The 138,512-nt window shown below is 55.2% G+C and overlaps 6 protein-coding genes across 10 annotated transcripts; 3 read left to right on the top strand and 3 right to left on the bottom strand.

Moving 5' to 3' along the window:
• Positions 1-585: 585 nt before the first annotated feature.
• On the bottom strand, positions 586-9,235 carry ADPRHL1 (ADP-ribosylhydrolase like 1; the record flags this gene model as incomplete). 2 transcript variants are annotated; one of them, XM_082859220.1, is made up of 7 exons in its annotated part: positions 586-793; positions 1,254-1,386; positions 2,605-2,732; positions 3,736-3,876; positions 5,477-5,602; positions 6,771-6,935; positions 9,022-9,235. In XM_082859220.1, 7 exons carry the CDS (start codon positions 9,233-9,235, stop codon positions 636-638), a joined length of 1,065 nt encoding a protein of 354 aa, XP_082715346.1. In that variant the 3' UTR covers positions 586-635. The 2 variants fall into 2 exon arrangements, with proteins under 2 accessions (XP_082715346.1, XP_082715347.1); XM_082859221.1 differs by lacking the exon at positions 6,771-6,935.
• Positions 9,236-13,373: 4,138 nt separating this feature from the next.
• DCUN1D2 (defective in cullin neddylation 1 domain containing 2) lies at positions 13,374-31,226 on the bottom strand (the record flags this gene model as incomplete). The annotated part of the gene is given in 11 exon segments (XM_082859272.1): positions 13,374-13,474; positions 14,301-14,397; positions 15,592-15,764; positions 24,928-24,989; positions 25,403-25,436; positions 25,439-25,502; positions 25,505-25,572; positions 27,825-28,046; positions 28,049-28,108; positions 28,111-28,153; positions 31,203-31,226. Coding segments are annotated over 11 exon segments (912 nt in total). The 3' UTR covers positions 13,374-13,409.
• Positions 31,227-34,437: 3,211 nt separating this feature from the next.
• TMCO3 (transmembrane and coiled-coil domains 3) lies at positions 34,438-65,559 on the top strand. Of its 3 annotated transcripts, XM_082859447.1 has the most exons (14): positions 34,438-34,501; positions 36,123-36,202; positions 42,448-42,970; positions 44,965-45,144; positions 46,677-46,868; positions 47,893-48,021; positions 51,835-51,927; positions 55,159-55,345; positions 55,427-55,544; positions 60,498-60,693; positions 63,293-63,443; positions 64,045-64,124; positions 64,814-64,963; positions 65,147-65,368. In XM_082859447.1, exons 3-14 carry the CDS (start codon positions 42,527-42,529, stop codon positions 65,258-65,260), a joined length of 2,034 nt encoding a protein of 677 aa, XP_082715573.1. In that variant the 5' UTR covers positions 34,438-34,501; positions 36,123-36,202; positions 42,448-42,526; the 3' UTR covers positions 65,261-65,368. The 3 variants fall into 3 exon arrangements, with proteins under 3 accessions (XP_082715573.1, XP_082715575.1, XP_082715574.1); XM_082859449.1 differs by lacking the exons at positions 34,438-34,501; positions 36,123-36,202; positions 64,045-64,124 and having other exon boundaries at positions 42,510-42,970; positions 65,147-65,559; XM_082859448.1 differs by lacking the exons at positions 34,438-34,501; positions 36,123-36,202; positions 64,814-64,963; positions 65,147-65,368 and adding an exon at positions 64,361-64,511 and having other exon boundaries at positions 42,510-42,970.
• A 13,349-nt stretch (positions 65,560-78,908) lies between these two features.
• TFDP1 (transcription factor Dp-1) lies at positions 78,909-108,158 on the top strand. Of its 2 annotated transcripts, XM_082859525.1 has the most exons (12): positions 78,909-79,008; positions 79,626-79,700; positions 93,475-93,541; positions 97,970-98,076; positions 100,621-100,742; positions 101,739-101,904; positions 102,240-102,383; positions 102,897-102,965; positions 103,200-103,351; positions 103,779-103,945; positions 104,902-104,980; positions 107,845-108,158. In XM_082859525.1, exons 2-12 carry the CDS (start codon positions 79,689-79,691, stop codon positions 107,990-107,992), a joined length of 1,233 nt encoding a protein of 410 aa, XP_082715651.1. In that variant the 5' UTR covers positions 78,909-79,008; positions 79,626-79,688; the 3' UTR covers positions 107,993-108,158. The 2 variants fall into 2 exon arrangements, with proteins under 2 accessions (XP_082715651.1, XP_082715652.1); XM_082859526.1 differs by lacking the exons at positions 78,909-79,008; positions 79,626-79,700; positions 100,621-100,742.
• A 3,526-nt stretch (positions 108,159-111,684) lies between these two features.
• On the bottom strand, positions 111,685-116,517 carry ATP4B (ATPase H+/K+ transporting subunit beta; the record flags this gene model as incomplete). The annotated part of the gene is made up of 7 exons (XM_082859240.1): positions 111,685-111,846; positions 112,347-112,445; positions 113,657-113,713; positions 114,491-114,690; positions 114,811-114,924; positions 115,815-115,943; positions 116,406-116,517. The coding sequence occupies 7 exons, from the start codon at positions 116,515-116,517 to the stop codon at positions 111,685-111,687; spliced, it is 873 nt and encodes a 290-aa protein (XP_082715366.1).
• A 6,307-nt stretch (positions 116,518-122,824) lies between these two features.
• Positions 122,825-135,278, top strand: GRK1 (G protein-coupled receptor kinase 1; the record flags this gene model as incomplete). The annotated part of the gene is made up of 7 exons (XM_082859251.1): positions 122,825-123,523; positions 125,123-125,250; positions 127,124-127,281; positions 127,973-128,056; positions 130,649-130,773; positions 133,689-133,890; positions 134,980-135,278. The coding sequence occupies 7 exons, from the start codon at positions 122,825-122,827 to the stop codon at positions 135,276-135,278; spliced, it is 1,695 nt and encodes a 564-aa protein (XP_082715377.1).
• Positions 135,279-138,512: the final 3,234 nt, after the last annotated feature.

Here is a 138,512-nt window from a genome sequence, read left to right on the forward strand (position 1 = left end):
TGGGAGGATGCGGGCCGCACGAGGCCCCCGTTTCCTGGCTGCATCAGTTAGTCGTTCTGAGAGAGGCTGGCGTTAAATCTAGTGAGATGACACACGTGGGCTGGAGCTTAAACACAGCGCGCGGCCCCGCAGGCGCAGGCGCCGGCCACTCTTCCAGCTGCTCTGGGCACGCGGCGGCGAGGACGCAGACGCAGCGCCAGGTGCGGCCCCGTGAGGCTGGGTGCCCGAGGTGTGCAGGTGTCGGACTGCACGCCTAAGAGCTAGAAAGAGACCGTGCTGGGCGCCCTGCAGACCGAGGAGGCCGTCCGAGCAGAGCCATCGTGCTAATGGGTGCTATTGGAATCAGTGAGCAGATGCGTTAGTTTTGCGACAGGATAAAATACACCGAGTGTCCCAGAGGCCCTCCGTGGCCTCGCGTTTGGAGGTGGGGCTGCTGCGTCCAGAGGGACGTCAGTGAGGCACTAGGCTTGGCCAGGACGGGAAGACTATTCTCATAGGACAAACGATGTGTTTTATACAGCAGTTAGGCCTCTGAAACCGGGAGGAAAGTTAAGATGTCACATGAGCTGCGGGGGGCCCCCCGGGGCCCCAGAGGCACCAGCGGGCCAGCAGGGGCTGGGGGCGGGGAAGGGGCTTTACTTCTCCTCCGTGGACAGGCGGTAGAGCTCCTCGCCCAGGTGCCACAGCTGCTCCTTGAGCTCCAGCTCGCGGTACAGGCCCGCGGGGACGGCGTCCAGGCCGTGCAGCAGCCCAAACAGGCAGCCGGCGATGGCCCCCGTGGCCCCGCTCTCACCTAGAACGAAGCACGGCCCTCAGGGCTGCACGGCGGTCCCTGGCCCCCTGGCCCCCTTGCCCCCTCGCCAGGAGGCCGGGCCACCTCAGCCTCTGCCCTTGGCCTCAGCCGAAGCCCAGGTTTGCTCTGGGAGGTGCTGGGGACGGGGGCGGGGGGTCCCCTCCCCCTCCTGGGACAGCCGCACACCCTGGTGCGCTCGGGTGAGCACCTCCCGCGGGTCCTGCGCACGCGCCGCGCACCACCCCCGCCGCCCCCGCTTCAGGCTCTCAGCCTCCTGCCCACCCCGTCCGCCGGCGGCCCTGGCCCGCTGCCCCTTCTCTGCTCCCCCGCCCCGGGAGGTGTCGCGTCTCCACACCTGGGCACCCGGAGGTCCCAGCAGTGTAGGTGGGGAGCCCGGGGCCCGGCAGGAGGGCCTGGCTGGTGGCCTCTCACTTCACACTCACGAGAAGGCGCATCTCACCTCCGTGGAACATGGCCCGGTGGCAGAGCTCCGTCCAGCTGCCCTTGGCTCCTAAAAGGGCATCGTAGGCAATCATGGGGGCGTCGTGGCCCCGCCGGCCCCCTCGACCTTCCGAGCTCCATTTCCTGTAGGTCTGGAGAAAGCGCCACAGGTCAGAGGCCGCCAGGAACCACGTCCCGTGCGCTAGGGCACGAGCTTCTGGGTTCATCTGTGCGCCGACGTGGCGCCCCTGTGTGCCGTGCACTGCCCCAGGGCTGCGGGTGGGCACTGGCTTCCCATGTGCCTCACGCCAGCCGTGCCGCAGATAAGCAAACATGCCAGCTGCCGGGCAGAGACAGCCATCAGGGGTCTGGAGCGCTGTGATGGGGCTGCTGTGACAGCACAGCTGGGCGCCACTGCGTGATGTGAGGTCTGTGTGGGGCACGGGGACACGCGAGGCCGGGCAGGGGTGCCGCGTGTGGTCAGGGCCGCAGGCCGGCCGGAGGACATGGTTGGGGAGGCCACGGTGGCTTGAGCAGATGGTGGCTCAGAGCAGGTCCCTGTGGGTCTGTGGCGAAGGCTGACGAGGGGCAGGGGCCAGATTGGGCCGGGGAGGTGGATGCAGGCAGGTCACACCCCTGTGCCTTAGCAGCAGAGTCAGTGTCGGTCTGGGGCAACAGCATCTCCACAGGAAGAAGAACGGTGTTTCTGAGTCTTTCTGCGTCGGGGGGCCCATGAGAGATAAATGAAAGGGCGGTAGGAAGCACCTAAAAAGGGAAGGGTGGACCCTTCCTCTCCCCCTGCTCCTTCCTGACACCTGGAATGCAGATGTGCTGGCTGGAGTGGGAGCAGCCAGTTTGGACTATGAGGCGTGCTCGCAGAACAGCAGAGCAGCCAGACAGAGGATCCTCAGCTCCTCACTGCAAGGGGCTTCTGACTCAGCTCTGATTCCCTTGACGTGAGGATAATGAACTTCTGTCTTGGTTAAACCGCAGTTACAGCGGTTTCTCTTATGCTACCAAACACGATCCTGACAATTTCAGCCACTTGGGGGGGTTTCTCAGCATGGGGAATGCCGGTGGTTTGCACAGACTTATTCATCCCTCTATCCCCAGTCCCTAGAAGAGATGAAGTGAGATGGACTATTTTCACATTTTCAACTTTTCTAGCACAAATCGTGCTTATAATCAGAGAAAATGAAAAGATAAAAGCACCATCCATTTGCAATGGGCTTCCTTCGAAAAGCCTTCCACGGCCCCGCCTGCCAGCTGCTCCCTCAGCCCACCTCCACCGCGGGGTCCCGTACAGCCGGGGGCGGCAGGCAGCGGCCCCGACAGCTCCTGTTCGCCACCCACGTCGCCGGCAGACCTACCTTGTCCCTCTCCTCCGCGCTGTAGCGGTCGGGAAAGCTGGCCTCGTTCTCCGTGTCCTCACTGATTTTTCTCTCCTCCAAGTAAAACTGCCATTTAGCTTCGAAGTAAAACCAGTGCTCCTGGTATTCTAAACACAGAGGCCAGGTGAGCGGGCTGTGGCGGCCGTCCAGCTGGGCGCCGTGGGCAGCGGGCGGGAGGGAGGAGGCAGAGCCCACGCCCTCCGCCTCGGCTAAGGCTCGGGAAATTCGAAAATGCTCACATTGTAGCTACTTTGAAATACCAGCAAGGAAGATGGAGATCGAAACCAGCCCAAAGAATTGCTTGACAATGCGCTGAACTAAGGCAGCGATTGCAGTATTTTTATTTTTAAGTGGCTTCTCTTGAAAATTCTGAACCTGTGTATTTTTCAAAATTAATTTTATTTATTTTTGGCTGCGTTGGGTCTTTGTTGCTGAGTGGGGGCTACTCTTTGTTGTGGTGAGCGTGCTTCTCACTGCGGTGGCTTCTCTTGTTGCGGAGCACGGGCTCTAGGCGTGCGGCCTCAGTAGTTGTGGCGCACAGGCTCAGTAGTTGTGGCTCACGGGCTCTAGAGCGCAGGCTCAGTAGTTGTGGCGCACGGGCTTAGTTGCTCCGCGGCATGTGAAATCTTCCCGGACCGGGGCTCGAACCTGTGTACCCTGCCTTGGCAGGCGGATTCTTAACCACTGTGCCACCAGGGGAGCCCTGAACCTGTGTATTTTTATTAACTCAACACTGTGCCTGCGAAGTCAGGAGAGAGGACGTTCGTTATCCCTAACTAGCAGCTTGACCTCCAAGCCCCAGAGGCGCTGAAGCGACTTTTCTGAAGTCATGGTAGGAGGATGGGGCTGCAAAGTCTGGAGCAGCAGCTGCAACGGCTCGTGGATGACGGGTGTGTGTGTCGGGGGGGTGCCCGCGTCTCGAGAACCCAGAGGGGATCCCCGTGCTCGCCTGACCCTCCGCCCTCTGGCCAGGCAATACTGCAGACCTTCTTTGCGGGGTCAGCCTGTCACACGGCCCCCCGAGTCTGTCCAAGTCTGCTCTGGGTGTGGCTGGAGCCCACCTCCTTCTAAGGTGCTGGGGGAGGGTGTCAGGAGGGAGGCTGGGCTCACCTGCCAGGTGCCGGATGGTCCTTTTACAATACTCCTCGGCCAGCGGGACTGTCCTCAGCATGTCTCGTCCCCACTGCTCCAGCCGTTTGCCCTGAATGGCATACGACGCGAACAGGGCCGTGCACAGGGACCCGAGGAAGCCTGGGGTGGCAGGAGAGAGGGTCAAAGTTGGCACCAGCCACGCCCCCTCCCAGGTGCTGGACACGCTGTGTCCCTGGGCTTTGCCAATTTGACCTTCAGTTACCGTCTGCAAGGGGGCAGAGGCGGGGTGGGGAGAGCACGATCCCCACCTCTAAGCGCTGCTGTGGGCACAGGATCCAAGCCCGGGTGAGCCCCTGCAGAGCTGCCCCACGAGTGGCCATGGGAAGCAGGACCCCAGGGAGGCGTCAGCCGCAACCACTTCTGGGGCAGGGACGAGCGTCTGGTTCTCGCGCCCGGGGTCCAGCTGCCGTCCTGACCACCTGCCACAGCCCACCTCCCGTCATGGGGTGCTTCAACTCCAGATCCGGGACGCACGCTCCCAGGCAATAAAGGTAAGAAAAACTGACACTTGCCTCCAAAGGCAGTTCAAAAATTGCAAAGGAGAGCGGAGTTAAAACGTGCTTCCCAGTATTAAGTGTGTGCTGTCCGACCCTAGTCACCAGCCTAGTAATATATAAATTACCCAGCTCTTAAACACGTGAAACAACATTTCTTTAATAAGAGTGGGCAGGGCTTCCCTGGTGGCGCAGTGGTTGGGAGTCCGCCTGCCGATGCAGGGGACGCGGGTTCGTGCCCCGGTCCGGGAGGATCCCACATGCCGCGGAGCGGCTGGGCCCGTGAGCCATGGCCGCTGAGCCTGCGCGTCCGGAGCCTGTGCTCCGCAGCGGGAGAGGCCACAACAAGAGTGGGCAATAAATTAACCAATGTTATAGATGTTTAAACTCTCAGCCCAGGCTCTCGTACTCATGGCATTGTTTCCAAACGTTCAACGTTTTCCTGTTGGAAGGCTGTTTACGTTTCATTCGCTTCTGCTGAGTCGGGGGTTAGCAAACTCCTCTCCACCACCCGGACGTCGCCGCCCGGCTGAGTTACATGGCTTTGTGCTCAGAGATCTGACGGGCTCATCCGTGGGGTCCGTGGCTCAGCGGCCGCGCCTGCTGTGGCCTCAGGTGCCACGGCGCCCGCGTCGGCTGCTTCCTGGAGGGCACAGGGTGGCCCTCGCGGCTCGGGGGCGACACCAGTCAGCCCGGACCCTGCAGGTGACCTTGAAAGGAGCACAGTCACCGAGAGCAGCGACACCCTCGACCCCGGGGGCCGGGAGCCGGGCTCAGCCAGACCTCAGGGGGGTTCTCCTTTCCTGAAGCTGAGCTGGCTGCTCCCCGGTCACGTCTCGCGGGCGGCGCTGGGTCGGCCGGCCCGCCCTCCCCCTGGAGCCCGACCCTGGGGGGCAGCCTGGAGTGTGGGCCCCCTGCGCACCCCGAGCGCTTTGTCCTGACACACGGGGGGAGCGGCTTCTGCCGCCACAGCCACCGGCCCCGGCCAGGGCGCGGCGCACAGCGCCCACGGGGCCCGACGGCGGCGCCGGCTCCCCGCTGGACAGCCCGGCCGAAGTGCCAGCTCCCGGGGCTCCAGCCAGACCCCAGACTCGTTCGGAACCGGTGCCGTCCTGCTTTTCTTGTGACGTGACCGACTTTGAAGCGGGGAGAAGGCCTTCCCGTCCGGCCTCCCCACGCCTCCCCGCCGCCCGCGGCTGCCTCACCTGTGGGATGGTTGTGCGTCATCCGGCCGCACTCCACGCTGACCTCGAGGAGCGTCTCCAGCCGCCCCGGCTGCCAGTACCGCATGCCCACGCACATCGCCTTGGTGGCAGCGCCAAACCCGGAGCCTGCGTGGAACGTGGGATACCTGGTCTTAGACCTCTGTGCCAGGGACGCCGGCTCTGGAAGTCTAGCTCTCACGAACCATATGAAGATGTACAAAAACTATGTGCTACCATGATTATCACAGGGTCATTTAAATGAGTCAAAAGTAGGGAAATTGCCCACATTCCTGACAAAGAAAAGAGAGGAAAGAAGTTGCAAAGCAGCCATTAAAAACAGGATTTTTGACGGGATGAGGAAATGCTCCTTCTGGGAAAACGTAGGAGAGAGAATTGCACGCACAGTATGCTTTCAATGATATGTTTCCTCTTTTTTTTTTTTTTTTTTTTTTTTGCGGTACGCGGGCCTCTCACTGCTGTGGCCTCTCCCATTGCGGACGCGCAGGCTCCGGACGCGCGGGCTCAGCGGCCATGGCTCACGGGCCCAGCCGCTCTGCGGCATGTGGGATCTTCCCGGACCGGGGCACGAACCCGTGTCCCCTGCATCGGCAGGCGGACTCTCAGCCACTGCGCCGCCAGGGAAGCCCCTCAGTCAGTGAATTTTTAAACTCAGACATCGCACTGTTTTTCTCTAGAACTGTGATGTAGATCGTTTTTATACCTACATGTCTCTATCTAACCTTGCAGAAATATCGAATCCACACTATTTTCTATCCTTACCTGGTAACTTTAGTGACCGTGTCAGGGTTCGTCAGTTCTGATTTACTGCTGTTTCTCTCTGTTATGGACCATGTCTCCTGCTTCTTTATGTGCCAGTAACATTTGATTTGATGGCATCCTTCAAGGTGAACCCAGAAGGACAGGTATGCCCTCAGAGTCAACCCGGAGGGCGTGTCCAGGACCCCAGGAGCAGAGGCCCTGGGGGCAGAGACTGCAGCTGCCTGACAACATCACCCGAGGACACATGAGATCATCACAGAGACAGACATTTATGCAGGTGGTGTATGCTTTCCTTGATGCACTGGCTAAAAATAACACACTTAAAGGGAAAGCAGTGGGAAAATGTTCCTAAACCAGGGATGGTGACAGAGGAGCTGGGCATGCTAGTGACTCTGAAGCCGGTGCCCAGGCTGGCTGGCTCCCTGGGCGGCCGGTCAGTGGGGTGACAGGCAGGGTAGTGTCGCGGGGCCCTGTAGCCCCGTGGCCTTGGAGGGAGAGGAACTCATGCTCTGACCTTTCTCATTGAAGGGCGTGTGCCAGGCCAGGAGATAGTTGTCGGGCTTCAGCTGCGAGCAGCCCTCGACGGTGGCCGGGTCTACCCGCTGCCCCGGGAGCTTCTCGAGCACGTCCACGTAGCGTCGCACCATCTCACGGTACAGGTCGTCCAGGCACCAGAAGTCTGGGGCGGAAGGGGTGTGTGTGGGGGGCAGGGTCAGACAAGGGGCGGGTGGAAGGCAGCGACAAGGGAAGCGACGACCGGCGTCCGGCCCCATCCCCCCAGGAGGAGGGAGAGTCTGGGGTCGGCTCACAGGACCCTGGCTCCCCGGAGAAACCTGACCGCAGACGAACGATGCGCTGTGGATCTCATTGAATTTCAGATGCTGTGGTTTGCTGCTGTGCCTCTTCTAGCTACACACCAGAATCTAGGAAAACCCAGGATCCTCGCACACGGCTCGCGGTTCTATCCGAGACGCCCAACTGGCCCGAAACCTGCCTGTTCCTCGGGCCCTCGGGGACCCACGTCCAGGGTGCAGGGAGCTGACCCTCTCCCATCTCCCTGTCAGCGAAGCGGCCAAGGGCCCGCTGCCCACCGTCCCCACTGCCTCCTCGTGGGAAGGCGTTCTGGGGACAAGCGTGGTCTCGAGTCCCTCGGAGACCATGGGCCACAGGACAGGGGCGCCCAGGCTGTCACCTGGGTGGCACCGGGTTTGGCTGACCTGTACTGGGTGACCTCACGTGACGCGCCCCCCCCCCCCCCCCGCAACGCGCCCATCACTGCAGGGTCGGGCTCCTGTCTGTCTACTGTTTCCTCCCAGACAAGGCTCAGCGAGGGGCGGTCACTTGCCGAGGCCAGAGCTGGCCAATGGATTTCAATCGCAAAACCTGAGCACTTCTGCCATTAAATGAATCCACAGCGTGGTGTACAGAGGCCACACACCCTCCAAAGTTATTAAAGAAAAAAGCTGGGCTGTTTGAAAACTAAACGTAAATGAAATTCCAACTTGTATGTTTAGGGAGCTGAAAACACATTCGCTTGCCGAGTTTCTGGGGGCGCAGGCCTGCCCGAGCGCGCCCTGGTGACCCGCTGGCCAGAGGGCGTGCGTCTGTCCAGCTGCGCCTGCAGCCATCGGAACTGGGCCCACTGCCACCGTCCTCACCCGGGGCGGATTCCGCCCTATTCCTGCCAAGGGGACAGGACTCGATCCAACCCGGGGGAGCACGTTCTTGTCGGGGGCCGAGCCGGGAGCTGTCCTGGGGGCCGCCGCACGGGACGGAGATACGCCGTGGGCTCTGCCAGGTGAGGACCAACACAAGGGCACACGGACTGACACGGAGGGACACGGGAACCTGCCTGAAAGCCTCACAATCAGCCCCCGCTGCCCCCAGTTGCGGAGTTTGCAGACTCAGAAGGACACTTGCTGTGCCAGCTTGCCATGACGCTGTCTTATCTGAGGTGCCTTAGCTCTCCCCCCGGCTACTTGGGACCCGGCAGAGCAGACGGCATTCCTGTGCGGTGACAGCAGAGCTAAACCCTGCTGCTGGCACCGGCCCGCGGGGTGAGCACAGGGTGACACGTACGTTCCAGCCACTTCAGAGCTGCCGTAAGTTCTAATTTTGCAGTGACGAGCTCACCACTCGATACCTGTGGGGAAGGTGCGCCTCACAGACACCCGCTGCTTCTCTGAAACTCAGTGAAGACCTGCTCCTAAAATCAACCTGCTCCTTAAGGAAGCATGTCTCCCCTCAAGTCATAGCATCTTCTTAGGACAACTGGGAAACTGCAGCAACTCTCCGAGCTAAATCCTATTTTGGTAGGTGGCGTTTTAACCACAGTTCATTGGAATTTAGAAGTAATTCCCCCAAATCTCATCGTAATGAGTCCAAACTTCAAACTGGCTTATTATTTTATGTATTGTTGAAATAAACTCAGAAGCAGGCTTACTACCCGCAGTGAAAAGCTGAGCCCTCATTCCAAACCCCGAAGTGAGCCGTTCGGCTGGTTTTAACCCTAGAGACAGAGGCTCGGCCGAGTGAATGTTTACAAAACAGTGAAAGTCCCGGTTTAAGAACCTGAGGCTGCAGATGAGCAGAGTGATACTGTCACCCGAGAGGCTGCGTGGGAACACAACCCACGGCACGTCCGGTTTGCTGGGGACCCGGGTGTGACAAGCTGGTTTCAGCAGCGGCAGCGGGTGACCCGCAGGCCCCCCCTCACCGCGGGATCCCGCGCTCCCGCCCGCCAGCACGCCGGGGCTGAGCCTCACCTGTGACCAGGGCCCCTGCTGTCGCCATGTGCATGATGGTGTTGTCGCTCACCGGCCACCTCTCTGGAGAGAGCACCAGGTGGTCCAGTCCCCCCACCTTTCCCGGCTCCTTCTGGACCTTGGGGCCCGAGGCGCTGTCCTCCCCGAAGGCGTGTCCGTGCCCGAGTGCATCGCCCACGGCCCCCAGCAGCATCGCAGCCTGAAACTTCTCCATCTCTGCCGGCAGCTGCCAGGTGCCCAGCCTTCAGCCCACCCCGCCGGCCCCTGTTCTGGTTGCCGCGTCGCCGTCGGGAGCCTCCCCAATCGGCCAGGCGCCCTGTTCTGTCCCGGGCGGGCGGTCGGCACCAATGAGGAAGCCGTCTGGGCCCGCAGCCCGCAGCCACGTGGTGCGCCCAGGGCTGGCTCTTCAGTGGGGGCACCTGCGGCTCAGAGCACCGCTTCAGAGGGAGGTCTGCACGGCGCGCTGGGGACATGCACACGTTTCTAGAGCTTCCAGGTGTAATTCGCGCACCGTCGGGCTCACTGCATTCGGTCCAGTCACTCGGCGTGTGTCAACCTTCCCCGCGGCCCAGGTGGACAGCCCGCCCGAGCCGCGGCCCCTCTGCTCCCTGGGCCTCCACCCACCCACTTGGTCTCTGTAGCTCTGCCTTTCCGGGACTTTCAATTACATGGGATCGCGCTCGGCGGCCTCCACGCTGCGACTCGGCTGTCACACGCACGGCTCTGTTTTCCGGAGGACTCGTTGATTATAAAGCGTGTTTATGGTAGAAAACTGCCACGTGCGAAGGGGGAAAGCACGTGGAGCCGCCGCGTGCGTGATCACGGGCGTCCCCGCGGCCCAGCGTCAGCGAAGGCTCCCCGACAGCCAGCCTCCCGGCCGCTCCGTGTGTGCGCAGAGCCCGGAGCCCCGAGAGGCCGGCGAGGGCGCCCTGTGAAGGCTCACGCACCTTAAGCGTCCTCCCACCGATCCTGTTCCACGGGGAGGATGTTCACGGCCGTGCTGAGGCTGAGAGTGGGGGGAACCCCTGCAAACCAGGGACCTTGACTTGAAAAGAGGGGTCAGGAGAGCTACCACCTCTTCCCCAGGCCCCTTGTCCCCCAGGTTCTGGTCCCACGTCAGACCAGGACAAGCAGGAGGGCGTCACGCCGGGATGTAAGAAACACGTCTGATAAAACTTAAGTTTCTTTCAATAACAAGATACTAAGATGCCTTTAAATGAACGGGTCGCAGTTCCCTGGCAGTCCAGTGGTTACAACTCCACACGGGTTGGATCCCTAGTAGGGGAACTGAGATCCTGCACGCCACGTGGCGTGGCAAGAAAAGGTAAATGAATGGGTAGTATCATCACAGCACTTATTACAAGTAAGGTTCTGGAACCCGACTCTGGCTGGCACAGTCTGAGAGGTCCTAAAGCAAAAGTCCTTTACGACCAGTGCAGTTGGCCCGGGTTGCTAGGGTGCAGGCTCCCTCCCCGAGGGCAGCCCCTCAGACAGCCACCCATGTAGGGAGAAAGGCACCATGTGGCAGAAGCCGTCTATCGCTAGGCAGAGGTACCGTCTTCGGCTGGTCTCTTTTGCTGAATCTGAGGCAGCAGACACTGTCGTCGAGACGCTAAGAGCAATCCCACACTATCTGGACGACGTCAGCGAGAGGAAGAGGTGAGGCGAGCCCACTGCATCGTTCCTGCAGTGTTTGCCAAGCCCTGGCCGTGTGCCACGAGTCGTGGGTATGGCTGTCCCCACAGAGCCTGGAGCTGGAGACATATGTAATAGCCCACTTAAGCGTTTACTAAGGTAAAAGAACACACTGACACGTGCGATGTCACCAACATGGAAGGAGGTGATGCTGTCCAGCCCAGGAACTCCCGGCAGGCACAGGGAGGCCACGTGTGTTAAACCTCCCACATTTGGTTAACCCGCATGTCTTCACTGTATGTATAGTTTGCGTTTCAGTGGATCAGTTAGGTACGTAACTCCCGCCAGTTCAAGGAAATTCGTTATTATGAGATCTGTGACCGCCCACGTGGAACAGGTGTATTTAGCAGATACTACGTGATACCTAGAAAGGAAAGTATGTGACCCAGGCCGTCCGTGTGGGACGTGATCCTGTAACAAGGTGGCAGGGACACAGGTTGGGAGCATCCCAAGTGTGGTGGCCACTCCCCTGACATGGGACCAGGACCCTGACATCCAGGACCCTGACATCCAGGGCCCTGGCATCCAGGACCCTGACATCCAGGGCCCTGACATCCAGGACCCTGACATCCAGGGCCCTGACATCCAGGGCCCTGACATCCAGGGCCCTGGCATCCAGGGCCCTGACATCCAGGGCCCTGACATCCAGGACCCTGATGTGGGACCAGGACCCTGACATCCAGGGCCCTGACATCCAGGACCCTGACATCCAGGGCCCTGACATCCAGGACCCTGACATCCAGGGCCCTGACATCCAGGACCCTGACATCCAGGGTCCTGACATCCAGGACCCTGGCATCCAGGACCCTGGCATCCAGGGCCCTGACATCCAGGGCCGAGCGTCCGAGGACAGACCTGAGAGGCACCATGACACCAGGAAGAGAATTTTAGTGTTTCCAGAGTCCTCAGCACTTTCACAGCACACACGACTTAAACGTGTATTATAGAAGGGAAACCTACAAGTGTTGGAAGAGGCTTTGTCACTGTTTTGGTATCTGTTGATAAACAACTCCACAGAACACCTTTTCTCTACATAACTTTAAACCTCAAGAATGAAACAGTGCCACAGACCTCATGATTCTCACAGGCCCGTCCGAGTTCCATAACCTCTCTGAACAGAACTCTTACATGTCAGAACCCACGAGGCCTTGAACGATGTGTTACAATTGGTGAAGTTTCTATTAAAGCCTCTTAGAACTCCAGTCTTACAGGTAGAGGACAGGGCAGCAGGGCCTGGGAGAGATCAGGTGACTTCCCTGGCCCTGCACCTTGTGACGGGCCGACCCGCCCAGACTGGGTCTCCAGGCCCCAGGCCTGAGTGGGTCACATTTTTGAACGCCAAACCAACTACACATTTTAGGCACACTTTCTGGAAATCTGAGTGAATTCCCCTCTCCTGTGAAATTACCCCGATTTATCTGTCTCACGAACGGGGTTGTGGGCTGGGCAGCAAGCACGCCTGTGGCGTGAAGATCGTTCCCAGTACGAGGTGGGGTCCACACAGCGGTTCTGGACAGCGTCCCCCCGACAGGGGGCACAGGAGGCCGGGCAACGAGACGCGGACACACACGTCCACCTGCACGTGATGTGGCTTCCGGTGTGGGGTTTTTGGACAACAATGTGTATTTCACCTCCCAAATGTGACAACCGTAGGAGGGCGGGTGGGTGAACCGTACTCATATTACAGACGGCTGAAAGGAGAGAACGCTGATGTTTAAATCTATAATTTATCATGAAAGAAATAATTTTTCATGGAAAAATGTCCTTTTAAATTTTTTTTTTTTTTTTTTTTGCGGTACGCAGGCCTCTCACCGCTGTGGCCTCTCTCGCTGCAGAGCACAGGCTCCGGACGCGCAGGCTCAGCGGCCACGGCTCACGGGCCCAGTCGCTCCACGGCACGTGGGATCTTCCCGGACCGGGGCACGAACCCGCGTCCCCTGCATCGGCAGGCGGACTCTCAACCACTGCGCCACCAGGGAAGCCCTTAACTACATTTTTTAAAAGCGTACTTTATGACGCTCTTAGGAAGCTCAGCTGCCGTTATCAGAAGTAAAGCAGACCCACTGACTTGCAGGCAATTTAAAAGAACACTTTTCTGGAATCACGATGACACCATCGCTGTGCAAACTGCAACGGTGCGTTAACCTGTAAAATGATTCCCAGATGAGCATCCAGAGAAAAGTGCAATGAAAATAGAGCTGATAAATCTAGACACTTGATGATTCAAAAAATATAAATCTTAACCCTGGCACCAAGTTCAAAACCGCCAGCATCCACGACACTCGTCCTCTTTGGGGCACGTTTCCAGCAGCCTGACTTGGAGTTCCTCGGGGTGGTTGCGGACAATTCAGCAAGTGTGGTGAGCACAGCCTCGCTTTGGGTCATGATCAACAGTGACCCTGCAGCCTGCAGACAGGCCCCAGCTGCTCCGTAAACGCGGAAATCATGCGGAGGTCTCTTACAGCAACAGCAGGGCCCCGTCTCTGGGCGCCCCAGCAGCGAGCTCAGAGGGTCTCCATGCGGCGTCCACAGTCAGCGGTGTCTTCTCTAGGCAGCAGGAGAGGGTCTCCAGTCTCACGACTGGTCAGGATGACTTCCAAAATGGGCAACGGGCATGGCTGGCCAGTGTCTCCCGCAGGACAGCTCCCTTTTCACCTTAATCCATCTCGATTTTCTGCCTAGAGAGGGCTGCCTTAACCACCCGTGACCACTGGCCGTGCACATTCTACGAAATCATCTATAAGAACAGGCCACACTCCTGAAGGAGAGCAAATAGATTTTTTAAAAAAATCAACGACTTAGAGCAGTATTTTCACATTCAAAGTATTTTTTCACAATCCAACTTTTATATTTCAAGAACTCAAATGATTTTAACTTTCTATAGCCTGTGCTCCACTTAAAGAATCGGCTGAAGTGACCCTCTTCTGCTCTAGCCAGACCAGGGTTGGCAAGTGCTGGTGTGCTTGTGTGGAGCCGGCCCTGTGAGGACCGCCCACCCTTGACCCCGCCGGGAATATGCAGTCACCTCCTGGCCGGGCAGAGGGAGCCGACGGTGGGCGGGGCCAGGGGGTGGGCATCCTTCCCTAACGGGTCAGCGCCCACAGCTCAGCAGGCAGGCAAACGCTCCCCGAGTCCTGAAATGTTTGGGGTGGGGGCCGCAGCAGGCGTGCGTGCTCAGGTGAGCAAATGGAGGCTGCGGTCTTCCGTGAGCTTCGGCCGTGCGACGGAACAGCCGCTGCAGCCACACGCGGGGCAGCGGGGCCCCAGTGACTGTCCTGCTTGAGGTCTGCCTCAGGGCCTCTGCACGTCCACTCTGAAATGGCTTAGCTCGGACAACTGTCTTCCTGACTTTAACTAAATATGAAGCTGTATTTTCTTTTGTGTGATTTACAAGACATAATAAAGTGACTACTAGTCACTATGATCACCACCCCCGTCCCCGGACGGGGTCGGGCCAGGAGTCAGCAGGTGCCGTCCGCCCCGGGGCCTGCGCTGCCATCAGTGACCCGTGGTCCGGGGGCAGAGACGTGCGCGCCCGCGTCAGTGCCTCTGGCCATCGCCTGAGTTCCGACTACTTCTCGTACCTTCTTCATCATAGCTGGACACGTCATCTGCAATCATATTTCCAAAATCTAGCAGAAGGTTCCAAGTGTTTCTTGGGATTGATCTTTTGCGATGCTCCTAATACACAAGAGAAAAAACCCCCGGACTTACGTACAGACTTAGCTCTCAGGAGTTCTACTGGCCTGGCTATCTCAGAACAGAATTTGATAAGGAATAAGTACCGGAACAATATTGTCAAAAGTTAAGATAATAATAGCGCTTTGGGTAAACGCTGAGAGCTACATAATGCCAATGTGCAGATGTAGAAAGCAGACTTATTTAAACACAAATTAAAATAAAACTTTAAAAATACAAAAATTATAAACTTATTTCAAATCAAGAGGCAGCACTTTTCATCTCTTCACCTAAGCCCCAAACCAATTCAGAAACAGGGCGGGCAAGTCGTATTTTGATACATTTATTTTCCTAAATACCGGGGAGTTCTTTGAAGTGGTATGGGACACTTCTCCGGAAATGTCTCGGTAGCTCCTCGGTACCTCAGGTGCAGCGAACACGTGCAGGATACCCGCCCGCAGCTCAAGGGGCAGCCCCGGCCCCGGCCCGGCCTCCCCTTCATCTCCCAGAGGCTCCCAGCTCATAAGGCAGCAGGTGCCGCTGTGGGCCTGTCTGCACACGTCACAGGCACACGGTTCACAGACGGCTCGACAGCTCGTCTCACACCTCAGAACACGCGCGTGACCAGCACAGTGTGCTCTTCTGCACCTGCCGTCCCACGTGAGCCCTGTGTCCCTCTGCCGCGTGGCGTTCTGGGGTCCTTCCCCAGGCTGCTCCAGGAGGGCTTTCCACACAGCCCCCACCCCACCACCTGGTGGAAGGGCTGCTCCTCGCACGCAGGGGGGCCTGAGCAGGACAGCACAGCCACCGCCCGAGGTCAGGGCGGCCCGCACCCTGCATGCTCCCCGCAGCCGCAGCCGAGACCCCGGCCCGAAGGACCCGCCCCCCCGGGGCCAGCTGAGCCCCCCACTCCTCCCGAGTGATGCACAGGACATCCGGGGTGGCCCCAGCCCATGAACACAGCTGGGGGGGGCCGCTGGTGGGCAGTCCAGAGGACGCGGCCTCGGAGCAGCCGGGGCAGAGCCCCTGGGCGCCGCTTTCAGCTGGTGGCAGAGCGTGGCCGCGGGTCTGCTGCTTGGTGACTTCTGCGCGAGGCCCTGGCCCCACAGTGCCCACGGTCAGGCCCTCAGTTAGTACGGAGGCCACCGCACCCACTGAGCCCTCCCGCGGGGCCCCGGCAAGCAGGAAGCCACTTACCAACAAAAGGATGTTCCAAAGATCTAAAAACTTAAGCCTTCCGGAGAATATCAAATTCCAATACGCCACGGCCATTTCTAAGTCCGGCAAGAAAAGGGAAAGAGCAGTTAGTGAATCCCGGTTTCTTTTTCCGCTGCACAGTGACCACTTCTCAGCGCGCTGGTGCTCACTTACTCAATAACCATCAGCAACCTTACCCAGGAGTGACACGAGGGCTAATGCGTTCAGAAGTGTTCCTGAAGTTGTGTGTAATCTAATTTTGTAACTCCGGGGAAATGTCTTTTAAAAAGGATTTGTTGCGAATTCCCTGGCGGTCCAGTGGTTAGGACTTGACACTTTCACTGCGGTGGCCCAGGTTCAATCCCTGGTCAGGGAACTAAGATCCTGCAAGCCACGCAGCACAGCCAAAAAAAAAAAAAAAAAAAAAAGGATTTGTGTACTATGTTACTTGGACATGTGCGTAAGTATCCCCTAATTAAACCATTTCAAAGACTCTCATTTTCTTATGTATTGGGCTTTCTTGAAAGCTGAACCGACCTGGATACTATTAACACATATCATTTATTTTTTAAAAATAGCCCAATGCACTTTCTAAGTGATGAACTACAAGTTAAAAACTCATTTGGAAAGGAAGGGACACAGTGCTTTCCAAATAGACCTGCCTTGCCACTTAAGAACTAAAACAGAATCTGATTCAAAAGTCGATCATGTAAGTACTATAAAGACCTGGAACTTCTTGGGACTTCCCTGGTGGCGCAGTGGTTAAGAATCTGCCTGCCAATGCAGGGGACACGGGTACGAGCCCTGGTCCGGGAAGATCCCACGTGCCTTGGAGCAACTAAGCCCGTGCACCACAACTACTGAGCCTGTGCTCTAGAGTCCACGAGCCACAACTACCAAGCCCACATGTCACAACTACTGAAGCCTGCATTCCTGGAGCCCGTGCTCCACAACAAGAGAAGCCACCTGATGAGAAGCCCACGCACCACAATGAAGAGTAGCCCCCACTCGCCGCAACTAGAGAAAGCCCGTGTGCAGCCATGAAGACCCAACGCAGCCAAAAGTAAATAAATAAATTTATTAAAAAAACCCAACAAGCTTAAAAAAAAAAGACTTGGAATTTAAAGTCAGGACAATTAAGCATGTTTATTTGGTCACTAGTCAAAGTCAACATCCTCAGTTTTCATTTCTCCTTGGCTGGAAGGTAGCGATGATTTCACAACTTCTATACAGACCGACGCTGTGGGGCTCGATCATAAGATGGTGTCTTAATGCAACGTGAACGCGACGCTGTGGGGCTCGATCGTAAGATGGTGTCTTAATGCCACATGAACGCGACGCTGTGGGGCTCGATCATAAGATGGTGTCTTAATGCCACACGAACGCCATTTCAGGGCTGCAGTAGAGGATGCTCCCCGACCCACCGTGCTTGGAATACAGACTCATTCTCTGCTCACTGCAAGGTTAGTATTGATTTCTTTCTATATGATTGATACACAAGTACATCAAGGGGCTGAGAAGGTTACTTCCTAAAGCTGACAACATTTAACCATGTCGGCGAGCGCTCATCACTGTCAGGTGACCAAACAGTCATACTGCAATAATGCTTACGGGTGCACACCAGTTAGATTAATGTGAAAAGCTGATGAGTAAACATTTAAGGTGACAAATTCCTTTAAATGCAAAATACTCAGCTAATCACTTTTCAGATTTTTACCTAAATCTGGTTTGGTTCCACCTGGACAAAAAACTATTAAAGCTCTGACCTGAGCTTTCCAGGGTCAATCATTAACACTGGATGAGCAGAAGAATCTATGAGTAGCAGCCAACTTTAAATAAAATGCCTCTGTTCCCTGTGTGTTTAAAGTGCATGAGATGTTCTCAGCCTGAAATAACCTGGAGTCTTAATCAGAAAGAAAGCAATGGTCAGGAAATTGCAGGAGCTGGCAGAAGGGAAGGCTGGCTGGACCCTACCTACGGGGCCCCCGGCACTTACGCCTAGACGATTAGTCCCGTCCTGCTAAGTCTGCATCCTTATCACTTAGGAAATCTATACTCGACGCATCTTAACGATGAAAAGTGCCACATTGAGAAATGGAGGTAAACCTGGGGAAGAAAGAAAAATAAGTTTTTTGGCAGATATTAAATCTAGTTACTTTTAGGTTCGTTTGGTCCTAGAAACCCTTCTTATAAAGTTCCCGATTTGTATGTTTGCAAACCACACAACTAAAGTAGAAGTGTGCATTTTCAGAGACCTAGCATCACTTACATAAACACGCCGAGTGCTGTCCTGGTGGACTTGGCCATTTGCAGAATAACAACAACAAAACTCAAAACTACAGAACTTGAGAGCTGAAATCCAGAATAAAAGCTACTCCAGTGACCATAAAAGGAATCTTCACAGCACCTATATTCTTTCCAATAACCTCTGAAAAATCCTACCGCCTGAGTAAGAAAATGTTTAGAAGGTACTCCTACTTAAAATTTTTATCTGTGATACTTCCTTTAGAATTAGATCACAAAGATGTTCCTTCTGTCAAAAAAGGGTCTTTGGGCCAATGTAAAAATTAGCTAATAATCATGAAACTTTACTTCCTCAAAAATTATGATTTTTCAAAGCCAACTGATTCCAGACTCTAGCCAGTATAAAACCATGCTAAGCTTCTTACCTCAAAACACGGAGTCAAGGAGCCTTAATTATCTCCTCTTTTAGCCTATCAGTTAAGCACAGGCTAAGGGATCATCACACACAAAACCATACAGCACATGCACATCTTCACACACATATAAGCAGACACAGAAACCTGAAGGAAAGGAAGGGTTCATCTGTGGGTTTTTTTTTTGATTACCCCTTTCCACTGCTGTCCATGCTTTTTCTAGGAATTATAGGAACACTTGTATCAATCTCTTTAATTTATATTTAACCCTTCAGAGGACAGACCATGTAATATACTTTGGAAATTGTAAAATCAATTGTTCCATTTGGGGTTCGCAGCCATAAAATTCCTCATCTTGCTTTATTTTTGTTAAAAAAGCCCTCAGAAAACCTTATAAAATAAAATGTATGTGAAACGTTCAGGTATCCAACCATTTTATATTCCTTCAGTTAGTCTCACGAAGCAAAGAAACAAAATCAGTAACTGCTCTAATTCTCTAGTGAATGATTTTTTAAAATAAATTTATTTTTGGCTGCGTTGGGTCTTCATTGCTGCATGCGGGCTTTTCTCTAGTTGCAGTGAGTGGGGACTAATCTTTGCTGTGGTGCATGGGCTTCTCATTGCGGTGGCTTTTCTTGCTGCGGAGCGTGGGCTCTAGGCACGCGGGCTTCAGTAGTTGTGGCTCGCGGGCTCTAGAGCGCAGGCTCGGTAGATGTGGCGCACGGGCTTAGTTGCTCCATGGCATGTGGGATCTTCCTGGACCAGGGCTCGAACCCGTGTCCTCTAGCATTGGCAGGAGGATTCTTAACCAGTGCGCCACCAGGGAAGTCCCTAGTGAATGATTTTTTATAAACATGTTATTTAAGTGTCTATAGGCATAAAAATAAATAAGACAATGATTTTTTTCTCAGTAAAGGAATTACGGGATAAACTATAAATTTCACCTTTTGTGCTGCCTCATGCTACGGCAGATCTATTTAAAATAGAGGCTAAACGTACTAGGCTCCGTATTGCCAAAGTGTTTCAAAATGCTCCGTACCCTCATACTGAATTTCTTTGAAATTATTCATGCAGAAAGAAAGTAAATTTTAAAACTTTCAATTAGGTAATGAATTGAGACTGTCACGCAGCACTCCACCGTATTCATATTTTATAACTTCTATGCGCTGCTGACGGTAAATGTTTGGGCTGTTTCTTGTTTTCTGGTCACAAAGAATGTTGTTAAATGGTTTCTGGACATGTATCCTGGCACACAAGTGAATGTGTTGAGGCAGACACCCACCCATGATTTCATGAGTCTTGTTAAACAGTTCTCCACGCTGACTGCCCACCAGCGCCGCTCTGGAGCCGTCCTGGAAGAGTGAGCTGTGTATTCTAACGTGCACACTGCCATGAATGAGGCTGAGCGCCTGCCTGTATTTTCACTGGCCATATGGAATGCATCTTTCGTGAAGGCCTTGGTCAGGTCTCTTGCCCATTCTCAGTTAGGTTATCTTTTTCTTGTTGTTCTGTGGGAATTCTCTGCGTATCAGGGACACAGGCCTTTGTCAGTTGAGTATCTCATGGCTCCCACCCCTCACGTGGAAGCCTCTTCACTTCTCGATGCTGTTTCTTGGCCAGAGGTTCTTATTTTAGCATAGTGCACTCTACAGTCTTCTCTACAGTGATTTTTCATGCGTTTTACAACCTGTCCTACTGCGTGGCCATAAGGATATTCTCCTCCATTATTTTCTAAAGGTTTCTGCCTTCGGCCTTTCACGCCGAGATCTACAACCCACCTGAACTGACTTTCATGTACGGTGTGAGGCAGAGATCAAGATGCATTTGTTTCCATACGACCAGACCATTCTCCCAGGACCATCTGCTGAAACGCTGTCCCTTCTCCGCTTCTCCAAAGGGCCACCTTTCCCATAAATCAGTGTTCCTGTAAACACGGATTTGCTTCTGGGCTCTCCATTCTGCTCCACCGGCCTATTCATCTAACCTGGCCCCCAATGTCATGTACTCTTAATTACTGTAGCTTGAAAAGTCCCATGTTATGCTCTGAGATAATATCCACCCCCTCACTTTTCTGTTACTGTGATCAATTACATCGATCAACTTTGGAATGTTGAAAAAATCTCGCATTCCTGGACTGACACAAACGTTGTCATGACAGATTAGCCTGGTTTTTTGGTTGATTTGTTTTGGGGGCTTAATTTATTTTGCTGAAAATTTGTTTAGGATTTTTGGGTCTTATGTTCATCATAAGCATCTTTTGACTGGGAGTGGCCTCTAATTTTCCATTCTCAAAATGTCCTCTCTAGGCCTTATTATCTAGGTTGTGCTGGTCTCAAAACATATTGCGGAGTGTTTCTTCCTGTACTATTCTCTGGAAGAGGTGGTGTGAAATTGGTGCTATTCTCTTTATTAAAAGCTTGGTAGAATGTGCCAGTGAACCAATTCTGGCCAAGAGTTTTCTCTTTGAAAAGATTTTAAATTATGGGTTTAGACTCTGTAAGAGTTATGGAACTATTTCTTCATGTGCCCATTTCAGTAAGTTGTCATTTTTAAAAGAACATCTCTATTTCATTCAGGTTTTCAAATTTACTAACATAAAGTTGTTCATAATACTCTCATCCTTTAATCTGTAGGGTCTATAGTAATGTCCCCCTTTCATTCTATATTGGTTATTTGTTATTCATTACTTTATAAGTGTTCACATAACAAGCTTTTGGCTTTACAAATCCTTTCTACTTACAACTTTTAAAAAATTTCATGAAATGACTGCCTGTTTAAAAAAATTAATTCCTTCTGTCAACACTCTAACTTCCTGCTCTTTTCTCTACTTGTTAAGATGGATGCTTTCCTTACTGATTTTCAACTTTTCTTTCTAAAATATGCATTTAAGAAGCTGAATCCTGCAAGTTTTCATATGCAGTGTTTTATCATTCAAAATACTTTCTAATTTCCACTGTAACTTTTCTCAACCCAAGGGTTATTCAGAGGTGTAATATCCACACTTATTTCAATCTATCTTTTTGTTATATTCCTCGTTTAATTCTATTGTGGTCAGAAAACATGCTCTGTATCATTTCAAGTCTTTGAAATTTGTTCAACTTACTTTACGGCCTAGTTTATGGTCAATGTTTATAAATGTTCTATGTCTTTTTGAAAAGAATATGTATTCTTCAACATCAAGGGCAAAGTTCTATCTCCTTTTCCAAATCTTCTATTTCCTTACTGATTTTTCATCTACTTATTCTACCAGTTGGTAAGATGTGAGAATTCCCCACTTTGCTTGTAGTTTGTCTCTTTCTCTTTAGAGTGTTAACTTCTGCTTTAAATAAACTATTACCCTCTTGGTGAAATAAAACTTTTATCATTAAGAAATGTCCTTCAGATTCCCCCTCCCTCCCTCCCTTCCTCTCCTGCTTCTCCTTCTTTCCTCCATCCCTCCCTCCTTCCTTCTTTCCCTCCCTCCTTGCTTCCTTCCCTCCTTCCTTCCTTCTCCCCTTCCTTCCTTCCTGTCCTTCCTTCCTTTCCCCTTTCCTCTGCTCTTTAATTCATTAACACATAACTTTCCCCTCCTTGTTGTCTCCTCCATGTATATACTGGTTGGTTCCTCTTTGTCAAAATGTCTCTAGTTGAGACATGATGTGAGGTCTTCTGGAAATGTGATACCCGTTGCTAAATACCATCCTGCTCTGCCTGCCTTGGGCTGGAGTTGGGGGAACTGAGAACTCAGGGGATGTGCATCCACAGCTGAAAATGACCAGGAACACAGAATTCCAGGGCCTGAAGAAGGTGGAAGCAGACGCACCCTGGAATAGCAGATTAATGTGCATAAAACCATGGAGATGATGCTGACCAGACCATTGCAGGACCAGTCTAAGATGATTATTGGAGCTGACTGTGCTGTTCTGCATGTAGCCCCCCCTCCCAGCCTGTATACACCTGAGACTCCCTTTTAAAATCTTTGTTCCCTAACCAGCAACTTGGAGATGGTCTGAGGACACTAGTCCACCATCTTCCCAGGTTGCTGGCTTCCTGAATAAAGCACCTTTTATTTTTTCAAAAAAAAAAAAAAAAAAGAAAAGGATATGCCCTTCATTATCTCTAGAATTACTATTTGCTTAAAAGTTTGTTTTAATATTAACAGCCACGTCAGCCTTTTTTTGGTTAACATTTGCATAATGTATCAGCTTCTGTCCTTCAAATTGTTCTGTGCCCTTATGTCTTAGTTGTATCTACTGTAGACAGTACACATGGTAGTTGACTTTTTAAAAAAAAAAATTTAATTTTATTTATTTATTTTTGGCTGCGTTGGGTTTTCGTTGCTGCGTGCGGGCTTTCTCTAGTTGCAGCAAGCAGGGGCTACTATTCGTTTCGGTGCGCGGGCTTCTCATTGCGGTGGCTTCTATTGTTGCGGAGCACGGGCTCTAGGCATGTGGGCTTCAGTAGTTGTGGCACGTGGGCTTCAGTAGTTGTGGCTCGCGGGCTCTAGAGCGCAGGCTCAGTAGTTGTGGCGCACGGGCTTAGTTGCTCCGAGGCATGTGGGATCTTCCCGGACCAGGGATCAAACCCATGTCCCCTGCATTGGCAGGCGGATTCTTATCCACTGCACCACCAGGGAAGCCCCATGGTAGTTGATTTTAAACAATCCATCTAACATTTAAGTCACTTACACTTAATATAATTATGTAAATGCTGACGTTTTTAGGCTTAAATCCTCCATTTTATCATGTGCTGTTTGTCCTGCCATAAACTAATTTTCCTTGTGTGCTTTTTTTTTCTTGGATTCTTTTGGATTGAATTTTAAAATAACTTTACTCCTTGCTCTCTTATTTAGGAATTATTTATAAATTATAATTCTCCTACTGTTTTTATAGTCATTATAACATATACAAAGAGCGAACAAATATTTTCCCACTGTTTTACCCTTTTCATTTTCCTAAAAGCATCTTTTGATAAGCAGAAGTTTTTAACTTTGATGGAGTCCGGTTTATCAATTTTTTCCTTATGACTAGTGCATTTTATGTCTTCCCTGAAAAAGTGTTGCTTAGCCCAAGGTTACAAAGATAGTCTCTTAATGTTTCGTCTAAAACTTTATGGTTGTCAGTATCTTGTACAGGTCTACAATCTAGCCCCAATTAATTTTTATATATGATATGGAAGAGGGACCGAGGTTAAATTTTTCCACCTTTACCCAGTTGTTTTGGCATCATTTGTTGACAAGGCTCTTTTTTCCCCCATTGAAATAATAAAAGCTGACTAACAATCTTGCAGTAGATGAACAGAGTAGTAAGACTTCACTAATTCATTTCAAGACTTACTCTAAGGCTACAGCAATTAAGAATATGTGGTGTTGGGTTAAAGACAGATAAAAAGACCCACGGAATACAAGAGAGAAGAGCCACACAGACAGCGTTCTGTCTTTAAAAAGATGTCAAGGTATTTCATAAAGTTCATTCAGTTTACCTAAGAATCCTGCAGCCCCCAAGAAAGGATGTAGAATTAACTGTTAAAGGCAGGTGTTCTAACCAGTCAGGAGTTAGCAGGCAGGAAAACATGTGAAGAAATCACAGCAGAGCAGACACGAAAGCCAAAGTGTTTCTAGAGGTTAGTGCTACTTAGACTAGAAGCAAAGTCCTTCACATCTCTAAAAACAGGGTTATCTCCACAATATAGTTCACTAATACATTCATAATACTTTTGGTTAATATTTTGAAAAATAGTTTCACCTTTAACTGCTCCTTGAGGTGTAGAGAGAGAGCAGTCCACCAACCATCATTAACTTGTAAGCTAAAGTTATGTTCTGTATACTCCAGATAAGAGGGCGTGAGATTATCTAAATCATTTTGGGAAGATTCACTCTCAAAATCTTTAAAATATACTTTTTAAGTTATGATACTTTATAGGATAATAGGAATTTAAAAATTTTACTTGTGGGCTTCCCTGGTGGCGCAGTGGTTGAGAGCCCGCCTGCCGATGCAGGGGATGCGGGTTTGTGCCCTGGTCCAGGAGGATCCCACATGCCGCGGAGCGGCTGGGCCCGTGAGCCATGGCCGCTGAGCCTGCGCGTCCGGAGCCTGTGCTCCGCGACGGGAGAGGTCACAGCAGTGAGAGGCCCGCTTACTGCCAAAAAAAAAAAAATTTTTACTTGTACAGCATATTTCTAGACAACGTCTAAGAAATGCCATCAACTGTCTCTATAAGAAGCACTTGTTTCCAAAATGTCCCATTTTGGGGAGACTTTAACAGGCGGGACAACCTGTAGTCCAATGCCAACGGAACGCTTCTTTAAGAGGTCTTTCCTATTATAAAACTACTGGTAACTCATCTAGGCTTTCCTAGGTGAAAAGAACGCGGAACACATATGCTGTTACAAATTGTTACAATGATACCTTTTGTTTGGTTGGTTTTATTCAATACCAGGAACGTGGTAAGATATTAGAAATAAAGTCTCATAGAGTTTAACATCACAACAGACACATGGGTTTAGTGAAAACAAGCACGCTGTCAGCACAGCCTCAGAACATGTTTACCTAAGGCTTTTGAGCTCCTTCCGGAGCTAAAAATAAGTGAGTTTAGGTTGTCAACACTGAGCTATCACAGTAGCAGCAAGTCAGCTTTTACACACCTCCTGAAACAGTAATAAGCTCAGTGATTAGAAGAAGTTTATGTACTTCCATTTTACCTCTCCGACTCATCCAGCAAGTCAGAAACACATTACGGTATGGATGAAGCTTTATCCCAACCCTGTAGGTAGAACAGGGAGGTGTTACAAGCAAAGAGACAGAATGACATTTTATTAACGCTTGATACAGCAAGACAACAGATTATACATGGAGCGCACAGTATTATGAGATAAGTTAAATGGCTGAAAACAAACCAGCAAAAACACCTGGATGTTTACTGTCAATTCAAAACTGGAAGGAAAAAAATTAAAAGGAGAAAGTGTTACAAAAGAAATTAATCTGAATAAAACACTGAACAAAACTTTAACTGGAAGTTAAAAGGAAAGCAAAGGTTTAATAGTACAAATGCATAAGAAATTTGTGAACTATTCAAGGGACATAACTTGATATGAAGTTTACAGGTTGCTGAAACATAATTAATGTTGAAAGAGCTTTCCTTTCTGAAAAAGTTTAAACTGAGACCAATTTACTTACCCAAGCTCTGTCATGCCATCTACAAATTCTTTCTGCTAAATTCACATAGAGTCGCGGCCCTGAATTTCCACGCTATACCCAAAATGGTGATACTAGGCTTAAATCTAGGCTTAAATCCTCACAAAACTTCTGAATTCCATCAATTCCAATTTTATTTTCATCTTGTGGATCTGTAGTTAAAGTTAAGGGGAAAAGAAGTTAAAAATTTGGATATTTTGAAAAGCATTACTAAAATGGGTGGTAAGAATCATACCTCTACTACATAGTTTTGGCAAGTGTGTTTCAAATACATCAATCAATGCACTGCAATTTTCTACCATATGTGAAAGAAATAGCAATAAATAATGATTTATCCAGAAAATACTCTTTATTTTTAAAACCTAGGTTCCTGGGTTTTTGGCGGGGGGGGGGGGGGAATCATTGAAACTTCTTTGAAGACTTCATCATTAAGAAAAAATTAATTAATCTCCCTAAAATAAAATAAAATTTCAAGTTTACAGAATTTTACCTTGCCCAAAGGCAAACTGCGATGAAAAACACTGTAAAGCATTCAAAATATTTTAAGTTTTTATCACCACCTTGTCAAAGCAAAAGAAAGATTTTTTCTTTTAAAAGTGATTTCATTTGCTACAATGCTAATACTACTGCACAATACTCATTCTTCAGTTATTTAGTTTATGCATCCACGTTTAACAGCTTAGAAATTCAGGCTCCCCCCGCCCCCCCAGCAATTTCTAGTTTAGACATAAAATTAAGGAACTTAGCATTTCTCCATGGGAAATCAAACCGTGAAATCCATTAAAAGAATCAGCAAGGCCTCACCAAGCGAGGCCCTGTGACCTCAGCCTGTGTCTCCTGACCGGCATCACAATGACAGCCCACCTGCTGCCGTAGAAGGTGGGAGAAGCAGGCCCGCGGCACCTTCCCGCAAAGGAAGGTTAAGTGCAACAAACTCTTCTTCCATCACACGAGATCGAACTCTTAAGTGCTCAACGCCACGTTTATATATACATATGTTGTTACCAAAGAAGAACTGCTGACCTACCTTAAATGAGCAAAATCACACAGACCCTTCCAACTCTATGCTCCTGTGTCCGTGAGAACCTGCCGCCGTGGGCTCATAGGACAGAGGGTCCCATACACCTCCTGACTCAAGCCTGCGCTCCTAACACAACAGACCTTCAGGATAACAGAAAAATGGGTCTACGATGCCCTCACCTAATAACCGTCCTGATAAACTTCATATATAATAATTTAGAATGCTTTAAAGTAGTCTGGAAGCACTCATTCATTTGTATACATTGTGTAACAACAGTTGTTCTATTTGTCAATTGGCTTTGAACTATACATCTATGTTTAGGGGCCAAAATGACTGTACCATATGTCTACTTTAAATGACTAGAATTGCATGAATAAAATTAAATGATAAGGGATGAAGCTTAAAGACTAAAGATAATTTTCACATAAAAATATTTTTCCAAAGGCAGCTGCACATATCTGAATAACTTTTAGAATCTGCATAGCATATGACTTACAAAATTAGCTCAGTAATTAACTTAGCCAAAAAAATTTAAAGCACACTGAAAACAATGTTCATTTTTGGAGAACTACAACAAGTACAAATCTGTTTTTTAAACCACAGAACATGTTTCTGAACCAAGATTTTTTTTTTTAATGGAATGCAATTTTCAATTGATTTTTTGGATCTAGATAGACAGATTATACACAGTATTTTCAAAAGTGAAAAATGAAAATAATAAATAAACAAGAACTTAAAGCCAAGGGAGTTACTCTGTTTGTGTTAATACTTGTTTAAATGAGGGATTTTATTTTTTAGTTTTGGAAAGATAAGATTAACCTTAGAAACTGCGAGAAAAAAAAAAATCAGCCCTTGAATCGTTGCCGCCTCTCCCATTACAGCACAGACCTGACATTTGATGTGGAATCTAGAGCCTGCTGAGCAGCCTGGATCTGCACAGACTCATCACGCAGACTTATTTTTGCCGCATGACTGCATTTTGATAGGGAAAGCTCCATTCTAAGTGCCAATTTCAATGAAAATAACAACTGTCCCCAGCTGACAACACACAGGTTTTTTTGCCAAGAGTTTTTCCAGAAGCTTCTGCAGCTGGAGCTGTTCCAGGGCTCCAACACCAGCACACAGTGTTAAGGGCAGGATACCTGTACCCTCGCGTCAGAATTACTCTTACGAGTCGGTATCGTTCTGGAATGGCCTTCTCACCACGTATTCCTGCCTACGTGCAAGCGCTGGGGAGAAGTACTGTCTTAACGAGTGTAGCCACCTGGCCTGGACACCAAGCCTCCGAGCAGTGACCGTGCGCAGCCTACCGTGGGCACACGAGCCTCCGCCCAGGCCACGTGCAGGAGGGCTCGCTGCTCATCAGTCCTCAGACTTTTGTGCAGCTGAACATCCGCACGGGAAGGGAATGCACGTCGGGGGCCCTGGGACGCAGCACGGAGACTCCAGCACAGCCACCCTGCTCCCTGGAGACGCACGCACTCGCCACTGCGCCCCTACCTTTGTACCAGTTATACAGCGGCTCCAGCGTCTTCCTGTCCATGGAGGTTCGCATGGAGTCCTTGTGGAACGAGGCCGGGTTCTGGAAGAAGCTGTCTGTGGCGCGTCCAGTTTCCACTCACTTTGGGCTGAGCGCCGGATGGCAGTTCTCTCACCAGCCTGAGTGCCGTGAGCTGGAGGACCTCGTCCTTCTGAGATGATTTAAGCTTATGCTGTGGGAAGCAAAAGAATCAGGAAAGCCAATGAGGCCAGTCCAGAGAGCTGTTTCAGCTCTATCACTAACTCCTATATTGTAACTGGACTTAACTTTTCCTTGGGTGACCGGACTTCACTTCAGAATTACAGGAAGACAAAGCCTTGTTTTTCATCAGTTAAAAAGACTGCACAGCCTTCTGAAAATGCAAACGACAGCATCTACACAGTAACAAATATACAAAGTCTCATCTCCCCCGAATTAGAAGAATCAATGTTTTATACAAAATACATTTTGATCTCGATCTGGTTCACTTTGCAAGAAGTAGGATGTTAATTTTTTTCTAAGTCTCAGTGAAATCCCTCTTTATAACACATATGTACCCTCTGATGAAATGTGGCTAACCCGAGGCCTGACCACATCACCACAGCCCACCTGTGGGTCCTCCTTGGCTTCAATTAATTTCAGGCCCTAATGGCCAGGAGGAGGACCTCATGGTTGGAAACATCATTATTTTAAGTTTTTCTCCGTTTAAAATTAGCAGAACACTGATGAAAACAAACACACATAACAAAGAATTGTGTGAAAAATAACTTATACAAGTTCCAGAAGCAGGCGCAAAAAGCCTGTTATGGTTAAATGAAGATGATACGAATAATGAGAACGCCTGTGTACATGAGACAGAAATAAGATGGAAAGACAGGGCAGAGGCTGTCGGTAGGTAGTAAATAACAAAACTGCCATGTAACAGTACTATATGTAGCATATAATGAAACCGAATAGCATTTTCATGTTTCCAGGTATCGGATGGTTAAGGTTTTATTTATCTAAGGTAGCCTGATGAAAACAACAGCAGAAATGACAGTCATTCATTAATTTCTGTAAATCAAAACAGACTCTGTAGTCTACTGGGTGCTAATACTTTAAAAGACACTTTACACAATAATATGATAAGGGGAAAAGTTTTACTTAAAATGATTTATACCCAGTCTTGTTCAAAAAAAAGATGAGTTTATAGAAGCACACAGAATAAATTATAATTTACAGAAATATGTAACTGGAAAACAAACTGTAGATAAGGAAATCAAGAAGAGGAAATAAGGAAAATAAGAAAGCCAGAGATAAGACCCAGACACGCACACCATATATATGAGTTGAAAGTGAGCTGAAAATTAGGCTCTGAGCTTCTCAGTTGCCAACGTAAAGAAGAAAAGAGGATTAGTTAGGAAAATCTGTTTTCATAAGATTTAAAGACCCACCAGTGGCCCAAAAGTGGCCCAGCCCCTCCTGGCGCTGAGACTGGAAGGAATTGGAGACATGAAATGTCCCCTTTGTACCAGACCAGCTCCTCACCAAATGCCACCAGTGAACAGCAGAGCAAGCTTGCAACGCTTTTTGCTAAGGCCTCCCTCAGTGCCTGCTGGTGCCAGAAGAGCAGGGACAACTGAGCAGAAGTTACGCCACTGCAGTCCACACACACTGCTCTCCAAGTGTGGCTGGGGACACCGGGGGCCTAAGACCTGTCAGGGGTTCCGCGGTCACAGAAGTATCTCCAAGTGCCTCCAGCCGTTACCCACTTTCTCACTCTCACTGGGGTACAGCAGAGGCTTCCAGAGGCTGCCTGACTGGCGACATCACAACAGACTGAACACAGAAGACTGGAGAACCTAACTTTGATTAAAGATGTTTGCACAAATGTAATGTGAATATATAACGGGTTTACTATTGTTATTTTTAAACACAGATATTTTAAAACTTTCCATTTTAATTTCTAATATGGTAAATACCAATGGCTACAATCCCAATAATTTTTTAAAGTGTATAGGGGGCCTGGGACTTAGAAGTTTAAGAAACACTGATCTAGAGTAACCCAGGGAATTAATATTTTGGCTACTTAGAACAATGACTGTTGATCATTTGGGGTCCTGGGTCCCTTCTGGAATCTGATGACAGCATGGATCCTTTCTCCTGGAAAACGTATGCGGTACACACGTGGGCATATGGTTTGGCACAGAAATTCAGGGTTTTCATGGACCTTTTAGGACCATCCTGGCTTCTCAGAGGCTGGGGGAAGGTGGAACTCGGGCTAAGAACCCCGGAGCTAGGTCAGGAGGTGCTGGTCTCTGCCGCAGTGAGAGCACCGCGCAGACAGGTGGGTGAACTGTGCTCCACGCGGCTGCATTTACAAACCCGCGGCTACCCAGTGACTGCAGCCTACAGTCTGGGTTCCAGGGGCACACGTAGAGTGCATATTCTCTAACTTATTTCCTGAAACTGAGCCTTTGAGAAAAACCAAAGAGTTCAAGGTTCTGTTCTCTGGGAAGATTAAATTTTGCTCAGTGCGGTCAGATGCCAAAGGCTTTGACAGTAAACTGACAAAAGACAATGCTGGCATCTTTGATGACACCGATGGCTTCCCCAAGGGAGGTGGGCAAAGCCAAGGCTTACCTCAGACACCTTAAGACAGTGACAGGTGTTCGACCCCAAAATGGTGCACCGTTCAGAAGACCCATGACATGTTCACTATGGAAACTGCGATCAATGCTAGATTTTAACATTCGTCAGGCTTGTAAAGGCAGAATGCGGTACATACATACAATGAAATTCAGCCACAAAAAATCATGGAGTACTGATATATGCTACGATGTGGGTGGGCCTCAAAAACATTATGCTGAGCAAAGGAAGTCGGACACAAACGGTCACACGCTGTGAGGTTCCATTCACGTGAAACGTGCAGCACAGGCAAGTCCTGAGATGGAGGGCGGGCGGTGTGGCCAGGGGCTGGGGGAGGGAGGCGTGGGAGGGACTGCTGACAGGTGTGGGCCTTCCTTCGGGGGATGAAAGTGTTCTGGAACTAGACACAGGCAGCGGTAGCACAACGCGGTGAAGGTCCTACGCACCACTGGACTGTACACTTCGAAACAGTTAACTTTATGTTACGTGATTCCACCTCAGAAGAATCCACCTTAGCACCCTGAGACTCTCCAAGATGAGCCAACAGAGCAACGGTTGCTCAGGTGACAACCACTCAGTCGGCAGATCCCCGCCAAGGAGACGCTGCCCAGCACCTGGAGGACAGGACGAGGTCCCATCTCGAGGTCCCTCTCCTGACAGCAGCCGCCCGCAGCCCCTCCTAAACCGCGACCAAGCGGCTACACGACAGTATAACGGGGCGCGCTTTCCGGGAAGCCTAGGAGGAGGGAGGCAGGAGGAGCACGTGGCCCCAGGCCACCCAGAGCGCTCTGGACTGTCACCGCGTGAGTTACAAAGTGGGGGAAGTGCAGATGATCAATCTATTCCAGGTGGTAGGACCTGTCTATCCCAAGACAGATCCTACCCCCTGGAACCGCGAAGTGGCACAAAGGGGACGGTTCTGCATGAGCAACCGCAGCCGTGGGTCCAAGCCGAGCCCAGAGCAGGTCTCCGGCCAGGATGAACGGGGACGGGATGGTCAGTAAGGTTCCAATGAGTCAATGTTACCCCTACGGTGATTAGAACAACAACCAAGAGCTAAATCTAGAGACTATATGTGCTTCATGCCCAAAAGGGACAAAGAGCTTCAAGTTGCAATTTGTAAGAAAAGGGACCCATGGGCTTCCCTGGTGGCGCAGTGGTTGCGAGTCCGCCTGCCGATGCAGGGGACGCGGGTTCGCGCCCTGGTCCGGGAAGATCCCACATGCCGCGGAGTGGCTGGGCCCGTGAGTCATGGCCGCTGAGCCTGCGCGTCCGGAGCCTGTGCTCCACAACAGGAGAGGCCACAGCAGTGAGAGGCCCGCGTACCGCAAAAAAAAAAAAAAAAAAAAAAAAAAAAATCTGTACAATCCAGGAAAAACATCAGATAAATTCTCTACCTCTGGAAAAAGTCTCAAACATTTTAATTGTGACCTTGTAAAACATCACCCATGTGATCTGGGCACCAAAACTGACCACATACAAAATGAAAATGTTATCCTTAAAATGCCCTTCCAGAGACACTGAATACAACAAAATCTCCTCTTAGGGTCAACTTACAAGGGGCTGCCAGGGCAACCACACTGACCCAGTTCGTGCCATCAGTTCAGTCGCCTTGACCGTTTCAGGTACAGCAGGCGGGGGTGGTGCATGAAGTCACACCAAAGTGCCCCCTTTCACTCTCCTTCCTCTCCAACCTCTTCAGCAAGTCAGGCTCCTGCCCACCCAGCTCCTTCCCCTTAAGAGCTGGGGCGTGTGGTCTCACCGGCCAAGGCCGGCGCACTCGGCCGGGCAGTGCAGCTGCTGCCCCGGGGCTGGCACGAGCCTCCCAGTTGCACTGCGGACAGCCCGCTCCTGGTTTCTGGGACGACCTTCTCGAGCCCTCACGTTCCTCTGACCGGCGCTTCTCCATCTGCTTTCTTGCCTGCTCTTCCCACCCAGAAGGTTGGTTCTCACGCCTCCCCTCTTCCTGGCACATTCCTCCTGGACCATCTCTCTCCGGCCTGAAAGCCTCTCCCCGGCCTCCCACTACCACGAGGACAAAGGCTGCCATTCCTCCCTGTGACCAGATGAGTGCCCATCACAGCCTCCTGCCGCGGCTGCTCCCTGGCTCTCTGGGCTCCGCGGGGCCCTCTTCCCATTCCTGTCCCTCCCACCCCACACGTGCGCCGCGCACATCTGGCTGCCCCACTCCCACTCATTCTCGAGAGTTCAGCTCAGCTCACACCGTGCTGCCGCGGTCAAGCCTTCACTGGCTGGGCATCTGACACCCCACACCCCACCCTGCGGGTGCCTGGAACCGGTGCCTCTCCCTGGCACTTATCCCAGCTATAATAATGTAGCTGCGTGTTCAGTGCCCGTCTCTCCTGCTGGGACATCGTCTCCATCAGTACCAAACCCACGTCTGCTTGCTCAGCGTCGAAGCCCCGGCACCTTGCACACCACCTCGCTTGCACGCAGAAGCCACTGAATGTACTGAATGAACGCTGAAACCCTTCAACTACCATGGTTTCCACGACGTTTCAAAGTAACTGTACGTTTCCAGAAAGCCCGCCCTCTCCTGGTCTCCAGATCTACGTCTCTAACCAACTAGATCCCGCTATCTCCCCCTCCTCACAGCATCATCTTTCCGTACAAACCTGCGCTTCCTTCTACAATCCCTAGTTTGGTCAATACCATGACCGTCTGCTCAGACTCCCCAGCCAGGCCTGCACAGCCCTTCCTCTCCTTTTCCTCCTTTTCTGAACAGCTCTGTGAAATTCCCCACCCTTCCCTCCTCTCATGCCCTTTGTTCCTACCGACAGTCTTCGTTCAAGTCTTCTCTTCTTGCCGAGCTATTACCGCCGCTTCCTAGCTGGCCTCCCCGACCCGCAGTCCTGACCCCCTCCCATCCAAGTCCTGTCCTCCGGACAAAAGGCGATCGCTTCGCACACACCCCTCTTTCTCAAAGACCTTCCAGGCTCCCGCTCTCTCCTGGGAGACTCTGCCCTCCTCGGCGGGGAACACGAGACCCTGCTCGGGAGCCCTGCCATTCTCGACCCTGAAGTCCACGTTCCGGCCGCTCTGAACCACCGGCAAGGCTCAGGCGCGATCCGGTCCACCGCATCTCCCGGCAGGACGCCCGCCAGCCCGGAACGTCCTCCCTCCGGGGTCACCCGGCTGCTCGCGCTCCCGAGGAGGCAGTGCTCGGAGTCCCCGGCCCGCTCTGTGCCTCCGTCTCGTCAAGCCGCACCGCCGCACTTGGGTCACCAGTCCGGTCCCACCTGCGTGCTCCCCGCCGCGCCTAAGGACTCCGCGCCCGGCCCTGGGCCCCGACCGCCAGTCCCCGACCCACGACCTCCGACCCCAACCCTCGGCCCCAGCAGCGCCTCGCCGCCCCCCAGCCCCGGATGCCCGGGAGCAGCCGAGAGGAAGGCGAGCCGCGGGCCACCTACCATACTCCCCGCGCTCCCCAGCTTGTCGCCGGCCCCGGCCGTCTGCGCAGGCGCCCCGGTCCGGCCGCGCCAACCCCGTCCCTGTCCTCAGCCCCCGGGACACCCGCCCAGCGAGGCAGCAACAGGTCAGGCCGGGCCGGCGGGACTCCAATTCCCGGCGTGCACTGCGCCGCCCGGGGCCGCCGGGATGCAGGCCCCGCGGCGCCTCCGACTCCCGGCGTGCACCGCGCCGCCCTGGGGTGGACGGAACCCACACCCCCGCCTCCTTAAAGGGGCCGCGACTGCCTTTGAGCCGCGTCGGCTCAGAGGGCGTTCGAGAGAGCACTGCGGGCCTCCTGGCCCTTCCCGTGCCCGACCTCGTCCCCGTCCTCGGCCCCGCCTCGGGGGCGGCCCCGCCGCCCGGAAAGGGATGCGGATAAGCCGGATAAGGTCTTCCCCTCTGAAAAGCCGGGCCCAGGACGCGGCGCGGCCGGAACGTCTAGGTGAGCGTTCGGCGCGGGGCCCCGGGTCCGGCCTGAAGTGCGGCCCTCGGGGCTTCCCTCTCCTCCCCTCCCTTCCCCTGGGGTCTCCCCTTCCCGTGGGTGTCAGTTCTTCTCCTCCCCGGGGTCTGGTCTCCCCTCGGGGTCTCTCCTCCCAAGGTCTCCTCTTCCTGGGGGTCCCTTCTCCCCCTCCCCGGGAGTCTGGTCTCCCATCCCCCTCCCGGGTCTCCCCTCCCCGGGGGTCTCCCCTTCCCGAGGATGTCTTCTCCCCCTCCCTGGGGGGGCGGTGTCTGGTCTCTCCTTCTCCTCCCTAGCGGTCTCCCCTCCTCCTTCCCAGGGGTCTCTCCGTCTTCTCCCGAGGTTCCGTCCTCTCGGCCTCACTCAGCCCCCGCCCGCTCTCTCCTCCTCCGGGCTTTGCGCCGAGAGCGGTGCTGCCTGAGCACCCTTTACCGGACCCCGCACCTGGCGGCGGCCCCGGGGTTGCGGGGAGGGCCGATGGGGGTGCGGGCGGGAGCTGGCGAGGCTTCAGACACCGCGGGCCACTCGGTTGGACCGTCTACGCTCTCCCGGCGCCTGATCCTCGGGTCAGATCTGCGGAGGAGCCGCCGCTCCACGAGCCCCTGGGGGCCCTGGCTCTGCGAGCCGCTCCCTGGTTCCCGTCGGACCACACCCGTGGTCCCCGTTCACGCTGTCGTCCAGGTGTCAGGCGGCCCCGCCAGGTTCCAGGTCCCCTGGGAAAAGGACGCACGCCGTGAGCCCCGAGTTTCCGCGTGATTCGGGGACAGCCCGTCATCCAGCTCCGGGGAGCCGCTACGAGGAGGGGGGCCTCGTGGAGGGTCGCTGCCTGTCACGGGGACAAGTATCCCCGTGAATGACTCTAGCGCTTTCCTAAGGGTGGGAAGATGCAAGGATCCGGTCTGTAAATGTTGTTCCTAAAGTGTAACCGTCGAAGGGCCTGTTTTCCCAAAGCGCCAGGCCTCATTCCGTCCTGGGTCTGCGCTCCCCTCGGGCTGCGCTGTGTGCGCCCGGCACCCCATGGCTGGCCGGGGGAACCGAACCGGATGGCGAATAACGTAACTGAGTTCACAGCCTTTTTATACGTTTTTCTGATCATTTTTTCGGCCAGAGCGGCATACTGTCTCACTGGTCCCAAATTTCTTTTATAATACAAATTTTTGAAAAGACAGTGTCTCAGTGACTGGATTATTAACGGAATACTGGGTTTTTGTACAGTTTAATTAACATTAAATACTTTAAAACTTTTTATTGTCCGTAAGAATTTTCTTCTTTCCTTCCTCTCCCCCTTTTTTAATTCATTCTCCCATTTTACTGATTAGAAGTAAACCATAAACTGTATTATAAGTGCTTATAAGTGGTTATAAGTGCTTTATCTTTTAAGAAATAGACTTTACGTCATCTAACTTGTTAAAGTGTAAAATAGGCTTTTCAGGTAAACTCCTCCACAGATTACATTGAGGTAGATCGCTTCCACTGGGGGTTTCTTTGCTTCCTTGGATCTTTCCACAAGTTCCCCCCTTTGTTTCCCGTTTTGTGCCTGGCCTGGAAGTTCTGGTGGCATCAGGAAGAGATACTGCAAACAACCCTCCTGCTTTCCTTTCTCCAGAGGTCCTGCACCCGCTAACCCTGATCCTGCCCCATCCAAGCGGCTCGCTCTGGAATTCCTGCCTGGAGCTCCCATACCAGGTCAGCCACCCTCCCCCCTTTAGGGTCTGGGTTCAGCTGGGTAGACGGCCGGCCCCTAGGGTGGGCTGTCCCGGGAGCTGTGTCCCACCTGGTCCTGATGGCCTCTGCCCACAGACAGAGGCTGCTGTCAATAAACCACACTGACTTTCAGCAGTTGGACCTGCTAAATCTGAGGTGGTGGGTCTGGAAGGTCCTGAGGAAGAGAGACGGAGGGGCCTCTGGCTACACGTGTGCAGGAGGCTGGGGGGCAGGGCTGCCAGGTTCTCGCATTTTATTTTAGCCTAGTGTGTAAAGTAGAAAAACAGGGGCGCTGCCTCCCCGCCCCCCATTCTCCGGAGGGCCTCCAGCAATGGTCTAGGGCTCTGTGGTCCAGCAGAGGGTGTCCCAGGAGAGTGCTGCACATCCTGCAGTCTTGATAGAACTCAGAGTGGAGGCGAGAGAGAAATCTTAACCTGGTGACTTTGCTCTGAAAAAACCTGGTCTTGGACTTTATTTTTACATTTTTTTTTTGGCTGTGTTGAGTCTTTGCTGCTGTGCTGCTGCGCACGAGCTTTCTCTAGTTGCAGCGAGCGGGGGCTACTCTTCGTTGTGGTGCGCGGGCTTTTCATTGCGGTGGCTTCTCTTGCTGTGGAGCATGGGCTCTAGGCGTGCAGGCTTTGGTAGTTGTGGCTCATGGGCTTAGTTGCTCCACAGCATGTGGGATCTTCCTGGGCCAGGGCTCAAACCTATGTCCCCTGCATTGGCAGGCAGATTCTTAACCACTGCGCCACCAGGGAAGCCCCAGATCTTGGACTTTTTATGTAAAATTATTGGAAGTTTCTTTGTTTTTGAGTGGGCTTAATAATGAACCCATATGCCTTTTTATTCTGAATCATTTATTACAAATTTTTTTTCTTAATCAAATGATCTCATCGATTTTAAAGTTAGTTTTGGGATTCCTGTTCTGCCTTTATAAAAACAAGCAAAACCTCCTAGAAATTTGGCAAAGTTGGGGAGATATATTTTAATTAATATTGGAATATGTATAAATAGAAAGTTGTAGGAGGGAAGGTTTGTGCTCAAAGTATTGATTTTTGCTATCACACTAAATGAAAAGTAACCTTGGGTTTCACTTTAGTTGAGTCATACTGAAAACCTTTGCTTTTAGGGCGTTTCCTACTTTAAAATATTAAAATGTCATAGGCATGTTTGCCATGCTCTGCAGTGTAAACGGTGCACATTACACACAATAAGGGTGTAGTGGGAAACAGGAAGCACTTATATAGAGTTTTAAAAACTTTATTTTGAGATGATTATAGAGTCACGTAAAGTTTTAAAAAATAATACAGAGAAATCCTATAGAATATACATAGAAAATCCTGAAGATGCCACCAGAAAACTACTAGAACTTATCAGTGAATTTGGTAAGGTTGCAGGATACAAAATTAATGCACACAAATCTCTGGCATTCCTATACACTAACAACGAAAGATCAGAAAGAGAAATTAAGGAAACAGTCCCATTCACCAATGCAACAAAAAGAATAAAATACCTAGGAATAAACCTACGTAAGGAGATAAAAGACCTGTACTCAGAAAACTGACACTGATGAAAGAAATCAAAGATGACATAAACAGATGGAGAAATATACAATCATTATTGTGAAAATGACTATGCTACCCAAAGCAATATACAGATTCAATGCAATCCCTGTCAAATTACCAATGGCATTCTTTATAGAATTACAACAAAAAATTTTACAATTCGTATGGAAACACAAAAGACCCCAAATAGCCAAATCAATCTTGAGAAAAAAATAGAGCTGGAAGAATCAGGCTTGCTGACTTCAGGCTATACTACAAAGCTACAGTAATCAAGACAGTGTGGTATTGGCACAAAAACAGAAATATAGATCAATGGTACAGGATAGAAAGCCCAGAGATAAACCCACCCACATATGGTCATCTAATCTATGACAAAGGAGGCAAGAACATACAATGGAGAAAGACAGCCTCTCCAATAAGTGGTGCTGGGAAAACTGGACAGCTACCTGTGAAAGAATGAAATTAGAACACTACCTAACACCATACAGAAAAATAAACTCAAAATGGATTAAAGACCTAAATGTTAAGACCGGACACTATAAAACTCTTAGAGGAAGACATAAGAAAAACACTCTGACATAAACCACAGCAAGATCTTTTTTGACCCACCTTCTAGAGTAATGAAAATAAAAACGAGAATAAACAAATGGGACCTAATGAAACTTAAAAGCTTTTGCAGAGCAAACCATAAACAAGATGGAAAGACAACCCTCAGAATGGGAGAAAATATTTGCAAATGAAGCAACGAACAAAGGATTAATCTCCAAAATATACAAAGAGCTCATGGAGCTCAATATCAAAAAAACAAACAACCCAATTAAAAAATGGGCAGAAGACCTAAATAGACATTTCACCAAAGAAGACATACACATGGCCAAGAGACACATAAAAAGATGCTCAACATCACTAATCATTAGAGAAATGCAAATCAAAACTACAATGAGGTATCACCTCACACTGGTCAGAATGGCCATCATCAAAAAATCTACAAACAATAAATGCTGGAGAGGGTGTGGAGAAAAGGGAACCCTCTTGCACTGTTTCTGGGAATGTAAATTGATACAGCCACTATGGAGAACAGTGTGGAGGTTCCTTAAAAAACTAAAAATAGACCTACCATATGACCTAGCAATCCTACTACTGGGCATATACCCTGAGAAAACCATAATTCAAAAGGGTCATGTAGGGCTTCCCTGGTGGCGCAGTGGTTGAGAGTCCGCCTGCCGATGCAGGGGACCCGGGTTCGTGCCCCGGTCCGGGAAGATCCCACATGCCGCGGAGCGGCTGGGCCCGTGAGCCATGACCGCTGAGCCTGTGCGTCCAGAGCCTGTGCTCCACAGCGGGAGAGGCCACAACAGTGAGAGGCCCGCGTACCGCAAAAAAAAAAAAAAAAAAAAAAAGTCGTGTACCCCAGTATTCAGTGGAGCACTGTTTGCAATAGCCAGGACACGGGAACAGCCTAAATGTCAAATGATAGATGACTGGGTAAGGAAGATGCGGCACATGTATACAATGGAATACTACTCAGCCATAAGAAGGAACGAAACTGGGTCATTTTGAGAGATGTGGATGGACCTAGAGTCTGTCATACAGAGTGAAGTAAGCCAGAAAGAGAAAAACAAGTATCGTATATTAATGCATATATGTGGAATCTAGTAAAATGGTACAGATGAACCTATTTGCAGGGCAGGAATAGAGATGTAGAGAATGGACATGTGGACACAGCGGGAGAAGGGGAGGGTGGGACGAATTGGGAGATTAGGTTTGACATAACACTACCATGTATGAAATAGACGGCTAGTGGGAACCTGCTATAAAGCACAGGGAGCTCAGTGCGATGCTCTGAGATGACCTAGAAGGGTGGGATGGTGGGGGTGGGAGGGACGTCCAAGGTAGGGGGGACATAGGTATACATATGGCTGATTCACTTCGTTGTGCAGCACAAAGTAACACAACATTGTAAAGCAATTATACTCCAATAATTAAATAAAAGAATTAGATAAATTCAGAAAATACAGAGAAATCCTATAGACCCTTCACCCAGTATCCCCAGCGGGAGCTCTTGCAAAACTGTATCCTAAGCAGGAGCTGGGAGAGATACAGCCCACTGCCCGATCCGGGTGCACCAGGGCACATGCACGCACTCGTGTGTGTGTAGATCTGTGTGATTCTGTCACACGTGCACACGCGTGTGGCCACCACCACTGTCAGGGCACAGAACACGTCCACCCCACAGGGTCCCTCCTGCTGCCTTGTTACGTCCACAGCCATCGCCTCCCCCTTCCGTGGGCCCTGACCCCCACTGTCCCTTTCCCGTCTCTGCAGTTTGTCATTTTAAGAAAGTTGTGTAGGGAGTTCCTGGTGGCCTAGTGGTTAGGATTCCAGACTCTCACTGCCAGGGCCCAGGTTCAGTCCCTGGTCTGGGAACTGAGATCCCACAAGCCTCGCGGCCAAAAAAAAGAAGAAAGAAAAGAAGTCGTGTAAGTGGCATCATGCGTGAGCGTGGCAGGCTCTCCTCGGCCTTGAGGTCACCCGGGTTACTGCGTCAGTCGTTCAAGATGTGGAAATTTTAAGAATTCATTATAAAACCACAACAAATCCAGAGTGTCTTTTTTTATAATTAAGAATAACAATAACAAAATAACACTATTTACTGAAAAAAAACATGTTACAGTTTAGTAGTCTGTAGGATTTGGTAGCCGAGTTTGAAGGTAAAATGAGGTGTTTATGAAAAAGGAGTGGTTCATATCTTAAGGTCTGTAAATAACTTCATGTTCACGGTAAAAGCCCTTTTCAGTGGAAATGTTAGTGTGACTACAACTAAAATTCTCAGAGGTTTTTCATAAAAGTGAATAGCTGTCTTCGGTGTTTCGGGGAGAGGGATAGCTAACTTCGGGAGCTTGTCTGAGGGAGGGGCCCGAGATGGACGAAGGGGTGTTACATACCAGCTGCGCAGCAGTTTATTTTCCTGAAGTTTGAAATCTGTAGAAGAATCACTTTCTGAGATCTTTTGGAGGAAATGTGCATGTCTAGGTCTGTGCAGTTAACAAAGCACCTGCAATTTGTGTCTTGGTTCTGAAGGATACTAAATGTGTGCATGTCTGAAGTAGTGCTTGAATTCTTTCTTTCCCTTGAAACAGTAGGAGCTTAGCAACTGAGTCAATAAAATAACAGACCAGTGATATTGCCGGCTGTCTGTGGGAATTGATCAGTGGTTTGTTTGCTTAAGGTGGTAACGTTTACTTAAGGTTGTATTAAAACTGTGCCAGTGAACTCAGTAACTCAGCCCTACTCGATTATCCCAGCTCATTAGGAAGCGCGCTGTCCTGCGTCCGTGGATCGTCTGGGAGATGCTGGGACCCAGAGTATCTAAACAAGTATTGAAATTGGACAGTTTCCTGACTTTTTACCAAAATAGTGAGCCGGTGTGCAGTCTGTAATGGGTGACTTCTGTTGTCCATCTGAACACGGTGGCTCTCCTGCCCTCAGCGGTCGCCTCTGCAGGGTCTGCTGAGGTGCATGGAGCAGTCGGCCCCCCAGACCGCCGGCTGGGGCTCTTTGCTGCGTTCCCACGTGTGTCTCTGTAAGCTCTGTCGGTGTCCACTTTCTGTTGGCTGTCATTCCTTGGTTTGGTCAGCATTCTGTCTCTAGAAGTGCACACTCTTATTTTTGCTAATCTACTTTACCTGGGAAACCGGATTAAACTCATTAGAATTGGGATTACCAGTGAAATGAAAATACGTATATTCTAGAATAACATGACTCCTTGGAAACGGTGGCTTTTGTTTTGTTTCGTTTTCTTTTTGGCATAAGGACTTGGGCCTAGTTGCCAGGCTCAGTGGGTGTATTTCAGGGTGCGTCTTACTGGGCTCTCCTGCATTTGTCACCTCTTCCGTCTTTGTTCTCTATCTTCCTGCCTCCGAGGTCATTCTTTCTTGGTGACCCTGCTGACCCGGGCTCCATCTGCGCCTGGATCAGCCCTCCTCTGGGCGACACAGCTGCAGCTCCCCCCGCTACTGGGGCCGGGGTCCTGTCTGCGCCCTGCTGCCAGGATGAGCTCCCAGGCGCTGCTTGAAGTCTTCCTTAAGGGAGAAGAGGAGGAGCCTGAATCTGCAGGATAGAAAGTGTCTGAGTGTGGTTGTAGTTTGTAATTTTTTTTCTCTCCTTGACATCTTGTTAGCACGTAAAGGTAGCCTGACATTGGAAATTTGATGGAATTCCAGGTGACTCAGGAAAGCACACGGTACGGCCCAGCCAGCTCGGCTCAATTTCCCAGCCCCTCGGACCTGGTTCCAGGGCCCCTCATCTGTGATGGGGGAAGCAGGTGGTGTTTCCTGGCCTTTGATACGTGAGCCGTATGAAATGGAATTGGTTTTTGTCTTTTGTACATGGTAGATTTAGTAGATATATGAGGCTGAGTTTCACTTTAAAAAGTTGCTTTTAAATTCAGATGTAATCTTTAATCTCAGCTCTTCATCAGGCACCATACTTTAAATTCAGTATTTGATTGTAATCTAAGTGCTTCAGATAGTTCAGATGTTGTTCTACGAAAAATCACATTTTCCTCGGAAAAGTGATAGTTTTTAGTAATTATTTAAAACTTTAATATCCATAGCAATGAGTCATTGTTCAACTATATGTGTCAATAAATCTCTTTTTCAGCTGAAAATGCGTATCTCAAATGCAAGCCCGACTTAGCAGGAGTCTTTGGCCTGCCTTGCCCTGTCCCTAAAATCGGATCATGAAGGTGCTGGGGAAAAGCCACCTGTGGGTGTGGCTCCCGTTCCTTCACCTGCTGGCCAGCGGCGCGGAGCACGAAGAAGCGGTGAGACATGCCATCGAGTTGCACCGGCGCCAAGGGGCGGCCGTCACCCAGAGGAGACAGTGGGTCCTGGACGGTTGCAGAAAGCTCTCCGGGCTTCTTCGCCAAAAGGCTGTGGTTCTTAACAAACTGAAAAGTGCAGTCAGAGCAGTGGAAAAAGACGCCAGCCTTTCGGATGAAGAGAAGCTGTTTCAGGTGCACATGTTTGAAATTTTCCAGAAAGAGCTGAATGAAAGTGAAAACTCAGTGTTCCAGGCCGTCCATGGACTCCAGAGAGCCCTGCAGGGCGACTACAGGGACGTGGCCAACGTGAAGGAGAGCAGCCGGCAGCGCCTGGAGGCCCTGCGGAAGGCAGCCATCAAGGTGGGTCCAAGGGGGGGCGGGGCGCCCGTGGAGGGGGCTCCGATCTGACCCAGCAGGCGCAGGAGAGCCGCTCCCTTGGCGCAGTCACTTAGCAGAGCCACACTTGGGCACTTCTAGGGGTCTCTCATGCTTTCTCCATGGTGGAGGTCCCTGGGTATTGAAAGGAGTTACTCTGTTCCCCCAGTGAACTGACGTGGAAATAAGCCCATTGTAATTGCTGTCAGGTTTTGAGCTTCTGATAAGAATTACTTGTAGTGCGAAGGCTGACTTTCTTCAAGGCCCACATACTGAAAACAAAAATATTAAAGGTAGTTTTAAACAAATGTATACATTTGAATTAAGGATTTTGATGAAGGATACTTTTATTTTTTAATTTTTATTATTTTTTAAATAAATTTATTTATTTTTGTTTTTTGGCTGCGTTGGGTCTTTGTTGCTGTGCACAGGCTTTCTCTAGTTGCGGCGAGCTGGGGCTACTCTTTGTTGCGGTGCGCGGGCTTCTCGTTGCAGTGGCTTCTCTTGTTGTGGAGCACGGGCTCTAGGTGCACAGGCTTTAGTAGATGCGGCGCGTGGGCTCAGTAGTTGTGGCTTGCCAGCTCTAGAGCACAGCCTCAGTAGCTGTGGCGCACGGGCTTAGCTGCTCCGCGGTATGTGGGATCTTCCCGGACCAGGGCTCGAACCTGTGTCTCCTGCATTGGCAGGTAGATTCTTTACCACTGCGCCACCAGGGAAGCCCCTGAAGGATACTTTTTTTTTTTTTTTTTTGGCGGTACGCGGGCCTCTCACTGTTGTGGCCTCTCCCGTTGCGGAGCACAGGCTCCGGACGCGCAGGCTCAGCGGCCATGGCTCACGGGCCCAGCCGCTCTGCGGCATGTGGGATCCTCCCGGACCAGGGCATGAACCCGTGTCCCCTGCATTGGCAGGCGGACTCTCAACCACTGCGCCACCAGGGAAGCCCTACCCTGAAGGATACTTTTAAAATGATGAGAAGAAACTATTATTACGTCAGATGTGATAGTTACATAATACTTTAAAGCTGTCATTTAAGCCATCTATTGTGTGCCAGGGACTTTAAATATACGAAGTATCATTTCGTCTTCATGGAAAGGCTATGGCAATATTATACAGCTTAAAAAGTAGAGAAGATACAAATTATTAAACTTTGTTTTGCCCAAGTGTGGTAGTTTGGGTAGGAATGTGGTGATGGGGTGAGTAGCCCCCTGGACTCGGGCGTCCTGCCTGTTGTTGGAAACAGACCGCCCCCCCCCAGCGGGATCACCGCCTCACCAGGTCCTTCGCACGGGTGGGACATTAAACTCCTTGGCGTTAAAGAGGGAGTCGCAGGGGTGTCGGTTTGCAGTAGTTTAACGGTAGAACAGAGAACAAACATGAGTTTGAGTGGCGCTGACCCCACCCGCCTGCTCTCTGCTGGTTCTGGCCTCACGGGTCTGAGGCGGTCCAGGCGCTGAGTAGAGGCCGCGAAACGGCCGAGCCTGTGCCTGGGGCCGCCCTCCGCTCGGCGCCCACTCCGCCTCGAACGTGAGCAAGTGGAGGGATTCGATTTGCGATCCCTCGAGCTTGAGCATGGCTGTGTGCTCTACACGTGTTAAACTCTGTTCCCAGCACCACCCGTCAACTGTGCACGTAAGTAATGCGGTCAGATTCTCCTGGGACATCTCCCCTTCGTAACTTGGAAGTCCACTGTATTCTGCTCAGAAATGTCTAGCTGAATAGTCAGGTGCACAGCTGGGCTTCACACGCAGTAGGCACAGTGGCTGCAACCGCATCAGGGTCGGCGGGTGGTTTTCGTGTGAAGAGAGGACCTTCGGCGTCTCTTTACGCTGGTGTGTTACATCCGTGTGTGTGTAAGTAGCCTTCCTGCGGGGTTTGCAGTGCCCTGGGGCACCTGGCCTCCACTGCCGTGTTCGCAGCGGGCAGGTCATCCAGGTTTCCTTCGTCATAAACACCACCCTTCATTTCTTGCAAATGAATAGGAAGAGACGGAGTATGTGGAACTTCTGGCGGCAGAAAAACATCAGGCTGAAGTTCTTAAAAGCATGCAGCATCGGAACAAAAGTTTATCCCTCCTGGATGAGATCCTTGAGGACGTGAGGAAGGCGGCAGACCGTCTGGAGAAGGAGACGGAGGAACGCGCTTTCGACGACAATAGGTCGGTGAGTAGCGTCCCCAGCAAGGTCCCCTCCGCCTGCCGAGCCGCTGAGAGGACGTGCACTTGGGACTGTTTGCGGGTGTACGGTAGTGCAGGCTGAAAACGAGGATGAGGCTGACGCACTTGTGTGGCCCTGAAGATGTGCCCCGTTTCCTCTGCTTCCCGCCCGGCCCCGTGTTTGGTCAGCGCCCCGCCCCCCCCAGCCCCGACTGCCCCGCGCCCAGCAGCTCGTCTGTCTCCCCGGCCTTGGCTCCGGTCTCAGGAAGCTGGCCCTGGATGGCCACGTTTTGGTGCAGATCTGCCCGGGAGAGACTCACTCCTTACAGGAAACCACCTTTGGGTCCCAAGCAGCATGTCAGAGTGAGTCCTGGGACGGACTCAGGAAAGGGTTGGGTAATGACAGCAAGCCAGAGCAAGGCTGGAGAGGGAAGGGGAGCGGGGCCCGCAGTGGCCCCGGGGCGGGCGGGCTCTGGGTGTGTGCGGGCCGTGCGCCTGGGGAAGGGCGTCCTTGCTTTTCGCCCGCTCGCCAGGCACTCTGCCCTCCGCGGCTCCGGGCTCTTCCACACTGGCCCTCCCCCGGTCCTCCCGTGGTTCAGTTCAGCCTGGCACCGTCCCCGTGGGGCTGGTGCGGACCCCGTGGGGACAGGCCCAGCCCAAGACGGCCCCCACTCCAAATGCCAACCGCCCCTCCCTCCGGCGTTTGCTGTGCTGCCCACAGAGCTCAGTCTGTTTGCTAGGTTGGCAGATTGGCACGAAGGACACAGCTCAGACGGAAGAGGCACAGGGGCAGGGTATGGGGGACGGTGGCTGCTCCCCTGCCCGCTCCGGGCCTGGCGGCCTCCCCCAAACACCTCCACACGTTCAGCAGCCTGGAAGCTCTCGGAAGCTCGTGCCTGAAGGGTCTTCACGGAGGCTTCGTTATTTAGGCTCCTGACAAACTCGGCCTTGAGCCCCTCTGCCCTCCCAGAGGCCGTGGTGGAGCTGCGAGTTCAGCCCTCATCACGTGGCCGGCTCCTCTGGTGACTAGCCCCTCCCGTGGGTACCCGGGGGCTCTCCGCCACCCCTCACTCACCCGAGGGCAGGTGAGGTCGCGAGGGGCTTATTGTGAAGGACAGCACACTCCTTTCACTTCTGCTGCTCTGGAGCGATTCGGGAACCGAGGCCAAAAGACCCAACATAGGGCAAGGTGTTTGCATCGCTCTTTATCACTCAGGAAGTCCTGCAGGTTTGGGGGCTGTGGGCAGGAAAGGGGTCTAAGACCAAATATGTGTTTCTTGTTACAGATCACAGCGCCACGCCCTGAATCAGGTAGACTAGGTGTTTGGAAGTAATAGAAATTCTGAACACTTCCATCCTTAAATCACTTTTCAATTGAAAGGCTTTTTCGAATTTTCTAATTTATTGGTCTTCGGTCACACTTGACAATGCTGAGAACGTTCCTGTCGTTCTTCTGTGTGGGACTTACTCTCTAACATTTGACCTTGAACTTAAACACGTCTAATTGGTTGTAGTGACACAACACTGTCATTGTTACAGGTCAGAGGGGTCAACTTTGAGGCAGTTCTGCGGGTGGAAGAGGACGAGGCCGGCTCCAAGCAGAACCTCACGAACCGGGAGGTCGAGGAGGACCTGGGCCTGAGCATGCTCATCGACTCCCAGAATAACCAGTACATCCTGACCAAGCCCAGGGACGCCACCATCCCGCGGGCAGACCCCCACCTCATCAAGGTAGCCCGCGCCTCCGCCTGGCACCCACGTCCACTGCCTAAAAGTTGCCTTCGCTAGAATAGCTCCTTCTCGAGGGGCAGAGAGGGCCTGGCTGTGGTTTCACGTGTGGCCTGAGGTGCACACCTGCACCCTTGGAGGGAGCCAGTCTAGTGGGGGGACGTGGGATTCTTTAGACTCGAGGTCGACAGGGTTGTGGTTCGGGATCACTGTTTGGACCTGGACCGTGTGAGTGACAGGTGTGAGAGTGAGGGAGTGCAGCCTGCGCAGGTCCACATCAGTCGCTGGGTCTCCAGCTAAACTCCCTGACGCCGGAATCTGTTCAGGAGAAGAGACCGAGGCAAAGAACTCAGCCTTCAAGGTGCTGCCAGGACAGACAGCCGAGGGGCAGGTAGACATGCGGTCCCCACGGGCTTGTCCCGTGTGAGGGGCTGATCCCTGAACTGCTGTCTCGAATCCAGAGGTGAAAGACAGCACGTGTGTGGCCTTCCTTGGTTTTGACCACGTGGGGACTGGGAGGGGCTGAGTCTGAGAACGCGACTTCGTGCCCTTGGCGAGGGGCAGGGTCTCTCCACTGCGCAGTTGCCCCCCTTCCCCTTTGTACGTAGCGTAGCTTCTGGGGCGGCATCTTGAGGCCACGTGAATACCCCATTCCTCGCCACCCTCGGGCCAGCAGCCTTAGCACCGTCCGCGAGTCTCTTCTGGACTGGTTCATACCCTGAAGGTTAGGTCGTCTTCGCGCCATGGGAGCACAGTGGGGAAGGGCTCCCGGACTCGAGCCCTGAGAGGAGTCCTCGTACTCACAGTTCTCAGAGGACTGTCACGGGGTCCACGCGAGACAGACATCGCTGTAATCGTTAGACGCTGAGGAGCGAGCCTAACCTGCTCCCAGAAGCCTCCCTCGGCTCCCGCACTTGCCTTTCTGCCCCCTCAGTGAGGCCAGGGTACCGTCCCACCCTACCTTCTCCTTTCTCTTGCTGCCTGTTATCTTATGTGTGTGTTTCTTGTCTGTTTATCCTTCTGTTAGGACATCGTCACCATAGGGATGTTGTCCTTACCATGCGGCTGGCTCTGTACAACGATAGGACTGCCGACCATGTTTGGTTACATCATCTGTGGCGTGCTTCTGGGGCCCTCCGGACTCAACAGTATTAAGGTAAGAACAAAATTGAACTGTTTAGTGTCTGTTGACCTTGAATTAATGAAGATAGCAGTTTCTTATAAATCACATCAAAGAAGATGTCTTTTAAAGTTAACTGAGGAATCTCTAAAGTATAAGAAAGTCATTTTGTTCATTAATGAATGAGCAGCTTGACCAGACAAATGATCCTCTTCGTGTCTTTAAAATTATATTAGTTTTAAAGATTCTGTTTGCAGTAATATTATGGGCTGGATTATTCGGACACTGAAAGGAACTAAAAATCCTGGATTAAATGTATTTTTAAAACATGCTTGGAGGGCTTCCCTGGTGGCGCAGTGGTTGAGAGTCTGCCTGCCAATGCAGGGGACACAGGTTCGTGCCCCGGTCCAGGAGGATCCCACATGCCGCAGAGCGGCTGGGCCCGTGAGCCATGTCTGCTGAGCCTGCGCGTCCGGAGCCTGTGCTCCACAACGGGAGAGGCCACAACAGTGAGAGGCCCGCGTAAAAAAAAAAAAAAAAAAAATTCTTGGGACTTCCCTGGTGGTGCAGTGGTTAAGAATCCGCCTGCCAAGGCAGGGGACACGGCTTCGAGCCCTGGTCTGGGAAGATCCCGCGTGCTGCAGAGTGACTAAGCCTGCGTGCCACAACTACTGAGCCTGCACTCCAGAGCCTGCGAGCCACGACTACTGAGCCCGTGTGCCACGACTACTGAGCCCGCGTGCCACGACTACTGAGCCCGCGTGCCACAACTACTGAGCCCACGCGCCGCATCTACTGAAGCCTGCGCACCTAGAGCCTGTGCTCCGCAACAAGAGAAGCCACCACAATGAGGAGCCCATGCACTGCAACGAAGAGTAGCCCCTGCTCGCTGCAACTAGAGAAAGCCCGCGCACAGCGACGAAGACCCAATGCAGCGGGAAAATAAATAAAAATTAAAAAAAACAAAAAACCAAAAACCACGCTTAACACCCTGTGAAGCTGGTAAAGTAGTGAGCAGTGACCCAGCCTGGCTGTGGGTGTCTGGAGGCCCGGGAGGATGCGGGTGCTGAGGCTGCTCTTGCTGAAGGCTGTTTGCTGAGCAGATTGAGGGGAGCATTGTCCTGTGTTGGTGGCGCTTTTGACGGTGAGGAAAGAGTCCCAAGCCTTGTGGGCTTCAAGCTGGCTCCTTGAAAAGAAAACGCAATGTGGACAAAGGGAAAGAGAATGCCATGTAGAGGTGTCCTGGTCCCACCCCAGAGGAACCTGCAGTGCAGGGTGTGGGAAGGGGCCACGGTGTGCCCCGCCCTGCCTGATGCTTCCCTTTGGGTAGAACGGGAGCCGGTGAAGCGGGGGCTCCACCTGCAGCCTCATCCCCTCCTCGGCCTAGCCCACCCGCACTGGGTCTGGAGGGTCCTGAGGGATCCCCCCACTGGACAACACGCGGGGGGTCAAGGCGGCCTTCACACTGACTGATCCTCACAGCAGACTGTGTTGCCAGGTGAGAAGTACCTGGATGCTGCAGGCTGAGAGCCTGGACCTTGGTGAGGAGATGAGTGTAGCCACCACCCAGCAGGGTGGCCTCTGGGAAGCCTGGTTTTAATTCAACTTTTTTTTTTTTTTTTAACATCTTTATTGGAGTATAATTGCTTTAAAATGGTGTGTTAGTTGCTGCTGTATAACAAAGTGAATCAGCTATACATATATATATATATATCCCCATATCTCTTCCCTCTTGTGTCTCCCTCCCACCCTCCCTATCCCACCCCTCTAGGTGGTCACAGAGCACTGAGCTGATCTCCCTGTGCTATGCGGCTGCTTCCCACTAGCCATCTGTTTTACATTTGGGAGTGTATGTATGTCCATGCCACCCTCTCACTTCGTCCCTTACCCTTCCCCCTCCCCGTGTCCTCACGTCCATTCTCTACATCTGCGTCTTTATTCCTCCCCTGCCCCTAGGTTCTTCAGAACCATTCTTTTTTAGATTCCATATATATGTGTTAGCATATGGTATTTGTTTTTCTCTTTCTGACTTACCTCACTCTGTATGACAGACTCTAGGTCCATCCATCTCACTACAAATAACTCAATTTCATTTCTTTTTATGGCTGAGTAATTTTCCATTGTATATATATGCCACATCTTCTTTATCCATTCATCTGTTGATGGACACTTAGGTTGCTTCCGTGTCCTATCTATTGTAAATAGTGCTGAAATGAACATTGTGGTACATGACTCTTTTTCAATTACGGTTTTCTCTCAGCTTTTTAAATAGGTAGTTTTTATGTGATTGAAACAGTATAAAAAGCTGTAGGTGAAAAATCTTTGCCTGACCTTGTCCCATCCCTCCCTTTCCAGAACATTTGCAAACACTGGAAGACACAAATGTATCTTCCTTTTCCTTTTTACCTAACAGCAAAGATAGCTCATAAGCAAAGAATTAAGGTTAAATAACTAGGTAATAGATCCAACTGGATACTATGAATATTGTATTTCTTAATAAATTACCTATACCATGGAAGAATAATATAATTACAGTAGATAAAAATACCAAGATCAGGACTTCCCTGGCGGTCCAGTGGTTACGACTCTGCGCTCCCAATGCAGGGGGCCCAGGTTCCATCCCTGGTCGGGGAACTAGATCTGCATGCCACATGGTGTGGCCAGAAACAAAAAACATAAACAAAAACAAAACCCCAAACAAACGAGCAAAAATACCAAGATAAAATTACCAAATTAAAAATGCAAGATCATACTAGCCGAAAGTGGGAGTGGTTAGTGAGAGAGTCTAATTGTATATAATTGTACTTCAGTATTTATCTTTTCATAGTAGGGAGTTAACAGGCTTTCATTTTCTAAGTCAAGAAGTATAGGTTTAAGTATGTTACTTTGAAGTCAGGTTGCAGCCTAATTTTCAAAAGGGAAAATAAATAGTAGCAGTAAGGAAACATAAAAAGCCGAAGACATAAAAGAATGAGAGCAAACGTTGTTTTATAGCAAATATATGTGGAATAAACTTCTCTATGAAAAGGTACAGGTTTGCAGATGGTGTCAGGAAAAAAAGTACAACAAACGAGATTGAATAAAAATAAAGTGACTAAAAGGTTGAGAGTGAAAGGAGGAAATGTGCTGATAGAAAGAGGGCAAATCGGTGGTGTTCACAGCCAGCAGACAGAGGAGGTGCACGGCGGGGCCTGGGTGGCACACCGACACACGAAGGCCTGGACTCTATTTTCACGTGTTCAGGGAACGTTGAAAAAATCAAAAAGTTAGTGGCCATAATGCAAACCTCAACTGTAAATAATATAAGTAGTACCAAATGTACTGGTATGAACAACACTGTCTGCTGTAGTGCAGGAACGTTGATGGTAAAAAGCAAATGAGGGGCACTGTACGTCAGGACCTGTGGGGAGTGGCCACATGGGGTCCAGGAGAAAATCCCACACTCAGTCTCACCCAGACCCAAGGAAAGTAAAGCACTCCTGTTAGTTAAGTGTTAAACTCAGGTTTAATGCCTCCCCGTCCCCAAAGGAAGCTAATGGAAGGAAGTAATGGAAGTACCAGTGGAAATTAATGAACTTGAAAGTGGGTGAATGCATGAGTTGTTTCCTAGAAAATAAATAAAAATATTCCTCCGGCTAATCAAGAAAAAGGAAAAAAGGTACTACCGTCAGGAAATTCAGAGTATCTCAGATATAGAGGAAATTCAGATCGTTGTTTGTTTGTTGTTTTAAATACTGGGCTTTTTGGTGGAGTCCCACTGAGTATGTTAGGACAAGATGGTTCTGTGAAGTACACGTGATATCTTAAATACGTTCAGTTTTACGGTTTTAAAACTTTCTTGTTTCTCAGTCAGTTGTGCAGGTGGAGACGTTGGGAGAATTTGGCGTGTTCTTTACTCTCTTCCTCGTTGGCTTAGAATTTTCCCCAGAGAAGCTGAGAAAGGTGAGTCCACCAGTGTGCTTGTGTCGTTGCCCCACTGAGATTAACGTGCCCTGCAACCACCATCCACGTTCGTTGGAGACTTGCCCACCAGATGAGGTCTGTTTAGAGTAGAATATGGTGTTGTAGTTTGATGCTATTTCTGGAACATAAACTCCAGAAGATAAAATGTTTAAAAAAAAGAGTGAAAATTCAGTGAATAAATGGAATTAGCTTTCAGTGGCTAATTCCAAACCGGGTCTGAGAAGTGCTGTGTTCAAACTTACTGATTTTTGAGTCCCTCCAAGAGGGTCCAACGCTGGTAGAGGCCAAAATATCATAGGGATGGAACGTTCAGTGTGTTACTCTGGGGAAAAACTCCTCGTTTTCCTAATAAGTGGCAAATTTTGATTATTGCTGTGTCACTGTAAGATGAAAATATCTGAAAGGTTAATAGTATTTAGGACCATATGTATGAATAAATGTTAAAGTAGCGGAAGCAACAGTTCCTCCTAAATTTGTTGACTTTTAGAATGATTACTTTGAAAGCCGGAATATTCGAGAATGGAAACGGAGTTAGGTTGGAAGTGAATTCATGAAAAGCTACTTTGTGTTTGAACAGACAGCTCACAGAAGAGGAGAAAGCTGATGAGAAAGCAGATGGGGGTGTGTGGGAAATGACAGGGAGGCTGCTGGTTACAGGAAGGGGCAGCTCCACCCAGGCCCCGTTTTGCCCACCAGCTTAACAGGACACTAGTGTCGAGTCAGCAGGGCTCTCAGTGACTTTGCGGGTGGTCACTGGGCGCCCTCCCACCAGGCTGATGAGAGTGACAGCTCGTGCCCCTTCTGGGGAGCAGTCCGGCAGTTGGATTCGAGAGCCTTGCCAGGTTCACGTCCTTCATTTGTGGTTCTGCTCCTGGGTTTCTAGGCAGAGGGAAGAGTCAAGCCCAAGTTTTGGTTTTTGTTTTTAAAATTAGCCCCTAAAAGGTACTCAGCTCCTCACTGTAGCATTTTTATGGAAGATCCACAGCAGGCTGAGTGTCTGAGGCTAAGCTGGGATGTAGCTGCTGGGTGGACTCTTACGTAGCCATTAAAAGTGTTATAAGAATGTGCAGTAACAAAGAGAACAGTGTCAAATGCTGAACTTCAGAAGAAAAAGTGAGCGTATAGTGTGACTGTGGCGACAGAAGGAGCCCAGAAGCACAGGAAATAATGCGCCAGACACCCGTGGGTGCTGCTCTCCAAGTCCTCTCTGACCACCAGCATGCTTCCTGCAGGAAGGGAAGTGAGCTCCGCCTGAGCCTGCGCTGCCGTAGGAGCAGCTGTGCCCGGCCCTGCCCACCCCTCTCCCCAGTTCCTCCTTTTCTTCTTTCTTTTTGTTTTTTAATAAATTTATTTATTTATTTTTATTTTTGGCCATGTTGGGTCTTTGTTGCTGTGCGCGGGCATTCTCTAGTTGCGGCGAGCAGGGGCTACTCTGTTGTGGTGCGCAGGCTTCTCATTGCGGTGGCTTCTCTTGTTGCGGAGCACAGGCTCTAGGCGCGTGGGCTCAGTAGTTGTGGCATGCGGGCTCAGTAGGTGTGGCTTTCGGGCTCTAGAGCACAGGCTCAGTAGTTGTGGTGAACGGGCTTAGTTGCTCCACGGTGTGTGGGATCTTCCCAGACCAGGGCTCGAACCTGTGTCCCCTGCACTGGCAGGCGGATTCCTAACCACTGTGCCACCAGGGAAGCCCCTCCCCCTTTTTTTCTATTAAAGCTCCATTTGTCCATCTACTGACGACTCACTTCCTGTCAGTTTTCCTCCTCATACAGTGTCCTGAGTCAGTTCAGGGTTTTCTCCTGGTACTCTGGTATCTTTTTCATCCTTCCGGCACAATCACCTCCATGTGTTAATTTCTGAATCTAAAGTATAAAGAAAATTGGCCACTTCTCTTGGTCCTAAGGGAAGTGGCCGAATTCTTCCTGTTAATTCCGTTGAGGTGTGTGTTGTGGCTGGGCCAGAGGGGCCTGGCGAGGACCTGTGGGGTCTCCCGGGAGCGGGAGGGTCTTCCCAGGCAGCCCTGTGAAAGCGCAGCCTGGACCCCTCGGTGTTCACGTGCGTTCAGACGTTCACAGCAAGCAGCGGTGTTACCTTGCGGTTAGGAGTGCGGAGGGGCAGCGTCTGGTCCCCCCGCGTCCCTGGTGCAGCCACCTCAGCTGGCGCGTTCTCATCTGGGCTGTGAGGGGTTGGGAAGAGTCAGGTGTCCTCTGGGTCCAGAGTCTCATAGCTGTCTTCCCCAGCACTGTGGTGTTCAGGGTTAAATAAGGAAGTAACGTCATTCACCATGATGTCTGCGTGCCCGCATCAGTGTGATACGTTTTTGTGATGCTTTAGGGATTTTGCGCCTGGGGATGCAGCCTGAGGCAGGGCTCGTGGGAGCAGGTGTGTGTCGTAAGTCAGGGCAGGGGCTTGGGCGGGCACCGGCCTTATTGGGTGCCTTTGGGTCTGGGGCGAGCTGGGGTCTCTAATGTCCCCTAGCTCCGATGTCCCTGAGCGCCACCGAGCCTGGCTGCTCCCCGCCTGGCGGCCCTGACCCTTGACCTGCACCTGGAGCGCATCCCGCCCCTTCGTAGGCAGGCGCATGGGCTCGGCGTGCAGAAAGTTTATATCCATTGATAACTACGCTAGTAAGTCCACGTTTATTTTGCTTCTATTTCTCAGCGATAAGTGACTGACAGCTTTAGCGCACCCTGAGGTACTGGTGGCTCTCCTGCCTTGTGGGGTACCCGTGTGGCCCTGTCACGGTGGGAGGTTACTTGGCGGGGTTTTGAAGTGTCAGCAGTTGCTGGCAGGCCCCTCTCAGTCTTCTGTGAAATCTCCTAGAGGCCTGATTAGAGACAGTTCAGAGACGCCCGAGTCTGCGAGATCCTTCCCGGGCCTTGTCACCGAGGATGCTCGCGCCCTCGACTGTCTGTCGTTTATCTGTGAATCACCTGGGCCGCTCAGGTGTGTCCCGTTTCCGCTGGAAGAGGGGGCGGAGGGGTCCCCAGCTCCAGGTGTGTTCTGAGGATGGCGGTGCACGACGCGGAGAGTGTGGAGGCGTGCTTCGTCCCTAACCACGTCCAGCGCTCGGTGACCGTGTGTGACCGCCCCCGCTTTTCGTGGTGTCGCGCTGGTGTGTTTGCTGCGGGGCCGGCTGGTTCCTGGGCAGGCGTGCCCGCGCTCTGCGGGGCCGCGGGCACTGAGGTGTGTGCTCACCCCTGTGCTCTCTTCCAGGTGTGGAAGATCTCCCTGCAGGGGCCCTGCTACATGACTGTGCTCATGGTGGCCTTTGGCTTGCTCTGGGGCCACCTTCTGCAGATCAGACCCACCCAGAGCGTCTTTATCTCCACCTGCCTCTCCTTGTCGAGCACACCCCTGGTGTCCAAGTTCCTTGTGGGCAGCGCTCGCAGCGACAAGGAAGGTAGGTGGCCGCGCGTTCTGAGCGTGTGTCAGGGTTAACCGACTTGAGTCCACACGCTCTTAGTGACTTTTCCCCAAGCAGGCGACATCGACTACGGCGCGGTGCTGCTGGGGATGCTGGTGACGCAGGACGTGCAGCTGGGACTGTTCATGGCTGTCCTGCCCACGCTCATCCAGGCGGGAGCTGGCGCACACGCCAGGTACGGTTGCTGCTCTACTTCAGTTCACGGTCTGTTTTTCTGGCTTCAGATCATTTGTTTATCGAAATACCGACCTTCCTTTCCTTCTCAAGTACAAGGTTTCTTCTGCTCTGTTTCCTTTCTGTTGGAGGACTCTGGTCATTCTTTCATGGTCAGTCTGCTGCCGATGGCAGGTTCTCTCGTTTTCCTCATCTGAGTCTTATCTCCCTTCCTGCTGGAGGACGTGGCCACCGGGTGTTGGTCCGCAGCAGACGTTTCTTTCTTCCAGTGCCTGGCAATGCTGTGCTGCTTCTCCCTGGCCTCCGACGGCTTCAGTGATAAACCGACTGTCGTTCAGATCTGTGTTTCTCCACAAGTTACGCATGGCTGCTCTCGGGCTGCTTTCAAGACTTTGCCTTTAGTTTTCAGAAATTGAATTACGCTGTCTTGGGGTCTTAGTTTGGGCTCTTCAGCAGACACCACAGATGCGGCAGCTTACACAGCAGACGTTTAGCCTCGGGGGCTGGTGCCCTCTCAGGCAGCTGTCTTCTCCTGTGTCTCCACGGTAGGGGGGGTGGAGAGGCTGCAGAGCCCTCCGGTCTCTCCTATAAAGGCCATTAGTCCCAGCACCGGCCCCACCTCCAGATGACTCTGGGGGGACACACCTCCGGCCCGTGACACCTTTGGGTTTGTCCTGTGTGGCGTTCGTTCATCTCCTCGAAGCTGTAGCTCTATGTCTCTTGTCTATTCCTAGTTCAGGACTTTCGGCCGTTGTTTCCTCAGGTGTTGTTTTGGTCCCGCTTCCCCCTCCTCCTGGGACCCCAGGGATGCACACGTGGCTCTTCTGTTGTCCCACGGGGCTCTGAGACACTTGGTTTTCTGCCTGTTGTTCAGACTGGGTAAATTCTGTCCGTTTGTCCTCACGTCCACTGGTCCCGTCCTCTGTCATCTCTCTACTGTTCAGCCCATCCAGCAAGACTTTTGCTCGGGTTATTATACTGTTTAGTTGTATAATTTCCATTTGATTCTTCTTTTTATAACTTCTGTTTCTTGCTGAGATTTTCTATTTTTTCATTTGTTTCAAGAGAATTTTTTAAGTGCTATTGAATCATTTTTACGATGTGGCTGCTTTAAAATCTTTGTCAGATAACCCTAATGATGACGGGTCTTGATGTTGGAGTCCCATTCAGGTTGTGGTTTTCCTGATTCTTGGTGTGCTGAGTGATTTCCAGTCGTGTCCTGGACATTTTATATCTGATAACATGAGTCTCTGGATCCTTTCATTATTTTTGAAAGCCAGCAGCCCCGTGTTGAGGCGTGGTTGAGGGTGGGTGTGTGTTCATCTTCCTGCTGAGCCCCGTCCGGGGAGCGTGGACAGCCTGCCTCATTGCTGACTGGCGGGGTGGAAGCGTTTTGTATTTTTAGTATTTGCCTTTTGCCAGATATTGTAATAAGTTTCAGCAATCCAAAGTGATCAAGATCTCTTCTCTGCTCTCAGGAAGCTCAGCCTGGCGGGGAAGGTAGAAGGAGGGAATGGTTTTTAACTGAGATTCCCAGAGGTGAAGGCTCCGGCCCTGGTGTGTGGCCACCCTGGAGCCCCAGCTCTCCATTTGCCAACCCTGCGGCTGTGTTCTCACCTGTAGGATGGGAACAAGGTGCAACCTGGACAGTGTGCTGGCTGTCAACAGGAGAGACTCGTAAGGCACCTGACACGCCCCTCGTATGTGCAGCTGTTAAAGGCCGTTTGTCAGGAAGGCCCTTTGTCTGTCATTTTTCTTTGATCCAAAGGTCTTTAACTGTCAGAAAAGCGACCTTTGTTGCATTAGTCCTTCTGGCTACAGATTTTCAGGGTAAGTAACTGAAAAAACATTTAGACAGAAAAAGGATTTGTAACTTTAGCTGAAAGTCGTTTGAGTTCTGCTTGGGCTGTGCAGTAAGTCCTTCCCGGGAGAGGCGGGAACCCCCTTTCCCAGGCAGAATCCGAACCGTGGCCAAGAGTGTCCGGGCCCCCTGGGAACTACGGGTATCACCTGGGAACCAGGCCCCCTGCCAGGTAGACAGGTACGGCTCAGGCAGAAGACTTGGAAAGCTTTTCTTTTTATCTTCCTAATTTAAAATTTCATCCAGTACTGGTACTGGTCCTGTTGACGTAATTCCTGTTTTGTCATGAGAAGCCATGTTTACCGAGAATTTTAATGACGTGGAAGAGTGCCCTGCGTTGTGTTAGGTTGTAAAAAAGAGTCAAGACCACATATAGTATTTCTCAGCAGGAGAAACATGGAGCTGCCACGTGACTCAGCTCTTCTGCTCCAGGGTGTGTACCCCACAGGGATGGGAACACCTGTCCACAGGTGTCGCCTTTGGGGGGGCGAAGGCGGCACAGCCGCGTGAGTGCCCCTCGTGCCATGAGCTGCACACTGCTGGGAAATTTCATGTTACGCATATTTTACCACAATAAAAAGACCTGTGCGTGAATGTTCATGGCAGCGTTCGTCGTGATGGCTGAGACGTGGAAACAACTCAAATGTCCATTAGCTAACAGGTGAATAAAACATACAGGGAAATGTCATTCAGCCGTAAAAAGGAATGGCGCGCTGCCACACGCTATAGCGCGGATGAGCCCTGAGCACAGACGCCAAAGCCCGCACCATGGTTCCCACAAACGATTCTGTTTATATGAAACGTCCAGAACAGGCAGGTCCACGGAGACAGCAGGCTGGTGGTGCTGGGGGCTGGGCTCGGGGAGTGAGTGTAAGGGGCGCAGGCTCTCTTGGGGATGAAATACGTTCTGAGACTGTGGTGGTGGCACAGCTCTGTGACTAGAAGCCGTTGAATTGTAGACTTCAAATGGGTGAATTGTGTGAAATGAGACATGTATCAAAAAAGCTGTTAAAAATTACATACAATATTATTTTAACTGCATAAAGGAGAAGATGGGGGCTAGAAATGTGCATTACAGAGTGTCCAGTAGAGGAGTAGATTAGGGTGAGTTTACTGTTTATTTACTTTTCTGTATAATTCGGGAAAACCTCTTTTCCAATTTTGATAACCAGGGAAAATTTAGAATAAAAAATATTAAATAAAATCAATAGTAATGTTAATATAAGCTTTGCCTCTTAATTCAGCTTTATTCAGAACTCGTCTTGATCTTTCCTAAAGGAAAGAATTGTCTTCTTCCCTCCAAATATTTCACAGGTAAAGGACAGAACACAGAGACTATGATAAAATTATAAAGTAATTCAAATTTTACTAGAATTAAAATCTTGCAAAACCATGAACGTTCTAGAAGAAAGTATGGATTAATGTTTTACTAAATATTGAAGATGTTCAAGCAGAACACAAATTCCAGAAGCCATAAAGGACAAGAAATGCGATCAGTGTCACTGAAGTTTCATACTTTGAATGTTTAAATACACGCACATGTCCGTGTACACACAAACACACATCCACCCACGCACACGCATGGATACACACAGACCTGCACACATACATATACACACACACGTGTGCACACGTATACGTGCACATACATGTACAGGAACACATTAGGTAAGCAGACCAAAGACAAATGGGAAAGAGATGTGTGTACACGTTCTGTCTTATTGTTTAAAATCGAAGTATAGTTGATTTTTAGACTGAGGGTTAAGTTTCTCATTTCATGAAGATCTACAAATCAATGAGAAAAATGAGACTAACGCAGTTAACAGATAGGTGAGCGCTGAGAGCGGCTAACTCAGCAACAAGCGAGTGGGAGAGCACCCCGCCCCCTGCCCCCCACGGAAGGAAGTCCGGGGGCGCCTCTCCCTGTTGGGCAGGGCCGTCTGTCAAGGGTGGACGTGGACGGGCACGAGCTCCCCCACACGCCGCCCCCAGTGTGGCTGAGCCTGGACGACCCATTCCTGGGTCCAGCCCAGGAGACGTAGCCCCGGCCCTCGGGTCACGGACGTCAGACCGCATCCCCACGTGTTGCTTTGGCCTCTGCAGCCCACTGAATGGGATGAGTCAGGGGTCACTGGGGTACAGGGGGAAGGGGCGCCCGGTGCCGGCCCTGAGGGTCCGGGTCGCGGGCGGTGGGTGAGGAGTTCGGCGTCAGTTGCCGGGCTCTGGGGGCCTGGCTGGGACTTCGCGCAGGTTTCTCTTCCTGCCGAGGCCACAGACCCCGTCTTCTCCCCTGGGCTGTCATCCTGAGCCTTAGCCGTGGGTGTTCACAGAGGCTCTGCTGTGACGCCCTGAGGCATCACACACCCTGGGACGTGTCTAGGCCTGGCTGCAGGGGCGAGTCCTCTCTTACCACCTGATTTACATTCTTCCATCAAGAGCTCTTAAACCAGAATTTTGGACTGAAGGGTTTCCTAAATGTGATGGGGAACTGGGGTTAAAAACTGTGTATGTTACCATGAACACGACAGATGCACAATAATGCCTATCTTGTGAAGGTCATTAGGTTGAGATCTTAACAATATATTGAGATCTGAGTAGCATATTCTATAAAGGGCTTCGTGCAGAAGCCTTTTCTCCATGACTAAGTAGCAGAAAATTCAGAGTTCTGGCTTGGGATAAGGGAAGGCTTTTCTGAAAGTCGCTGGCATCCCCCAGTCACGCTTTGGTGGGGAGCCTGCAGTGTCGTGTTACAGAGCGACTGTTGCCTTACTAAGAATTTCAAATGGGGGTTAATTCCTAGTGACGACTTTTATCATCTGTCATCGATGGAGACACATAAGCTGTCAGTCACGAGTCATTACATCCTATAAAATGTACTTACTCCAAAGTATTAATTGCAACACAATTCAGCTTCTATATTCAAGTAACTTAATTTCTGAGGTTAATGTTTGATGGATTTTATTCTAACATTTAGAAATGAAAATGTCTGCGATTTGGGTCATTTATTTTGTAACGTTAAAAAGGAATGAAAGGTCATTTCGTTGGACTTGAGCGTATTCTGAGGAGAATCAGGCGTCTCCCTCTCTTTCCCAGCGTCGCCATGGAGATCCTGCGGGTCCTGGGCCTGGTCGGGCAGGTCCTCTTCTCGCTTGCTGCGGTTCTCCTCTTCTGTCTTGTCGTGAGGACCTACCTCGTGGGACCGTACTGCCGGAGGCTGCACGCGGAGAGCAAGGGGAACAAGGAGGTCCTCATCCTGGGAATCTCCGCTTTCACCTTCCTCATGCTGACGGTAAGGCCCCAAATGCCCGCCGCTTACATCGCCTGACTCATCCTCTGTTCACCGAGAGCTTGTGATCGGTCCTTTCTCTTTCATTTTACTAACAGTTGGCATCCGTGAGGCGCTTGTGGGTGTTTTATCCACGCACAGTCGTGCTGCCTGGCGCTTCTGCCCGCGCTCTAGGCTCTCTGCTGGGATGGTGTTTGTGAGTGTGAAACCGTGCGAGTGTGTCTTAGACGCTTTGCATCCGAAGCAAGAATCACAGTTTAAAACGACTTTTTGTTCTGTTTGATGAGAACAAGCTAGTGAGCAGCATGACTTTTTTCGCTGTAACGGGAAAAGCTCACCATAGAGGCTTGTTTGGGAGGCGGCCGCCCCAGTTAAGGGACAGGCTTCTCATGGGAGAGCAGGGGAGGGGCGGAGACCCCGTAAACGGTCCCAGCTCTGGGGGCATCACCTGCACGGAAGAGCTGCGCCCCTCGACGTGCGCCGGAGAAGTGAAGACCCGTGTTCACGGGGAAACTGACGTGTGAGCGCGACAACAGCTGTGCTCCCATCGGCCCAGACCGCCCAGATGGCCTTCCTCAGGCACGTAGTTCAGCCCGCCACGGCCCTCCACGCCAGGGCGGCCACCCAGCTTTGAACCGTGGGTCCGTGAGTCGCCGGAGAGCTGTGCTGACTCGAAAAGCCAGTCCCCAAGGTCAGGAGCTGTGTCACTCACTTCCGTGCAGTGCGTGAAGACAGATCAGAGATGGGGGAAGGCCGCTGGCCGGGTCCTGAGGAGGGAGGGCGGTGGGGAGGACCCCGGAGGTCACGGGCGGCCCACGTGGCCCCACGGTGTCACATCCACGGGACTCGTGCTGTGACTTGGGAAGACGCTGCGTGGGGGAGCCCGGGGGAAGGTACCAGGGTCTCTGGATGACTTGGTGGAACTGCACGTGAGCCTACAGTTAGGCCAGGAGAAAAGTTGAACCCCGTAAAGGACGCTGAGGAAAGGGACCTCCTGGCGCGGTTGCGCTGCCTGCCAGCGCCTCGCGGCCGTGGGAGAGGACGGAGGTCTGCTTCTGCTCGGAGCCGCGCACGCGCGACCGACTTGGGTTTTGCGCGTTGCTCCGCCCCGGCTGCAGTGCCCTCTCGGAATGGCACCCAGCAGAGCGCTCCGACCCGGCGCCCCGTGCTGCCACCTAGCGGCGCTGGAGCCGAAGCAGCCTCGCTCTGCGGCCCGTGTCTCCTGAGCGCCTGCGCGGGTGCCGGGCGCTGGGGGAGGCATCTAGCGCCCGAGGCCGCCGCTCGCTCGCGCCGTCGTGCTTAGACGTCCCGGGCCGTGGGAGTGAGGCTGGACGTGCGGGTCTAGGCCCGGGCCGTGTGGGCCTGCGTGACCGCAGCTGGTTTCCCCAGGTGGCCGTGCCCTTCTCCCCGCCCAGCACGTTTCAGAGGCTGACCCCAAGCGGTAGCCCGTGCCAGTGCTTCATTCCTTCCCACGGCTGAATGGTATTCCTTGTCAGATACAGTTTTGCTGATGTCTTGCAGTTTGTGACTTGCCTTTCACTCTCTTGACGACGTGTTTTTGAATGGAAGTTCCTAATTGTAGCGTGGTGCTGTGATCGTTCTTTAAGGGCAGCACTTCAGGGTCCTGCGTGACACGTGTTTTCCGGCTCCAGGTCACGGAGATGCTGTGTGTTGTCCTCTGGAAACGCACTGCTTTCTTTTCTCACTGAGACCTGCCATCCACGGGAGGCGAGTTAGCGCCGGGTGGATGGCCGTGGTCAGGACCTGTTCTCCACGAGCGTCTCCTCACCCCCATGAAGTCGAAGTCGAAGGTCACAGCACAGAAGCCGCGTGGCCGAGCATGGGTGGCCCAGACGCCCTGCTGTCCCCAGGTGGGCGGGCGGCCAGCCCGGCCCCCTCTCTGCAGGCTGTCTGGTCGTGGTCTCCTGGGTCACGGGGATGGGTTCGGCTGGTCGGCCTCCAGGCACAGGGAGTTAGTTCTGTGACTGTTCCCGTAACGCTAGGCGCCCTTGGTTCACCGCGTCCGTGTCCGCGCTGCCCGGCGTGTGTCATGTGTGCGGCGGCAGCGAGCGCTGTGTCGGATCCGCTCCCAGGCATCTGATGGGCTCTGACACGGTCATCAGCAGGGCTTCCTGGAACATCGTCCGTCTGTCTTTGCTGCTCTCGTCACTGGATTTACCTCCCCGAGTTAAACGCCGTGTCCGCTTCCTTCCTCTAGGCGCTGGCCAGGGTGGGGGTGGGGGAATAGTTTTGTGTGCCACGTGTTTAATGCTAGGGGAGTTGGGCTGTTTATTGATTCAGGGTAAAGAAAGTGTGTCACAAATTCTTAGATCTTGGAAAATAGTCCCACTCAAAACGTCTGCAGCAGTCTACACGAACAATGGTTGCAACTGTTGTATGACCGTTTCCTCTCGCTCGTGGTCAGTGAGCTGACGTCCCCTGCTGTGCCTTCTGCGGGGTTCTCCTGGGACGCCGCAGGGGCCTGGGTGGCTTGTCGCAGTTTTATGGGGACATCCCGCTGCGTCCGAGAGGCCCTCTCGTGTGTCCTCAGCAGATTCACTGGCGGGTGCACCTGGCGTGACCTGTGTCCTCCTCCCCTCAGGTCACCGAGCTCCTGGACGTGTCTATGGAGCTGGGCTGCTTCCTGGCCGGAGCCCTGGTGTCCTCCCAGGGCCACGTGGTCGCTGAGGAGGTCGTGTCCTGCGTGGAGCCCGTCCGCGACTTCCTGGCCATCGTGTTCTTCGCGTCCATAGGTGACCCTCCTCCTCCAGGGGTGACACTCCCACTGGGTCTCATCTGCTCACACGTGTTTCTACTTAGCTTGTGCCGCAAAAACAGTCCCCATGGCGACTAGGGTCTGAGGGACTCTACCTTAGAAGGAGGGAAGGTTTGAGCTGAGGGACGGGGGCTCCTGACTGGTGGTCCTGAGGGTCCACCGCTCAGCAGGGTGGCAGGCCCACTTCAGCACGTCCACATCAAGTGCAGGAAGAAATTCTAATTTTAATACAAAAAATCAAACTAGTGTGTTGAGGCTGCTGCCCTGGGAATGTCCCCGTGGAGGGGGGCGGTCCCACTCGCGGTCACAGCACGGCCATCTGGCCTCTCGCTCACACCCTGCACTGCTCGGTGGGTCCAAGAGCCCCAGAGACTCTGGGTGCCTCGAGAGGCAGGTTCTGAAGCCCGTGGAAACAGGGCGGGGAGCACCGAGTCACCCGGCCCTCTGCTCGGGGTCTCGGGGTGGAGTGGGTGGGAGACACCCTGCCCCTTCCCGTCCTGGCGGAGGAGCCTGTGGATGTAGGGGCGGCAGGGAGGCCGGCCGCCCAGCCCAGACGATCGCCCGTGCCCGTCCCCCAGGCCTTCACGTGTTCCCCACCTTCGTGCTGCGCGAGCTCGCTGTGCTGCTGGCCCTCACGCTCTCGGTGGTGGCCATGAAGGTAGGGCCCCTGCTTGCGAGTCCGCCCTGCCTTTGCTTTCCCCTGTCACACCACGTGCCCCGCTTCCTGCCTGTGTGTGCCCCCCGCCCAGCGCAGCCCGGCAGCTGGGGCGTCTTGGATCGGGATGGCCCTTCGGCTCAGTTTGTGTTGAAAACGGGGGTTTCAGAAGCTGGGACTGGAGAAGCCGCTCTCTGGATCCTCCAGTGACACCCTTGCTCTGTAACTTGACTTCTAAGTGAGTCTAAAGAACCGTAAACCCGGCTCTGGTGACGCAAACGTACATTTTAACGGCCACTGAGAACTATTTCGCCACTTTCCACTTGTCTGATCTCTGTGACTACATTGTTGAGGTGCCCGTGTCAGCGTGGGATTCTGGGAGTGGGCGTGGCCTGGCTAGTGGCCGCTGGCTTGGCGGATGAGAAGGGGCGGTGCCCCGATGGCGGCTGAACTGCACTGCCCGCCGCAGGCTGCTTTCCTCCGCTTTCTTTACGTTGCGTTGAAAACAAAGTTTCCATTCTGAAGGCTGCACGATACTCGTTTGGCGGGAGGGCCTTGGTTTTCCCCGGGGTGTCTCCGTGCGTCCTCCCACGCGGTGCTGGGGCGGCCTCCCCCCCCCCCGGACCCGCCCTGCTTCCTGCGGGCGGTGCTCCGGGCCCGGCCTGGCAGAGCGTGACCTGCCGCTCTGCCAGTTCGCCCTGGCAGCCCTGGTCCTGTCTCTGCTGCTGCCCAAGACCAGCCAGTACGTCAAGTGGATCGTGGCCGCGGGGCTGGCCCAGGTCAGCGAGTTCTCTCTGGTCCTGGGGAGCCGGGCGCGCAGAGCACGTATCATCTCTCGGGAGGTGAGTCTCTGCCCGGCTGGTGGAGCGGGGTTGTTCGGGGGAGTAGGGCTGGGGTGGGGGGGCGCCCCAGTCCCCGGGGCCTCTTGGGGAAGGGGGCGCCCTCGTCCAGGCCGGGCACCAGAGGCTCGCACGCCGTGATGCGGAGACACGCCCCCGGCCGTGCTGACGCCCCGCCCCCGGCAGGTGTACCTCCTCATCCTGAGTGTGACCACGCTCAGCCTCCTCCTGGCCCCGCTGCTTTGGCGAGCGGCCGTCGCCAGGTGTGCGCCGCGGCCCGAGAGAAGGTCCAGCCTCTGAGGACCGCGGCCAGGCGACCGGCCGGAGCTGGCACCGCGTTCCCGGACCTCAGGGTCTCCCGGAGCCCGCCTCTGCGTGCAGTGATTATGCACCGTGTACATGTAACTCTGCGTTTTACAAATCGCCTTGACTCCTTTGCCTGGATGTGCCTTTTCTTCAGAAATTAATGTCAACTTTCTATTGTTATTTCATCAGTTCATGTTTTTTTGGTAAGGAAAAAAACTAGGAGGCTTTTTTATTTATTGTACAACTTGTAAACCGTTGGTCGATGTTTGTTATTAAACGTTTCTGTGACGTGAGCTTTTAATTCTCACAATGTGTTTGGAAAGTTACTTTTAATCCTTAAAGTCTATGTTTTCTAAAATGAGACAAGTTCTTCTAAATGTCTTTTGCTTTTTATTACAATTTTAAACAATACTTTCATGTCAGTTTTTATCAGGTAAATCATTCCTTTAAAATATTTGGTTTTGAATCACAAGACTATGCATTCCTTAATAAAAATCATTTATGATCAGTATAATTAATTGAAATTTATTGAAAACCTGTCTTTTTAATTAGATTTTTATGTTGAACTAATCTTTGTCAGATTTTAAAATTAAGATGCAAAAAAAAGGTGGGCGGGAGCTTCCCTGGCGGTCCAGTGGTTAAGACTCCATGCTTCCCCTGCAGGGGGTGGAGGTTCGATTCCTGGTCAGGGAACTAAGATCCCTCTTGCAGCATGGTGTGGCCAAAAAAAACAAAAGAAAAAGAAAATTAAGGCATGTCACCTATTACCTCACTTTTGTAGAGGCTAAATGAACGCAGAGCTACTTGTACAGGCTGAGTTCTGACTTTGAATTCGAAAAGTGTGTTGTGATTACGTGCCCTTTTTTTTTTTTTTTTTACTTTTGATGATTTTTTTTTCATTCCATATATTATCCAGTCTCACATGCTCACAGTGGGGTCAGCAATTACAACAGCCTCCTTGTCTCCCAGCTCTGACAAGACAGAGCGGCAAGACAGCCACAGCTGCGGCCAGAGTGTGCCCCATTTTAGAAAACCACACAGCTGAAGGTCTGATCCTTACACACATTTCCCTAAGGGGTACCTAAGTTGAGTTTTCCTATAAATACTGCCTTTAAGAGCCCAATGATTTGTCCAGAACACTTGGTGTAGAGGGACAGAGATGTTAGGTGTGATTACGGATCGCAGATGTAAATTATGGGTTGCAGTAATACTAACTAAAACACATTAAGGTGAAGTAAATTGTATCTAGTCTGAAGTAAATCAATGGAGAAATGATGTAGACGTGCTTATTTTTAGAAACTAGCATTGGTTGTATTCATTTTTAAATCATTCCACACGGCGCCATTCCCTCGGGATCCTTGGGCGGAGTGGGAGGTGTTAGCTGAGGCACCAAGGCCCTCCTGCCTTGCCTGTAACCCTGCACCGTGTCTGTCCGTGTGCCTCTCCCTCCGGCGTTGTTCTGTTTTCTCTTATATCTCCAGCACCCACAGCAGAGCTGGGACCTCTTAAATTTTGTTGAATGAAACCTATCTGATGTGCTGACATAAGGTTTTCCCTGAAATGTGGAACTAATCCCACTCTGTGACTGAAGTAATTAATAAAGATGCACACTTCGTGACAAGAGGAAATGCTGTTAGAAAAGCCCTGCTCCGTGGAGAGGTCTAGACCATCAGGACGCCCCAGAGCCATGGGGGCTTACCCCACCAGGCCCACTCTGCTGCAGCCCCGGGATTGGCCTCGCCACCTTTTACTCACCGGTGTCTTCACCCTCACCTCTCTTGGTCCTTATCATCTGTAAACTTGCTCCAGTCTGCCCCCATGGTGAACTCACAGAGCCCTCTCTCAACCCCTGTCCTCTCTCTCCCCTCACCGTGCAGACTCGCAGAAGGCTCAGAGCCCTTCTAACCCCCGCACCTGGGGCTGCAGACCACCTGCCTCCCAGATACCAGCATTGACCCATCACCATTTCCTCTGGGCCTGTGTGTGGCCCAGCAGTGATGAAAGGAAAAAACGTACAACTCAGAATACTCTACTTGGTAAGGCTGTTATTCAGATTTGAAGGAGAAATGAAGTTTTGCAGATAATTAAGACATTCTCCAATTTAGATCACGTGCTAGGCCACAAAACAAGTCTGCCAAAATTTAAGAAAATTGAAATCATATCAAGCATCTTTTCCAACCACAACAGTATGCGACTAGAAAGCAACCATGAGAATAAAAACTGCAAAAACACAAACACATGGATGCTAAACAATGTGCTACTAAAAAACCAGTGGGTCACTGGAGAAATCAAAAAGGAAATTTAAAAAAAATACCTGAAGACAAAGGAAAGTGGAAACACAATGATCCAAAAATCTATGAGATGCCGCAAATGCAGTTCTAAGAGGGAAGTTTAAAGTGATACAAGCCCACCTCTGGAAACAAGAACAATCTCAAATAAACAATCTAACCTTACACCTAAAGGAACTAGAAAAAAGAGCAAACAAACCCCAGAGCTAGTAGAAGGAAAGAAAAAGAGCAGAAAGAGAGAAGAAAAGATGAAGAAAAGAGAGGAGGCCCAAATAAAATCAGAAATGGAAAAGGAGAAGTTACAACCAACACCACAGAAATACAAAAGATTGTAAGAGATGACTATAAATGATGATACACCAATAAAAAGGACAACCTAGAAGAAATAGATAGATTCCTAGAAATGTACACTCTCCCAAGACTGAATCAGGAAGAAATAGAAAATATGAAAAGATAGATGACCAGTAATGAAATTGAATCAGTAATCAGAAAGCCCACAGGAAACAAAATCCAGGACCAGATGACCTCATGGGTGAATTCTAACAAACATTTAAAGAAGAACACATATTCTTCTGAAACTATTCCAAAATATTGGAGAGAGAGGAACACTTCCAAACTTATTCTGTGAGGCCAGCATCACCCTGATACCAAAACCAGACAACAATATTCCAAAAAAAGAAAATTACAGGCCAATATCACGGGTGAGCATAGATGCAAAATCCCATACAAAATATTTGCAAATGAATTTGCAAAATCCTGGACAATATATTTGCAAATGAATTCAACAACACATTAAGAGGATCATACACCATGATCAAGTGGGATTTATCCCAGGGATGCAAGAATGGTTCAATATCTAAATCAATTAATGTGATATACCACATTAACAAATTGAAGAATAAAAAAAACACACAAAACATGATCATCTCAATAGATGTAGAAGAAGCTTTCGACAAAATTCAATATCCATTTATGATAAAAACTCTCAACAAAGCGGGTATAGATTGAGCATACCTCAACAGAACAAACACCGTATATGACAAGCCCATAGCTAATATTATACTCAACGGTGAAAGCTGGAAGCATTTCTACTAAGATCAGGAACAAGACAAGGATGCCCACTTCTGTCATTTTTATTCAATGTATTATTGGAAGTACTAGCCACAGCAGTCAGACGAGGAAAAGAAATAAAAGGCATACAGATTGGAAAGGAAGAAGGAAAGCTCTCACTGTTTGCAAATGACATGATACTATATGTAGAAAATCCTAAAGATTCCACCAAAAACCTATGGGAACTAATACACAAATTCACTAAAATGGAAAGATACAAAATTAATATACAGAAATCTGTTGCATTTCTGTACATTAACAGTGAACTACCAGAAAGAGAAATTAAGAAAACAATCCTATTTACAATTACATCAAAAAAAGAATAACATACCTAGGAATTAATCTCACTAAGGAAATAAAAGACCTGTACTTGAAAAACTATAAGACATTGATGAAAGAGATTGAAGACAACACACAAATAGATATTCCATGCTCATAGATTGGAAGAATTAATATTAAAATAATCATTCTACCCAAGTTAAACTACAGATTAAATGCAATCCCTATCAAAATACCAATGGCATTTTTTTTTTTTTTACAGAACTAGAACAAATGATTCTAAAACTTGTGGAAACATAAAGACTCCAAATAGCCAAAGCAATCTTGAAAAGGAAGAACGAAGCTGGAGGTGTCATGCTCCCTGATTTCAAACTATACTACAAAGCTGCAATAAACATTATGGTACTGGCACAAAAACAGACACATAGATCAGTGGAACAGAATAGAACCCAGAAATAAACCCATACTTACTTGGTCAATTCATCTGTGACAAAGGAGGAAAGAATATATTATGCAAGGGGGAAAAGACAGCCCCTTCAATAAGTGGTTTTTGGGAAAATTGGAGAGCTACATGCAAAAGAATGAAATTAGAACATTTTCTTACACCATATACAAAAGTAAGCTCAAAATGGACTAAAGACTTAAATGTAAGACCTGAAACCATAAAACTCCTAGAAGAAAACATAAGCAGTACACTCTGTGCCATTGGTCTCAGCAATAATTTTTTGATCTGTCTCAATGCAAGGGAAACAAAAGAAAAATAAACAAATGGGACTACATGAAAGTTAAGGAAACTATCAACAAAATGAAAAGGTAACCTACTGAATGGGAGAAGATATTTGCAAACAATGTATCCAATAAAGGGTTAATATTCCAAAATATACAAAGAACTCATACAACTCAGCATCAAAAAAAAAAAAAAAGAATAAAACAGATTAAAAAATGGGCAGAGTATCTGCATAGACATTTTTCCCAGGAAGACATACAGATGGCCAGCAGGCACTGCTGGTCAACATCACTAACCATCAGGGAAATGCAAATCAAAACCACAAATGAGGTAGCATCTCACACCTGTCAGAATGGCTGTTGTGAAAAAGACTACAAATAACAAACGTTGGTGAGGATGTGGAGAAAAGGGAAGCCTTGTGCACTGTTGGTGGGAGTGTAAATTGGTGTAGCCACTATGGAAAGGAGTATGGAGATTCCTCAAAAAATTAAAAAGAGAACTACCATATGACCCAGCAATTCTACTCTTGGTATGTAACCAAAGAAAACAGAACATTAAGTCAAAAAAATACATGCACCCGTATGTTCATTGCAGCATTATTTACAGTAGTCAAGATGTGGAAGCACCCTAAGTGCCCATCAATAGATGAATGGATAAAGATGATGTGTTGTTTTTATATACAATGGAATAATAGCCATAAAAAGAATGAAATCTTGGCCATTAGTGAGAACACAGATGGAACTAGAGGGTATGCTGAGTGAAATATGTCAGAGAAAGACAAATACCGTATGGTTTTACTTATATGTGGACTTTAAAAATGAACAAACATGACAAAACTGAAACAGAGTCATAAATACAGGGAACAAACAGGTTGCCAGAGGGGAGGAGCGTGAGGGAATGAGTGAAATAGGTGACGGAAATTAAGAGGAGCAAACTTCCCATTATAAGTGAGTCACGGGGATGAAATGTACAGTGTGGGGAATATAGTCCATAACTATGTAATACCTTTGGTGACAGGTTGTAACTAGACTTATAGTGGTGATCGATTCATAATGCATACAAATACCAGGTCACTGTGTTGTGCACCTGGAACTAACATCGTGGTGTTCAGTAAGACAACAACCACACCACAGGACAAAGACTAGCTGCGGCAGGATCCCCAGGAGTGATGAGCACTTAGATCGAGGGGAAGGTGTGACCATGTAGCATCATACCAGCCCTTAGCAGTCTGGCCAGACTCCCACACGGAAGAGAGAAGTTTTTACCTTGTTGAGGGCACTGATATGCCATCAGCTTTAACATAACCGTCTGGGGTAGTCTGCATGGATATGTAGGCAAACAGCTAAGGCACGACCTGAGAACGCCTCTACACCCCATGGCCCTCAGTAGAGAGAGCACAGACTGGAGTCCAGTGTACAGGTCAGAGAATGCAAGTACCTAACAGATATACTTGTGTGTGTGTATATATATTGTTCTATTAATGTGATACATCACATCGATTGATTTTCTTATGTTGAACTATCTTTGCATTCCTGGAGTAAATCCCCCTTGGTCATGGTGTATAAGTTGATGAAAAATATGAATCTACAAATCCAGGAAGCTCAGTGAACTCAAAGTAGGGTAAAGTCAAGAGATCCACACTGAAACACATTATAATCAAACTCAAAAGACAAAGACTGAGAATCTTGAAAGCAATGAGATGTGACTTATCACTTACAAGGGATTCTCAGTAAGATTAATAGCCAGTTTCTCATTAGAAGCCATGGAAGTCAGAAGGCAGTAGAATAACGTATTTGAAGTACTGAAAGAAAAAAAAAAACCTGCCAATCAAGAATTCTATATCCAGCAAAACTGTGCTTCAAAAATAAGGGAGAAAGTAAGCTATTCCCAGGTAGACAAAAGCAGTGGGAGTTCATTTCCACTAGACCCATTCTACAAAAGATGCTATAGGGAGTCTTTCAGGTTGAAATGTAAGGACACTAGACAATAACCAGAGGCCATAGGAAGAAGTAAAGACCTACGTGAAGGGTAAATACACAGGCTAATGTAAAAGCCAATATTGTTGTATTTTTGATTCTCAACTCCACTTTTTATTTTTCCTACATGACTTAAATGGCAAATGCATAAATATAAATGTTATTGAAAAAATAATGTATAAATATGTATTAATATGAATTAAATTCCCATATCACAATACATAGATTGGCAGATGGATAAAAAGTAGAATACAACTATATGCTGTCTACAAAAGACTGACTCTCAACCTAAGGACACACAGGTTGAAAGGGAAAGGATGGAAGATTTTACCTGCAATTTGTAACCAAAAGAGAGAAGGGGTAGCTGTACTAATATCACACAAAATAGATTTTAAGTAAAATATTGTTACAAGAGACGAAGAACGTTACATGATTATAATAATGATAATATAATGTCTCTTGTCACTTGTCACAATGGTAAAAGGGTAAATTCGCCAAGAAGATATAACAGTTATAAATGTACATATGCTAAACATCAGAGCTTCTAAATATATGAAGCAAACACTGACAGAATTGGAGGAATAGGCAGCATACCATAATATAGGAGATTTTAACACCCCACTTTCGATAGTGGATAGAACACCCAGAAAGAAGGTCAGCACGGAAGCAGCGGACTAGCACGGCGCTATAGAGCACTGCGACCCGACTGACATACGTAGAACACCCCCCCAACAAGAGCAGAATACACATTTTTCTCAAGTGCACGTGGAACATTCACCAGAGTTGGGGCCTTGGAGACGTCGCCTCCACTTTCTGAGACAGCAGTGCGTTAAAGAATGCGTCGTACTCGGAGTCTATTTACTCAGGCGCCCCTAGTTTCTCACCAGCTCAGAAGCAGGGGCAGTCCACTGGAGAATTTTAAGCAGGAAGTGTCATGATCTACTTTCCGTTGTCTGTAGTGAGGGGCGAGGGCAGGTGCACAGAGGTGTGGGTGGTGGTACTGACTGCAGTAGGAGGTGGTGGGTACCTGGAGGAGGTTACTCACCCGGCCTGGGCCCGTGGAAGAGGCACAGCTGAGGGGCCCTGCAGGAGCCATGGACAGAGGGGGTTGCAGCCACCAGCCAGTGTGGCCAGGGAGGAAGAGGGTCCAGTGACCGCAGGGCGACAGGTCGGGGTGGGGGAGGGGTGGGAAGAGCCCTCCAGGGACCAGGTGGGGATGGGGCAGGACCAGCAGGTCTTCCTTCCTGGGAGTGCGTCCTCTGTCTTCCTCTGGGGACTGAGCTCCCAGAGCACCCCAGCCCCTGCACGCCGCCCACGGCGCGGGCACGTTTTCAACCCGAGCGTGGCCGGGTGCTGGTCTTGTGCCCTGAGCGTCTGTCCGTGTCTCACTGTCATGTTCCTCTGCAGCTCGACCGCCAGGAATGCTTGCCCCGACCGCCCTGACCCATCCCGTCTGTCCAGCTGCCCAGCCTGCCCACATCCACCTTCCCGGTCCTCGCCTGGCGCCTGTGAATCTGGGCCGGGGGCTGCCCCTACCCCTTGCCTCAGCATCCACCGGTGCAGCTCTTGGTAGCAAACACCTGCGTTTTGGAGGCTGTTGGTGTCTGAAGCAACTCCCTATAGTGAGGAAATGTGCCCTCATTAACATTGGCAGGAGGCGGGTGCCACGTCCCACCCTGGGAGCCCGAGAGGCACCGCCACCAGGAGCTGGAGAGTAGAGGAGGCCCACCCAGGCCGAGGCACCTGTGCACAGTTCTGACTCTGGATCAGGAGCTCTGGCTGGGTGCCTCCAAAGCCCTTCCAGCCTCCGCGGCCCCATCTGTGCGCCGGTGCTGCTGGGTGGGCGTCCGAGGGCGCCCAGCTTCCTCGGCCCTTGTTGTTGTTTCTGAGTCCAGACCTCAAGTGACCCCTGACTCTGTGGCCCTTCTCGGTCAGTCCCCAGAGCTGTGCTCTGCAACCTCTCCTCTGCCCACCACGTGCCTTACTTCCCTGAAACACAAATCTCTCTTCATCGTTCAGAACAAACTGATAATTGTCTCCTAACGCCCACTCTCTGCCCCCTTTTTTTATAGAGCTTGAAATGCTTGGCAGGTAAAGGACCCAGAATGATGACTGCATTTCTAGCATCACTTACAGCCAGGTGTGGCCCCAGCTAAGCCAGTAGGACTGTTATGGTCTGAATGTTTGCAGCCGCAGTGAGGTGTGAAAGGTGACAGGACATGCCACTCCTTCGGGAGAAGCTCTGGGAACAGGGCAGAGGCTTACCCTTTCACCTGGGAAAGCTACATGCGTAAAGGAACTCTGTCTGTCCCAGGAGGACGTAGGTGAGGAAGTCAGGAGAAGTGTGTGTCAGTGAAGGGGACTGCACAGGCACCTTACTTGTCTTCTGCATTTCCCTGTCACCTCCTGCGCACCCTTCTTTCCTTTGTCTTTAGCTGGACGTGGTCTTTAAGCCTGAGTTCTAAGCCACTCTGGGAGTTACTCATCTTCCGCCAGGTGCTCCCCTGTACACACGAGGTACACACGTTCACCTTCTGCTTTTCTCTTGTTGATCTAAGGGCCACAGCCTAGAACTTAGAATAGAGGGGAACTTATTTTTCTTCTGCTACAGGCGGTGTTTGGAGGTGGGGGGTCTTTAGGGGGTAAGTAGGTCATGGGGCAGAGCCCTACAGATGGGATTAGTGCCCGTGTTAGACGAGGCCAGGGAGCCAGCTCACCTTGTCTGCCCTGTGAGGGTAACGAGGCAGCCGTCTGTGAGCCAGGAAGAGGGTGACGCCCTGATTCTGGATTCCGGCCTCCCGTAACCATGAGAAATAACTTCTGTTGCTTATAAGCCACCAGTCTGTCGTGTTTGGTTGTAGCTGCCCTGCCTGAGACACGGATGCAAGCAGCTACAGGCATTTTCCAAGATGTGTCCTTTTCTGCATGTGCAGGAACACACACGTACTCATATGTGTGCACATGCACGCTCGCACACACACACCTCAGCTGGTCGTAGCCCATCTCAGTGTCACCTTTGCTGTGAAGCACTCCCTGACTGCCTGCAGGGGCCATAATCGTCCCTCGCTCTGTGCTTCCACAATTCCAGTTTCCAATCATGAAGGGAGCCTTGCCCCCGAACGTTGTATTTCATTTGTGGCAGTCTGTCTCTCCCGTTCGACTCTCAGCAATCCTGTATCTTCTTTCTTTCTTTTTTGGCCGTGCCGTGCAGCTTGAGAGATCTTAGTTCCCCAACCAGGGATTGAACTCTTCCCCCGCCACCCCTGCAATGGAAGCACGGAATCCTAATCACTGGACCGCCAGGGAATTTCTAATCGTGTCTTATTAATCTGTGCAGTGTCAGCACTCAGATACTACCTGGCACATGTTCAGGCCTCAGAACTGTTAGGTGAGTGAGGAATGTAGGACAGGTAAAGCTTCTGAAATTGTGGCTTGTCTTCTTATCAAAGAACTATATTTTTATCTACTTGTTTCTCAGCTAAAGGAATCTGAGCATCGGAGAGGCTGAGATTACTTGTCCAGGGTCCTTTGACTTCCCTTCATCTCAGCCCATCGTAGCAGGTTGGGCTGTAGGGCCCTTCTCTGAATCAGCAAGGTAAGTGGACAGCAGTGGGGAAATGACCAAAGGCTTTTGGTTCTACCCAAAGTGAAGTTCCCTAAAGTTGTGCTGTGGGCTCTGGCGCTTTTCCTCCTGGCTGATGGTAATGGATTCTGTCGAGGAAGGAAATGACATAGGCGAGGTGGGCCTCCAACCTTACATTGTCGGATTCCGTGGAAAACAACCTGGATGTCATCTTAGCCGGAGCAACACCGAGTCACCCAGAAGGAACACTGGGGTGAATTGCGGAATTAATGGGCAAAGGAATGAAAGGGGCTTGAGTAAATTTGAGTCAGATTGGATGCCGTGATCTTCTAAAATTTGTCGGATCCAAGGGGAGCTCTTCGAAGGACCGTGGCTTCAACCTGTAAGTGGTTGTGCAGGTGTTTAAGGTGCTAAGGACACAGTAATGCCTGAAGGCCGAGGACTGACCCTCCTTCCCAGAGGGGGACTTGGCTTTGACCAGAAATTTTCAAAAGGAGTCGTGATGTAAGGAAGGGAGAAACACGGACGTCTTCGTGTGTCTGGGGCTCAGAAGTGGCGACCTCCGTGGGGAGAGGACCAGGGGATTTTTCCTGAGGTTTGCAAACAAGTCACCCAATTCACTTACATTTCATGTTACACACAAATAAGTAGAGAAAAATTTTCTAAAGATGCCGTTATTGATATTTGGCCAAAGAAAGAGAAAATGTCACTTGTCCATATGCAGAACCCCGCCCGTAAGTCCCATGAGCCCCTGCCCCCCTCCCTGTCTTCCCACCTCTTGATGTCACCATTGCCATGGTTACCCAAGAAGGTGGAAAACAGAAAACTGCTGGAGAAAAGGCCAGTCATTGAGAAGGGAACCGAAGACAAACTGGATATCTAACAGACAGATTTAGAATTCAGATTTTCAAGGGATTAGAAAACTTTCTCTCTCTTTAAAGGAGAGTTTAGTGGGGGGTGGGGGAAGGCTTTATATCACACTCCGAGACTCAACAGAGCAGGTGCCCAAAGAAAGAGGAAGCTTGTGAGAGGTGAGCCGTTTTCCTGGGAAGGACTGGTCACTTCCTTCTAATAAAACACAGAATAGCACCATTTTCCTGTGGTGTCCTGGACGACACAGCAGTGATACAGCCCCTGGGAGGAGGAGCGAGTCAGCACTGAACGGAAGCGGCACTACGGGCTGTGCTTCTGTACACCCCCCGACGCAGACTGGACGTGGAGCGATCAGATGAACACGGGCGTGCGGCTCATCGCACACCAAGGTTACTGTTCTGCCAGCCTAGGGGTTTAAGGTGAGGCAGTGGCAAAAAGCCTTTGGGTGCTCAACCCCAATTGTATTCTGTTACCTTTTAACACAGGCACAGGGGCCCTGTGGGGCACCTGACTATGGAGGCAGGGAGGTTCCACGCAAACCAGCCTCAGCAGACTTAGTGCTGCGGTAGCTCCTGCGAGTTCAGAATGTTTCGCTAGTGACTTCTGCGCAGAAATTATTTTGAATATGAGAGCTAGTTATCCGTGTCAGTGTGGTTGAATTCCTGGAGTCTTGACTCTGTCGGGAGAGGTCTAAGAGTCGCACTCTGGCCCAGTGTTTCTTTCTCACTCTGAGCCCCCAGCCGTCACCAAGAGGCTTGCTGGCTGTGCACTTGGGTCCAAGGGCTGGGAGTGGGCTTCCACCTGCCATCTGGGGGGGAAGGTTCCAATATAGTAAACAAGAAAGAATTCCTGGGAAAGAACTGTGGGGCTAGTAACACATGACCACTTGAGGAACAGAACGGAGGGCTGGAGGTTCCGACACCATGGGGCCCTGGTGACCATTGGGGAGCTGTGTACATTTCACCACAGGGAAGTGAGGTGCTCTGCCCACAGGAAAGCAGGACTGTCCCTCTGAAGCCTTTTATTTCCCCCTTCTCCTCTCCATCCCTGTTTCTCTAAGTGCAGTGTACTAATCAGCAGAAAGAATGGGAAGATTTCTGCTCTTCAAGAAACCAACGCTAACTAGGGCATTAACAGTTCAAGACTGGAGCGGTGGGACTTCCCTGGTGGCGCAGGGGATAGGACTCCGTGCTCCCAATGCAGGGGGCCGGGGTTCGATCCCTGGTCAGGGAACTAGATCCCACACGCATGCCGCAACTGAGTTCACGTGCCCCAACTGAGGAGCCCAGCCTCAACCAAGACCCCGTGCAATCATATAGATAAAAAAAAAAAAAAAAGACTGGAGTGGCTTTGCCAGCTGGTGTGGGCATAATCAGCATAACAGTGGTTAATCGTGAAACGCTCCCAGTCCTGGGTGGGGGCAGCGACACCCTAGGTGCAGGGAAGGGGCCTTCTATCCACCCTCCAGTCCTCTGACTAGGCGCTGACCTTTGCACTGGCTCCCAGGCCCCGCCCACCCTCTGCTGGGTCTCCGGCAGCCGGCCCCATGCCCTTGGCCCTGCCGGTGGTGGGCTACAGGAGGGACAAGTGTCCAGGGCTCAGTATCCACTAGGTCCAGTCCACCCGGTGATAAGGAGCAAACCCGCACCCTTCTGCCCCGAGGACACGGAATCTGGCCAGAGGCCGGGCGTGGGCGTGGAGCCCACCGGCAAGGCAGGAGCAGGAGAGCACCCAGTGGACAGGGCCCTCCACGCGGCGTGCGCACACACCCGGTCTTCTCCGTGCACCTGCACAGGCACACGCCTGGCCTCCTCTCCCTCCTGTGCACGTACACATGCACCCGCCCATACACGCCCACGGGCACAAACCCAGCCTGCTTTTCTCCTCCGCGAGTACACATACACGCTCTGCACACACTGGAACCCCGCTCCTCCAAGTCCGCACATCTGCACGTGCACGCACACACACCCCCACACACATTCGACCCCTGTCCTCCGTGTGCGCATGTATACCTTGCCCCTGGCTATGCACACACGCACGTGCACACCCATCGCTTGGCCCCCGTGTGCATACACACTGACCTGCACACCTTGCCCCTGTTCCCCGTGTGCCTACACATGCATACACCCCCAGCCCCTGTCCTCCGGGTGCACACACATCCACACACACCAGGCCCCTGTCCCCCGAGTGCACACACACGCACTTGCACCCTGGTCCCTGTCCCCCATGTGCGCACACACGCCCGTGCACCCCCTGCTCCGATCCCCCAGATGCGCACACATGTGCACACATCCCAGCCCTTGTTCCCCGGGTGCGTACACTCGCCCGTGCACCCCCGGCTCCCATCCCCCGTGTGCGCACACGTGCACACATCCCCGGCCCGGCTACCCCGCGCGCGCACCGCCGCGTCCTGGGCCAGGCCCTCCTCTCCATCCCCGGTCGGCGCGCGCACACACGCGGGCACGCGCAGGCGCAGCCCATCCCCTCGGAGCTCGAGCGCGGGCCTCCGGGCGGGAGGGGGAGGGGAGGGGGGAGGAGGAGGAGGAGGAGGAGGAGGGAGCCGAAGGCGCGAAAAGGCGCGCAGGCGCGCTGCGGGAGCCGGGCCGCCGCCCACGTCACCGCGCCGCGCACGTCACGCCGCCCGACGCTCGCAGGGTGAGCCCCGCGCCCCGGCGCCTCGGCAGGGCAGGGACCCCGGCCGAGCGCCGCCGGGACCGCCGCCCTCAGCCCGCCCGCCCGCGTGTGCGCGCCCGGTGTCCGCGCGCCGACCGCCCGCCAGGTGCGGCGGGCCGGGGTCCCGGAGGGGCGCGCGCGCTGAGCGCCCGCGGACCCCGCCGCCCCCCGCCCCCGCGCCGCGTGCGCCGACCCGGTCCCCGCGCGCCGAGGGCCGCCGCGTGGGCGCCCAGGTGACCGGCCCAGCGGGGTCGCGGGCCGGGGTCCCGGGCGGGGCCTGCGGGCGGCCTCCAGGCGGAGCGGCGCGTGCGTCCGCGTCCGCACCCGGCGGGGGTCGGAGCGGGGCGGGTCCGAGCGCGCGGGGTCTGGGGCGCGGGGTCCGGGCGGCGCCGGGCCCACCTGCCCGCCGACTGCCGGTTCCGGCGCGCGGGGGGCGCTCGCGGGTGGCGGCCGCGGCCTAGTGACAGGCCGGAGGCCGGGACCCCGGAAGCCCACCTGTCAGAGTTACTGGTCGGCCGGTGGTCGCGGGTGGGCCGGAAGCGCCAGTGGGGAGCGCGTGTGCGCGGGGCCGCGGTGCCAGGCTTATCCGCGCGGGGTCTTTGTGCGCGTCAGGGAGGCTGGGCGGGCATCCTGGTGGCTGACGGGCTGCCCTGCCTGGGATGACTTTAAAGTCTCCAAGGTAGGGGGCATTTCTGGGCTGCGCGTGCTCTGGGGATGGGGTGTGAGGGTTTGGAAAGGAAGGCACCTGCTACCCGGAGGGGCAGTGGGGACAGCGGTGGTGCTGGGGGAACGTTGGTGTTACTTCTTATTTCATCCTTACTCATTCCTCGTTTTTCCTTCTTCTTACCAGAAAAACCATTTTTCTTCTCTGGAGGGTGAACATTTATAGCATCGATTTCACGGATCTGGTAACATGGCAAAAGATGTAAGTATGTTCGCTTCCTGCTGGACAGACGTTTGCCTAGTGCTGTGTTCTTGGTAGGTTCCCACTTTGTTTCAGAATGACCACACATAAACCACAGAAGAGTTGATTTTCAGGCTTTTAAAGCACATGAAGCAAGGTAAAGGTGAGAAGAAGAGGAGAAACCCACAGCTTGTGTGGAGCCGTGCGCCGGCCTCCGCCTGGGCTTTGCCTGAACGCCGGGCGGTAAGCTCCGTTAGGAGGCTCAGTGGCAGCCCAATTTCTGGGTCCTGCCGACGGTTAACTCGTAAATCAATCATGCCCTTGTGGGAGGACGCCCTGCGTGCAGGAGGGCTGGGCCCGGCCCTGGGCTGCGCCCTGAGCACCTGCCTTGTGTACCTCGCGGGAAGCTAGTTCAGCTTCGATCCGTAAAGCGCTGAGCACTGGTTTCAGCAACTCTTTGTCTCAGAAAGAGTGAAGTTCAGTGATGAACAAAATGTGGTAAAAAATTCTCCTTTAGCTTTATGTTTGTTATGAAGCTATAGAACGTAGTGAGTGATTTTTCTTCACATTTTGCAAGAAACAGGCTTTTAGGCCCCCAAATATATTTTATGGGCCGTGTAGCCCTGTACTACCCTTGGTAATAGTTAACTGAAACCCCAGCTCTGTCCTTCAGTGTTTCTCAGAATGTGCTGTTCTGTGAACGTTAGGGAAAAGAGGCCGTGGACTTATTCACTCATTAATTGCACGGAAGTAGAGCCCGAGACACAGCTGGAGGCGTAAAATGTGTCTGTATCTGTGGGACCACACAACAGGTGTGAAGTCCTCCCGCCAGCGTGTGTGGACTCGGGTGCCCCTGTGTGGTGTCTGTGGGTATGAGTTTATCATCTCTGTCGGTCGAAGGCCGTGCCTGCTTCTCTGCTACGGCCGCCCCAAGGACGCGGGCCGGGCAGCAGGCGCGCAGTAAGGGCGCTGCGGTGCCGGGGCTGGTGTTTGGGGGCTGAGTTTCTTGCCCTCCTGTGTGAACCCCCGGAGGAGAGCCGTCTTCCTCCTCCGGGGCGTCTGGGGGAAGTAAAGACGGACGGTCATGGCCCCGGGCCCGGCTGCAGGAGGAGGACTGCTTAGCGGCCTCTTCCGATGGTCCCTCCTGGAGACACAGCCCCGCAAAGCGCAGGCAGCCCGGCGGCTGGGTGGAGTGATGCAGGACCGTCCGTTGCGATGTGAGTAGGTGACACCGGCCGTGGAGGTCGGTGCCGTGGTGATACCGGCCTGAGGAGATGCAGGTGAAGTGGCCTTGCCTGTGCTGAGCTGGGGGCCGTCAAGTGTGCTGGAACCAGGTCTCGCTGGGGCTGGGGGTCGGCGGGCTGGAGGCCACGGCCGGGCCAGGGCTTGGCCCGTGTCCCGCTGCCTGAGTCTTAAGGAGGGTGTGACGTTTGAGCCTGGGAAGCCGACCCTGGCAGCCAGCGGTGACTTAAGCAGTGGGGCCTCAGTGTGGTCGCTCGTGTAAGATCAAAGCCCCTTGAGTTGAAGGGGGTGGTGGGCTGGGACTCCAGCTCGACAGAGCTCTCGGGGCTCCGTGGGGGACTGTTGGGGCTGGAGGGGCTGGGACGGGGCAGCGTGGGCTGTCCCCCTGCGGGTGGGCCAGTCTCCTGGGCGTACCTGGAGCTTCTCTCTACCCCGTTGTAAGTGCGTCGGGCCCAGGGTCCTGCCCTACTGGGCCGAGGACCCCTGCGCGCTGCCGGCCTCGCTTGGGGTTTGGGGTTTGCCGGAGCCGTGACGGTGACCCCGGCGGTGAGGGTGGGGCAGAGTTGGGAGCAAGCGGCGCGTTCCCCCTGAACCCCGGAGGGTGGGGGTGGGGAGGGGGAGGGCACAGGCCGGTGCGCCTGAGGCCGAGCTGCCCGCCCGCCGTGGGGCTTCTGTGCCTAGTGCACGAAGAGGTGAAGTCTTCGTGTGTTTTTCTAAAAGGCGTCTGGACAAAACACTGTCATTCCTGCGTTTAACCATTTTCCGGCAATACGTGGAAAGAAGCCTGGTGGCTCGGTGGTTCACCACCACCGTTCCCTTTGGAAAGTGGGTCTCCGCGCCGTCCTTAACTTCCCTGGCCCCTTCGTTGCTCCCGGGACCCTCGGCCCTCGTGTGTGGGACTCACACCAGAGCTCAGGGGCTGTCCTTAACGTGCACGTGGCGGTGTTGCCACGATTTCCTGCGACGAGACCCGTGGGTCAGAGGCGCGCGGGTCGAAGGTGGTGGCGATGCTGTTGGCGGCGCCGTCCTGGGGCTGCCTGTTCCCTCCCCCACGGGGACTTGTCACCCTGCTGAGTGGAAATGCAGTTCATTGGTTATTGATTTATGAAGCTGGGTATATGTGGGTTTTGTTTTGTGCCTCCGGTCCCATGACAGATCCTGATGGGAGGGCTTCCAGTGCCCAGGACGCTCCTGCGGTGAATGTAGGCGTGGAAGGAAATGTGAAAACTGTCACCGTCAGAGATGTCTCATCGTACTAAAAATTGCAGTTGTGTGAAGTAGAGAGTGGATGGCGTCTGACGTGCATGTGTGTCTGTGTGTGTTTCCTGAGCGTGTGTGTTTCCTGAGGGTGTGTGTGTAGGGGGCCGAGCGTGTGCATGTGTGCGCGTGTCTGCATGTGTGTGTGTGCTGAGTGTGTGTGCTGAGCGTGTGCGCGTGCTAAACGTGTGGTACACGCGTGTCCCTGCCTGGGCTGCCTCCCCTTCAGGTCTGTGGCCCTGATGAGTGCTTTGGTGCCATTGGCCTTTGGAAGACTGTGGGTTTAGGATAAAGGGCCTGTGTAGCGGCTGTAGTTGTTCTAGAACTGGACTGGAGGGGCCGCAGGGAGTGAGCCCGTGACTAGCCCCCGCCCCGGCCGTCAGAGTGACCCTCGGAAGGAGGACACGGGCTGGCGTCCCCACTGGGAGGACCAGTCCTCCTCCAGTGTCACAAAGGTTTGAAAAGAGCAGGTGGGGGGTAGTCGATTCGTGAAATCTCAGGCCTGCGTTTGCGGAGATGTTCCTGGGACCCTCCCGTCCCTGCTTCAGGTTGGGGGCAGAGGGCAGGTGAGCCGCGGTTCGGCCCCAGCAGTCCCGGGAGGGCCTGTGAGTTGCCGTCAGGGCTCGGGGGCCTCACCGTGGAGCTGCTCTGTGGTTGCACTTTGCGTTCCGTGAGTTTATGGAAAAGCCCCTGGATTGTGTTACTGAGGGCAGGAGACTGAAGAAACACGCGTGGAATCTCAGCTTGTGAGGGATGCGTAACGAGGCCTGGTTTAATGAGCTTGTCTAGAAACGTCCTGAATGCTGCTTCCCAGGCCTGGGCCTCGGTGATGAGATTCGGGCCGCGGGAGGGGACCTGGGCTGGCGGGACCGGCCGTGTCTCTCAGGCCGTGAGGTGGGGGCCCGCCGGGCGCTGACGGCGCTTCTCTTCCCGCTTGAGACACGAGCGAGAGAGCTCAGCCCGCTGCGGCGAAAGCGGTGCAGCCAGCACTGCTGCGCGTGTTTGCCGACGGGCTTTTCCTGTCTCAGAATCACCTTTTTTCTCCCCGGAATGAAGTTGGAGAAACTCTGAGGCCGTGTGAAGAGCAGGACGCTGTGGCAGGACCAGCCGTGCCGCCCTGGACCCCGCGGCCGCGTCGCGCCTGGTGGAAAATGCTGTCTGTCTCCTGCTACAGCCAGGATGCTTTGCCAGCCCTGCTCCTCGGTGAGCGAGTCACCCCGGGGTGCGCTGTGGACCTGGGGCTCGGCACCCAGCCTGACGTGCATTGTGGCCCCTCGGGACGCTTTCCGCACACAGTCGCTTGCTGGAAGCCCTTCTCTTTGGCGTCGAGCAAGCCTCGTTTTCCTGCAGCGTAGAACAGCGTGGTTCTTGCTTGGACGCCAGCCCTGGCTTCTCCTGTGGCTCTGTGCTGTTCGTTGAGGGGGCTGGGCCTCGGGGGGAGCGGGGATGGGCCACAGCCCTGGGTCACTCGTGGCGTGAGGGCCAGACCTCTGCAGTGTGGCATCGCGTTGGCCCAGGTGGAGGTGGGACTCAACCCGGCCCCTCTGCTCAGACGGGCACGGCCGGTACGGAGTCTGTCTACGCTGCGCGGGCCTGGACGGGAGCCGGCGGTGGTGGCTCAAGAGTCGTGACGCTATCTGGGCCTGGAGCAGATGTGCTGCATGGATTTCGAGGGTCCAGGGTGAAGTTGGACTTATCTCTCTCAGCCTCTGTTGTTTTTTGTTTGTTTGTTTTGTTTCTGTTTTTGCTTTTTGCGGTACGCGGGCCTCTCACTGCTGTGGCCTCTCCCGTTGCGGAGCACAGGCTCTGGACGCGCAGGCTCAGCGGCCATGGCTCACGGGCCCAGCCGCTCCGCGGCATGTGGGATCCTCTCGGACCGGGGCACGAACCCGCGTCCCCTGCATCGGCAGGCGGACTCTCAACCACTGCGCCACCAGGGAAGCCCAGCCTCTGTGGTTTGAGCTCAGGACTCTGTCCATCAAGGTCCTGTTTTCACAGGATCCAGATTTTAAGGGGATTCTGGTTTGACAGAGTGAAACCCCTGGGCCTCCCTTGGGCCCTGAAACGCCACACCTCCTGACACCTGTACCCCGGTGTCCCGACAGATGACTTCGTGTCACCGAGGGCCCAGAGGGACACGGAGCGCTTGCTGGATGGTACCCAGGGTGGGATCCTGCCTGTGGACCGGGCCGCGGGCCGTGCCGCTCTGCCTCCCTGCCCAGTCACAGGTGACAGACTTGCCGGCCCTTCCTGGCCCATCCCGCACAGGACTCGCCACCCCAGGGGTTCTCTGTGGCAGCCGTGAGTTTGTCTTTGCTGGTTGACGTCGCACCAGCAGGCGTTTTTGTCACAAACCTTGGGTTTTCCTTTTAGCAGAAGTTCCGCAAGGAACAAGTGTGAATTACTGAAAAAGTTCAAGGAATGTTTCTCGTGATCGTAAATGCATTGTTAGTTGTGCCAGAGTTGGAAAAGCTCCAGGAAAACGAAAACAAGAGAAAGAATCCATCTGCCAGCCGGCATCTGAGGGGGATTGTTGGGGGTTTGTAGGTTCTTCCTGTCGGATCTTCACTTAGTTGTACATAACAAAGGTTTTACCCATGTGTGAAAGTTCTGTGCGTCCCACGTCTACCCCGTCCACGTCCGTGTGCTGTCGCTGGTTCCCCCAGTCAGGCTTTCTCTTCTCCTGTGTCATCTTTAGCAGCTGTGCGTTTATTTGACACGTTGGGGAATCGTAGGTGGTCACTTACCGAAAAAGTGACCTAAAATGGGAAATAATAAAAAAGGATACATTCCTAAACTCATCTTGTAAAATTCAAACCCGTATGCTTGCCCTCCCAGCCCCCTGGCTGTAGAGCGAAGGCCCTTTCTTGGCGAACGGGTCCATCGATTCACGTTTCTTGCATAAACCATAGCCCGTAAGGCCCAGCTTTGATTTCTGCAGGATGGAGGGAGGACGTAGAGGACGTTTAAAGGTGCTGAATGCGACCTAGATTGTTTGCGGTTTTTTCCACGCGTTTAATAACAAATATAAGCGGCACAAGTGGGCGTTTAGAAGCGAACACAGCCGAGTGGCGGCCTGACACGTGGGTCTTCGGAGGGTCCTGAAGGGGTGGGGCTGGGTTAACTCGACAGAGCCCCTCTGCCGTGTCCCCCGTGCCCAGGCCCCAGCCGTGGGGATGCTGGTGGCTTCCAGTTCAGTCTTCTCACGTTTGCACAAATCCACAATGATAACCCAGGACGGGTTCCTGGCAGTGTAATTGCGGGTGGACGCTCACACACGTGTGCGCCGTGCCTGAGGCGTCCTCAGATGACTTCCTGGGGCGGGCGTGCCGAGTCGCATCTACTCCCATCAGGTTATCGGAGCCCATTTTAACCGCCCGTTTTTAACACCAAGTTTGCTAATTTAAAAACCCACAGACTCGCTCCATTTGATGGGTGAGGTTTTAAATTCATTGTTTTAGTTTGCATTTTTTGATTCAGAGACTGAATATGTTCCTTCTAAGACATCACGTTTCTCTGTGACTTGAACGCGCCCCGTGCTGCATCCTCCACTCGGGTGTCGATTTCCTGTTGATTTGCATCCACTCCAGAAACTAAGGATGTTCGTGAAACCATTGTCGTCATTTCACAGCAAAACGTTAAGATTTGGTTCTTCTGTCGTCAGCACGAGTGGCAGATATACCATCATTTCAGGCTACACCATGGAGAGCACACCAGAGTTCACACCTGGAAGTTTCATGTTAGGAACAGTAGTTTCTAGGTGTCTAAACGTTCTTCCTTCCCTGTCATCCCGGTGCAGTGTGACCGAGGCCGGCACGGGTCTGTGTTCCTGCCCCTCTGGGGCCGTGCTCTCAGCCTCAGCTGTTACACGGTGGCTTGTCCTCTGCTTCCTGGTCTTGGGGACTTGAGTACCTGGCGTGGGTCTCATCTTTATGTTGTTTCATTTGCATTTCAGAAAAATCAGGGTTTGAGTGAAAATGTCTCATGCTGAATCGATGGCATCTGGATCTGATCAGAGCTCTGGGGGTGAACACCCACTCGTGCAGCCGAGGGCCCCAGGCCACCAGCATCGGGGTGCAGGGAGGACCCTGGCTGCAGTGTGGACGTGCCCGTGGGGTGTGGGCAGCAGGGACTTGTTGGGGGGAAGGGCCTGCTGCACTGGGTCGGGGGACGGGGTTCCCCTTGAGGGGCCGCGGCCGGGCACAGTGGGTAGGAGGGCGGACGAGGGGCAAACCCAGAACAGGCCTTGGGGGCTTTGGGGAAGGGGAGAAGCCCGCCCGTTGGGTCAGCCTTTCTGGTCCTAAAGAACCTGAAATCATGTTCCCCTGGGGTGACTTGCAGAGGGGCGGGGTCCCAGTCTCCGTCGCGTGGCAGAGGGTGCGGCAGGGCTATAGCCCCTGCAGGTCTGCCGCAGAAAGGCCAGAAAGCAGGACGGAAGCAGGTATGTGAAGTTGTCCCGGAGCCGTGCCACGTTTTCTTAGGGCAGTCTTGCGTTTGCACCTGTTGTGGAGTGAATTCGCTGTTTTTCTCTCCATGATGAGTGAGGCTGGTCAGATTGTGGGTTAGAGGCCGCGTCCTTCTAGGGAGGGTGAGGCCGGGTCTGACGGGAGCCCCAGGACCTGGTGTTGGGGGCTGGGAGTGGGGCGGCACCTGCTCTCTGGTGGGTGGAAGGTGATGGTTTAGATGATCTGCGTGGCGCTGGGAGCAGGTTGGGGGGCGGAGTGGGGGGAAGCACTCCTTCGCACGTGGGTCTCTGGGGGCGCGGGGGGCTCTGATGCCCTACAGGAGGCCCTGGAGCCCTGGCATTTCCGAGCAGGGCGTCAGAGCCTCTAAGGAGGAAGCAGAAGATGCGGGCTGGGCTGTGCCCTGCCTCCCGGCCGTGTGCCCCTCGGGGACAGTAGCCAGCATCCCGGCAGGAGGTCAGGATCTCACTTGAACTCTGCAGCCTCACCCTGGTTCCTGGCCCCGCCTGCGCCCCCCCATCCCTGGAGCCCGCTGGGCCTTGTGAGTGTGACCCCCACTGGTGGTGAGCCCTGGGCCTGGTGCGGGAAGCGTTGGCGCTCGCCGGCCGTCTCCTCTCCAGACCTGTGGCCGATGCTTCCCTGCCTGTGGCTCAGGCCACTCGCTGTGGCCGTGGCCGTGGCCACCGTGGCTCTGGCCGCCACCTGGCTTCCTCTCCGTGGATACCGGGGGGTTCCGGGGCGGGGGTCCTGGCCTCAGAGCCGCGGCTTGCAGCCCCCCAACCTCGTGCTTCCTGGATCTTGGGATCCTGGGGCATCTGGATCCTCTGTTGAGGCAGTGGCGGGAGCCTCATGTTTGCCCAGTTACGGAAGTAGAGGGTTTATTTAAAAGTCCATGTAAGAGTCGGAAAGAAAGTTAAGAGTCATCTGAAATCACAGTCCAGGGTGGCCTTGCGGTTAGATTTTGGGGATTGTTTTGGGAGTAACTTACACGTCCGTTACACGGCTTTGCATACGTGCTCTCAGACGGTCTTCTCCTGCTGTTCTTCTCCACGGGTTTGTCCCGGACGTTTTCATGTTGGTAAATATGAACGTGGATGACGAGAGGCGGCTTCGTGGGCCACCTCAAATGTGTGCGGGGGGGGAGGAGCCCGCACCCCTGTCGCGTCCTGAGTGACTCGGTTCAGGGCTGTCCCACCATCCTGCCTCCCCCGGGACCGGTTACACTGCTACTGTCGTGGCATCAGATGTTCCAGGCCGTGTCCCTCGAAGGTGAGAAACCTTTACACCTGAAACTTGTATGATGTTGTACATCAGCTGTACCTCAAAAAATAATGCAAATAAGTAAAGAAGAGAAATGCCCCAAATGCTGCACGTTGATTCCCGAGTGTCTCCCCGCTGGTCCTGGACCCCGAGGGGCTCTGCCACTGGGGCCCCGTGGGGTGTTTCATGTGGACGTGGCCCTGGGTCCTCACCCGTTCAGGCAGCCTCCCCTGCACCGCCTTGTGAGCGCCAGGGGCCGGTTTCACCTGTTCTGTGGTGTCTGTGGCAGGAGCTGGATCTGAGGTTCCAGGCACAGCCTCCCGAGCTGTGCTGTCCACCTGGAGTCTTTCTTCACGTGATGGACCTCAGCCCTCGCCCTGGCGCTCCGGCCTCGTTGGTTCATAGTGTCTCCGTGGTGGCCCTTCCGTGGCAGGTGGCCTCGGTCAGCTCCGTAGCAGGTCACCCAGAGTCTAGGGACCTGGAGAGCAGTGTTGTCACCCGTGGCGTCTGCGGCAGGAGCACGGGACCCAAAGGTGTCCTCGATGGTCCCCGAGGCCCCCGGGGGCCACTTGTCGCCCTCAAATCATGAGAGCGAGTGAGGGGGCCGAGGAGACAGAGGGAGACAGAGACAGAGAGATGGGGAGAGACAGAGACGGACACAAGATGCAGGTGGGAGGGCCGGTGAGCCAGCGGGCAGGCGACTTGGTCCCTCGTGAGCTGCCCTGGCCTTTGCAGGTTTGGCCACCAGGTCAGGCCGCGCGCGGGGGAGGGGACTGGGCAGGCGCGAAGTCCCGCCAGCGGGGGGCCTGGCTGGCTCACCGGGTGCGTGTCCCCCGGCGAGGGGGGCAGTGTTCTTCGGGGTCCACGTCCGTTTACGTTAGGGCGGCTCCTGTGACTGCTGTGCTGAACGGACCTCATATTTCTTTGTATGCGCGTCAGTGCTGATGTTAAGGAATGCTGTGGACTAGGTTTTCTCATGATTTCCACGAGGGCCGGCGATGATGGCTTTTGTCTTTTTCTCGTCACCATGACAGCACTGATGCGCTGGGTGTGCCCGTGTGGCTCGGGAAGTGCCGCAGCCTTTCAGGATGAGTCAGGAGGAGGTTACTGAGGTGAAGGTGCGCGCGTGCCTGCAAACTGGCTCCCTCAGCGCCCCTCCCCGGTGGGCGGGCCCTGGCCTGTGCGGAATCCTCGGGGTCCAGCGAAGGAGGCCGGGAGGTGATGCAGAGGCAGACTGGGGGGGAGATGCGGCAGGGCTCAGCCAGGTCACGCCTCCTGGGGGCAGGTGACGAGCTGGGGCCCCACTTTGCATTTCTCAAGCCTGGAGCGTGGTGGTGTCGGCAGTAGGAAGGTTTGCTAGTTTAAGTACAGTAGTTGTCAGCTTTTCAGCTTCCGTTCTTAATTGGTTCAGCTCTTTCTAGCAGCACTGTGTGTTTGGGGAACACGTGTTTTACCGTCATTGCTACTGTGAATGGGATAGCTGTACCTCCTGTAATTGAGCAACCGGCTTTTTCCGTTAACTACAAACACAAAAGGCTGAATATGGTTTTTCTAAGGAAAATTAAGGTTAGTTATGGCAGACGAGTGCCTTTGTTGTTGGTTTGCATGTAATGGATTTAGCAGCATGGTGTTTCCCTAGAGGAAGCCAGGTTTGCACCTTAAATACAAAAATTTTGTCAGAAAACGAGTCCAGAGCGCTGATGTTCCAATTCACTGCAATTTCAGAAACACGTCTCGAGGGTCAAGCACCACCTGTGTTTTGATGCCTGTTGTCAAGGCCCTGAGCTCGTGGCCTCTGGGCTGCGAGGTGCGGGGAGGGGCCCCGAGGCCTGCTCCTGAAGCGGGCGTTTTAGAGAAGGCTGCACTGGGGTGGCGGGTGGCTTGTGGGTGACGACGCCCGCGGCCCCTCCGTGCGCATCTGGGTGGACCGGCTCCTCTCCCGAGGTCGGCGCTGTCCGTGGTTTGTCCCGCTCTGGTGCGGTGTCCTGCAGGGCAGGGGCGGTGCAGAGGTGCTGTCCCCACACGGAGCCCGGGGCGGGCTAGGGTGTTGGCCTGAGTCGTCTTCAGGCCCGCAGACGACTCTGTCACCTTCCTACAGAGCCGGGCGAGAGGGGCCTTGGGTTCAGGGGTGATGGCGACGTCTGTGTGAAGCGTCTCGGGTAGGTCTAGAAGGTGAGGTGGAGCCGTCTCGGCAGCGGGGTGGCCTTGAGGGTCTGCCCTGCTCCACTGCTGTAGCTCTGACGTCTCGAGCTGCTTGACTGTGGCTGCCGCCCGCCCCCCCGAGGCCAGTGCCGCTCGCTTGGTCCCTCAGAAAGGACTCCTCTGGGGTCAGGGGACCTGAGAAATTGCTGGGCTGTGACTGCGTGTTGTTGATGGTTTGCGGTCGCGTCACATCCAGGGGTCACGGCCGCGGCTGCCCACGGCCGTGAGCTTTGCCCCCAGAGTGGCGGCGGATGGTGAACGGCAGTGCTTTGTTATGTTCTGAGGAAACCTGTAACCGGCATCATCTCTGGGTGGGAACGGTGACCCCACAATGCAGTGGCCGAAAGTAACAACACACATGTGTTCTCCCAGCAGCTGCGAGGGTCGGGCGCGGGTGGCCTTGCCGAGGGGTCTGTCCCTGGGTCTGGCGGCGTCCAAGGGGTGAGGCGGCCACCCCGGGGGGCCTTGGTGTCCTCGCGGCACCCCGAGCGAGCGGCACAGGAGGAGGGGCGGCCCCGCTGTGGGGCGCAGCCCGCGGTGCCCACGGGTCCCCGGTGAGGGCGCTCGGCTCAGGCCCCAGGCCCAGGAGGCTCCTCCAGGCTCAGCGAGGAGGCCCCCGCGGTGCTGCTGCGGCGTTGCACGTTGCGGCGCTCCAGGCTGCAGGGAGGACTTCTCAGGTATTTGTTTCCTTCACGTGCAGGCGAGCTTGTGTCTCCTCTGTGATTCTGACACGTTGTGTAGGGAAGTAGCGGGAGTTTCTGCATCTGGGAGCCTGGCTGGGTGCGGGCTGCCGTCCACGCGGCCGTCCGTGTGAGGGGACGGGCCCCTCCGGGCCGTTGGGCCTCAGTCGGGTGTCGGGCGTCACAGGCTTCTCGCCCCCGCTGGGAGATCAGGGCCGAGCACCCGGCAGCTCTGGGGGGGGGGTCTCTCTGGAGGCGGCGGAGCCCGATCCGTGGCTCTGGGTGGCGTCACCACGGGGGGTCAGCTGGCACTGGTGGGGGGCCCTGCGGCGGCCCAGACGTCCGCAAGGGAACCGCTGAGAGCCTCCCTCGCTGAGAGCCCGGCGGGAGACGCAGGCGCTGTCGTGGGTTCCGGCCCCGTCTCTGCGTTGGCTCCCCGCTGGAGTGTGGGAGGCTCTGGAGCGCCGCGCGGTGGGTGCAGGTGGCGTGGCGTCCAGGGTCAGGAGGCTGCTTCTGTGCAGTGTCGCTGCGGAGCCGGCTCTGCCCCAGAGCTCGTGAGCCGTTTGCCTCGTTTCTCCTACGTTTCCTGGTCCAAGTTCCCCTGGCTTAGGTGGGAGGCTGGGGCTGGCAGAGAAGGGTGGCCCTTTGCCCCACCCTCAGCAGTTTGCAGGATGGGCCATGCCCGTTGGCTCTGGCCGGGCAGCCGTTGCAGACAGCCTGCGGCCGAGGAACGGAGGGTGGGCCCTGCGTCCGGGGTGGGGGCGAGCGCCCCAACGCAGGACTTCCTGGGCGTGAGCTGCCCAGCTGTCGTGGGTCACGTCGCTGCGGGCCAAGCGTGAGAACCAAGCAGGCCGGGGGTGTCGGGGCCCTGGCCGACGGGGGCAGCGGCATTGTTCGGCGCAGGGGACGCTGGTCCCCAGGGTGGGCCGCCCCTGCGCCCTGCGGGCACTGGCCTCGTCATGGGGGCAGGCAGACCTCCTTGACCGCCAGCTGGCATGTCCGCATCGGGTCTCTGCTCTGCGGCTGCAGCGTCCACGCGGAGTCAGCTCTGGGGGAGCAGGACGGGGAACACGGAAGCCGGAGGGAAGGGCGGGGGGCCTGGGGCCCCCTGCCCGGTGCTGCCGTCCAGGCGAGGGGGACCAGCCTCTCTCCTCGCCTCTTTCAGGTGTGCGTCCTTATACGGCCCTTCCTGGCCGTGGCGGGTCTTCTCTCTGGGGCTCTGGGGCTCCTAGCCTGCATTACTGGGCGTTTCTGGGACCCGTGAGATGCGGGCTCCCCAGCCGTGATCCGCGGCGGTCCTGGTGGTCAGGCACTTGGTCCTCCCCTTCGTTTTCTTGGGGGGTCAGGAAACGGCTACAGGGCGTTGCTGGGCTCAGCTTGTAGGTGGCCCCTCCCCCGTGGGGCCTGCCTTTGTCTGGGGCCTCAGCAGGTCGGGGAGCTCCCCCGTCTACCCGTGGGGGATGCGCGTGCGTTTGAGCGCCTCACGGACGTGCCCGCCCAGCCCCACCTCGGTGCAGGGCTGAGGTGGGCTTCTCCACGGCCGGTCTCGGGGGGCGCTGGGCAGGGTCTCCATTAGCTTTTGTTTTCACACCTGGTTGTTGCGGGCACGTGCGAGGTGTGCGTTGCTGTGTATATGGGCGTGTGTGAGCGTGTGTGTGTGGACGTGTGAGCGTGTGTGAGCGTGTGTGTGTGGACGTGTGAGCGTGTGTGAGCGTGTGTGTGGACGTGTGAGCGTGTGGTGTGCATTGGTGTGTGTGTGTGTGTTTACGTGCACGTGTGTCTGTGTGCGTCTGTATGTGCACATACACGCACATCCGTGTCTGGCGCCCAGGTCCGGTCGGGAGGGCTGGATTCGGGCCCCGCTCCGAGCAGAGCCACTGGGTCCAGGGTGTGGCTGCAGGTGCCCCTCCTGACGCTTGGCGGAGCAGAGAAACGCTGGCGGTTCCCAGACGTGGGGAGGCTGCCGCCACACAGGCCTGACGCGGGCGGGCAGGGCGGTACCGTGGCTGGTCTGTGGAGGTCCGGGTCCCCAGCGTGTCTCACCCGAGGCCGTCACCGTGACAGTTCGGGTGGTGCTCCGAGCCCTCCGTAGTCGCACGTGTCGGGCACATGCTTCTTTCGTTCAAGCGGCCCATCGTGCTGGTGCCCCAAACGCGCTTGACCATGAGGTGCCGCCCTGTGCCCCTCTGGTCGCCCTGGGACGAGGGGGGCGCTGGGGGGTGTTGGGTGCATCCCGTGGCCGTGAAGGGCGGGGACGGACGCGCCCCGGGCCCCAGGCCCACGCCCCCCATGCACAGAAATGGTCTGTCCTGATGCTGGGAGCGCGGTGTCCGGCGCTCTAACAGAACCAAAGGTGCTGTTCTCGGGCCAGAGCACCAGTTTGCTTTCCCGGTGGCCCACCCGTGGTTACGCATCGCTGATCCCAAATGTGAAGTGCCATGTGACTTAGTTGATAACTGAGGGAAGTGTTGCACGGTGTCCCAAAGACTGAGCTTCAGAGGCTGACAGGATCCTTTTCCCGCTGCTGAGAGCCGATCATGGTGGGTGAGCCAGGACGTGCCCCCGGGCCTCGCGGCTGCGTGGGGACGGCGAGGTCCCTTGAGGTGTGTCGCGAGGTGTGCGAGCGGCGGGTTGCTGGATGGACTGCCGCGCTCCCCACGCCTGCTCACTGTGTTGTCGTTGCCCCCACAGGCCGGTCTAATTGAAGCCAACGGGGAACTCAAGGTCTTCATCGACCAGAACCTTAGTCCTGGAAAAGGTAAGGGCGCCCGTCTCGGGAAGGCACGTCTCTGGATAAGTGTGTTCAGTGTGGGGTGGGTGTGAGTCCCCTGACGTGAAGACCCCTGTCGGAGGTGGGAGCCCCACTTGGGGAGCTGCCTGCCTGGAGCCCCCGAAGGACCGGGGTCAGCGCCCCAGTTTATTTTGGTTAGTAAGTTGCGTGCTGTATGCAGAGATTCGGGAAAAGTGTGAGGAAGAGAACACGGCACAGGGCACGGATACTCCTTCCACCTCAGGGCAGCCACGCTGGTGCCCTTGAAGCCCACCTCAAGCCTGCGGGTGCGCGGCGCCCCCGTGAGAGAGCGGCGTCTCCTCGTCCGCGCTGTGTCCTGAATGAGCCTCAACGTCTGTCTGCACCCTTGGGATTGAGGGGGGGGTGGGGCGGGGCGTTGCGGCCCCTCTTCCCAGGGGCCCCAAGCTTTGCAGTTTCCTTCCTGTAGGGACACGGGATGGACGCCTGCTAGTGGGTGTGTTTGAGCCGGTCTCCCAGCTGTGGATTTACTGGGTCAGAAGGACGCCCACCTCGAGGTGCTGGCCTGTGATGCCTGGTGGACCAGGCCGTGCCGTGCAGGGCCGCAGCTGCAGGGCCTTCCTTCCTCTGATCTGCGTCTGCCTTCGTGCTTGCTGTTGCCTTTCAAATTGGAAAGTTTTCATCAAACAGATAATATGTGTTCACTGAAAAAAAGCGCTGATCGTACCCAAGGGTGCAGTTGAAGACGTAAACGTGTGTTTAAGTGCACGTTTCCTCGGGAGCGTCTGACACCTGGTGTCCATGCACGTGGTGTCTTGGGACCTGCGTTGTCCTCTCCCGGCAACATCTGGTGCCACCTTTTGTGGCCCGATGGCAGCTCTGGGCACCTGAGTACCGGGTGCGCGTAGGCCACCATCTTCCACTCCTGGGAGGTGCTGTTTCCCAGGGCGGGTCCTCTTCTCACTGGTGAGGGGCGTCCTCTGGGGACGCGGGTCACTCCGTTTCACTCTGTCCCTCAGCCTGAGGATGGGCTTCTCGGGCAGCAGAGGCGAGAACTTAGTAGTGACGTGCGGCTGGAGGCTTGGTGTCACTTTACGCTTCTTGAGACTCGGAACCTACCCTCCGAGTCTGAACTCAGCTACCTGAACTCAGCTTCCGGTATTGCTGGGAGGCCTGTTGTAGGAGGACGAGGTGCCCCTCCCCACTGTGGACCCCTGGGGCAGGGCGAGGGCTCAGAGGACGTTCCAGGTGGGGACGGTTCTCGGGGAGGTGGAAGGCTGCTCCCCAGGACGTGGTGGGGAGTTGCCCAGGAGTGGCCGGGGCCAGGGCGCCAAGACGGCCAGAGGGCGCCCCAGGCCCGTGAATGCTGCCCCTTGATGTATGCGGGAGCTCCCGCAGGGCCTGCCCATGAGTGGTGTGTCCACGTGGGCAGGTGTGGCCGCTGTAATGGCCCAGGAGGGCAGCTCCCGCTGATGCCTGAGAACCAAGGAAGCCGCCGGGCTCTTCCAGTGCCAGTGAGGCCAGCGGCTGGCGGGGCTGGGAAGACCCAGCGTGCGGGTGGCGCCTTGCCCTGACCCTTTTGGCCACGTTAGCCCACAGGGTATTTGTAGCATGGCAGGCAAATAGTAACTCTTCAAACATTAGGTTCTGGAAATTTTTAAACGTTTAGTTAAAATTATTCTCAAGAAAACACTAAACCTCACGTTTTCATACTTTAAGGTATCTTAAAACCTCTGGATATTAATGATATGGTTACTAATGATAAACCTATGTAATAATTTTACAATCCTTTTTCTGTTAATGATTATAACAGGTCAGACAGTATATATTCTTAACTCGCTTATTTGAAAGGAATTCTCCGGTTCATAATGTTATATTTGAAAATACTCTGTTTGGTAGTTCCCTTAAGAAAGGCTTTGTAGTACGTTTTATGGCTAAAGCGGTGTTATTTCTAGGGAGCAGATTCCTAGCTTGTGTTGTAATTCAACCTCCCTGCGGCTGAGATGTTACGCCCCCGCCCCCATAAATGGGTTGTGTGTGGCACCTTTGTCAGGAAAACGTGTAAAGCATTCTGATTGCTCTGGCCAGATTAAACCAAAAGGGGAATACCATTCCATGCCCGATGTTGACCAAAAGTAGCCAATCTCAACTGAGTCAACAGTTGTCAGAAACCTGGGAGAGGGTGCTGGGGTGCGTGCGTGCACGTACCCGTGCCGCAGAACAGCCGCAGGCCAGCGCTGGGCTGAATCCCGTGACGCAGAAGGTCACCTGGGACCCAGGTTCCCTTGGAGAAGGGGCACCAGGAACATGTAGATATTACATTGTATGTTTGTATAGTTACACGTGATATTAAAATGGAATCGGCCCAGCCTTAGAGGAAGTCAGCTAGATCTCTCTGTGGGTCAGTTTCAAAAATATCAGAATCAGAGTTGCAGAATGTGCACAGTATGTACTACCTTCTAGATTTAAAGGCCCGCAAACAGCACTCACGTTGTCCGTGGATGCGTGGGCGTGTGTGGGAAGCGTGGAAGACGCAGTGAACGCTCTGAGCGCGGTAGCTGCTGGCCGGGCGGAGTGGGGAGCTTTTCGGCAGAGACAGTGAAATGGCACTCGTGAGTCTGTGCGTGCTGTGTACTGGCGCTAAGGCTGCCTGCAAAGTTATTACTTGTATTTGCAGTGTACACGCAAGGGGAAGATCCCCGGGGTGGGACAGGCGGCGTGGGTGCAGGTGAGGAGGGGCTGGCCCGGTCCACCCCCGAGTTCTCCCCGCCCCGAGCTGGGCAAAGGCGGGAGCCCGGGGTAGCGGCTGGGTGTCGCAGCCGGACCTGCAGACCGGCGGCGAGGTGGCTACGCAGCCCTCCGTGGATGTGGCCTCCGCATAACGATGGACAAATGGCTTTAAAGGCCGGCGCCGGGAGCCCTGCCAGGCAGCTGCTGTGGGCTTTGACCCGCCGAGCTTCCGCGCTCACGGGTGGTTGGAAACGGAATCATTTGCAAATTGAAAAGAAGTTACTGTTTTTAGTGAAAGTAACCAATTCCGTATTTTTAAACTTACTAGTTACTCATCTGTACGTAAATCTGAACGTGGTATGTTTAATTGCCTAAGTGTATTTTAAATCTCTCAGTGCAAAACAGAATAATTTTGTGTCTTTTAAAAAATGTTTCTCATATCTAAAACAATTTTTTAAATATTTGTTTTTGTTAAGCTACAGATCTCTATTTTTAGAGGAATATAAAAAACTCAAAGCAGATAAGCCTATTTTGCTTACAGCCAATAGTTTAAATTGTTTTGGTGTTGATTGGTAAAAATATTAATATTTAGGCAGTTGAAGGATGCATATCTATCTTCGTCAACTTAGGTTAATAGAAATTATTCACTGTTCGTACGTAGCATCAAAATTCATTGTTTACTGGAATTTGAAGAAGTGTATTTAAAATGCATGGATTGTGAAGAGTTCAAAAATGAGACCTCGGACCAGGCCAGACGGAAGGCCGTGTCTCTCCCTCTTGCTGAACCTGGTGGAAGTGAAGGAAAGCGCCCTCCGGTGGCAGCCTGGTGCAAGGCTCCCCGCCTGTGGAACCCCCGCCACCCACCCTGGGGGCCCGGAGCCCGTGTGCCTTAGGGGAGCCGGGGGGTCCTGTCCACACGGGGCTTCTCCGTCCCTCAGTGGGGCTGGAAATCCATGTCTTCTCACCTGAGACGTCCCGGCCCTTCCAGGACGCTCGTGCCCCCGGGCCCGCCTGCCGGTTCCCCCGGGCCCGCGTGCCCTCTGGTGTCAGCGGGGCAAGGGGTTCACCGTTGTGTCCCTGGGGCCGAGGCTGGTGCTAGGCACACAGCGCTCTCAGCGGGCTCGTGCTGAGGGGAGGAAAGTTTCCGTCCCCCCTGAGGTGTTTCCCCAGCTCTGTGTTAGGTTATCTGACTGTTTAAAGAGGTGGCAGCTCCTCACGAGTCACTCCTCCTGGAAACAGAAGCGGATTCTACTTCTCGAGGAAAAGCAGATCGTTAGATTTCTACGCCAGGTTGCCAACACACAGACAGGTGTTGGAATACGAGTTAGTTCCAACTGTGAAGTTCTGTAATTGTCTTAGAATTGCAGACTTGAAGAGCCGTTTAGCTTCGGGGCCTGTGGTCCCAGCAGAACATTCTGTCGGTGGGCAGACAGCCCACAGGGGTCGGGTAGGTTGGTGACGGCCTGGGTGCCCCGGAGCCCCCGATCCCTGGACGCGAGGGCACAGGGGCGGATAGGGGTCGTCGTAGGGAGAGCGGCAGCCCCCTCAGATTTGGGCATCGGCTTCGTAGCGGCGCTCGCGGCGGACCGCGGGTCTAACACAGTCGGGGGCAGTCGGGCTGTCTCCCAAGGGGCAGCTTCACCCTGACACTGGCACTTGGAGCCTCAGTTCAGGAAGGGCGTGACCTCTGCTCTCCTTGCGTTGCAGGTGTGGTGTCCTTAGTGGCCGTTCATCCCTCCACAGTAAACACGCTTGGGAAGCAGCTCTTGCCAAAAACGTTCGGACAGTCCAATGTCAACATCGCTCAGCAAGTGGTAAGGCCGGGAGGGTGGTGCACGGTTGGCCCTGTGGCTTCCCTTCCTGGGCCCGCAGGTTTCAGGAGCACGTGGCCAGTGCCGTGTGTCCTCCCCCGGCTTGGGCCTTCCTGTGTGTGCCGCTGGACGGCGGGACCCGGCCAGGCCAGGGCAGCTTCCCCGCCGGCCACGCTGGTCCCGCGTCTGCCCTGATGGTGTTTCCTGGGGTGACGCGTGCTCTTGGGCCCGAGCTGGTGCGGGCTGGCCGCTCAGGGCGGGCCGACTGCCGGCCCGGGACACGAGACTGGTGTCCGTGCGGGCCTCACGGCGGCCTCAGGGCTCTGCTGGCCGTCAGGTGCTGCAGGGCGGGGGCTTCCCTGCCCATCCTGGCCGATGGGAGGGGGTCAGAGGCGGGCCTGCGCTCCTGGGACTGTGCCAGGCGCCTCTCCTCCAAGTACTCCCACCGGCCCGTCAGCTCCCACCTGTGGGGTTTGGCGGCTCCCTTCCCGACGGGACTCAGGGCTCCACGGGGCCGTGCGAGGAGGGGCGTTCAGCGCCCACTGCCCCGCCAGGCGGCCCCGGGCAGCGGTGTGGCCGCCCCCCGTCAGGGAGCTGGGACCACGTTTGCTCTGCAGCATTGCTGTGATTTTTCAGATCCGTGGTGTGTGGGAGTCCTAGGCCTTGCTGGGCACGTCACAGATATCCAATAAATGTCCTTTTGATAGAAGTTATAATCCACATCATTTTATTTTATAGGTACTGTGCGTTACGTTATAGCAGAGTCACGCCTGAGAATAGCTTGGTGATTATAGCAGCAGTTCTGTCATTAGTACCAGTTTAAATAGTTGGGAGGAAGCTAACGTGAAGAGTTTTCTGGTGGTGCCTTTCCGACCTGCAGGTTATCCACCTGAAGTTCCACTGCTGACTTGCCCCAAGCCGTCTCGGAGCTCAGCTAGTTGTGGAAATGTGTTCTTCCCAGAATGCCCGTTCTCAGAGTTAAAGCTGGCCCGCCACAGATGCCTGTCCATCTCTACAGACACAGGGCTAAAAGCAGAAGAGCTGGCAGGTTCCCACAGGAGGGAAGTCCATGGAAAATAGTGAAAATAGGGGAGTGAGGGGACAAAACCTGTGGTGTCCTCCACGGGGCTGTGGGCAGTGGCCCGCCGGCCCAGGGTGCGCTTCCCCGCTCACCTGTCCTGTTGTCGAAGGAGGCTGCCCTTGCAGTGAGCACCTGTTGGGCCCTGCTGTGTGCCTGGTGCTCTGTTCTCCTTGCAGAACAGTGGGACCCACGGGAGGTGTCCTTAGGGGTGGACGGTGGAGTGGGCCCTTGTGTCCGGTGGGGCAGTGACACCGAGGCTGGGCACCCCTCTTGGGGGCAGCGGCAGCAGCCTGGCCTCTGCCGGCCACGCAGGGCTGGGCCGGCGTCCCGAGGCTGCTCTCCTGAGGACATAGCGGGCTGAGCGCTGAGAGGGACGGGTCTCGAGGTTCCTGAGCCCGTGGCCACGGGCTTTGGCTGCCCGCGCCTCCCGCCGAGACCCGGGGCCCTCGCCTCTGGGGCTTCACCCTCGTTTCCATCCTGTCTCACTTTCCAGAACGCTAGCTATTTGATTGCATGTCTTTGGGATGAGAGTGACCTGCAGTTTGAAAAACACGGTGACGATGCCTCAGTCACTGGGGGCGTGAATTGAAAGAACGAGGTTCAGCTGAGCTGTTCTCCTCTCTGTGGCTTTTGCGGCTCATTAACATTGACAGGTGACCTGGGCTTAGGGATAATTTGCAACGTGCCAGGTCAGCTGTCCCAGGGCCACGGCAGGTAGCCCTTATCCCACTAAGCAGCGGACTAGCGGGAGTGTCCAGCTTAAAATAGCCCGGACACGGCCTGCTCTCCACGCGCCCAGCGCTGGGGACCAGTGCTGACACGTTCGGCGCCATCCCCGTGCAGTCACCAGGAAACGGTGCTTCTGGGTGGTTTCCTGGGTCGGGCACGAGCTCTTTGGGAAGCTAGGATTTTACGTGGCTGGATGGGGCAGTGTCCCCGTGTCCCCCTAATGTGTGACTGTCGACGGATGGGTTCTGAGCGTTTGGCGTCAGAAGACGCCTTCTGTGCAGGGACGGGTGTCTGGATGTCGGGGGCGGCCCCGGTGCCATGGCCTCTCCTCCGCCCCGTGCTGTCTGGGGTGCCCGGGGCTCCCCGCTTGGCTGGGTGGCCTGGCGGGGGCACTGCAGCAAACCTCGCTAGCCCTGCGTTCCTTTTTCTCTTCATTTGGGGCCTCATTTTAGCACCGCTGAAGCATAGCGTTTCATCCTGTCTGTGTCACTGAAAGGAAAGGAAGTAAAAGAGGAACGTGGGAGTCCCCCTCGGAGTCGTCTCCAGGCCCGGCCAGGCCGCCGGGCGTCCCCCGCGGCCCAGGGCTCCAGGTGTCCCCGTTGGGTGCCCACGTGACTGTTCTCTGACCTTTGTGGTTAATAAAGGTCGGCGGCGGCTGTAGGTAACGAGAAGCGATGAAGCGGCAGCATCGTGTGGAGGAGATTCTGACTGTTGTGAATTGTCTCTTCTGACTGTAGGTAATTGGTACGCCTCAGAGACCTGCAGCGCCCAACACTATCGTGGTAGGAAGCCCACACACCCCTAACACCCACTTTGTCTCCCAGAACCAGTCTTCAGACCCCTCACCTTGGTCTGCCGGGTGAGCACTTGCCTAGAATTTACCCCCCAGCCTCTGGCTACGTGGCCGACCAGCACGCCAGAGGATCGGGCCCTGGCCAGCGCGTGCCCGGAGTAGACGCGTGGACCGCGCCGCCCTGCGGTTTTGGGGGTGGTGACTCCACTGCGGTTTTGGGGGTGGGCTCTGGCTTCTCAACGCAGCGGTAACTTTCACACTTTGTGCTGTCTGTACCAGAAAGTACCGTTTCTCGAACCCCAATAAACGTGGCGGGTTTCGCAGCAGCTTCTCCTAAACAGCTAAATGTGGCCGTGGGGACAGCCCTGTGTGACAGCCACACCACCCTGTTCCTTTCCTCCAAAAGCAAAGCGATGTGAAAGCGACTTTACTCAGAGGTCAGCTGTGCAACTTCCCCTAAGAGCAAACAAAAGCAAAGATGTAGAATCGTGTCTGTATTTTTGGTTCTAAAGCAAAAATCATCAGCTCCCGCAATTCGTCAGTTGGAAACTTGGGGCGACCGTTTCCTCGCTGTGGCGACTCAGGAAGGTCGGACGCTGGGGCTCCCCGCCGAGGGGAAGCGCTCCAGCCTCAGCGCTGGGCGCCGGCGGCCACGTGGCCATCAGGGTGTCTGCACTGGCTCACGTTTGCCCCCAGATTCCTGTATGTGCAGCAGAACTTCCGTAACCCCTGATGTCGGTCGACATCTTTTTAAGAAGCAGCGTTGTCTGGCGTCCCGATACACATCGGACGTGTCCTGGGGTCTGCCCTTTGGGTCACGTGCCCCACTTTTCCCGAGAGCTGAAGATACACGTGTAAGGTCCGGCCACTTAAGTTTGTTCTCCAGCCTTTAAAGGAAGGAGGGGGTCCCTGGACGGGGAGACGGAGCCAGGCTCCCGTCCCTGCTCTGCTGAGCGCAGCCCGCGGGACCCCTCGAGGCGCCCGCCGGTCCTAGGAGGCGGGTCTGGATCCTGGGCTGGCGCTGTGTGCTGAGGCCACTGCTCTCCTGTTGTGTCTTTGAAGGAAGCGTAGCAGGAAAGGGGAGAAGAACGGCAAGGGGCTGAGGCATTTCTCCATGAAGGTCTGCGAGAAGGTGCAGCGGAAGGGGACCACGTCCTACAACGAGGTGGCGGACGAGCTGGTGGCAGAGTTCAGCGCCGCGGACAACCACATCTTACCGAACGAGTCGGTGAGGGTGTGCGCGGCGGGGCCGGCGGGGCGGGACACCCCGGCCCTCTGTCTGTGTCTCAGAAGGCCTCAGACATGCAGAGAAGCTCTGACAGCACTTCCAAAGGTCTCCCGGCCCGCTTGTGTGGTGATGCCCGCGCATCCCCGGCGCTTCCACAGTGCGCACCGGCTCCGGCCCCGTGTGTCGGCCACCTCCCCGTGGCGACACCCCCTGCCTGGGCTGGCGGACCGAGCGGGACCGTGCGGGGGGCTGCCTCACGGGGGCTGTGGACAGTGCCCAGCCTCGAGTGTGCTCGGGTTTTGGGCTGTCTGGAGATCTCCCTCTGTCTCCGCCAGGCTTACGACCAGAAGAACATCAGACGGCGGGTCTACGACGCCCTGAACGTGCTGATGGCCATGAACATCATCTCCAAGGAGAAGAAGGAGATCAAGTGGATCGGTCTGCCCACCAACTCCGCCCAGGAGTGTCAGAACCTAGAGGTATCTGCAGCCCTGCGTCCGCCGCGTGTTCCTAGCAGGCGTCGGTCGTCTGCACCACTGGCGCCTGCTGAGTGTCTTGGGCGGCAGTGGGGGGCAGGTCTCCCCGCGTCCTGAAGCCCCTGATCACGTCCGTGCTTTTCCACTTGACGGTGACCCTCCGGCCGTCTGGGGCCGCGGACACTGGTGGCAGGGCAGTCGGCCCGGTCCGGGGGGGTTTCCCCCAGTGTGGGTGAACTCTGCATCCCAGTTTGTGGGGTTTTCAAAAAGACACCATAGCCGTGTCCAGAAGACGAGAAGATGGAAGAAGCTTGTGTAGTTTTGAGATTAAGAGAAACTGGCCTCTGCCCGCAGCGTCTGCCACGTTCTAGGTTCCTCTGTTGCCCCACCGTCAGGCCCAGGGCACACGTCTTCGGCGAGGACCTTTCCTCAGTGACCCTGTGTTGCCTTGGATTTTAAAATATGCTGTGAAAACCAGTTGTGATGATGTCTCATGCCGATGGCTTGTCTTTGAAGGTGGAGAGACAGAGAAGGCTGGAAAGAATAAAGCAGAAACAGTCGCAGCTCCAAGAGCTTATCCTGCAGGTAACGCAGCGCCTGCCGTGGGGGCAGCGGGATTGCCGTTTGCTGGCGTCGGCCCCCCTCCGCGTGTTTGCATTCTGGACACGTGTTCTCCGCTGGGCGGCTCCCTGGGGCTTGCGTCCCCCGGCTGCTCTGGTCTCTGAGGGGGTGCCGGGCAGGGCCGCTGAGGACACCCAGGGAGGGTTAGGTGGCCGGTGGCAGCAGGTGTGGGTGCGCGTCAATCGTGCATCTTTTTAGCAAATCGCCTTTAAGAACCTGGTGCAGAGGAACCGCCAGGCGGAGCAGCAGGCCAGCCGGCCGCCCCCCGCCAACTCCGTCATCCACCTGCCTTTCATCATCGTGAACACCAGCAAGAAGACGGTCATCGACTGCAGCATTTCCAACGACAAGTAGGTCGTGGTGGGAAGGGCCTTGGCCGCGTGAAGACGCCGGGTCGGGGGGCGGGGGCAGAGAGAAGGTGGCCCGTCTGGTTGATTTGCTGCGGGTCTAGCTTATAGCCACCAAGTACGGTCTTTTCAGCGTAATTACCTTGCAGGTGTCCTCCTCCCTTCCCTGAGTGTGCGGCTCCTTGGGAAGGAGGAGTGCTGTCAGGGCAGCAGGCGGTGCTCAGGGCCCAGCCCGGGGCGTCCTGGGGCGGCCAGCAGCCCCGGGCTGCGTAGGTGCCGCCCGCGCTCCCTGGTTGCTGGCGCTGAGTTGGTGGGTTCTGTGGCTGAGGGAGGTTTGGGGTGAGTGGGGTGTCCCGCTCGGGGCCCCCGAGCCAGGTGTCCAGCTCTGTCGTGGAGACGGCGCTCTTCTGACGGTGACCTTCTCCTCTAGGTTTGAGTACCTGTTTAATTTCGACAACACGTTTGAAATCCACGATGACATCGAGGTGCTGAAGCGCATGGGGATGGCCTGCGGGCTGGAGTCCGGGAGTTGCTCCGCCGACGACCTGAAGGTGGCGAGAAGTTTGGTGCCGAAGGCGCTGGAACCCTACGTGACAGGTCCGCTCCGTCCTGGGCGGAACGCCCGCCCCCTCCGCTGGGGTTGGCTCGCGCCCGGTGCCCAGAGCAGAGACAGATGGGACGTGGGACGTGGGACGGTGGCGGGCTGTGGGGTGCCGGTGCGGCAGCAGCAGGACGCCATCTGGCGGGGCCGTGGCCCCTCGGGACAGGGGGTGGCGACAAGGCCGAGCCGTGTGGTTCATACGGTGCAGGTGTTACGTCAGGATCTCACCTTCCAGGTAGGGCCCCAGGTCTGTGAGGAGCGTGGTAGGTGTGGACCCGACCCCAGGGAGTGGCTTAGTCACTGCAGCAGAGTGACCGAGAAAAGCGTCGTCTCGGCAGCCCTGGGCCTGCCCCCGACGGCAGGTGTGGGGAGCCTCCTGGGTCCCCGGCGTCCGTTCTGCCGGCTCGTTGGCTGAGCTGGGGGGTCCCAGCCGCCGAGGGGAAGGGCTTTGTGGTGAGAGAGGAGACGCTGCCCCTGCGCCTCTGGTGTGGATTACCCCCCGAGCGCTCCCAAGTGGCCCAGAATAAGTGGGCGTCTGGCCTCAGAGCGTCCCGTGGGGGCGCCTCCCACCCCTCTGGATGCAGCAGCTGCCCTCCCCACGGCCCCCGTTCTTGGCGATACAGCTGCGTCCAGGACGGGGGTCGACGTAGGTCCTTCCTCCCATTGGGTCCCGCCTCTGCGCTGTGGTGATGGTTGCCCTCCCGTGGCACAGTGGTGGCGTCGTCGCTGGCCGCGCCGATTCAGAGAAGTAAAGGGAGGACTTCCGTGCTGTCTTCGCGAGGCTTGGTCCGGTGGCCGGGCCCAGCGAGCGGGCTGCCTTCTGACTGGTAGCGGGCATGGCGCTGGGCGGCCCGAGGGGCCTCGCCTGGAGAGCCGTCCCGTCTCAGCTCGTGGGCCTGTTTCCTGCGGTCTCTGCTTGGTGAAATTTGCTTTCTTTTCTTTCTCTTTCCAGAAATGGCTCAGGGATCGCTCGGCGGTGTCTTTGTCACGTCGGCTGTTTCAACTGCCAACGGCACGAGGCTCTCTGCCAGGTAACTGCCGTCCCCGGCGGGGCCTGGGGGTGGTGGGGCCACTGTCACCTGGCAGCGGGACGCCCGGAGTCGGGGCGCCCAGAGCAGGGCAGACCTCCCCCCACTCCGGATGCCCCCCGAGAGTCACTCAGAGCTCGTCCTTTGTGCAAAGGAGATTTGCTTTTTCTGATTGGTTTCTTTCCTCTGAAGGTTAAAAGCAGTACACAGCTTTTATTTTTTTGAAAAGTACTTCAGTGAAGTGCGGGCAGAGCCCCCTGAACCCCACGGCCGCAGCCTGAGTGACAGAGGCCGTTTCTCCTTCTCTTCTTTTCCTTTTTCTTTTTAATACACTTGAAGTCACAATACGCATATAAGGTTCCTTTTTTTCACGTTACCGTGTATTGAGTGTATTTGATATTATTGAAGGAGTTTTATCATTTAAATCAATGTGTATTTGACTTTTGGCCTAGCAGTCCCACAGAGCAGAAGTGTCAGACCTCAGGGTTTGTCTTAGCTTTTTGAAGATAAATGTAAAGTAATACCAACATTAGGTATTGACAAAACAGTGGTTCTATTTTTTATGTAGTATTATGTGTCACACATATTTATATCAATTCTAAACATCAATAAATGTTCCTAAAGTGTAAGTGAAATCAGCAGAGTGTAGGTCCAACAAAATGGAATTGACTAATAAGTCACGTGTGCACGCCTTCGAGGGGGCTCTGCGGGCACCGTGTCCTCTGGTCCCCGTGCAGCGCTGGCCCGGCAACAGTGCGGCCCTGAGGGAGGGGCGGGGTCGCCCCGTGAGGGCCCCAGTGCCGGTGGGGTCTGTGTCGACCTCCGGGGCTGAGGGAGGCCCCAGGGTGTCTGCACCTGTTTGGATTTGGACTGAGGCTGGTTCCGTTTTTAACTCTGAATCTACCGCTATGTGTGGAGCCCAGTCTGTAACATCTGAACACTGGTTATACCAAGAGGTGGAATTTGGGTGTTTCCTAAACGTTCCTCTTGCAGAAATTCTTTTTATTGATTAAACTTCAGAGGCTCACGTCAGGTTTTCTAAAGAGGGAAGCAAAGCCATTACCATCTCAAAAGAGAAGCTGACCTTAGTGGTGGACGCGCTGTTCTTACAAAGGCCCGTTTTGTTCATTGAGCTGCCCTCTGGTTGAACGTTTAGGTGGTTCCCGGTTACAAGAAAAGCTGCAACGAGCCGCCTGATGGCTCAGTTTTCCACTCTTCCTGGCTTGGCCTCCAGGCTGGCTTTCCCAAATGTGGGATTACTTTGTCCAACAGCAGCGTCAGTAAATACCAGTGAGAGGTATCAAGATACATGCGTGTGGTTTTCTGATAACGGGAAAACACCTTTAACGTTAGGAATCTGTGCAGCTCTGCCCTGTGGGCTTTCTGTGGTGCCACAGGCCTCTCAGGGTCCTGACCCGCGTGGCGGGACAAGAACCCTTTTACTCAGTCATCACCCTCCCCTGCCCCGTGCCGTCTGATTCAAGTGTATCACGGCCGCGTTTCCAGGGTGGTTCTGACCCTTTCATGTCCTGTTATCTTTAAACAGACTCACGGTTTACCAAGTAAGCTCCTCCGTTTTGTGGAGAGCAGTTGAAGGCCACAGGTTGGGCGCAGAGAGGATGCTGTGAGGCCCCCCCGGGGGTGCCGCTGTGTCTCCGCGTGGAGACAGGCCTCCTCCGAGTCTGGAGCCTGGATGAGCTGCGTCAAGTTGTAGCTCTAGGTCGGGGTCCCCTCGGGGCCTTCCCTTGCTGTTCAGCTCAGACGTGAAGACACTGAATGACTTGTGACGGTGCCTGAGCCAAGTCGTAGCTCAGAAGAAACGTCGCCTTCCCTCCCCTCGTGGTGGGCGTGGCCATCTCCCGTTGGTGCCCTGGGACCGTAACTGACCACAGCTGACCCTTCGCGTCTCGTGTGCGCTGTGCTGGGACGCAGGCGGTGGCTGAAGCCGGGGGTCTTTGCCCAGGATTCAGGCTCCTGAAGCCCCTCCATTCTAGGCCAGGGTCTCGCCCGTGGGCCTGTTGGCATTTTGGGCCGGACCACCCTTTGCTGTGGGTGCCGCCCGTGCCTTGTGGGGCACTGGGTTGTGCCCTCGGCCTCAGATGCTAGCACCCCCCGCCCCACCCCAGTTGTGGCAACCAGAGGTGGTCATGTGTTTCCGGATGAGCTCCCAGGAGCGTGATGCAAACGCGGGTGGGTTCCAGCGACCCATTTGAAGACGAGGGCGCGGGGCTGGGCAGCCCCTGCTGCTCTAGAGCCCAGCCCCGCAGCTCTGCCCCTGGGTCCGTGGTCCCCGCCTGGGCCCACCCCCGGGGCCGGCGTCAGGTGGCATTCCAGAGAATAAAGCCTGCAAGAGCCGTGGGTCCTCGGGGCCGTCCTGGAGGCGCAGGCTGCAGCAAGACGCACCCGTCACCCCCAGCTTCCTGGCTCAGCACGGACGCCAGAGGCGCTGAGGGTGGGGCCTGGGGTGGCGTTTCCACAAGCGGACACACGCACACGCCAGCACACGCTCACGGGGTGCCCCTTTACTCCCCGGCTCCCAGCCTTCAGGGAGGTCAGGGAAGTCACAGGCGGAGGCCTGAGAGGAGAGTCTCAGGGGTTTTCCGGTTGGTGTGTCCGAGTCTCGCTTCCGACATGATGATAAATGGGGAGGACTCAGTGCTGGGGCCCTGCCGGAGCCCCTCGTCCAGTGGTGATGTGTGAAGGGGGCGTGACGGGTGGCGTCAGCCTCGGGGGCGCTGGGTTCTGTGCTGCACGTGGGTAAGGCTTGCCGTTTCTGTTCGTGTAGTTGAGAACACCCGGACCTCCCGGGGGTGCCGGCCCATCTCTGGCGCCGCAGACGCCGCCACTGACACCTCCTGTCCTTGCAGTGACCTGGCCAACGGCGCGGACGGGGCGCTGGCCACGAGCTCCAGCGGGTCGCAGTACAGCGGGTCCCGGGTGGAGACCCCCGTGTCGTACGCTGGGGAGGACGACGACGAGGACGAGGACCTCAACGAGAATGAGGGGGAGGACTGAGCCCCGCCGGCTCCGGGGACACGTCTGGGGAGGAGAACTGCTGTGAACGTGGGTCTTTCTGTTTCCTTTGCCCTCCTCCCAAGAAGAGCTCGCTGAGCCGCCGGGCTCGGCACGCGCCACCGATGCGCAACGCGCCGTCCTCTGCGGGGTCCTGACGAGCTGCGCCGTCTGGTGCCGACGCACGGCCTCTCTTTACTCTTCTGGATTTTGTGTTTTCGTTTGCTGTTTTTTCAATTCAGAGTTCATTTCGCCCCTTCACAGTTCTTGCCGAGTTTGCTGGAGACGTTGCGCTCCGTCCGCGCCGAGGGAGATACAGGCCCTGCTGCCCGGCAGGCCCGAGGCAGCCGCTGAGGGGGAGGCACCACGGAACCGGCAGATGGCGAGGCGCTGCCTCTCGACGTCTTATTACGACCTTATTTCCCTTAAATTATATTGACTGCGTGACTCCATCGGGTTTCTACTTGGGTTTTGCTCTGTGTTGCAGCCGATGAATTGCGAAGCTCTTTCTTCGTTTCTGTGTGTTTGGTTTGGTAGGAGTTTACTGCCACGCTGGTGCAGCTTTGGAGACTGTCTGAGAGCTCGGAGTGGTTTATTGCTTATGGTAAAATGTGCCTGATTTCTTACAGGCAGCGTTTGGGAACTTTTATTATATAGTTGTTTACATACTTCTAAGTCTGTCATTTAAAGACATGTACTGAAACAAATGTTGTATTTGTTTCGTAAGCATCTTCCTGTAATCTATTATAAAGTTGAAATTAAATATAGAGAATGTTTTAACAGTTTTTTAACTCAAAATTTGTCAATCATTTTTAATAGTTCTTTTTTTATAAAAAGAAAAAGGAATTTCAGGACAGGCAGTAGTCTCTTTTAAAACTTCTTCACCAAGAACCATTAACTGCACAGTTGCTGTTAGCTGCCTGTTCTAAAATACTTGTCTTTCTATCGGAACACAAACAGACTTTTCTGTAATATTTTGTGGAATAAAGAGACTTAAATTGTTTGACTTGTTTAACTTGGCACTGTTAGTTTTTATTAATAAAGTGCGCATGGGCATTTTAAACAAGTCGTGTGTCCCTCTGATTCGGGATTGCTGTCTGGAGCTCATTTTCTCCCGTCAGCCGGGCCCTTCTCTGGAGGGAGGAGAGGGTCCAGGCCCAGCAGTGCACGCAGGACCCGCCGAGGCCCCCAGCCTGTCCTGCCGCTGCCCGGCGGCGGGGCCGAGGAGGGAGGTCCCGGGGACGCGGCCAGTGGTGGGGAGAGAGTTTGTGCTTTGCCTTGCTTTTAGAAGAAACGTACCCACGGCCTTTAACGTGCGAGTCCTTACGAAACGTGAACTTTGCAAACACACACATCCCCGAAAGGTCACGAAGCGCCCCAGGGAAGCAGGGGGCGGAGGGACGCAGGCTGGATGCCCTCGCGGACACGCCCACGGTGAGAGAGCCAGGCGGAGGGCGTTCCCTGCCTTTCTCCCGGATCCTAGAAGCCGAGACAGATTTTATGGATTTGACTTTCGGAAAAAGAGTCAGATTGTAAGGTAAGATGGGGCAGCTCAGTGTTTTATTCACATTGGTCGAAGACATCCGTGTGTTGCGGTGCAAGGTTGCGGCCTCGGGCAGAGTCCTGTCTCCTGAGGGCTGTGGCGGTTCCTCCTTTCTTCCTGACTGTGGCGGACTGAAGTGTCCTGAGGGCTGTGGCTGGAGAGACGGGCAGTGTCGGCGCCCGTGCGGTGAGGACACGGCCAGCCCCGCGTCTCCAGCCGAGTCCCCTGCGGCTGTGCCCCTGCTGCCTCTCCTCCTCCAGGGCACCCGGGCGGGTCTGGCCAAGCTGGGCACCCGGGCGTGGGCACGAGACCCCCGACACCGACCTTCCACCGGTGGTGACCCAGGTGACCGAGGGTCTGCTGGTTCCGTTGCCGCGGGAGCGCCTTGGGCAGGGGACGAGGTTCTGGCACCGTCGCCTCTCCTGCTCTTCCTGGTAGGTGCTCAGCTGCGGCCCAGTCTTCCCGGAGCATCACCCGTCAGGGGGTCCAGCCTGCGTCCTTCCACGCCCGCTTCCCTGCGGTTGTGGTCTGTGACCTCTAGGGAAGGTGTTCGATTCCAAAGTTCACGTCTTACAAGCTGGTGAGTAGTGGGGTTCTGCAAACCAGGAGGCCTGTGGCTACTTGGGCCGAGGACTGACCCTGGGCGTTGGCTCAGCAGTGGTCCCCGGGGCGTGTAAGCGAGCTCCCGAGAGAGGAACGTCCGGACTCGAACCTAGGCCTCTGACCTCTGACCCCAGAGCCTGTGCCCCTCCTCCCCCAGGTGCTGGTGGTTCCGTGTATTCGACAGCAACTTGACGGAAGGTTCTAGCACTTCTTTCCAAGGGGCGCTTTGTGGTCGGCAGGTGGCCGGCTCTGAGGTTCCCTGTCCCCTGCACCCCCGCGAGGGGGCAGCCCCTCCAGCTGCTGCGCCTCAGTTTCCTTCCCTGTGAAATGGGATCAGCAGCCTTGGCCTCCCAGGGCAGCCAGAGGAGGGACCCCGAGGCAGACAGCCTGCTGTGCTCAGACCCCGCGACGTGCGCCCCACACCCAGCCCCATCGAGGCCTCGGTGTCTCTGCTGGGGTGGCTGGGCCTCTGACCCCCAGTGTGTCGTGACAGCCCCGAGGCGGCCTGATCTCTGGGCTGGGCCTCTGACCTCCAGTGTGTCGTGACAGCCCCGAGGTGGCCTGATCTCTGGCCTGACGTGGCACTTCCCAGGTGGCTCAGGGTTTTTGCCGGTGGGGTCGGCAACGTGGAGCAGAGACACCGTACCCTGGGCCCTGGTGGCCTTCGGGGCTGGGCGGCGGGTCCCCTGTCCCCTGAGCCTCTGCGGGGCTTCTTCCGTGGGGTTAGGACTCTGGGCTGCCAGCTCCGGGTGGGGTGAAAAGTGGGCGACAGGTGAGAGCAGGTTTGTCCTTGGGACAGAATGTTCTCGTTTCAGGGTTTTCTGAATGGCCTGGGGCTGCAGACCGCCCCACCCCCCGCCGCCCTGGAGGGGAGACTGTGCTCCGAGGAACGTCACCTCTGGGGTTTGGGCTCCGCTGCGTGGGGACACCCTTACGTCCCAGAACTGTGCGCTCTCGGGGCAGCCCCTCCCACTCCGGTTTGTAATGTCCCCGACTTGCAACTGAAAGTGTTAAAGGGAGAGGTTTTTTGGTTCATTAATTTTAGTTAATTCTTTTTAGTTAACTGAATTTGTTAGTTTGAGTTTTTAGTTAATTCTTCCCCCTCATTAGGAGAGACACGACTCTTTTACATAGATTAAGAGTGAATTTAATAAACTTGATTTTTACAGTTTGGGAATTGTGTTTTTTAAAGCCGGCAACCAGAATGCATGAAACCCTAAGTCACGTTTCATGTCAACGCACTCCCGGTCTTCATATTAACGTATAGAAAAAATAAATTACAGCAGGAAAGGTGATGTCCGCGCGGAAGAGATGAGTCCTTTTGGGGTCTTGTTAGTTGCACAGCTGCTGCCTTAGGGTCACCGTGTTAGCCCAGCGTTTTTATCATGGCTACAATTCTACCTAAAAGGTGACGGAGGTTTCACAGGATTCTGGCTCCGAGAGCTGGGCGCACGGGGGCCTGTCGGGTGCGGAGCTGCCTCGGGTGCCGGGTGTAGCTGGATGCGGCGTCTGCGGTCACCCTGCACCTGGGGCCAGCCGCCTGGCTCCTCTACTTCTGGATTTTAAGCTTGAACTCCACCTTCCCCTCGTAGGGGTCGTGGGGGTTGTCGAAGGTCACGTGCTCCGCCAGGATCTTGCACACGATGGCGACCTCCCTGTTCACGGGGGCGTTAAGGAGCTTCGCGGCCACCAGCGGGTTGCTGTAGTGGGGCTGAGGCGGATGTGCGTTAGGACACTCGAGGGCGGCCGGGCGCTTGGCCGGGCGCTCTCACGTCGCCCGAGAGCCGCCCGGGACTCCCTGCTTAGAAACGAGGAGACTTGGCCCGGGGGGCGGGGGGCGGGGACAGACCAGTGACAGGTTCAACTTCAAGTTACAGTTGATGAAAATTAATATAAAAACAGCAGAGGATAAAGCCAGGGATTTGGAGAAACTGATTTTAAATGGATGTGCCGTTGTCTAAGGGCCTTCTAAGGAGGCCCTTGGAAGGTAAAGGATTAGCTGTGATATTTATTTTGTGTGAGAACGATGTGTTTGCAGGTAGTTACGAGAACAGGGGTTTGGGAAGCACCCGAAGATTAGTGGTCCGGCTGGGCTAAGTGCGGCCTTGTTTCGTTTTTGCAGGCGAAACGTTTAGGGCTCTCCTTCTGCTAGTGACTGCTCGGTTCCATCCGGTTCCGGGGCAGCTGTTGGGGACAGCGGCGCACACGTACCTGGGCCTTCTTCCCGTAGTAGGGGAAGTAGTGTAGGCTGTAGACGCCTTTGGGTGGGAAGTACTCCACCTGCAGGGCCGGGGCATCCGGGTGCTGGTCCTGTGGGCGAGAGGCCGCCGTGAGAAAGGCCGGATCTGGTGCGCTCGTGTCCGCCTGTGTGTCCGTGCCACGCATGCTTCTGCACGCAGGTCCACGTGTGTGCGTACGTGTGCACCGTGACCACACGTGCAGTTGGCACTAGATCTAATCTTTATCATCAGCCCAGAATCCATTAAGGGTGTAATTTGTTAGTTTGCAAGACCCCGGGTGACTTTTCAAGCTTGTGTTTTTTTCCATTTTAAACCCTCTTAGGATAAAGAAGGTGGCAGAGCTGAGCGTGTGGGAACGAAGGCCCACAAGGCTGGGCGGCTGATCTGCCGAGGCTGGGGAAGGACCCACACGCTGCCGTGGGGTTTGCTTCCTTCCACTGTCAGAGCCAGCGACTCGCCCGACGGCTTGAGCTCGCCTGAGGGCAGAGGAAGGGTACTTTGGTGTCTGTGCAGATCCCGGGTCAGCCTACACGTGCGTGGTCGAGGAAACTCAAAAAGGAAAAACAAAACAGGACGAACGCTGCGCTCCGGGGAGACTGCAGGCTTTGGGCGGGGGGGGGGGGGGGGGGGAGGGTGTCACCCCAGCGGGGCACCCGTGCTGACGGCAGAGAGCCCTGGCTGAGGGCGTGATTGTGGAAACAAACTTTAGAAAATATTCAACGCAGACAAATTTAGTTTTTTCGTGTTGTCCTTAAAAACATGTTTTGAGAAAAACTGGACTAAATTAATGCCAACTGTTGGCAGCATTTCTATACACACGCTGCCAGACGACAGCGGCTGTCGGTAACTTGCATATTTTTGTAAATAAGCCAATAAGAAGGACAGAGCAGCGTAGCAGATGTGCCTTGGTTTCTCCAAATAGCCACAGACGTTTTGAAGCACGTCAGTGATACACTGTCCCAAATGCCTTTTGAAGCAAAACGGTGACGAGCGTTGTTTTTCTTACCAGGTTGCTTTTTCCAGAGACAGTGTAAGCCTTTACTCTCCAGGATCACATAGCTGTGCCGTTTGGCATCTTGCAATGCCATATAGAACATTTTTTCCTGATAATTCTTACCGGGTTTTTAATCCCCCAGGATAAAACCACTCTTAAGTGAAGGTTCCTGCAATTCGTGCCCCTGGCTTATTAGGCTGACGGCTGGGATGATTCTTGGGAAAAGCAGATCAGTATTTCCCACAGCTTTTCCCTCCTAAACAAGACAGCTGTGGCCGGTCACTCACCAGGAAGGCGCAGTCCACCCTGGGGGCCGTGTTGTTGCCGGGGAGAAAGTTGACGATCTGGAAGGGAAAGGTTCGGACGTGGCCTCTGTGCCCATCTGTGAGTGCGGAGGACGGGTGCCGGGGAGGCTCTGGGGCGGATGTACCAACTCCTGCTTCAAAGCCGGAAGCTCCACGCTGGGGCCGTGGTCTTGGCCGGCAGGTGGCAGAGCTGGGTGGGGGTCTGAGCTTCCCGAGCCCACCTGTGCAGACGGCCCGGCCCCCGGATGTGCCTGCTGGTGCCCAAGGCCCAGTGCAGTGCCCTCCTGGCTCGTGAGGACCACCGCCCTCCCTTGCTGCACACCTGCTAGGCAGCCGGGACCGCAGCCTAGCTGGGCCCTGGGGCCCAGCGTGGTGTGCCATTGTGTGGCCCCCCGGCCTCTTAGGGAGGAAAATGAAGGGTGCCACGCAGACGCCAGCATGGTGCCGGGTCCTCCCCGCCCCGCCGCCAGGTCCCACCCTCGCCGGGGCCCTGCCGAGATGTCCCCTCTCCCCGCAGCGTGGACGTGCCTCCCGAGGTTGGCTGTGTTCTCACGGTCAGCCTCCCTCTGCGCCTGTCCTCAGACGGTTCCCAGGTGCCCTCCCCGCGCTGACCGCGGCCCGGCTTCTTCCAGCCGCCGTGCACACAGGGCTGCCCCAGGCTCTGCGGCTTGGCGGGTGGCGGACGCCACGGTCAAGTGGGTGGTGGGTCTGCATGGCGGCTCCCAGTTGGTCTGAGGGAAGGCGCGCTCGCGGCCAGCACACGTGCAGGAGAGGTGGGGCCCCGGTTCCCTTCTCACCTCCGATCCCCTCACTCACCCTGTTCATCTTGATGATGAAACACGGCTTTCCTTCCTCAAAGCCGAAGGTGGGGTCCGGCCGGCCCGAGCAGTTTTGCAGCATGTCTGCTGTGAACTTGCAGGAGAACTTGGTGTGGTTCGGGGCCAGGAAGCTCTCCTGGAAGAAGTACCTCTCGGCCGTGCAGTTGATGTTGGCCTCCTGGGCCGTGGGTGAGTAGCCTGGGGGACAGGCACACCTGCGGCCCTGCCCGAGCTGCGGCCCCCCTCTTCCCCCCGCCCCCCAGGGGGTTCCTGAGACTAGGAAAGAATGGAGACACTGCAGTGCATTCTGCACTCTACCTGCCAGGAAGTGGTGCAGGGCCTGCGTTAGTCCTGTCCAGGTCCTGTTGTCAGACACGTTGTAGGAGATGTCCAGGCCTTTCTCCCCGTAGACATCTGGCCTCAAGGTCACCCCTGGAAAAAGGACGTGACGCCTTGGCCTTTGGTTGTACATCCAGGCCGTTTGCCGTTCGGTTGGCCCTGGCCTGGGGGAGGCCGTGCCTGGGACGCTTCGGGGCCAGGCCTTCGAGGGTCCCCCCGCCCCTGGCAGCCAGCAGGGCCCGGGACCCTGCCCAGGGGCCGGGGGGCCGCGCCGTCCCACGAGGCCTGGCCAGGGCCCGCGGGTCCCTCCCACAGGAGGCCTGCCTGCCTGCCAGCCTCTGGGATTGGGGCACATTCTGTCACAGTGTGTTCTCAAGTTTGTAATCTATTACGTTCTGCTCTGAAATGACATAGAAATCCTCCATGTTTTGTCCGTTGGTTGATTCAAAAAATTGACCCGCAGTTGTCACGATGATTTGCAGAGGATCCGCCGGGCGCTGACCCAGCTCAGCGCTGCTGTGGGATGTTCTCGGGTTAGTGTCTTCCTCAGAAATAGTTAAGGACGCAGGGGTGACAGACGCTCTGAGCAGCTGGGCTGGAAGACGCTTTCCTTCCTTCGTTTCTCCCCCCGCCCTTTGCACTGCAGGTTAGCTGGCTGCGTGGGGAAGCCTTGGTCCGAACACCCTCCCCGGGACCTGGGAGTCTCGTCACCAGCGACTTCCTGCTCTTTGGCGCTGGCCCAGCCCCCTCGTCGCACGGGCCACCTTGCACTTAGACGGCACTCGCGCTCTGGACCTAATTTGCTGCTGGGGAGGCGAGGCCTCCACAGGAGAGCAGCCTCGGTCCCGGTGACGCCACGCGGGCACCGAGCGCCCCTCGCCCCCCTTCCTGATCCCCTGGTGACCGTCCTCCCCGACATCCTCCCCGAGGGGCCGTGTCCCGGCCCGGCAGCCCAGGGCAGCGCAGGGCCCGGCGCCCGGTACCTGGCGACTTGAGCTGGTCCTGGTAGTCGGGGGTGTACGGGTCGACCGTGCACATGAGCACGTAGAGGCACAGGGCGAAGACGCCGGTCATGACCACGTAGAAGGCCACGTAATAGAGGCTGATCCACACTGCGGGAAGGGGCGGGTCAGACGCGGCGGCAGCCGCTCGGCTGCGGGGACGCGCGTGCCGCTCACCGAACGCGTCACCTCTCGGTGGGCGTTGCACTGGTGTCGGGCACGTTCACGCACGGTGCTGGGCACCCGTCCCGCCATCTGGTTCCAGACCATTCTCCTCACCCCGATAACCCTGCCCCCCTTAACTTAAAAGCCTTAAAAAGTTACAGTTTCAGGAACATGGCTTTAAAACGGCTCTTCTCCAATCTAAGGCTGGGCCTTTGGGTCAGGCTGATCCTCAGCTGCTCGCAGGTGCCCGCTGTCGGCGGGTGTCGGGGCTGAGGGGGGCCTTTGGAATCACCCAGTGGGGGAGGAGAGGCCGGCCAGGGCCTGCGTCTGGGCACTGAGCCCACCAGCCCCACGCGGCTGCTGCTGGTCCCCTGCCCTCCCCTGGCGCCCCTGCCCTGCCGCACGGACCCCAGCGGGACGGCGTCCGGCCCAGCATCTGGCCCGTGTCCGGGTTCCAGCAGTAGTGCCGGAACTCCTCCATCCTCTGGCTGCATGACTTCTTCTCCTGCAGTGCCGCCATCGCCCCGCTCCTGCCAAGGGACGCTTGCGGGAGGACATCCCCTTGGGTTTTATGGTCTCCCCCTCAGAGGTCAAGGGCACTGCGGCTCTGGGTTCCGGGGCGAGCCCAGCAGGGTGTTATCACTGCTTGGCCGTCAAGCACCGACGCCCGGGCAGGCCCGGCAGGTTCCGCTGCCGTCAGGTGCCCCTCCACCCCCTCCCTGGGCAAATCAGGGTGGCTCACTCCTCCTCTCGGGTGCCCTTGGCCCAGAGCCTTATCTGCTCTGATAATGAGCAAGGAGGCCTGCCAGGTGCTCAGCTCTGCCCACTCGCACCTCCTTGGGGAGGGAGGTGTGAGGAGAGCGGCCTGCACGAGGCGGGGCCTGGGCCCTGATGCCCAGCCGCGGCCGAGATGCTCCCTGCTCTGCGCTGATTGCAGCAGGTGCCCGAGGCCATGAGGAGGCGATGGCTGGGACCCCGGCGTGGGGGGGGGGGCTCCCGCCGCCGTCAGTCCTGGTGCTGGAGAGCCAAGCCTGCCGGTGCCCAGGGCCGCCGGCCGCGGGGCCGCAGGGGCTCCCGTCACTCTTGAGCTGAGCTTCGGTGACGAGCGTGGTGTCCTCTGAGAGCCAGTGTTGGGGCCCTGTAGGACTTTGTGTCCATGGAGGAATTCACAGCCATACAATCTAGAAGTGTTTTCGGAACCGAATACACACCAGTCCCCGGGCGATTTGCTGAAATGCAGATTCTCCCAGGGACCCAGTGGACCTGGGAGCTCCCGTGGGCCTTGCTTGTGGCTGCAGGACTGTGGCAGTGTCTCGGCAGGGGACGCTCAGCCTGACAGCACGTCTGACCCACCTGGGGCGCCTTGAAAACCTGTGACGCCTGTCCCACCCCCAAGGTTCTGAGGGAGCTGACCTGCCGGGTGGCCTGAGCGTCTGGACAGCTGCGAGCCCCCGGACCTCCTGATGCGTGGCCAGAACCAAGCAGCCTTGGCGGTCTACATAGCTGGGGCCCATCTCTGAGATTAGGAGGAAAGGGCAGCGCCGGGCAGACAGGACGTGGCACCGACGCGTCCTTACAAGTATCTAAGTCAGGACCCGACTGAAAGGGCGGGACGGTAAACAGAGCTGGGTGTCCATCCGTTGTCACTTGCCCTCTAGGGACCCACGTAGCCAAATTGGAAGTGTTCTTCGGGGATACAGATAGTGAAAAGCCCTCTAGCCATTATGTTTATTTTCTTTAGGATGATGTAGAGTTTGTCGGCAAAACGAACACCCTAAAATTCAGATGGAATTGCAGCATTTTAGCTTGGACTCATAGTTCCTTAATGGACCAATCCTAGGCATTTTCCTTCACACTGTTCCCCTTCGCAGCTTTGGAACTTTAGGGCAGTAAAAACACAGAGTGTGGCCTTAGGCTGCGGTCTCACTGTCCACAGCCTGTGGGTCTGGGACCCCTGCGCCGAGACCTGAAGACACAGGGTAGGAACTGCTGTGCAGAGAATCGGTGCCGCCCTGTCTGGAAAGTACAGAGACACTCTTGGGACGAGCACAGCATGAATTCTTCCTGGAAGTCTCTGAACGAAATCCTCCACACTGAGTCTCTGAATTCCCAGAAGCGTGAACGTGTGTGCTGAGCTGCACACGCGTTGTCGTGATGACCTTCCTGGGACACGTGCCCGTGGGGAGGGGAGGCCTGGGGCGGGGTGGGGGGCACTGGGTTGCTTGGCGTGCCCCGCGGGGCAACGTGGGACGGACGCCCCAAAGAGAGTGAGCTCCGGGTGATGTGGGAGCTCACCCTTCCTATGCGGGGGGCTCGACTCCCACCCACCCCCCGCAGCAAGGGACCGGAGCCCATCCCTCCACAGCTGCCATGGGGTCAGCGGAAGCCCGCGAACGCCGAAGGACTGGATGATAGGAAGATTCCCAGCTTTCGATGAATAATCACTCATCAGAGCGAGAACCAGGAAGATCTCCAAATGAAGTGAAAACAAGATGATCAGTAGACGCCACACTGAGGTGACAGATTCTGAAATCATCTGACAGGTTGTAAGAAGCTTCGGCCAGCAATGATGATTGTGCTTGAAACAAATGGAAAAACAGAAGTAGAAAGTTTAAGGAAAGAAATAGAAGACGTAAAGAACGAAATGGAAATTTTAGATTCAAAAAATACAATAACCAAAATAAAAAGCTCAAAGAATGGATTCAGCAGCAGAAGGGAAGGGACCAAGGAAAGAATCACTGACATGGAAGAAAAAACAATAGAAATTTCCGGATTTGAACAATAGAGAGTAAGTAGAGCCAGAAAAAAAGTGCCCAGCCTCAGCGACCCAGGGGCCGTAGGAAAGGCCTAACGTCTGTGTCACTGGAGTCCTGCAAGGAGAGAAGAAAGAGTGGGGCTGGGGCATAAACCTTCAGACTCAAGAAGCTGAGAGAACCCCAAACAAGATACCCCCCAAATCCATGCCAAGTTGCATCAAGATTAGACTTCGAATATCCAAGACAGACACGAAAAAACCTAGAAAGCATTTGCAATTGCTCCAAACAAAAAGGAATATTTAGGTGTTGATCTAATAAAACATAAGAAAGCATAAGACTTGTATGCTGAAAACTACATAATGGTGATGCAACAAAAGTCTAAGTAACTAGAGACACACATTGTGTTTGTAGGTTGGAAGATTCCACACAGTCAAGTCAATACTCCCCAAACTGATATACTGTTTTAACACAATTTCTATCAAAATCCAAGCAAGATTTTTTTTTGTATCTAGAGGCAAGACTATTCTAAAATTTATTTAGAAAGTCTAAGGAGCTAGAATAAATATTTTCCTCTTTATTTGGAATACTTTTTTGAAAATATTTCTTAAAAAGAAAATTAAGGTAAGAAGACTCAGTCTACTCAATTTCAAGGCTTATGATATAGCCACAGTCATCAAGACAGTGTGGCGCTGGTGGAGGGACAGACACAGTGAACAATGAAACAGGACAGAAAACTCAGAAGTGGACTCACAGATTTGCCCAACTGATTTTGACAAAGGTGCCAAAGAAATTCAATGAAGCAAAGAGAGCCTTTTCAACACATGGAGGTGGAACCACTGGACATCCGTGAACCCTGACCTAAGCCTCACACCTTGCAAAAAAGTGAACTCAAAATGGTCATGGATTTAAATGTAAAAGTGTAAAAATTTTGGAAAAATACATGGGAGAAAATCTTCAAGAACCAGGGTTAGGCAGAGAGTCCTTAGGCCTGACACCAGACGCGCAATCCATAAAAGAGAAAATTGAAAAATTGGACCTCCAACGCAACAGCAAAAAGGCAAGCAGTCCAGTTAGAACACGGTCAAAAGACACAATGGGATGTTTCACCGAGGAGGATTCACAGAGGACAAACACATGGAAAAATGCTCAGTATCATTAGCCAGTAGGGAAATGCAAATTAAAAACACAATGGGGCACCACCCACCACAAGAGCTAAAATAAAACATAGTGGCAACTCCAAGTGTCGGTGAGGATGCTGAGAAACTGGGTCGCTCGCGTGTTGCTGGCGGGAATATAAAATGGTAGAGCCGTCTGGAGAAGAGTTTGCCAGTTTCTTAAAAAATTGAACATGCAAACACCATACGACTCAGCACATATGCTCTTGGGCATTAATCCCAGAGGAACTGAAATTTATATCTGCACGAATATCTGTATGTTTTTCGCAGCTTTATTCATGATAGCCCAAACTGGAATCAACCTAGGTGTCCTTCAACAAGTGAATGGTTAAACCAGCCGTGGTCCATTCACACCATGGAATACTCCTCAGCAGTGAACCTACAGGTGTGTGTAACCGCCTGGGTGAATCCAGGGAGTCATGCTGAGAGAAAAGAGTGAACCCCCAAAGTGACGCACTGTGTGATTCCACGTACAAAGCATTCTTGAAAGGACGACTTTATGGAAATGGAGAACAGATCAGTGGTTGCCGGGGTTCAGGACAGGGCTTGGGGTGGGAAGGAGGTGGGTGTCTGTGAAGGGGGACCGTGTGGCGTCAGGGGTTCCTGAGCATTTGCTGTGCTGGCGTCGTATCCACGCTGCGATCCCGAGCTGCAGTTGGGGGAGATGCTGCGACTGGGGGATTGGGTGAGGGGTGCAGGGGTCTCTGGGTTATTTCTTTTAACTGCGTGTGCGTCTACAGTTACTCTGAATAAAAACTTTCAAAAAAGGGCCAAGTGAGTTTGGGAAGCTCTGCGTACTTGACCCCTCTTAGAGAGCCAAGTTCACTCTTCAATCTCTGAGTCCCGTGATCGGAAACATGTTTAACGCCGTTTATCTGAATGCTTCCCACTTCCCCAGGAGGTAGTTCAGCTCAGCGTTAATCCAGTGGGAGTTGCCGTCCTCAGACACCGCCTCTCGCAGGGCTTCCTGATCTGGGTGCCAGCCCCACTCCAGGCCCACTGAAGCAGATCTTTATTTCTCCAGGTGATTCGTGTCCCCGCACTGCTGGGAGGCGCTGTCTGGGGACACACGGTGAGAGACACCGTAGAAGGGGCTCCAGTCCACAACGCGCCTTGGAGCCGGGGCCGCCGACCCTTCTGAACACTGACGGGTTAAAGAAAAGGCAGGAAGGGTTTGAAGAGATCAGCTCAAGGTCGCCTGCTAGTGAGTGCCAAGCTGGACGCACCAACCCACCTGCTCAGCTGCAAGTTCTTGTTTCTGCTTCCCCGACTGCTACACAGAGTCCGCCTGTCTCCCCATACCCACTGACAGAATCTCACTGCCCTCTCGACCCTCTCCTCCCTGCGTGGGGTTGCTTACCCGGCCTCTTCTGGCTGGGGTGTTCTTCATTTCTGTGGCCCTTCTCTTCCTCCCCTCTCTAAACTGTAGCCAACCCCCATCACTTCCTTGTCATTCTTTCCCATACATGTACCAAGCACCTACTGTGTACTAGAACAAGGCAGACAAGGCCATACCCAGGTGTGCCCCAGGTGTGTCCCAAATGTCCTCCAGCTGTGTCCCAGCTGTGCCCCAAGTATGTCCCAGGTGTGCCTCAGGTGTGCCCCAGGTATGTCTCAGGTACCCCCCAGGTGTGCCTCAGGTGTGTCCCAGCAGTGCCCCCAGCTATGTCCCAGGTGTGTCTCAGGTGTTCCCCCAGTGTGTCTCAGGTGAGCCCCAGGTATGTCTCAGGTGTCCCCAGGTGTGTCTCAGGTGTGCCCCTGGTGTGTCCCAAGTGTCCTCCAGCTGTGTCCCAGCTGTCTCAGGTGTGTCCCAACCATGCCCCAGGTATGTCCCAGGTATGTCTCAGGTACCCCCAGGTCTGCCTCAGGTGTGTCCCAGGTGTCCTCCAGCTGTGTCCCAGCTGTGCCCCAGCTATGTCCCAGGTGTGTCTTAGGTGTGCCCCCGGTGAGTCTCAGGTGAGCCCCAGGTGTGTCCGAAGTGTCCCTCAGGTGTGCCCCAGGTATGTCCCAGGTATGTCTCAGGTGTCCCCCAGGTGTGTCTCAGGTGTGCCCCTGGTGTGTCCCTGGCCTCTTCGTTCCCTTCTCTCTCCTGCCTCTCTCTGTGTGGGACCTCAGCCTGGGTGTAGCTGGTGTCTCCTGCATCCCCGTCCTAATTTCACCTGAACCTTTCTCTTGGCGTTTCTCCTTCACCAGCCAGCACAGCCCAGGTGAGGGCAGGGGCTGATGTGAAGCTGATCCCTGGGCAAGGGCCGGGGTTACCTTAGGTCATCAGAGCCGCCAGCATGACACAGCTGCTCTCAGCGTCAGGTCAGGACAAATGTTGGTCCCCACATAGTGACCAGTCCCCTGGCCAGGGGTCTCACCCGTGGACGCCCAGAAAGCCTGTTCCTAAACTCCTATCATCAGCTGGTTTTATTCTCACTCGCGGGTTTTCTAAAGAAAAAAATGGCACATAGTGGGGAAAACACCAGCCGTCTTTGTGAATTCAGGTTTCTCCTGGGCCCCCTCCCTTCACCTGGGCCCCGTGTCCCCACCAGGAAACAGGCGGAGGGTCCAGCTCATCTGCGCGGGCCGGCGGGCCGGACGGGGAGGCTCGGGCTCCCGTGCGCTGGGCCTGGGCCAGGTGTGTCCTTCCCGCGGGAAGGGGTGGGGCAGGTGGCCCGTCTAATCCCCGCGAGCGGCTTAGGGATCGTCTTTTTCTGGCACCTGCTCCCGCCCTGCGCACCCTCCACTCCAGCCGGGATTTCGCCTGAGCTGGGTCAGCGGGCTTCCCGGGGCTCCCGGTGCCCGGCCATCCTCCTGTCCGCAGAGGGTGGGAACGGGCCAGAGGCCAAGGGCAGTGGGTTAGGCCGGCTTGGGACGTGGGAGCCGGACGCGGAGGGAGGCCGGCGCCGGGATGGATTTCGGGTCCCTGGAGACGGTGGTGGCCAACTCGGCCTTCATTGCTGCCCGGGCCAGCTTCGACGCGAGCAGCGGCCCGACCTCCCGGGACAGGAAGTACTTGGCCCGGCTCAAGCTGCCCCCGCTGTCCAAGTGCGGGGCGCTGCAGGCGAGCCTGGACCTGGGTTTCGAGAGCGTGTGCTCGGAGCAGCCCATCGGCAAGCGGCTCTTCCAGCAGTTCCTGCAGGCCCAGGAGCAGCACGTGCCGGCCCTGGAGCTCTGGAGGGACATCGAGGTCTACAACACCGCCGGTGACGACCTCCGGCCGCAGAAGGCCCAGGCCATCCGGGCCGAGTACCTGGACCCCCAGGCCAAGCTCTTCTGCGGCTTCCTGGACAAGGAGATGGTGGCGCAGGTCCGGGAGGGGCCGGCGGGGGCCGGGGACGGGCTCTTCCAGCCCCTCCTGCAGGCCACCCTGGCGCACCTGAGCCAGGCCCCCTTCCAGCAGTACCTGGACAGCCTGTACTTCCAGCGCTTCCTGCAGTGGAAGTGGTTGGAGGCCCAGCCCGTGGGCGAGGACTGGTTCCTGGACTTCAGGGTCCTGGGGCGGGGAGGCTTTGGGGAGGTGTCTGCCTGCCAGATGAAGGCCACCGGGAAGATGTACGCATGCAAAAAGCTGAACAAGAAGCGGCTGAAGAAGAGGAAGGGGTACAAGGTGGGCCGCTGCGGCGTTCCGGGGAGCGGGTGGGGGCTGGGGCGTCCTGGGCCAGCTCACCCCGTGGTGGGCGCTCCTGCCGTGCGGCCCTGGGTGGGGTCAGTGCCCCGCGCCCCCTCGTCGAGTCCGCCTGTCTGCCTGGCGACCAAGCCCCTGGCTCGGAGCGGCAGGCGCTGGTGGCGCTGACACTCTGCCTGTCCAGCCGCTCTACACCACCAGCCTCGGCGCCCGGGGCGGCCCTCCTGGCGGGGCGGCCTCTGCGTGGCTGGCGTGGGTCCTGTGCCACAGGCACCACGCTTCTCGGCTTGCCACCAGGGCCACGCAGTGCGGCAGCCAGTGTCGGGGAGGCTGCTGGGATGAGTCTGCAGATCCTTTACTCTGACCTTCTGGAACTTTCCCCGGCTTGTGCTGGGAGGAGGCTGCAGGGGGAGTCTCCCCGGGGCTGGTGTGCGGAGGCCCCAAGGTGCCCGCGTGCAGCGCTGTCCGGGCCGGGGGTTGGGGGTGGTGGAAGCAGCTGCTCTGGGCGGCGCCCACTCTCCGTCTGGCCTCAGGCCCGGTTCGGGCGGGGTCAGCCAAAGCTGCTTAATCTCCAGCCGCGCGTCCGCCTGCGTGGGCTTCCTTCCCGTTCCCGCTGCACAGGACAGATCACACTGGGGGCAAACAGCAGCTGCCCCGAGCACCCCGCCCGGGGCCCCTCGATGGTGCTCCGCCTGACGGCCTCTGCGGGCAGCAGGTACCCTCAGGGCCATCTACCTGCAAGTTGAATCCAACTGTTAGGGTATTAAGCCTCTCTTCTCCCGAGTTCGGGAAACTTATCAAACTTTTGCAGAGTAAAATCCACCTAAAATCTTCCCACGCAGCGGGTAGAAAGGGCTTCTCAACATCAGGAACTCCTCCTTCGACAGGGCTCTTTCTCCTTACCCAGCACAGCTTTCAAAACCACATTAAATGGACTTCATGGGGTCTTAAAATCAATATAGAAAACGAACAGGGATGCAGGGTGGCTTGAAACGGTGCTGTTCAGAGGCCTGGATGGGAGGAGAAGGGCTGGGATTGCAGCAGGAAGAGCTGGAAGGGAAGGTCAGCGCCGACAGGCTGCCTGGGGACCTGCTGGGACCCTCAGCCACATGTCTAAGGCTGGTTGGCAGGAGCCCCCTTGCTGGCGGCCCTAGGAACCCCGGAGTCCTCTGCACGTGATGGGTTCCCAGGCCCTATCTTGTCTCTGTGAAACGGGGCGTGTGAGGCATGTCTCTAAGTTATTTGCAATTGCTCTCTACAGACACTTTTTTTTTTTTTTTTTTTTTTTTTGTGGTATGCGGCCTCTCACTGCTGTGGCCTCTCCCGTCGCGGAGCACAGCCTCCAGATGCGCAGGCTCAGTGGCCATGGCTCACGGGCCCAGCCGCTCTGCGGCATGGGGGATCTTCCCGGACCGGGGCGCGAACCTGCGTCCCCTGCATCGGCAGGCGGACTCTCAACCACTGCGCCATCAGGGAAGCCCTGTTTCTGTTTTATCGTGACATTTTCTGGTTTGTGGAGCTTGGCCGTTTTTGGCAATATCACTTTCCCGCCTAACCCTGGGCGCTCACCCTGCTTTCCAGGGCGCGATGGTGGAGAAGAAGATTCTTGCCAAAGTCCACAGCAGGTTCATCGTGTCTCTGGCCTACGCCTTTGAAACCAAAACCGACCTCTGTCTGGTGATGACCGTCATGAATGGAGGCGACATAAGGTCAGCGCCCGCCTCTCGGCTGTGGGATCGGGATGGGAGGGCTCACGCGGCCGAGTGCGCAGGGGGGCTCCTTCCCACGTGCTGAGGACGTGGTGGTGAAGACAAGCCCTGCCCCCATCTAAGTCCTCCTCTTTGCCTTCGGATTGCGGGTCCTCAGTCCCAGTGAAGTGCAGGAACCCTGGGCGAGGCGGTCAAGCTCTCTGGTCAGGGGTCCGTCCTGCGGGCCTTGGGTTCAGGCGGACGGCAGGGTGAGCAGGGAGGGCAGCAGGGCGTGAGGAGCTGCGAATCGAGTGCTAGTTGGACGGTGGATAAAGGGGCGGGAGGGGCCTCAAGGGGGGGCGAGGGCCGCGCTTTAAGAGGGGGGGCAAACGAAGACAAGCTTCGTGGACGATGCACTCTGGGGGTGGCGGCAGAGTGGAAGCACCGTGCGGCCGACTCCGGGAACCGTGGCTTGGCCACCCCCTGCAGGGAGAACCAGAGGGCGTCGTCGCCGTACGGGGCCTGGGTTTGCCAGAGACCTGAGGGCCCGGCCCCGGGCTTCCGGGAGCAGTTGGATCACTGCCTCTCAGAGGGGAAAAGACCCACTTGCCAGCTGGGCAACACGGCCGCCCTTGCCCCAGCGTGCTGGTCTGTAAAACGGGGATAGACGTGAAATACTGGCCTTCCGAGGTTGCTGCGGAGAGCTAGCTGACACACCTTAGACACTTAGGCGACTCGCACGGCCCTCACACAAGGGGGCCGTCGCTGTGCCTCCGTTCTCGGGCCTGCGTTCGCCTGCACCGAAACTCTGCCAGGTGAGCTTGTTGGCCCCACTTTCCAGGTGAGGCTCTGAGGCCCTGACTGAGCCACCTGTGCACGTTCATGGAGGAGGAGCGAAGGGTCTGGAAGCGCAAATAGCACGAGCTGGAGAGCGGAGAGATCGTGAGGCTTTGCTCGCCTCCCCTGCCCTGAGCTGTGCTAGGCCGTGATGCTGTGCTGTGTTCCACTGCACTATGTATACTACATCGTGTCGATAGTACTACCCTACCCTGCACTGCACTGTACCGCGCTGCGTCAGACGGTACACGACACCGTGCTGCAGCACGCTGCCCTACGTTGCCCCGTCCTGTACCACACTGTGCTATGTAGGACGCTGTACGTGACCCTGTACCGCACCACATCGTGCTACCCCGCACTGCACTACAGGACACTAGTAAAATGCACACGTAGCAGAGAAGCCATTCGTGCTGTCGCTCCGGCTGACATGAGGGTTCCTCTCCTGTTTTCTTCGAGATTACGGGCCTGCCTCTCCTCTCCCTGGTTGTTCTCTAGTTTAAATACCTTGCTTGGTAGGTTTTGCGTCTCTGTACAACGTGACAGGGAAACGGGAGATAGGAGAGTCCGGGAGGCCGGGGGGAGTCCTCCGAGGGCCCACCGGGGAGTCTGCGCGTCTCTGGGGAAACGGCCCACTGCCTCCTGGGCTCTGGGTCAGCCGCTCACTTTGGATGGGGCTTGGGCTTGTCCCGCGGCCCGCCTTCGCCTCCCTCTGCCTGGCTCCTTCACTGGTGGCCGTAAAGTGGCTTTGGGGCCTGTTTCCCTGTTACCCCCCGCGGGCCGGGGCAGCGGAGGTGGGGTGGGGGAGCTGCCCTGCCTTTCCCTTGTAACAGCTGTGCTGAGGGGCTGTGGGGACACAGACACCAGCGGCCGGCGGCCCAGGCTCCGCCGTGGGCCGCTAAGGCTGGACGCCGAGGCTGAAGTGACGGACGCTTTGCCGACACGACCTGGGATTCGGGGGCCTCAGCGCTTTCCCGAGATTCTACTTCCCATCAGAACCGTGGGCACGCGGCCCCTGGTTGTGCCAGAGAAGCACAGGCTCCACACGGTCTGCCCCCAGGTACCACATCTACAACGTGGACGAGGAGAACCCCGGCTTCCCGGAGGCGCGCGCCCTCTTCTACACGGCCCAGATCATCAGCGGCCTAGAGCACCTGCACCAGCGAGGAATCATCTACCGAGACCTCAAGCCCGAGAACGTGCTCCTGGACGACGACGGTGAGGCGGCCCCCGCGCGGCCTCCCCTCGCCCTGCTCGCCTCTGTAGCCTGACTGGGCGTCGGGAGGGGAGGGAGCCGCTCTGATAAACGCTCGTTACAGTTTTACGGCACCAAGACGCATCTCGAGTTTGTTTACTGTTCGTCCCGCTATTTTGCGACCGCGTGGCATTATCCCCAAGTGGAGATGATTAACGGACTTTGGTGAAATCTGGTGCATGACTAGGCGCCAGGGCAGCAGGGAGTTAGTCCAGGAGGCCGGCGTGTGTGGAACTATTAGTAAACAGCTAACGGTGATGGCCGAGTCCCCACTCGATCCCTTTGTTTGCTGTCTTCGTGAGGAGTCAAACTGGGATTCTCATCAGGAAATAACCCCCAAGACTGAGGTTCCCATAAGTCCCTTTAGAGCCCCCTTCCCTCCCCATCACAGGTCAGACGGACACACTGGTGCCCCAAAGGCCGTTGCTGCAGAGCTCGGGGAAGACAGAGCCACGAGGAGGCTGGCTTTAGGGGGATTATGCCCCGGATTCCAGTTGCGAGCGCTGCTGGGACCCTCGGGCCCTCCGCAGCCTGAGCGGGGAGCGGCGGCCCCTGCGTGTGTGCGCCCTGCTTCTGCACGTGTGTGTGTCCAGGAGCCCCAGGGGCCTTTGTTTGCGGAGCCGCGTGTGACTTGACCCCATGTTTGTTCTCCAGGCAACATCCGAATTTCTGACCTTGGGCTGGCCGTGGAGCTGAAGGAAGGGCAGACCAAGACCAAGGGCTATGCGGGGACGCCAGGTGAGGGCTTGAGAGCCGGGGTGAGGGCAGCCGCCATGGGGGCGAAGGGGACGAGGCCCGGGGTCCTGGGGTCCCGCGGCCTGGGGTGGGCGTCACGGTGAGGGCTGGGGCTTGTCAGGAAGATGCTCCCTCATCCGTCCCCTCTCCGGGTGAGACTGCGGGACTGGCACCCACGCAGGGACGACCCCCGACCCCCTGAACAATCACTCCTTGTTTGCCACGCGTGCCCTCTGTGACGGAAGCTCCCCAGCGCCGGCCACAGGCAGAGCCTGGGGGTCTGCACCGAGGGAAGCAGCACAGAGGCAGGGTGGGTGGGACAGGGCCTGGCAGGTGCTCAGCTGTGAGGTGGCCCCTGGACCGTGCGTGTCTGTGTGTGTGACCGTGCACGTGTGCGTGTGTGTGTCTGTGTGTGTGACTGTGCACGTGTGTGTGCGCGTCTGTGTGACCGTGCACGTGTGCGTGCGTGTGTCTGTGTGACCGTGCACATGTGCGTGCGTGTCTCTGTGTGTGACCGTGCACGTGTGCGTGCGCGTGTATGTGTGTGTGACCGTGCACGTGTGTGTGTCTGTGTCTGTGACCGTGCACGTGTGCGTGTGTGTGGCCGTGCACGTGTGCGTGTGTGTGTGTGACCGTGCACGTGTGCGTGTGTCTGTGTGCATGTGCGTGCGTGGCGCCTCCTGTCCCCACCCCATCTCCTCTCACCCCCAGGCAGGTGGGCGCAGAGAAGAGGCATCCGAGCGGGAGGTGGGGGCGGGGGGGCTTCGGTGCTCACCGCAGGGGCCTGGGGTGACAGGCTCACGCTCACACACGGCGCAGCAGGCGCTCCGAGCGCTCTGCCCTCCTGATGGCCCGGGTTTTCTGTAGGACTTCTCAGCAGATCTGCTTCTTCCGTGTGTGTCCGGCTCCGGGGACAAAGAGCTGCTCCCGGGTCCTGCTTTGTCCCCGAGGCCCCCATCCCGCGCTTTGGGCTCCTTTGGGGGTTGTGCCTGTTGCCACGGCGGGTCTGTCTCATCTGCGGCTTTATTTAGGAAGAGGTCCTGTTGTGAGTTTTCCGGATCCTCTGAGGTTCCTCTCCAGGGCGTGAGCGTGTGAGCGAAATGCCGCTCGCCTATTCCTGGCGGATCAGGTCCGGGGTTGGAGTCGGTGGACCTGGGGTGTCACCGGCCCTGCTTGCACGACGCCCCACCGGCCGCTAGGGGGCGCCCAGGCTTTGCCGCGGCCGCCGAGCGGCTCTGAGCCCTGGACGGCGTGGCTCTGCCCGCGGGCTGTGCTGACCTGTGCGTTTGGGGTCAGGCGGGCGCGGGGGCCTCAAGCAGTGGCAGCGGAGGCTGGGGTCGGTGTGAGTTAGAAGGTGGGGCGTCCAGCGAAGGCTCGGGGAGCCCTCCGTACCCTCTGCCCTGGACCCCTGCTCCCGCCGGCCCAGGTCCCCAGAGCCGAGCCTCCGCCCCCGGTTCAGCTGCAGTCCACGCAAAGGGGCACTCGCTGTGCCAGCACCGCGGGGCTCAGGGCCGGGGGGAGGAGGACCTGGCGCCTAGACTGACGCTGCGTGCACTCACCCATTGCCCGCTCGAGCCGTCTTTCCCGCGAAGGAGGTTCATCGTTGCCACGTGAGACCCCGCGAGGCAGACGTGTCATTGGGTCCCAGCGGGTGGAGCAGACTGGAGGGGCCAGCGGGCTGTTTGCTGCAGGGATGTTGCGTCTCTGTGGTCGGTGGGCCCTCCTCTCGGGCCCGTTTTCATGGAGAAGTTGTGGTTGGTGGAACGTGTCTTTCTCCAGAGTCTGGGCCGTCTGGCCAGCACTGTAATCCCGGAAAAGACGCTGTGTTCAGGGCCGGGGGGTTATTTGGAACTTGGCTTCTGTAACCTCCGGGGGAATGTCCTGTGGCCACAGCAGCGTGGCCCGTGTTATCCAGCCATGTCCCTCCTGGGAACTTGCCGCGAACGCAGGTAAACGCTGAAGGACCAGGCGGTGCTGGAGACAAAAGAACATGCTCAACTTTGCCTTTGGGGGGATGTCTAGTCATCCGAGCACAGAAGCCACCCTGGCGCCTAGCCTCAACGGCCTACCCGGCCCCGGGGGAGTGGACCACGGGCCCCAGGTGCTGCCCGTCTACCCTTCCCACGCCCTGGGCTGGCCTCTGCACGGGGCACAAAGGGATGGAAGCCAGAGCTGGCTCTCGGGGTGTCCCCTTCAGCCTGCAGGCCCAGCACGTGGCCCCGACTCCCCAGAAGTGGAGTGCACGGGCCGCTGGGCGTCCGGACCGCTCTTAGGAGCGTCGGGGTTTCAGCCTCTCCTTTTGTGCCCTTTCGGGTCTGAGCGCCTGCCTCTGACCACAGGTCCTGCGTGAGTCTCAGACACTGGCTCTGTCCGCCATGGGCACCACAGTGGGGGTGAGATCCACCTTGGGTGGAGGGGGCTCCCTCCAGGGATGGCTGTACCAAAGGGGACACTCACAACCGGGGGAGCGCTCCCTAGTGGGTGGGCGCGGGGCAGCCCCGCATGTCCCGGCGCAAGGACCCTGCTGGGTTCCAGGGAGACGGGTGGTGCGAGCCCGTGTGCTGGTCTCCGAGTCGCGCTGTGCTCCTGTCGCAGGCTTCATGGCCCCGGAGCTCTTGCGGGGTGAGGAGTACGACTTTGCCGTGGATTACTTCTCCCTGGGGGTCACGCTGTACGAGATGATCGCGGCCAGAGGCCCCTTCCGAGCCCGCGGAGAGAAGGTAGGAGGTGGCCAGCGGTGTCCCTGCCGCTGAGCTGGCATCAGCTCCGTGTGTGTGTGTGTGTGTGTGTGTGTGTGTGTGTGTGTGTGTGTGTGTCATAGGAGCAGTGTCCCCGCGGGACCTGGTGACCCTCCTTGTTGGGGTCACAGGAGCAGTGTCCCCCAGCTGACCTGGTGACCTTCTTTTCGGGGAGCACTAGGCTTCTCATGGTGCACACGGCGACCTCATCTCCTGGGTCTCCGTGCGCCAAGGAGCCTGTCAGGAGGAGAGGAGCCCAGACACCCCCCAGCCCCGCCCCCACGAGCGGTGCTGCTCTGGGGGGCGTGGCTCCCCCGCCGGCGGCCTCCCTGCCCTTCCTGGAGGCCAACGCGCTCGCCTCCCCGGATGCTCAGGCCGTGCTGCAGGCACGGCAGCTTCCCTGGACGTCCTGGGGGCAGCGGGCACCGGGGGTGGCCGTGCTGGGGCCCTGCCTCCTGTGCCCCCTGCTTCCTGTCCGCGTGGCAGCCCCACGTCTCCCCGGGGAGCTCTGCCAGCCCAGCGGAACCGCGAATATGTGTCGTTCAGAGCCGCCAGCACTGTTCACAAAAGGAGCAAAGCAGCCTCTTCCCCGGACCCCACGCTGACTCTGCTCAGAGCTAAGCCTGTCTGTGGGGCTGAGGAGGGAGGCCTGGGGAGAACCGTACTTTAGACGTGGCCCCTCGGCCTGCCTGGAGGTCACAGCCATCAGTTTCTTCTGCTGGACCTCCCTGAGGGCCCCCGCCCAGTCCCCGCTCCTTTCCTGAGATAGTTGTGGGGACAGTCCGGTCTCCAGTCCCCCAAGAGTGAGAACCCCTCTGCTGACTAACGCGTAGGGTCGCTCTGTGCGTGTGCACCTCTGCCTTGGACTCCAGCAACGGGTCTCTCCCCAACCTCAGCTCAGAAGAGCAGAGTAAAGCAACACAGTGTGGGGTCCATGTTGGCCTCAGGCCACCACAGGAGCTCCACCTCAGAGCCCTGGCTGAGCCCACAGCCCTGAAAGGAGCCCTGTTTTCTGGTGAAAATGGGCAGGAGACACTTTCATGAGAAAGTGAACCGTCATAGTCTGTCCATCGTGGTCCATCTGTGGTCCCTCCATTCCATGGTCCCTCTGTGGTCCCTCCATTCCATGGTCCATCCATGGTCCCTCCATTCCATGGTCCATCCGTGGTCCCTCCATTCCATGGTCCACCCATGGTCCCTCCATTCCATGGTCCATCCGTGGTCCATCCATGGTCCCTCCATTCCATGGTCCATCCGTGGTCCATCCATGGTCCCTCCATTCCATGGTCCATCCGTGGTCCATCCGTGGTCCATCCTTGGTCCATCCATGGTCCCTCCATTCCATAGTCCATCCGTGGTCCATCCATGGTCCCTCCGTGGTCTCTCCATTCCATGGTCCATCCATGGTCCCTCCATTCCATGGTCCATCCGTGGTCCATCCATGGTCCCTCCGTGGTCCCTCCATTCCATGGTCCGTCGTGGCCCCTTCATGCTATGGCCCATCTCTGGGTCATGCATTCTGGGGTCCATCTTCAGTGCGTCTGTGGTCCCTCCATTCTGTGGTCCACCCGAGGTCTCTGTGTTCGATGGGAAGGAGCCTCGGGTACCCCCGTGACACGGACAGATCTCAACCCCCCACTATGAATGAAAGAATCTGGCCCCGGAAGAGTGCCTCTGGATGATCCCACTTCGTGACCCTTTAGGGCGTTTCAGGAAGGGCAGATATGCCCGACAGGGAGAGGACACGGGCAGCGTTCAGCTGAGGTGGGGCTGGAGACTTCCGGGCTGACTGTCGGGGAGCCCCCTGGGAATGGAGCCACCGGAAGTGAACTTGGGGGGCTGGAAGTCGCGCTCGGGAAAGCTGGTCTGCACTAAGGCTCCATGGGCCCAGGGGGCGTCTGGAAGTCCCGCTCGGGAAAGCTGGTCTGCACTAAGGCTCCATGGGCCCAGGGGACGTCTGGAAGTCACGCTCGGGAAAGCTGGTCTGCACTAAGGCTCCATGGGCCCAGGGGGCGTCTGGAAGTCCCGCTCGGGAAAGCTGGTCTGCACTAAGGCTCCACGGGCCCAGGGGGCGTCTGGAAGTCCCGCTAGGAAAGCTGGTCTGCACTAAGGCTCCATGGGCCCAGGGGGCGTCTGGAAGTCGCGCTCGGGAACGCTGGTCTGCACTGAGCCTCCACGGGCCCAGGGGGCGTCTGGAAGTCGCGCTCGGGAACGCTGGTCTGCACTGAGGCTCCACGGGCCCAGGGGGCGTCTGGAAGTCGCGCTCAGGAAAGCTGGTCTGCACTGAGCCTCCCTGGGCCCAGGGGGCGTCTGGAAGTCGCGCTCAGGAAAGCTGGTCTGCACTGAGCCTCCCTGGGCCCAGGGGGCGTCTGGAAGTCGCGCTCGGGAAAGCTGGTCTGCACTGAGCCTCCCTGGGCCCAGGGGGCGTCTGGAAGTCGCGCTCGGGAAAGCTGGTCTGCACTGAGCCTCCCTGGGCCCAGGGGGCGTCTGGAAGTCGCGCTCGGGAAAGCTGGTCTGCACTGAGGCTCCACGGGCCCAGGGGGCGTCTGGAAGTCGCGCTCGGGAACGCTGGTCTGCACTAAGCCTCCACGGGCCCCGGGGGCGTCTGGCTTGGCGAACCTCTGCCACCTCGCCGGGCAGGCTGGGGGCAATGGCTGTGGGGGTGCAAGGTGTCCACCTTCAGGGTCTCACACCCTGACCAGCGATACTGAGCCCTTAAGGGCTAACACGCGGGAGGGTGGCGTCAGGCACCCCCGAGAGCAGGGCCGGCCGGGCCCGCGGAGCTGCCGTGTCCGGAGCTGCCGTGGCAGCTGGGGCGATGCGGGTGGGCCTGGCCGGGGTGTGACGTGGGTGTCAGGGGTGTGACGTGGGCTGACGGTGCTGTGTCCGCCGTGCAGGTGGAGAACAAGGAACTGAAGCAGCGGGTCCTGGAGGAGGCGGTCACCTACCCCGACAAGTTCAGCCAGGCCTGCAAGGACTTCTGCGAGGCACTGCTGCAGAAGGACCCCGAGAGGCGCCTGGGCTTCAGGGACGGCTCCTGCGATGGGCTCCGCGCCAGCCCCCTCTTCAGAGACATCAGCTGGCGGCAGCTGGAGGCCGGTACTGTCCGCGTGTGGGAGCTGGGGCTGGGGGCTCCTAGGCGACCCTCGCTGGCCGCCCCGCCCCATTGGCGTCCAGCAGCTTAGCGTGAGGTCGGGGGCGGGCAGCCTGGGCGAACCCCACCCCTGGAGCATCCTCTGCCCCCGATGACACCACCGTCCCTCTTCCCTGCTCATCCCAGCGTGCCCAGGACTGGATGTTCACGGGGTGGGTCTCCTGGGGACCCGAGGAGGCGGCGAGGGTTGGATGGGGTGTGCAGGAAACACCTGTGAGCTGAAGATCTGAACCCGCTGTCAGGCGGTTCCTTGAAGGAGCCTGCGATCCAAGTCGAGGCGGGATTTCTCCAGCCGTCGTTCGTTCCACCAGAGTCTGCTGTCATGTCTCGTGCAAGCTAGTGTGTGCGAGTGTGTGTGTGCACGCGTGTCTGTGGGAGAGAAGCGTGGCACCCGCCACACCCACCAGAACCCACACCCAGGAAGTGCGAGCCTGTGACCTCGCGGCCCGACGCCCCAGTAGGAGAAGTTTCTTTGGTGGGGAAGGGTCAGGGCAGTGGCAGCCCCAGCTGATCTGAAGGTGCCAGGCGCCAGGGAGAGCTGCCCAGACCAGCCCCAGGCCCGGGGAGATCAGGCAGCCCGAGCGAGCGGTCAGGACCTGGGAAGCCGGAGCCGGATTGAGTCCCGAGGCCACAGGGTCTGTGCTGAGGAGGGATCCGGTGAAGGCACAGGGAGTTCAGTTCTGAGCATGTTGTGATCGAGGTGTAGACCTGCAGATGGGGAGGCCGGCACTGGGGCTGGGGGGTCTGCAGAGACGGTGGGCACAGCGGCGTCGGGGGCAGTGCAGCCAAGGGCCCGCCGACCCTCATGACGGGGCTTCTGGGCGGGGCGGCGGGGGCGCAGATGGGGGCTGGGTTCTGGCGACGTGTGTCCAGGCTGGACTCTGAGTCTCCAGCCTGGCTCAGCGCCCTGTGGCGGATGTCGTTCTCCTTGTCACCGCCAGGGCCGCATGGGGGCAGCAGCCCTGCTGGCTGAGCACGGCCGCCTCCTCCCGCTGGCTGGCCCTTCACGCCCCATGTCTTCCGTCCTCTCACAGGGATGCTGACTCCCCCCTTCGTCCCAGACTCCAGGACTGTCTATGCAAAGAACATCCAGGATGTGGGTGCCTTTTCCACAGTCAGGGGTGTGGCCTTTGACAAAGAGGACACAGAATTCTTCCAGGAATTCGCCACCGGCACCTGCCCCATCCCCTGGCAGGAGGAGATGATCGAGAAGGGCATCTTTGGGGACCTGAACGTGTGGCGGCCTGACGGGCAGATGCCCGACGACATGAAGGGGATCTCCGTGCAGGAGGCGGCCCCCTCGTCCAAGTCGGGGTTGTGTCTGGTTTGCTAGACCAGCTGCAGCACCTCATGGGTCAGCTGAGCCCCTCCCGCCATGGCTGCATGGCTGTGGCCCGGCGCTCAGCACAGGCAGGACAGAGGAGGCCGGTCCAGCCTGGCCTCCTGCGCAGGGTCAGGAGTGCCAGCAGTAGATAGCCTACCTCTTTTGCACCCTTTCACTCAAAAAGGATCCAGTGGTCCCAGGACGGAATGCACCAGCGACGTGTGGCTCTCCAGGCCCTGGAGCGGACGTGCAAGCTGGCGGCGGCTTGGGCGGCGAGAGTGAAGACTCAGTTCGGGTTCCCTGCACCGCAGCTGCAGCTTCGCAGGCCCTGCCTTCTCTGGGCTGGTTCAGAGGTCGGCAAACCCTGGCCTGTGGGCTTGCGGGCTCCGCTGAGAGGCCCGGACTGTGCGCCGGCCCGGTTTCCCTTAGCGCCCAGTTCCTGGCCCCGCCCCTAGCTGTCGGGTCACTGCTGGGGCTGAGCTGGTCCCCGCCCACACGTTGGGGATGCCATCTGCACGTCTGCCGGTGCTGAGTCTCCAGCGGGGTCCCCTTGCCGGCCAGGGCCTGGGCGTCCAGAAGGAGGGGAAGGGACAGGGGCCTGGGGGTGACGCTGACCATGGCGGTCACCCCCTTGGCTTATCCTCATCCTGAGACCATCACCAGTTGATGACAACTGGACACAAGCTGCCAACCCCCGGCAGACAGGACGGGCCAGCGGCTGTCTCCCCGCACCCGGCACCTGCTTCCCACCTCGACTCTGCCTCTTGTCCTGCAAGGCCTGGCCCTCTCCTGGCCTCCCTCCTGGGGCCAGGAGGGCTGGTGTTGCTGCGTGGGGTTTGCTGCCTGACGGCCGGGAGTAGTCCCCTCCCTTTCTTGAGCGCCTCTGCCCTCAGAGTGTCACGCTGAGTGTGGCTAGCACCCCTGCCATCTGCTCCCCCAGCAGCCTCGGGACAGGAGTGACCCTGAGGGGCACGGCCTTGGAGGCTGCGGCCCAGCCACCTGGGACCAGTGGCCCCGCTGGCCTGGAGCCACTGCAGGAGGCTGGCCCCGGGCTGTTGTGGCTCAGACAGCCGTCAGGTGTAAGAGGCCAGCTCGTTGGTGGGGATGTTTCAGCTATCTTCGGGTCCCTTGTGCACCGAGGGCATTGAAGCCCCTCTCCTGGTGAATAAACCTGCAGGACGACCCTCTCTCCTGTGCGCTGCAGCCACGATGTCCTGCAAGGGCCCTGAAGGGCCGTCCCGTGCTTTTGGTCTGTGACCTGAAACTGCCACGTGAGCATCGCCTGGGAGGTTGAGATGGGGGCCCGCGGCCAAGGGAGGCCGGGCTGTCGGCAGGATGAATCGCTGTGTCGGCCCTGACGCTGGTTTTGTGTCCTAGGATGAGACACATGGATTATCTAATAGCTGTAAATCTCACCTCACTACATTCAGGTGCAAGACACACCACTTCTGGTCTTTCTAAACCCATTTAATCTGCTCTAGGTCCCCATGGCCCTGAGCAGAGTGATTTAAACCTCAGGGGGCGGGTGTGGCCTGGCCTTTGGCCGCCGTCCCAGTGCGCCTGAAGAGCAGCCCCTCCTGTGGGACCAGCAGCCCCAGCGGGGACCCCTCTGCTTTCATCTTATGCCTGGACGGCCCGAGGAGACACAGGGCGTGGATACAGTTGAATTTCAGATAAACAACAAGTAACTTTCTCGTGCGTGGGACGTACTTAACGCTAGAAACTGATGCAACGTTTTCAGCTACATCTGGCACAGCTGTTGCAGGTGCTTTACTCAACCTACGAATGAGGGTTATTCCATGAACTGGCAGGTCTGCGGGGATATAATCGCAAGAGTGAGTTACGTGTGACTTCCGCTGCCCCTCTCTTGTGGTCTGCTCAGGGGTGCCCCCCGCTCCCCTGTAAAACTCAGGCCAGCCTCATGTAGTTGCACACAGGCAGCAAAAGTCGTGCAGTCACTTCACTTTTATTTTAAAACACTTTGAAACTTAAATTTTCACATAGAAACAAAGGAATTGGCAACGCCCAAACTGTGATACGGACACCGCCGCACAGGTGCAGGAGCCTGGATGCGCCCGTGTCCCGCTGGTCAACCCCGACCCAGGGGCGCCCTGCGGCCACCGTGGGGAGCAAACCAAAGCACTAACGTAAAATGCCCCCCCGGGAGGACTGCCACCCCAGCCACTCGGTCTTCCCCAGCTGGGCTGGAGGGACGTCTCCACCCTCCCGTCCAGCCGCAGCCTTGGGGCCTGGGGCGAGGCCGGGGGGCCGGAGGGGGCACAGGGCAGTTCCCGGCTGCTGGGTGGGCGCTTATGGGGACTCTTCCTTGTGGGGTTTCTTCATGGGCCTTCGGGGGCCTCTGCTGTGGGACGTCTCGGGTGCAGACCCCCTGACCGGGCACACTCTGAGGGGTCTCGCTGTCACTCCAGCTGTTCCCCGGCTCCCCTGGGCAAGGGACACGCCATCCAGGCTGGATAACGGGGCTGCCCGGGCGTTCCCCCGGGCCAGAGCTGGGGGGCCCTCTGTGGAGAAGCCTTCGTCCCTGGGTCCTTTCATCCCAGAGCACAAGCCTCGGGATCCCTGAGGGGTGCTGGGCTCAGGCGCTTGGCCCTCGCCGTCGTGCCCATGCCAGGAGCCAGAGGAGATCCCACCTTTCCATCCTGGTGCGTTCCAACGTGAACTGTGGTGAGGATGTGGGCCCCCCACAAGCGCATATTTCCTTATGGAGAATCTGCAAACACCTTCACTGCGACTCTTCCTTTGTAAAAGACAAAAAATGCAATTTCCATCCAAGTAGAAAAGGGTAAAAATAAAAGTTTAAAAACACGGCAGACTCGAGATTGTGATATGGTCCTGGTGCACACTCTCCTTCAAAATCACACACATTGCTCAGCCATAAAAAGAAGCGAAATTGGGTTTATTTGTAGTGAGGTGGATGGACCTAGAGTCTGTCATACAGAGTGAGGTAAGTCAGAAAGAGAAAAACAAATACCATATGCTAACACATATATGTGGAATCTAAAAAAAATGGTTCTGACGAACTTAGGGGCAGGAGAGGAATGAAGACGCAGATGTAGAGAATGGACTTGAGGACACGGGGAGGGGGAAGGGTAAGCTGGGGCAAAGTGAGAGAGTGGCATGGACATATGTACACTCCCAAACGTAAAATAGCTAGCTAGTGGGAAGCAGCCACATAGCACAGGGAGATCAGCTCAGAGCTTTGTGACCACCTGGAGGGGTGGG

The sequence above is a fragment of the Leucopleurus acutus genome, assembly GCF_964270905.1.
Source record: "Leucopleurus acutus genome assembly, chromosome: 18".
NCBI classification, from domain to species: Eukaryota; Metazoa; Chordata; class Mammalia; order Artiodactyla; family Delphinidae; genus Leucopleurus; species Leucopleurus acutus.

Bases quoted from the DNA above. Each gene is read 5' to 3' on its own strand.
- TFDP1 (XM_082859525.1), top strand. The intron at 93,542-97,969 runs GTAAGGGCGCCC...CTTGCGTTGCAG, and splicing joins GAACCTTAGTCCTGGAAAAG to GTGTGGTGTCCTTAGTGGCC. The intron at 100,743-101,738 runs GTGAGCACTTGC...GTGTCTTTGAAG, and splicing joins CCCTCACCTTGGTCTGCCGG to GAAGCGTAGCAGGAAAGGGG.
- TMCO3 (XM_082859449.1), top strand. From the start codon at position 42,527: ATGAAGGTGCTGGGGAAAAGCCACCTGTGGGTGTGGCTCCCGTTCCTT. The intron at 42,971-44,964 runs GTGGGTCCAAGG...GCAAATGAATAG, and splicing joins TGCGGAAGGCAGCCATCAAG to GAAGAGACGGAGTATGTGGA. The intron at 64,964-65,146 runs GTGAGTCTCTGC...CGCCCCCGGCAG, and splicing joins CACGTATCATCTCTCGGGAG to GTGTACCTCCTCATCCTGAG.